The sequence below is a fragment of the Pelobates fuscus genome, chromosome 1 (genome assembly GCF_036172605.1).
Source record: "Pelobates fuscus isolate aPelFus1 chromosome 1, aPelFus1.pri, whole genome shotgun sequence".
Classification (NCBI taxonomy): Eukaryota; Metazoa; Chordata; class Amphibia; order Anura; family Pelobatidae; genus Pelobates; species Pelobates fuscus.
In genome coordinates this window covers 237070370-237214548 of record NC_086317.1, presented here as the reverse complement: position 1 = coordinate 237214548, position 144179 = coordinate 237070370, and the positions used below count along the sequence as shown (strand labels likewise).

Below are 144179 nucleotides of genomic sequence, written 5' to 3'. Positions count from 1 at the left end.
GCTTGCTACCAGCAAAGTCAATATGCCCATCAATTATTCAGATGTTGTCCTTGTTTGCACCATAATGTGCCACCGGCTAAACTGTGCACAAAAAAGGGAAAATGTTCAACAAACACATGTTTCTGATGGCCCACACAATAAGTCTGTGGTTTGATTAGAACAAAATAACAAAATAAATAACTTTTGTTTCTGTTAAAGAAATTGCTGAAGATCCCATGCTGTTTCTATGTACTACATTGTCTGACCTTTTATCTTATTTCACAGGGCAACGAGATATTCTCCCTTATTCTGCATCCAAGCGAGCAAACTAATGTATTTTATAATATTGTTATTGAGTTCTAACCATCAACATAAAGGCATAGTAAACCGTTTCCAATATATCATCAGATATTTTTGCACCATCACATGCACTTAAACAACTGCTGATACAGTGTAAGGATTGCTTTATATGTGTCCAGCTATTTTAAAATCAAAACTAAGGTAAAATATTTCTAACTGCACTGGATTATCATGTGTAAACTACATCATTAAATAAATACTCCGATAGCAAAAAAAAATGTTATCTTATTTTTTAACAATTTAGTAGCTGAAAACCTGCATGCTTTTAAATATATCGTTTTTTTTCATTGGGGGTTTATCTAAAACCAGGTTGCAAATGCTGCAGATCTCTTGTCTGCTGCCTTTGCAAACCCTCCCCTTCTTACTCTTCCCAGACTTTCTGTGCCTGTCCAATCAAATACTTTCTAATGCAGCTCAATGAGAAGTATTTTCAAGGTAGGTGCTCTGAGCATGTCTGCCTCTTAAGTTTAGCTCAACTAAGCTAAACAAACCAGGAACTAACAGGACTGGTTATCTGATTGACAGATGGAGGGTATAACAAGGTTAATATATAGATGTGCCAATTCTCCGATTTGTAAAATGAAAAAAAAAAAAGAAGGGGACACAGTCGTCACACATTATGCACTTCAACAAGCCAAAGTGTATGGAGAGTCCCTTTAAGCAGGTAAAACACTTTCTTTCAATAGTATTACAGTGAAGCAATGGGAGATAATTAGCCCAACTTTGTTTAGTTCACATTGTGATTTGCTTTTGGCACCATAGAATGTCAACAAAATTCTTTAATCTATATGTGTATTTCAAGTCATGAAAACTGGAATGTAGAGTGTATAAAAATTGAATTGCAATTTATAAATGATAGTAAGATTGAAAGAGAGAAATTACAGTTGCTAGAACTTCACTACATGAAAACAGTGCTCTTTTTTGTAGAAAGAATATTTTAAACACAACTATGTAAATAAATGTTGATCTGATAGAGCCATTTTCAGATGTTTGTGTATTTCTCGATTTTAAATAGATCAAATGTGTTACATTGTGTTTTAGGATAATAAAAGACTTAGATTGTTATGTTATGGCATGCATCCCATTTTATTGCAGTTGATGAGAAGAAAAAGTGATGAGCGTTTAATCAAATGCATGCAGCCATGACAGTTTAAGAGAGCAGTGCGGCAACTAGCAATACCTCCAGTTTTGAAAAAGGCCAGAAAATATGGATGAAGAAAGCCATGGCTCAACTAGAGACAGACTAAGACTCAACAGGGCCAGAGACAGGTTACCAGTTTGCTCTCCCGATTTGCTCGATTCAGTTGGGCCTCATATACTCTTGAATCCAACCTTTCACTCTTGTGGAGAGAAAGCACTCTGCGTGTCGTATGGAGCCATGCAACCTCTTCTGTCACTGCTCTCTCTGGTACAGAGTGTCTGAATCAGAGTGCTGGATGGGAAATTACAATTATTTCCTGGTCCAAACCAGGATTTATTTAATAAGTGCCGTGGAATAGTGAGAGCACAGTGTATGCCCAAAGAGTTGTGGAGTATTTGTGTTTTTCACTTTTGGGCCAGTTTTGAAAAGTCTGATTGCAGCTATAATACAGAACTGCAAATGCCACCAATCAGGGCACAGCAAGTCAGTCAAAAACAGGTCAAGTAAATGGGTGTTTTTGTTGGGCCCCAAACATTTGCCTTAAGTTGCCCTGTGGTTAATCTGGCTAGGAAGTCACTTCATATGTAATGCTGCTGGCTCTGAGACAGGGGGAAAAGAAAGAAAAAGGAAATTATCATAATATAGGCACAATCTTGCCAAATTATTTAACTGAAACAGGTATTTATATGAGTTTCATGCAATGGTGATACCAACACTGGGAGAATGGTTTGTGATGCATAGCATATTACCTTATAACGCTGTTACAGAATCCTGAGGGACTCCACTTACAACTTTTGTCCAATTTGAGAATTTTCCATTAACAGTCACTCTCATTCAGTTTGTACAATAAATATTTTGAGTCAACAAACCCAGAAATGGGTCAGGCCCACCACCACTGAAGGAATGAAGACTGTCTACCTGGCACCAAAACCTGTAGGACCTCGAAAAGACCGCTGCTGAAGCAGTCTCTGCAGGGTCCAGGTGCCCATGTACAACACAATGGCGTTTAACGATGTGCTGGAGCTTTGCTGCCTGAGGCAGTTGCCTGGACACCAAGTAGCAATATATCGGGATGGCGGGACAGGACCTTAAAATCATGATTGTTGGAGGGGGAGGGCTGATTATAGTCAGTCTATTGTCTTTTTGAATTGGTGTGAAATATGTTTAGTATAGACCATCTCTGGTCTTGAATCTTGTTGAGTTAATCCTGACCCTTTTCTGACAAGCATTTGAGTGTATCCCCCAGCTATTAGAACATATAGCTCTTCAACAGACACTGCTCTTTGCCTTTCACCAACACGTACACTCTCACCCTATCTACATCACAGGGATTTATTTCTCCCTTTCTGCACAGCAGTTCGGTAGATTTCATATACCGAACAAACAGCCGTTCACCAACCTCCCCAGAGCCGTGGGAAGCCGGCCGGCGTTGTTAATTGGCCACCCAGAAGCTGGAGTGTGCTGCCAATTTACCTCCCTGAAGCTGCGGTTAACCGCAGCTTAATTGCTTGTTAACTTTGTGCCTGCTGTTACACTTAGCGGACGCTAGGTTCTGGAGCTCCCCGGGCAGCCAGCGCTTTTCTGCCCGGCTTTCATGCACCAAAATCGGACACTTTTCCGTGCAGGCACCGCTGAACCTCCAGCCCCTGGTTCTAATTCGTATGGATTTGGTGAATGCAGGGAAATTCGGTAGTTTATGTGTTATGTGAACTGTAGTAACCCAGATAGCCTGCCATGGAGCCTGTTCGTATAATTACAGACTTTGGCTCCATGGCAATTAAAATGTATTTGTGTGATCTGGGTGCCATTCACCTAATAATGTGCACCCAGACCTGAGCTATCTGGGGATATGTTACATGTCTGTGTTTTGTGTATAAAATATGTCTGTATGTATTTTAAAGTGATAGTCTGTTTCTGTGTCACCATGTGCATAATGGAGTCTGGCCTTTGTCCTGGGAGATAATTGAATTACTTCATTAATTATCTCCAGGACAGAGAGGAGGAAACCAAGATGCATTATGGGACAGTATTGTGGCTGTGTGTACGAAAATGATACATGTCTGTCTGCTGTTTCAGTCTTCCATCTGGTCCCCTAGGGGAGTGTCCACCAGGTGGGAGACCTGCATAAATACAGGGGCAGGTAACCCTGAATAAACAGACCACTGCTTGACCTTCAACACGGAGCCTTGTCTCGTCCTTGGGGGGATTCACTGTATGCTGCTGGAGATTGACTGCTAGGAGTGTAAGCTGATGTCTGCTTTTCCTGTTCGTCTGCTAGCAGCTATTCGTGAGGTTCCAGTTTGGAGTGCTATCTTATTCCCTGGTATGCAGTTCGGGAGTTTGATGTATTCACCTATATCCGAATTCGTTTTCGAGTTTTGGTGCTTTTACAGTAGCTGTGCCTTTTTGTGAAAGGGGGATTATCGCCTAAACGGATTTTTCCCCTTTTATGCTGAAACGGTCCGTAACAATTGGTGGCAAGCGGCGGGATCGTTCCTACAGCCAGAAGGACAGCTACAGGAGACACCATCGCTCTGGATTTTACAATTTGAGGGCAACGCATATCTCAGTACAGCGACCCTGACAGCACCAGCATGGAACCAGCAGTGGAGTTCGATGAGGGTGACATGGACGAACGAGATGCAGTACGCAAAGGCATCTGGTACCAGGCACTGGGTATGGTGGAATACCAGCAAGACGGGAGATTCCCCAAGGAGGAGCAGCGGTTGCAGAAGCGAGTAGCCCTGCGGATGCCCTTCCTGGGAGAGCAGCCCCTGGAGGAATGGGTGAGGGAATTGGAACACCTAGTATGGCAGGAAATGTGGCTGGAGGATGCCTACCAGGCGCTCTGGTGGTATGAAGCTCAGTACCTACCCCGGACAGCCGAGCATGACAAGCTAGAGGGAGACGAGTTTGATGGTCCTGGCTTGTTATGGGAGACTTTTGCAGAGCCTGAGTTTGGGAGCGCTACACAAGCCCGGTTCCAGGATCTCTTTGAGTGGAGGGAGAGCAGGTATGACTGGGACGACACTCATAAGATTGAGCAAGACCTGGTCCACCTGGTGACCCGGGAGATGGAGCTGGAACAGGGCTACCAAAATCTGTTCCACTCCAGTGAGAGGGCTCAGCAGGGAAGCGCAGACCCAGATCCAGACCCCTTCAGCTGGGAAGATATTGTACAGTTTTACTCGGAAGAACCCCAGGTGGCCAGTGGAGATGGGACCGAGGTATCTCCACCGGTCCTGCAGGTAATTGGGAGCCCAGTCTCCATTCCCCAGCGGCAGTGTAAAGTGCAGGGAGAGGAGAGCAGTGTCCTCCCTCCCCAGCGGCAGGCTGAGTTACAGGGGGCAGAGGTTGTTGTTCCTGCCCCCCAGCAGCAGAGTGATATGCCAGGAGGGCAATGTGAAGTGCAGGGAGAGGAGAGCAGCGTCCTCCCTCCCCAGCGGCAGGCTGAGTTACAGGGGGCAGAGGTAGTTGTTCCTGCCCCCCAGCAGCAGAGTGGTATGCCAGGAAGGCAGTGGGAAATACAGGGAGAGGAGAGCAGTGTCCTCCCTCCCCAGCGGCAGCGTGATTTTTCGGGAATTGGGAGCCCAGTCTCCATTCCCCAGCGGCAGTGTGATGTGCCGGGACTTGGGAGCCCAGTCTCCATTCTCCAGCGGCAGTGTTATTTGCCGGGAATTGGGAGCCCAGTCTCCAGTCCCCAGCGGCAGAGTATCCAGCAGGGAATAGAGAGCCCAGTCTCCTTTCCCCAGCAGCAGGACTCTGTATTGGGAGGAGAGACAGTCGGTCTCTCTCCGCAAAGACTGGAAGTATGTATGGGAGAGGAGCTTGTTACCCCCTCTCCCCAGCGCCAGCTTAATGTACCAAGGGGAGACTGTAAACCCCCCACCGGTGCAGATGGACCGTGGTCTCTGCACTCACCACACAGGGGGTAGGGACGGTCGGTCCTACCCCCCCACGACAGAGCTGTGTATCCAAGGGGGAGACAGTCCGTCTCCAGCAACCAGGCTCCAACCAGACTACTCCGGTGGTAGTGCTGGCACCAGGACAGAGTACCGCTGGTCTCTGCCCACTCAGCAACCCACCAAGGCAGCCTACCGGTCCCCCACACAGCCGTGGTGAGGCACCTGGACATGGACAAGATTCTCCTCTACCCAGGTGTAGTAACCAGTTATTGTGGGTGGGCTGTACTGTTTTTTCTGCTTTGTGGGTGGGCTGCTGGACTAACAAGGGCACTGACCGGCAGGAGGTCAGGTACCCTGTTAGTCTTTTTGGAAAGGGGGAGAGATGTGACGAAACCAATCTCGCCACATTGTATTGGAGGAGCCTGGTTGCCCGCCTGCTGCCTTTGGATTATGGACCGGCAGCTAAAGGGTTAATTTTGCTGTGCAGAGGGATTTATTTCTCCCTTTCTGCACAGCAGTTCGGTAGATTTCATATACCGAACAAACAGCCGTTCACCAACCTCCCCAGAGCCGTGGGAAGCCGGCCGGCGTTGTTAATTGGCCACCCAGAAGCTGGAGTGTGCTGCCAATTTACCTCCCTGAAGCTGCGGTTAACCGCAGCTTAATTGCTTGTTAACTTTGTGCCTGCTGTTATACTTAGCGGCCGCTAGGTGGCGGTGTTCTGGAGCTCCCCGGGCAGCCAGCGCTTTTCTGCCCGGCTTTCATGCACCAAAATCGGACACTTTTCCGTGCAGGCACCGCTGAACCTCCAGCCTCTGGTTCTAATTCGTATGGATTTGGTGAATGCAGGGAAATTCGGTAGTTTATGTGTTATGTGAACTGTAGTAACCCAGATAGCCTGCCATGGAGCCTGTTCGTATAATTAAAGACTTTGGCTCCATGGCAATTAAAATGTATTTGTTTGATCTGGGTGCCATTCACCTAATAATGTGCACCCAGACCTGAGCTATCTGGGGATATGTTACATGTCTGTGTTTTGTGTATAAAATATGTCTGTATGTATTTTAAAGTGATAGTCTGTTTCTGTGTTACCATGTGCATAATGGAGTCTGGCCTTTGTCCTGGGAGATAATTGAATTACGTCATTAATTATCTCCAGGACAGAGAGGAGAAAACCAAGATGCATTATGGGACAGTATTGTGGCTGTGTGTACGAAAAGGATACATGTCTGTCTGCTGTTTCAGTCTTCCATCTGGTCCCCTAGGGGAGTGTCCACCAGGTGGGAGACCTGCATAAATACAGGGGCAGGTAACCCTGAATAAACAGACCAACACGGAGCCTTGTCTTGTCCTTGGGGGGATTCACTGTATGCTGCTGGAGATTGACTGCTAGGAGTGTAAGCTGATGTCTGCTTTTCCTGTTCGTCTGCTAGCAGCTATTCGTGAGGTTCCAGTTTGGAGTGCTATCTTATTCCCTGGTATGCAGTTCGGGAGTTTGATGTATTCACCTATATCCGAATTCGTGAGTTTTGGTGCTTTTAGTAGCTGTGCCTTTTTGTGAAAAGGGGATTATCGCCTAAACTGATTTTTCCCCTTTTATGCTGAAACGGTCCGTAACAGAGTCAATTAGCACAATTGTCAGGTCTCCTTACCTCATGCTCCTCTGCCGTGTCTCGTCTCTCTTCTCAGAGGTACTGATACTGGAGAAACTGACGGAAGCCAAGCACAGAGAGATGGACACAGGTTTCTTCAGGAAGGAAGAGATTCTTTATTCGGTTCACCGATCGGGACTCAGAGGGACTAATGTCACCAAAATACAACAAGTTCTGAGCCCCGGACAATAGTGCAGGCTCCTTATAAAGGCATATAACTCCTCCCATATTAAGCTCCACCCGCACATTCTCTTAACCAATCAAAACAAATAAGAATTAACTTCCTGCTTGACCGCATGGCTTGTCCAGCACAATGGAGGAGGGGAATACCACATCCTGTATTCTCGCACATGCTCCGTACACTACTGATCGTATCTTGCCACGTGCAACCAACCGACTGATACGTCAGCATATGCACGTACACATGCCACGTGGTAATCTCGGCCTACTAAATTTATTTTTACTGAGATTCCCCCACATTCCCCCCTTTGATGCCTCTTGATATTTCACAATTACTTGAGGCATCACTTAACCTTGGTTTGCATACACCTCAGGTTACCATGAACCAGACCAGACTTTTCCTATGATGTGAATCCCTCAACACTCCTCTTCCTGCATTGGTTCTCCCTGATCTAGAACCTTATATTTATATATAGCCATTATCTGTGCTGCAGCCTTCCTTTCTGCTATATTTTCTATCAGGCTTTGCACAGATCTAACCACTAAGGGAATAAGACATGGCAGGAGTAGACACAACATTAAAATCAGTATGACTCCGCCTACCAATGCCTTAAGCCCTCCAAACTGCTCATACCAGTTACCAAACCAACTACTTGGATTGTACCCTTTCCATACCTGAGTAGGCACATGCGCTAGTTTAACCATATGGCTAGTAAGCTCAGCTATTGCTTGCCCTTCGTCATCTATTTGAAGACAGCAATTGCTCAGGTTAAACTTCCCACATACACCTCCCTCTACTGCCAATAGGTAATCCAAGGCTAATCTATTTTGGTACACTGCTGTCCTCATCCTGGTATTATGCTTCGCTAGAAGATTGAGCGCTTGTGAGGTCTCATTAGTAATTATCTCAACCACCGCCTGTAATCTTATAATGCGGTTGAGCATATAAATTGGGGTCCTATACCCGAAAGTACCATCCTCTGCCCACGTGGCTGGCCCATAGTAATCTATAATACGCTGGGGAGGCCATTCATCATCTTCCCAGGCACCTATCTCTATGGGTCCTCTTTTCTTTCTATGATTCACATCATACACTTTAACACCCAAAGTCTCACCTGTTTCAATAGGTAACAAGAAGAAGGATGGTTTGAGCATACCTAACACACATGCCCCTTCCCAGCCCTGTGGCAACTCCGAATAGGCCTTCTTACCACAGATCCAGTACAAATTTGCTGGGGCTTTCCAACTAGATGTGATAGATAAATCAAACCATACGTCCTTTAAATTGGCATATCTTGCAAACGGGTTAGATGGTTCTGAGACATTTGAAGCCGACCACCAAGTTGTATTCTTTGTATCATCATCATAAGCTTTTTGCCCTAGACAAGTTAACTCTCCTACAGAAGTATTAAACATCATTCCTTTCCTTGCTATGCAAACATAACCTATGATGGAGGTCTTTAATCTCCACTCAGATTTACCTCTAACACTCATCTGATAATTGGCTTGTGAAGATATTAATTGTTCAACTGCCTCAGAACCGGACATTACCTCCTTTGCTTCCCAAGGCCATTGGTCTCCCATGTTAGTACCTCCACACACATAGCAGTTGGTTACATTAAGACTACCGGCAATACTCTCAGCTAAATCTATGAACAGGTTTTTAGCGTTATGGGGGATCTTATTATCTATACTCATCTCTTCATAAAACGAATGGAATACCTGATGAGTTTGGGAGGTTACCGTATCGGTCTCTATCCCTATAAACAATACTGTCCCAGGGTCTAAACCCGTCCCGTATATTTGAAACCCAAATAAATTACCATATCTATCTAAGAATTGGTCAGGATTGTTTATAAGAATATGGACTGGATTACATTCCATAGACTTACAGTATGGATTGGTAGGCAACTTAGTCACAATCATGTCCTTGTCTGCTGTCTGTCCCCAAGTTGCCCACCCCACACAAGACCAATATGGGCAAAAATTATAATCCCTATTTGGGCATCTAGGACTCACATACTTATTTTTACTACTGGGACATATATATTTATCATTAGACCCATACGTTCTCTCCCATCTAAGATCCCCACATACATTCCACGGCTTTCTACCACTTGATATTGCTTTACATGCTCAAATAGTAGAACACCCGAAGAATGTACGGATTCTAACACTGTTTTATTTATTAGGGTCCCCTGAGGATCTCCATTCCTGAGAGTCAACCAAATTGTACGGGGTTGATACTCCGGATTGAAGCACTTAGGTTCTCCTATCCCCAAATGGCATACACTATACTCTACATTTAAGTATCTACACCTAGACACATCACCTTTACACTCATATTGCGAATGCCAAATTAGGGTCTGGGAAATATGGTTACCTGTTCTTGTAGTCTTAATGCATACCTCACAGCTAGGAGTGTCGGTACCTCTACTGTCCTGAATATAAAAATACATATAAATAAACATTATCACAAATACATCTTTCGTCGGCTGCATCCTCAGTCTTTGTGCGTGCGATGGCACCTCAGCTTCCAGGATGTAAGGGCTGCAGGGAATGGAGTTCTGCTCGTCTTCACAGGGGTCCCTTCGAGACTTTCCTGGCTTTTAAATTTCACGTTGGTGAGCGGACAGGCTTTATTATGGCCGTCTCAACACTCACTTACCAATCTCTGAAACAATAAAATTTGTAATCCACAAGATTCCTCGTCACTCCGACTGAGTCGTGCGCTTTAACCGGATCTTGCAGGGATTCTCTGGATCTGATATAGCTTGCCAAGAATCCACCGCTGCTGGTTTAACCCTGGAGTGATGAATCCACGGAGTCACTTCAGCCACTTTTATCGCTGTAGGGGTAGACAAAAGAACAACATAAGGACCTCTCCACTTGGGCCCTAACGGTACATTATTCCACTCTTTAATCCACACTTGGTCTCCTGGGTGGTAACTATGAACTGGGGGATAAATATTCACAGGTAATCTATCTTGTACCCATTTCTGTACCTCCTCCATAGTCTTACCCAACTCTACAACCTGCTGCTGGGTAATTCCTTCTCCCAACTGACTCAAATCCCCCCTTAAGTTACCAAGTACGGGAGGTGGACGCCCATACATGATTTCAAAAGGAGAGAGACCCATCCTTCTGGTAGGTGTACTGCGAATTCGCAACAGAGCTATAGGCAAAAGGACGTTCCACTTAAGTTGGGTTTCCTGATACATTTTTGCCAACTGGTTCTTAATAGTTCTATTCATTCTCTCTACTTTACCAGAACTCTGAGGTCTATATGCCGTATGAAGTCTCCACTTTATACCAAGCATATGAGTCAGTTGTTGTAGGCACTGATGAACAAAAGCTGGACCATTGTCCGATCCTATAGAGCAGGGTAGTCCATATCGGGGTATTATTTCTCGTAGCAGGAATCTCACAACTTCTCCTGCTTTCTCTGTACGAGTAGGACATGCTTCTACCCAGCCTGAATAGGTGCACACAACTACTAGTAGGTAGCGATGTCCACCAGATTTAGGCATTACTGTATAGTCAATTTGTAGATCGGACATAGGGAGTCCCCCCATATACTGAACTCCTGGTGGCTTTACTGGTCCTTGCCTTGCATTATTTTTAGCACACGTTACACATCTTCGTACAATGGCTTGAGTTAAGTTGGACAATCTTGGTATGTAGAAATGTTTTCTGAGAGATTCTTCTGTACTATCTCTTCCAGAATGCGTCCCGTTATGATAGTTTTGGACGATTTCTACCGCTAGTGATGCTGGAATGACTATTCTCCCATCTTCTAACTGATACCATTTGTTCTCCAAATACTTTCCAGGTTCAGTCTTTAAACACTCCTCTTCTTGAGCTGTATAAACCGGAGTCCATTGAGACAGTGGAGTTGGAATAAGAGCAGCTATATGTTCCACATATTCCTGTCTTCCTGATTCAGCGGCACGCTTAGCTGCACTATCTGCCATCCGATTTCCTTTGGTTACATCACCATCTCCTCTCAGATGCGCTCGACAATGTATAATACCAACTTCTTTCGGTTCCCATACTGCTTCCAATAGTTGTAGTATTTCAGCTGCGTACTTGATTTCTTTGCCCTCTGAATTCAATAGTCCTCTTTCTTTATACAAAGCTCCGTGGGCATGAGTGGTTGAAAACGCATACTTGGAGTCCGTGTAAATGTTCACTCTTAAACCTTCAGCCAATTGTAACGCTCGTGTCAGTGCTATCAATTCTGCCTTTTGTGCTGATGTTCCTTTTGACAGTGGCCGAGCTTCTATCACCTTATCTATCGTTGTTACTGCGTATCCTGCATAGCGAATCTGGTCTACTTGAAAATACTTCATCCATTACTTCCAAACAATCATGTTGACTTTCAGTAGGTTGCGGCAGAAGGGTAGCTGGATTTAAGGTATTTACAGTCTCTAAATGCACTCTTGGGTTTTCACACAACATTGCTTGATACTTGGTCATACGGCTGTTACTGAACCAATGATTTCCTTTGTAATCCAACAACGTCTGTACTGCATGTGGAACTCGTACATAAAGTTCTTGACCAAGAGTGAGTTTATCGGCTTCAGCTACCAGCAGTGCGGCTGCAGCTACGGCTCTTAGACAAGGTGGAAGTCCGCTGGCCACTGCATCCAGTTGCTTAGACATGTAGGCAACAGGTCTTTGCCATGATCCCAAGTACTGTGTCAATACTCCCACAGCCATTCTTCTCTGCTCGTGTACATACAAGTAGAATGGTCGTGTGTGATCAGGTAGACCTAATGCTGGGGCACTCATCAAAGCCCTCTTCACATGCCGTTTGCTGTTCTTGAGTCCATAGGAAGGGGTCGTGTTCTGTACCCTTGATAGCTGTATACAGAGGTTTCGCCAATATCGCATAACTGGGAATCCATATCCTACAGAAGCCTGCTGCCCCCAAGAACTCTCGCACTTGTCTTCTATTCTTGGGTGTTGGTATTTGGCACACAGCTTCTTTTCTCTCTGGCCCCATTATTCTTTGACCTTCAGAGATATGGAATCCCAGATATTTGACAGTTGGCAGACACAACTGGGCCTTCTTCCTAGACACCTTGTATCCTGCCTTCCAGAGAATGTGTAGTAGATCGTGTGTGGCTTGCTGACATATTTCTGTTGTGACTGCTGCTATCAACAAGTCGTCTACATATTGTAATAGTACACACTCTCCTGGGATGGACTTGAAATCCAGTAGATCTTGACTTAGAGCTGAACCAAATAGGGTCGGTGAGTTTTTAAACCCTTGGGGCAGTCTTGTCCAAGTCATCTGGCGTTTCGAGCCCGTTACAGCGTTTTCCCATTGGAAAGCGAAGATACATTGGCTTTCTGCGTCCATTCGAAGGCAAAAGAAGGCATCCTTGAGGTCTAGGACTGTAAAATAAGTAGCCCCGCCTGGAATTAAAGCAAGCAGGTTATACGGATTGGGCACAACTGGGTGTATACTAACAACCGCATCATTGACTGCTCTCAAGTCCTGCACAGGACGATACTCATCTGTACCGGGCTTTTGAACAGGCAGCAATGGGGTGTTCCAGGGGGAAGTACAGAATTTTAGGATACCATACCGTATGAACTTATCCAGATAAGATTGGATGTTCTTCTTAGCCTTCTGCGGGATGTGATATTGCCGTAGGCTCACTGGATAAACCCCAAGCTTTAGTTCGATTCGAATGGGTGGAATATTGCGGGCCAGTCCTGGTGGGTTGTTCTCCGCCCAAACTCCTGGTATGTTGAATAAGGATTCATCACTCTTAGGGTTTTGGCTAGTCAATGCTGTATAAAGTCGCCACTCTTCTTCCTTTGGTACGGATAATGTCATAATACCTGAAGGTCCATTAAACTTTAAGGATGTTGTTCCGTTTGGTAGGAACGTAATCTGCGCTTGTAATTTGGATAGCATATCACGTCCCAGCAATTGGACTGGACATTCAGGCATGTAAAGGAATTGATGTTTTACTACGTGGCCTCCCAATGTACAGAGTCGACTTTTAAGAACCGGTTTTGCAGCACTCCTTCCAGGTGCTCCTATTACGGTAATAGTTCTTCCAGATGGAGGAGCAACCAGATCAGTCACCACCGAATGTTCAGCACCAGTGTCGATCATGAATGCACTCCTTTTTCCCCCTATTGATACATCGACCATAGGCTCCGCTCGACCAAGGGGGATGGAGCCCGGTCGGTATCAATAGTCCTCCATGACCGTGTCAGCCAATCCTACAAAGTCCCTATCTTCTCTATCGCGGGACCTTTGCGCTGCGGGATAGTATCTATCTTCTCTTACACTTCCTCTGTTACCACTATTACTCCCTCCGGGACCTCCTCTACCTCTCGCTCTGCCTCTAAAGTTTCCATAACCTGCTGTAATGAGATTGATGTTACAAAGTTTTGGAGTCCAGTAGCCAGATCAGCAATGTTTTCTGCCAGAGGTAGCCACTCGTTACCCAGGTGGTTGAGCCCCTGAGCCTTGAGTGGCCTCTGGTCTTAAGCAGAGATGGGAGATTGGAACAGAGAGATGATAATCGTAATGAGGCAAGCCGAGGTCAGTGGGAAGGAGAAGCAGCAAAGTCAAAACGGTCCAAAATCAGCAACAGGTAGGAGAAACAGGAACAAGCTTGATTAGAGAGTACAGGAACCACAATAATCTGGCAAAGGTACAGAGACAGGAAGTGGTTTTTATAGGCCAAGAACCAGACACATGACCAGACACAGCTGAAGAGACTTGTCACTGATACCAATGCTGTAGAGTCAAGGTTACCAGATCTCAGGTAAATTTGCAAAAGGCAGGCTGGTTTACTGGTAAGGAAGAGGTTTAGCAGCATGGAAACCAGGGTTCGAAACCCAGCCACCTGCCCTGGGTGGGTCTCTCTCGTATTGCTCTCTTTTTGGACACTCGCTTCTCCAATGCCCTTCTTCTCTACAATACACGCACTGATTGCTACTCAGGGGTTCCCTATTCCACCTACTATCGCCTCTATCTGGGCCCCGTCTATCTACGCCTGCGATCGCTACCGCCAGCATATCCGCCTTTTTACGCATCTTGCGCACTTCCTCTTTCTTACTTTCTGATTCCCTATTCATGTACACCTTATTTGCTACCTCCATTAGTTGGGTGATGGACATTCCTGCAAACCCTTCGAACTTCTGTAGCTTGCGCTTAATATCTCCATAAGCTTGGCTGACAAAGGCAGAGTTTACCATTCGGGAATTATCAGTGTCTTCCGGATTAAAGGGGGTATACAAGCGGTATGCCTCCAATAATCGGTCATAAAAGACACTAGGCGCTTCATCACTTTTCTGAATCACCTCAACCGTCTTCGACATATTTATGGCTTTCTTCCCTCCGGCTTTCATGCCAGCAATTATAGCGTCTCTTTAGGCTTTTAGTCAAACCATATCTGCGCCATTAACATTCCAGTCAGGATCGGTATTAGGATAATGAGTTGCGGCCCATGCTGCTGGATTTGCTTGGTTTAAAGTACGGGCTTCTTCCTCCAGCGCTTTAATAGCCGCTTGGTTTATCCTAGTCCTCTCCTCGTTATTAAACAATGTCATTAATAATTGCTGGCAATCAGCCCAAGTTGGATTATGTGTCTGGACTATCGAGGTGAACAGGTCGGTCATGGCTTGTGGCTTTTCAGTATACGAGGAATTGTGGGTCTTCCAATTCAAGAGATCGGTAGTCGTGAACGGGACATATACGAAGACTGGGTCAGCATACACCATTTGACCTAAAGCATTAAGATAGGCTGACCCAGGATTCAAACGAAGAGGCATCTGGTAATGTTTAGGTTTTTGAGTTCCAGTCAGTTGTCGGGTTAGTATAGGGCTTCGTGGAGGGGCGTTAGAGGTTCCGGTCGGGGGGTAATAAGACGTGGGGATAGAGAAGCTTCATCATGGGGAAGGCCGGTGAATAAAATATTCCGGGCCGGGCTAGAGGAAGCCTGACCGGAAGCTTGAAATGGCGCCAAATCGGAATAGATGGACTTAACGGGGGCTGGTGTCGGAAGGGGAGGTTTATTACGGCGTGGGGTGGATTCTGAGCTAGAGGAGGAAGTAGATGGATGAGGGGGTGTGGAACTTCCTGTACTTGTATCACCTTCCTCTATAGGGAAATAAGGGGGCGGCATAGGGATCTCGGACTCAGGGGGCGTGTCCAAAATGGGCTTAATCGTAGTCCTAGTGGACAAACAAGTCCTGGCCACCATGAGGCGACATTGCTCCTCGTGGCATATTCGGACCCATCTTGGCAAGTCGTTTACGGCCTGCCTCCAACAATCAATGTATGGAAACTGTCCGTAAAGTTCAGGCTTACCTGATACAGCCACGTGTACACGCTGTACCAGATTTGGATCTAAACTGCCACGTGGCGGCCATGCCGCAACCAAAGTAGGCCATTCCCTAGTGCACAAAGTGATCAAACGGGCAGGAGACATTTTAACCCCAAAATCACATACTGTGAATCCCTTTTTAAAATTCTTTTCCATACATCCTAAGGGATCCAAAATCGTCGATTCCGACGCGCCCATACTTATCAATGGAGCGTCGTTGACAACGAATGCTATACACACGCTCTATTCAACAGTCACACCCGTTTCTTCCGGCAACAGCACCACGTGGTACAGTTACCAAGTGAAACGTATACAGTAACACAATAAAAACACTCAGGGAATTCCCGTACACACACAGCTGTTACACCAGTCTCTAAGTAATCAATATTATGCCCTTTGGCGAAACTATACCGTCACCCACGCTATAATTCTCTATATATGAATTACCCGTCTATAACACACCCCAGTAACATCGTCTTTTACAAACAGCAGTTACAGTACGGTTAGCATAGGTCAAAGTACAATTTAAGGTCACAATACAATTATTAGTGGTTATGGTGTTAGACATGCAATAGACGACAATTATTAGTACTTATATACAGTGTCAGTAAATATACAGGGTTATGGTACCGTGCACTATAATACAGCAACACACTATTAACACTCTCGCTAGACGGCAGAGCTCACGCTATCTAACAAGATATACACGTTACTAAACAATCTTTATCACATATACAATCCCAACTAATCTATTGGCCAGTACCTTGATGGACTACCTAAAACTATCTACATCCGTTTTGGTTAGCCACACTGCCCAAGCACCACATATAGCGAACTAGAGGGCGGAATTTACAACAGAACCCTTTTAGTCTTTCTACTCTATCAATAGTCTAGTGGGTTCCAAATTTACACGCCTTCCCACTTAGCCAAGATAGGTTGAGAGCTAGCGGACCGAATTTACACAGACGCCGCTTAGTCTCCCGGTCCGACCTAGCGAACAAATTGTACACCCTAGAACGCTAGTCTAGACAAGACACCGGTGTCCGGCTAGGGCTATTTACACAGAACCCTGCCTGACTCCAAACCAAATCAAACGGTCTTACTAAAGAGCGTTCGATTGAGCGGTGCGTCTTCGCTCCTTCCCTCCGACAGAGGGGGCAGATTCCATACACAGATTAACCCCTTATGGGCCTACCGCACAATCGGTATACCCCTAGTGGGTCCGCCGTCTAAAACAGCGGTCGTCTTACCTCCTCGTTCCTGAACCTGAGTTCACACTCATTGACGGGGACACCCCAGCACTTACTACGTAGAGGCCGATGATCTCCTGGACAACAGACCAGTGGCGCCGAGACGAAGGGAGGTCCACGCAGAAGTTCAGGGGTGCAGCCGTAGAGAACGTGGGCAAAGATAGACCGTCTCACGCCTCTGCTTCTCAGCTACCGTTGAAAGATGAGCTTCCCGGCCAATACACCAAATGATACCGGAGAAACTGACGGAAGCCAAGCACAGAGAGATGGACACAGGTTTCTTCAGGAAGGAAGAGGTTCTTTATTCGGTTCACCGATCGGGACTCAGAGGGACTAATGTCACCAAAATACAACAAGTTCTGAGCCCCGGACAATAGTGCAGGCTCCTTATATAGGCATATAACTCCTCCCATATTAAGCTCCACCCGCACATTCTCTTAACCAATCAAAACAAATAAGAATTAACTTCCTGCTTGACCGCATGGCTTGTCCAGCACAATGGAGGAGGGGAATACTACATCCTGTATTCTCGCACATGCTCCGTACACTACTGATCGTATCTTGCCACGTGCAACCAACCGACCGATACGTCAGCATATGCACGTACACATGCCACGTGGTAATCTCGGCCTACTAAATTTATTTTTACCGAGATTCCACCACAGTACCACACAGGCCTGGACTGGCCATCGGGCACACCGGGCAAATGTCCCGTGGGCAGCGATGGCCATGTGCCGAGGCCGTCAGGGGAGATTACAGGACTATCCGAGCACCGGCCACGCTGTGTTCCACGATGGGCCGGTGGGGAGATCAAAGATCTCCCTCACCGGCTCACATGTAGTGTATTGCGGCCGCCGGTGGGGGAGGGAGAGAGAGACAGGAGAGGAACCCGGAGGAGCTCTGTCTTGCAGCTCCACCAGGTTCCTCTCGCGAGATTCGGAGCCATGGCAATGCTCTAGTTCTCGCGAGAGTGAACTCTAGCCCCACAGGCTAGAGTTCCCTCACCACTAGCACCACCAGGGATGGCAGCAGCACAGTCTCCCCTCCCAGGCTAAAGGTAAGAAGTTAGGGGGGATGTAATCAATGCTTTTTTTTTTCTTTTTTTTTTATATATAGATAATAATCTATTATTATCCAACACACAAGCCCTCTAAACATATCCACACACCAGCACCCTCACTAACACACACACATAGCTTTGACAGCATACTGCCCTTTATGGTGTTTGAAGTGTTACTTTAAGTTTGTTTTTTTCAGACTTCACAAACATATAATTGTTTACTATAGAAGGTAGTTAAACAATATTTTAAAACATCCTGGAAGGTGACAGTTCCTCTTTAAGAGGACATATTTAGCTTTAGTACCAGAAGTACCAGTAAAGATACATGTTTAAGCTCAGGGTTAGTTGACTTGACTTTGTCTCCATCTAGTGGCCGACTGAGGAAGTAACATGGATCTTGACTGTGAAAGCATTTTTGGTGGAACTAATTTTCTTTCTTCCTGTGTGTGAGGGGAAGGAATAGTGAGTACACATTATCAGTTCCTGTTTGTTTCTTCTGGTAGGTGTGGGTAAGTTTGATTATGTCTAATTATGTTTTGTAATGTCAGCTTGTTTGTACTTGAGTTGTGAGTGTGTAGATATTCCAAATAAATCTTTACAGAAATTACAGCTCCCATCCCACATATAAAACTGCCACAATCTCATGCTCATTTAATATATCTTCTTTCCTTTTCATACAAACTTCTTAATTTCATCTCCACCCAATCATTTCTTAATTTTCATCTTGTATTACTTCACCTCCATTTTTTAAATCCTTGCCCCCAAAAGTCCCAATTTTTGTGTCCTGTCCCCTCTTACATCCCTTTCTCTTTTCAGGACACCAGGGAACTGCCCCCAATAATTATAGCACAAGTTTGCGCTATGTTACACGATCACATCACTTTCCCATCCCCTTTACCTCCCTCCCACCAGCATCCCGATTCTCAGGATGCTAAAGTTGGGAGGTATGCAAAACTACCCTTCATTTTAACTTCTATCTATCTCCATAAATTTCATATGTCCCCACCCATTCATTCCATATCATAGCAGAAAAAAGGCTTGCGCCTGTCATGTTCAACATTACTCCTATCAGTTTTTGCTGTTGATCCAAAAGAAGGCAAAAAAAACTCAGTTTTAAGTATTTCCAATTTGCAACAAACTAGGGGGAAAAATTCCTTCACAACCCCAGATTAGCAGTCAGATCTCTCCTTGGATCTATTAGTGGTCACCCCACATATCACAAAAATATTTCCCTGAAAATCATGCTTTTGCAAGTATTCATCCAGTTGTTGTTTAAACATCTGTACAGACTCTGATGAAAGAATTTCACCTAGGGGACATGAGCGTCAGAACTGGACCACAGAGCAATGGAAGAAGGTTGCCTGGTTCGAGGAATCATATTTTCTTTTAGATCAGGTGGATGGCTGGGTGCGTGTGCGCCATTTACCTGCAGAACAGATGGCAGCATGATGCACTATGGGAAGAAGGCAAGGCGGCAGAGGAGGTGTGCTTTGAGCAATGTAATGTTGAGAAACCTTGGATCAACCTTGGATTCTGGCATTTGTGTGGATGTTACTTTGATATGTACCACCTACCTAGAGATTGTTGCCCCTTCAAGGCTATGGTGTTCCATGATAGCATGGTCTCTTTCAGCAGGATAATGCACCCTGCCACACTGCAAACATTGTTCATGAATGGTTTGAGGAACATGACAAAGAGTTCAAGGTGTTGCCTCCAAACTTACCAGATCTTAATCCCATTGAGCATCTGTAGGATGTGCTGGAAAAACAAATCCGATCCATAGAGGCCCCACTTTGGAACTTACAGGATGTAAAGGATTTGCTGCTAATGTCTTGGTGCCAGATACTACAGGACAAGATCAAAAGGCTTGTGGAGTCCATGCCTTGGCGCATCAGAGCTGTTTTGGGAGAACTAGGGGGACCCACACAATATTAGTCATGTGGTTTTAATAGTGTTGCTGCTAAGTGTATAGCACCAATATATTAAGCAACCCTTTCCAAAAGAATATTAAATATTATATAAATTATGATAAATAATGGTATCACAAACAAGAGGTACAGTGAGCTCTGCTAAAGGGAGTTTGCTATCTAGGAGGTAACCAGCAATGATGAATATGCCCAGTAAGACTTGTGAACAAAGGACTATGTAGACATCAAAGGAGGACAGGCAAGTGTAGCAGTATCAAAGGGAGAGAGACCGGTTTCTGCTAATGTCAAAGAAATTAAGCTAAAGATACAAGGGGGTCATGGATAAGTGTTGCATTATGGTACAGACAGCATAGATTCCAGAAAAAGCTGTTAAAAACGTACATGGAGGTGTAGTGAATGGCTATCTAAGAGGTTGGATGGATTTTATTAAAGACACGGAGGCTCATATTATGCATAACTCTTTCTTTATTTCCTCAGCAGCAAAGCTAGAAGAATAGAAATATTATCAAAATGAAAAGAAAAACTGTATAGGCACATAGGCAACCAATCACAAAATAGAGGAAGTAACTATATAAGTCCTGTGTCTCCCACAATCCCCCTCTTTCTTTGCTGCTTCCTCAGACAGATAAGTGTTTTGCTCTTGCTTCTCACATATTGTTCTGATTTGTTTGTGATATTTGTTTGTTTTATTGCATTTATTATTTATTTCATTGAATTTTGCATCGTTTTGTTGTTGTTTTACACCTTAGTGTGCCTCGGGGATCCCTGGGGTTTTTTTCCCCCTTACCGGGAGGTCCTCTCCCTGCCCTCCCCTGCTCCCCGCGTCTCTCGCGGGTGCCGGCGGTGATTTTCTGCCGCGGCCGTTCCTTCTTTCACGACCGCAGCTGCACGACCCACTTCCCTCAATGCTTTCCTTCGTTACCAACACTTCCAGATGGAAGGTATACACTGCCTCAGAGACCTTCTACGCCAGTCGGATCGGCTGGCCAAGCTGGACCTGAAGGACGCTTACTTCACGGTCCCCATTGCTTCCGACTGCAGGGACTATCTCCATTTCACATGACACGGACGACGTTGGCGCTTCACCTGCCTGCCTTTCGGTCTCTCCTCGGCTCCTTGGTGCTTCACCAAGCTCATGAAGCCGGTGGTGGCATTCCTCCGAACCCGGGGGGTCCGCCTCATTATTTACCTAGACGACATTCTGATTTTGTCCCAATCAAGAGAGGATCTCCTCCTGCACCTGGAATGGACGACCAACCTTTTGCAAGGTTTGGGATTTCTGATCAACTGGGACAAATCGGTCCTGATCCCCGCCCAGTCCATAGAATTCCTGGGCTTCAAAGTGGATTCCGTCTAACAGTTTCTATTCCTGCCGGATTCCAAGATGAAATCCATCCAGAAGGAAATCCGGAGGGCTCTTCGTGTCTCGGACTTGTCCGTCAGACAACTGGCGAGAATTATTGGCCTCCTCGCGACCTCTATTCAGGCGATCTTCCCGGGTCCGCTACATTACAGAGCCCTTCAGCGGCTCAAAGGGTCGCACCTTCGATCGGGTCACTCCTACGAATCTCGGATACGCTTGGACACGGAGTCCAGAGACGAGTTGGTATGGTGGTTGGCACACATGGAGGCGTGGAACGGGAGAGCCATTTTCGGTTCCGTCCCAGATGTGGTGATAGAGTCCGATGCCAGCTTGCACGGCTGGGGTGCTCGTTGTGGCGACGTTTCCACAGGCGGCAGATGGTCCGACACGGAGAAGTTGTTACACATCAACTGCTTGGAACTCCTGGCAGGGGCCTTCGCGATCCGAAGCCTTACCCCAGAACGGGCGAATTGCTGCGTTCTTCTCAAGATGGACAACGTGTCGGCGGTCCGTTACATAAATCACCTGGGGGGTACCAAATCCAAGATGTTGGCGATTCTAGCAAAAGATTTCTGGCAGTTCTGCCTCTACAACAACGTCTTGGTGACGGCAGAACACATCCCGGGTCTGGACAATTCGGGAGCGGATTGGAATTCCAGACACTTAAGAGACTCTGGGGATTGGCGTTTACACGCTTCTGTGTTCCAGAGCGTACTCAGATTGTGTGGGAAATTCAGGATAGATCTGTTCACATCGCGACTGAACACTCAGCTACCGAAGTTCTACATTTGGAGGTCGGACCCGGCTGCGGTAGCGACGGACGCCTTTCTCCAGGAATGGCCTCGGGGTCACCTATACGCCTTTCCCACATTCAACATGATCGCTCGCATGATCTCTAAGTTGGCTCGCCACGAATGCGGTCTGGCACTTGTCACCCCTCTATGGAGGTCTCGACCATGGTTCCCTCGATTGATGGAGTTGTCGATAGACTACCCTCGATTGATACCGGTCTTCCCAGACCTACTTCTTGATCCGGATGGGAACTCACACGAGCTAGTGTTGCAGTTACCCCTGATGGCGTGGTTCCTTTCAGGGGACCTTGGGTTGTCCCAGAAATTCCGCGGACAACTTCCATGCTCCTCGATAACGCCTGGGCCCCGGGTACAAGATTAGCTTACCGAGCTTCATGGAGATCGTGGTCTGGTTGGTGCATGGAACGGGCAATGGATCCCATATCTGCCCCTCTACATTTGATCCTGGAATTCCTCACGTTCCTGTTTGACTCGGGCAAGGCTTATCGCACGATCAACCTTTTCCGCTCGGCTATTTCGGCCGGTCATAAGGGTTTAGACGGTTCCCCTGTTGGCAGACATCCCTTTGTATGTCGCCTTCTCAAGGGTATTCGCCTTGCTCGTCCCCCTCGGCCTCGTTTTTCTGCCTTTTGACATATCCAGAAGAACTAAGTCGGCATCCAAGTCGTTTACATACCCTAGGTTTTCAGATTGTCCGGCACTCTGTCCGGTGGATTGCCTTAAGACTTACTTAGACGTTACATGACCCCTTCGTTCATCCAAGCTACATGCCCTGTTCGTATCCTTTAAATCGCCTCACCGACTGGTTTCAACACCTACCCTGGCACGCTGGTTGCGATGGCTGTTATCTTCTGCGGGTATAGACACCTCTGTATTCACGCCTCATTCTGTGCGAGGCGCGATGGCTTCGAAAGCATCTACAGTCGGTTGTCGTATGGAAGACATTATGCGAGCGGCGGATTGGTCTCGAGAATCGACCTTTCGAGAATTCTATTTCAGACCAATTGAACACATCGCTTTTAACTTGCATAATATGAGCCTCCGTGTCTTTAATAAAATTCCCAGATTTTCCTAGTAACATGACGTAAAGTCATGATTTTATTAAAGACACGGAGGCGAGTATTATTCCCTCCCACCCTCCCTGTGTGAATATGGGATATGAGATGCTTTGGAACCCTTCAGGTATGTTACAATTTGGTCTATATTTATATCATTTTTTTGTATGGTTTTATGTTTTATTCTAATTATTAATTATGTTGTATTTTCTATTTCAGAGTTCAGTTTTGTCTGTGACTCCCGACAGTTGTATTTGTTAAGTCTACAGTTTTGAGTTTGGAAATTACCATATTTCTCAGTCTTTTTTAGCTTGAAGTTATCACATTGTTCCCATTTTCCTGTTCTGGTCAAGTGGGACATCGTTCATCTTACCTGGTCTTCGGTTTCGCAAGAAAGAGGGGGATTGTGGGAGACACAGGACTTATATAGTTACTTCCTCTATTTTGTGATTGGTTGCCTATGTGCCTATACAGTTTTTCTTTTCATTTTGATAATATTTCTATTCCTCTATTTTTGCTGCTGAGGAAATAAAGAAAGAGTTATGCATAATACTCGCCACCGTGTCTTTAATAAAATCATGACTTTACGTCATGTTACTAGTAAAATCTGGGAATTTTAGTAGCAATTTCAAGTATGGTGAGGAGGAGAAGGGCCCTTATTTAAAGATACATCTTTAGCTGTTAGATGTAGAAGGATGTTTACATAAATAAGATGTCAATATGAACTCAAATGTATACATTAGATGCTTGGCACAGGAGGAAGGAGTAGATAATGAGCAGGACATATAAAAAAGTGCATGTATGGAGAGAAAAGGGGACACAAGAGCAATGAAGATAGTGTTATGATAGTGGGGCGGAGCCTGGCATGCACTTTCTTATAGCTCTCCTCAACTTTCCATAAAAAACATGCATTAGCTTTGCACTGCAAAAAAATAAATAGGATCTTAATAATACATCATGCCTTTGTGTAAACAGTCCAGCTAGAGAGATGCATGGCCTTTTAACCCCTTAAAGGGGCACTATAAGCACCAAAACGAAAAGTGGGAACCACATCCAATAAGCGTACAAAATTAAAATACAACCTGAAGAATAGAATCCAGGGCTGAAATATTCTATACAAGAATAATAGTGAATCTAGAATAATAGAAAATACATATCATAGCGTAACACAGTATAATGATAGTGGAAAATGAGGTGCTAGTAGCAAACACACAAACAAAAGTCGAAATCAGGCCTCTCACCCCCCTGGGGTATATATAGTAGTATAGACTTGATAGTAGATTCTGATAATAGGAATGTCTTCAAAGGAATGGATAAAAAGAACCATACATAGTGAAGTATGTTAAAAAAGTACAAAATACATTTATTCGATTACACTTACAAACAGATAGATGTAAACAGGCATATCTCTACTTCAAGTGGAACAGAACCGCAGCGTGGTGGAACTGGAAACCGGAAAAATGCCAACTCTGGCCGCAGGTAAATAAAAATGCATATAATATTAAAATAAATAAAACAAATCAAGAGTCCAATATCCGACGCAATTCGTCCAAATAATGTGAGGGACTTCTTCAGGGATATGTGATGAGTCTTTCAGTGAAGGAGCTTCTTATATCCGTAATGATTCCCCTATAAGCACCACCTAATCTCATTGAAGGGGTCCCTGCCCCCTTAGTCCTGCAAAAAAAACATTGCCGTTTTTAAGGAAACTGCAATGTTTACATTGCAATACTAAGACTGCCTCTAGTTGCACCCTACAAGACAGCCAATAAAGGTGTTTCCTTTAGTTTCCGTGAAACAACACTGGACATCATCACTCTGCATGAGGACAAACAGTCAATGCTTTCCTACGCGGAAGACCTAAGGCGCGCCCTGTGCTAACTGTGCCTGCATATTAGGTCCCCGCCCATTGTCTGACATCAGAGGAGACGGAGTGCTGCCAAGCGTCGAGGGACAACGGTGCTGGAATCGGGTGAGTGTAGGGTTATTTAACACTTTACAATGCCGGTGGTAATATTTCTATCCTTTAAGGACGGAGGCAATTGTCCAAGTTTTTAACTAAAATAAAACATGGAATTTGAGCTATATGTTTGTTCAACCTTAATTTAGTCTTTCATATGAAGTACACTTCTATATCATTTTGTTCGGGAGGAATAGGGCTTTCATCATATCAGACATTTATGTATGAAATATAATTTAATATAAATAAAATATAAAAAGGTGTGAGAAATTGAAAAAAAATTGTTAGTTCTGCATTGAGTTTTAACTGTGAATGTCATAATACTGTTTGCTTTTACTGCAATAAAATACATATATTTGTATGCAGTGATGCCCCCTATGTACAGGTTTGATGGTGTTTCGGAAAGTTACAGGGTCAAATATAGAGCTTGCCCATTTCAGTTTTTACGCATTGAAATTTGTCAGATTGGTTTGCTGGGCCTATGTTGCATTTAAGAGCGTATGGCGGCACAAGAATGAAAATGACCCGCATCATTGCATACTATTTGCAAAAGTACACTGCTTAGATTGTCAGGCAGGTCCCCCAATCGTGATCGGCATGGAGAATAAGTATCCAGGCTAGGGAAGTGTCAGTTTGTTAGGGTGTGCTATGCACACCGTAACATCAGGTAAGGCTTAATAATTCTAATAACTTTTCTGATCCGTCAAAACCCTCTCAAATTAGGTGCCCAAAATTTTGTTTGGTTTTCCTAATTTGAGAGATTCCTGCTGCCTAATTCTATATTGTTTTTCTTCTAATTATATAATGACAGCAGCAATGCTTTAATTAAATGTTGTTTAATTTTCTTACTGTCTTTCCATTCTCAGGGTGACTGGGATTTCATTTGTGTGTCACCTACACTAATGAATTCCTTAGCGAACAAATTTCTGGCAGACCATCATGTATCCGTAAAGGTAATCACACACCCTAAATGTCTATATGCTGATATTTGTGGAGCCTAACACATGTTTACTGTTAAAGATTATGCAGCACTTGAGAATATTGAGATATTAACATGTGCTGTATATACCGGTATTTCGTTTCTACAACAGTAAAATTAATAGTTGTATTTTTAAAAAAAAAAAAAAATTTTAAACCCAATATAATCAAACATAATCATGTTTTAACATAATTTTTCATCAGGTTGAGAACACAGAAGAGTATGTACAATGTTTAATTGGGAATGAGGATGATAATGAGAAACACAGTCCCACATCTTATAAGACAGGTGAGTTCTGTCAAGGTACCTTCCACTTATATATCCAATCCTCAGTGCAACGAGTGTGTCTTTCTTGATTAAACCACTATTCTGTTATCATACTGCAGTTTGTGATATTATTTGTTTTTATGATACCATTGAGCTAGGCTTGTTTCTGAAATGTATTTTTTAAAAATACAATTCATTTGAAAATAGATAACTGAGTGGTCTTTATTACTATCCTGCAGTGAATAGACATTGTTAAAGGCTCGGAGATACACCTCCACTGGGGAGCTAAACTCAACAGCAACGAATCACTTAGATCCAAGAAGTGTTTTGTTAGCTCAGGCTGGGTCACTGGATGCCCCCATTCCCGATACTATATATAAATACTATTCAAAGAGCATAGCTCTCCAATTCAAAATCAGCTTTCTTTTTGTCAAAACATTTCTGCTCACATATACTTAGGGAATCGGAGGTATTTTAGTGGGTTAAAACGATTTATATCACGTGATATATTATTTGTAGGCAGAAATATTTGATATCCCATATTATGTTATTTATCATATAGTGCATGGATAAAATGCTAATTTGTTTAAAATAAATATTTAAGTTGTTTCCTTTTGTTAACTGCCAACAGAACATGAGACTGCAATTCCTAAAGATTCTGGTGCCCCTCTCTGTTGGACAATAAAAGATAATGTAGTTTGGTGTTCTCGGGATAGAAGAAATGTAGTCGTGTCATCAGAGAACTCTAAAGAAACAGAAACATGTTATTCTCATACTCAAAAACAACATGATGGAGAATATGCAGAAGTGCAGTGTGCAGCATCCCTTCAAAGAGGTAGCACACAGAACATCATATTAACAGAAAAAACTGAACAGCAAATATTTCTTAATTTCTCACTCATCCGTAACTGTCCAAGTTCTGAAAATATAAACGACACATCTGACTTAGGCCACAAGTGTGATAAATGTGGTAAAGGATTTAAGTATCATTGCAAACTTGCTGCTCACCAAAAAGCTCACAGTTCGGAGAAGCCCTTTTCTTGTTCGGTATGCAGCAAACAGTTTGCCCGAAAATCAGATCATGTGAGACACGAATGGATTCATAAAAAGGGAGATCAGCTCAATGTGGAAGAAAATTCAAGTGACACTGTTCAAAATATCGGAAAGCAAAAGAAAATTAAGTTTCTCACACTGTATAACTGTGATGTATGTGGGAAACAGTTCTCCTATCATTACTCTGTTAAAAGACATCAGAAAGTTCACTTTGAGAAGCCGAATGAAAAAGTACCGAAAGACACAACAGTTTATAATTGCACAATGTGCGGAATGACTTTTACACGCCATAGTTATCTTCTTGAGCACGTTAAAATACATACTGGATATACACTTTACATATGCAAAGAATGCGGCAAACGCTTTGTCAGTAGTTCATCACTTGCCCGACACCAGAATACCCACACAGAAAGAAACCCTTACTCCAGTGATGGTGGAGAGATCAAGTGTGGTAAAACTTGAGAACACAGATGAATGCAATGAACCATTCTCTAACAAGATCGAGGAAGACCTAGACAATTCCAGCAGTACTGTTCCAGAGACAGCACTAGTGAATAAGCAGCAATACAACCATGTCACCTGTAACACAGACTCTAAAGAAGACTGTTTTGTTGAAGCAAACCAGAAAGCACACACTGCACAAAACATGCATAGCTGTGATTATTGCGGGTCTGACTTTACAAAGCATGCCAGTTTATTAAAGCACCAGAGAAGGCATGTTACAGGCTGACCGCTGACCATATGCATGTCTAGAGTGTGGGAGGACATATGCACTGAAATTCCCATTTGATAATCACATGAAGACCCACAAAAAGAATTACATAAATAATGGGATGTGGGAAAAGCTTTTCTGATTATACGTGTTTTGTAGAACACCAGAAATGATTCTGCCACTCTGTGAAGCTAAGCATTGATGGCAAATCCCTTACCACATTTCAGTGACTATTAATAGGTGTATCGTAGCTTGTGGGATCAGATAAGAAAAAAATATTTTTCTTGTTAGTATGTGTTTTTGTGACTATGTGTAAACCCTATGCGTGATATTAAAAAGGACACTCAAGGCTGGAGTTGACCCATTCTTTTTTTAATATATTATATAGATCTTTATTAAAATTTTTACAAACAATAAAATAAAAAGTCCTTGCATTTTCTCTAAATCACCGATGTTTGCAGCTTGTTCTGTTAGCCCTACCCAGGCCAGGAAATTATTTGGCCAATTGTGATGTTCCCTTAAGGCGATCCTATAGTGCTAGGAAAACAAAGCCGTTTTCCTGGCACTATAGGGTTAATAGGTCCCGCCCTACCTCGCAATCCCACCCCTCCCCCCTCTCCCGCGGTGCTGAAGGGGTTAAAATCCATTCAGCCACTTTCCTGAATTCAGCACTGAGGTCCCTCGGCTCTGGGTCAGGCTCCGCCCACGCTCCTCCCCCACTTTCAGCTGGCGGGGGAGTCCTAATGCGCATGCGCGGCAATGGCCGCGCTCCTTAGACCTCCCTATAGGAAAGCATTATTCAATGCTTTCCTATGGGGAAAATCTGACACTGGAGGTCCGTGAGGATGTCCAGCGTCAGATAACGGACCAAAAGTCTGTTTGGATTCCGGAAGCGCCCCCAGTGGCTGTCTGGTAGACAGCCACAGAGGGCAGACTTAGAGTGAGATAAGAAAAGAAATGTATCTTTAAATAAAAAGTGATATTCACAGAGATGTACCAATGCTACTACATACTTTAATGCTGTAAGTCCAGAGAAAAAAACTTCAGCACAATAAGATAAAATTCAAAATAAGAGATAAGTGGAGTGGAAAAAACAAGATAAATCAAATACGGTAACTCTGTAAGTACACCATGAAGTGTTAATATCCATAATTATACTTAATATACTTAATATACTTAAAGTCACCACAAAAAGAGTAAAACAAAGAATATTGCAGTATGTATATATCGGTCTGCAATATGTAGTACATTAATGAATAATAATGCAATGTATGCATCCAGATGTGGTGGGGGTGCCCCATCGTCCACAGGTACTGGGAGGACGTTAGGGACATACTGGGACAGGTATTCCAGAGAGCACCCGCCCTTGACCCGTGGACATACCTCCTAGGCAGACCAATTGATGACTGGCCAAAATACATTGGCAGCCAGGCGGACCCTGGCACAAAGCTGGTTAAAAATGCAACTCCCCATCAGGGCAGTGATCCTGGGGAAAATAAAAGATAGTTGTCTCATGGACGACCTCACAGCAAGGGTGCCCAGCACTCAAAAGGCATTTTAAAAGATGTGGGGACGATGGAGAGACTGCCCCTTGGCAGAGTAACCGACCTTGCGCTTTGCGGGGGGAGGGGGGCACTGCCCAGGAGGCCCGGGTGAGGCCCGGGGCCCGTGGACCCCACAGATGGGAACTGCTGGTTGGCTCCTTGCCCTCCCTCCCCGCCTCCCTTTCTCCCCGTCCCCTCGAGCTCCCCCTGCCTGCCCGGGCGCCTGGTCCACCTCCCCCCCTTCTCTGCTTTCTTCCTCTCTTTACTCTCTCTCTCACTTATCTTCTTACTCTGGTCCTCGCCCTAGACGAGGGCCTATTTGATACTTTATACATATAAAGCACACGCAGGCAAAGATAGCTCACTGATGCGTACCATTAGCGCAAACACCCACGTAAGCACACGCCAGACAGGTAGGCGCCAGGGAGGGGAGGGGGGCCCAGTCATGCCGAAGCGAAACTCAGCTGCATCTGATACAAAAAAGCAGGAGTCAAACAAGGGCTCCACAATACAGGTGTCAACTTGCAGTTGGAACAAGTAAGAAGGGCCACCACCTCTCTTTATCATAGCTCGAGACTCCACTGCATCATTGAGAGATAACTCATATCCCAACTAAACCCTAAAACCCTCCCATAGCGATATGATGCCCACAGAAGCCCACCTTCCCACCCTGGCCACCTGTAACCGACTCCTTACGCAATACTAATAAAAATTGACGACACAAAAGTGATGTCCAAGCCCCTAACGAAGAGTCTTGTGCTCTAGGCACTTAATGTATTATCCAATGGCTACCACGCTTATCAACTGTATGCCTATATTGTAATATGATATGTTATGCTTGACCACGGTTTATGCTTAAACCGGAACATCCTGCCTTGTTCTATATTACTTTGTCAAATAAAATAAAGAAAACAAAAAAAAAATAATGCAATGTATGTATACCGACTTGTAGCATACAGATTTATTACATACATTTTAAAACACACACAGTGAATGAGCAGCTTCTTACAGAATCGCAGTAGGTGAGCATATGCCGCCAAAAACACTGCTACTCAAATACCTGATCGGTGGAAATGGGATGAAATGAGTCAGTGGCTAATCAATTGTGATAGTCTCTCATCCCCTGACACGATACTCCGGTTCTGTTGGAAGTTCTCCAGACACTGAAAGGTTGAATTACGCGGAATGAAGGTGCTGCTCACCGTGTGACATCAATACGTTGCACGTCTACACGTTTCGCCTTCATCAGGACGTCAATAAGTATCGGCCATCATTCAGAAGGGAGAAATGAAGGGCATTATGAAGTCCGCCTATAATAGTTACGATTGGTTGGAAGTACGAGTCCTTCATTTGCCCATACAGAACAAACTGAATAAAGCTCAAGGGGTGGGATATATTAATGGTCAAGTGAACAGATAGTTCTTGAATTCCATGTGTTAGAAGCAGGAAAACTAAGAAGGCTGTGCAAGTCACATGCATGGAGGTGTGACTAGGGCTGCATAAACAAATACAGAATTGAGCAGTGAGACAGCACTGACATGATCTATACACTAAAATTGCTAAATTAAGGTAAAGTTGTTTTCAGTGCTTATAGCATTTTTTAATTCTGTCCAACCTACATGGCAGTGATATGCTGAGAGTGTATCAGCATAGCTTTTTAAGGCTTGTATCTCCTTATCCTAAATGTAATCTCTTGTAGTAAATCTTGCAGCTGCTATGCACTGTGGACTGCAGCTACCAGCATTCTGGCTGGAATTTATGTTAATTGCAAGTCATTACTTTGGACTCAAGTGAACCATCACTGAAAAAGTTTGGGTTGCAATGCTCAGATATAAATATTTGAAAGGGGATATTTGCCATTCGGATCTGAACTCTCTACAATTCAAAATTTGCGAACAGTCCCGTATAATTTTTTTTAAATACAGAAATAAAAATAGAAGAGACCAAAATAAACGTACTCCCGCACTGTGTACTCTAGAGGGCGCTCTCTGCCCAAACGCTCGCACTGCTAATGTGTTTTCCTCCTTAGTCCGAGCTCCTGATCACATGAGACATTACTGCCCCAGTACCAGGAAGTCTTGGCAGCTGCATAAACCGAGCACACTGTCTGTCCATGGGTGGGAGAATTAGAATGTGAGATTCAACTAGCTTGAAAAAACATGCTACATCAGATTTATAATAATCTCAGTATTAAACGTATTTACTGCTGAGCTGTAGGGTCTGATACTCATAGCAGAGGGATTTACCTCCATCCATGACCTGGATTTAAAGATGGCGCTCCCCATCTGGGCACATTAAGGTAGGAGCAGTTACTGAATGGCAACACCGACCCTGGTCAGAGAGGCTGGGACTTTAGCAGTCTTTGTGGTTTAATAAACAAATAATGTTTTTAGAAGAGCGTGTGTTCGTACCAATATAAAAAGCTTACTTTAAAAAAAAAAAAAAAAAAAAAAACACGTTTCTTTAAGCTAATAGATGTGCAGAGTTTTTAACTTTTGATGATCCGAATTTCGAATATTCTTCTTTCCTTTTTTTGAATTCCAATTTTCAGATCAGTGAGAGACACATTGCATTACACAGTGCTTCACAGCTGTTCAGAATCAATTGTAAAACAGGATTTACACTGCCTGCATGACTCTTGGATGTCTCACATGCTGACTAGGGCCAGTGGGAGTTGTGGTCCACTGAACAGTAACTGGGAGTACAAATGCCACCTTGCCAATGTTATTTTAGAAATCAATAAGTGCCACATGTCTTGGGATACATGAATAATTGTAGATTTCACATACTGCTTCCAAAGAACATTATATTTAGTTGTGGCTGAGCAGATCCTATAAACGTCTGTCCAGCAGGTGAAAATGTATTTACTACTGGTATTTCTAAAGCGCCAGCATATTCCGCAGCACTGTTCACTTTGGAAAAGACAATACAATATAAACAGACCAATACAAAAGTTAGGGGGCCCTGCCCATGAGCTTACAATATGGGATACATAGTTAAGCATTAGCCAGTTATTCCATCCATAAAAAATGAGGAATTGAACTGCTGCCCAAGTTGATAATCATTGCTATCAGCTTAAAGGGACATCCCACTGCCCAAATACAACACCCCCCCCACACACACACACTATTTAGTAGATATACACCCAACAAAAACATGCATGCATTCAATTGTGCATTTTTTAATTTGGGTAAATATAAAAACAGCTTGCAAATGCTACAGTTCTCTTGCCTACTGCCTTTGCAAACACTTCTCTTCTAACCCAACCCAGACTTTCTGTGGCTGTCCAATCACAGATTTCCCAATGCAGCTCAATGAGAAGTCTTTACAAGGCAGGTGAAGGCCTGTCTATTGAGTTTAGCTTCACTGAGCTAACAAACCAGGAAGGAACTGGATTGCTTGTCTGACAACCATGGGTTAAACAAGGTTAATTTATAAATGTAACAATTTCAATTGGAATGTGCACATTTTATAAAATGAAAAAAGAGGACACTCATTCCACTTCAGTAGCGGTCTGCAGTGTCCTTTTATAAGTAGTTCCAGTCAGTGCAATATGAATGGAGATATTGGTGCTGCTGTGACTTCATCTTCTTCATATTGGGTTTGTAAGAACCAGTTAAGGCAGTGGTGACTTTCATTTGCTCAGTGAGCTCATGCCATGCAGGTACTTGGAAAGCGTGTTTCCTCCATTACTATCTGTGTGCAAGGTGTTTGACTTATAGCTGCAGTTCTTTTAACAAATCGGTATAGCGAATGTATCCAAGGACACGGTGACAGTAGATCTCTTTGCACTATAAGCAATGCAAGGAGCATAGTCTTTGCCTGTAGTGTCCCCTTTTACTAATAAAATGTCCCCATACATTAAGAATGCATAAACCATTATAAAAGACAACCTCTTTATTGTCCTTTATTTGCTGCAAATCTCTAAGATTTACCGTACATATTTTGTGTGGACCAGGAAGTGATTGACTCTTATCAGCATATCAGTTCCTGATAAGTATAATAGCTCGACAAGCTGATTGTGGTCGATGTCAGACTTATTGCAACACTATTCAGTTTTATGCAGTCATTTCCCAAACTGCTGACTGTGCATGAGTGCAAAGGAGGGACAAAATCCTTCTTAGGTATCTGAGGATAGGGGCAGTGTTATAACTACAGCAGTTGTTTGCTAATTGTTGTACTTGAAAGCTATTGGATTATTGTGACAGAGTGTCATGGTAAATTTGTAGGTAGAATGATGTAAGCAGCGAACATTAGTTGGTGTAGTGCTTTCACAAGATCAGGAATGCCTTTGGTGTGTAATCTGTGATACTAGGGGTTCTATGAATAATTCTGAGTGCAGAAGAGTGTACAAGAACTGTGTACATTGATGCAGAGCACAAATACAAGTTGCTCTATATCTCCCAAAAGTTGAATTTCCTTAAAGGGACACTCCAGACACAATAACAGCCTAATGCAATTTAAGTTGTTTTGGTGCAAGGAGATCTCCATGCACCAGCTTACCTCTAAAGGTTTGAATTCATGGTCTGTTAGCTCTTCCCACAAACAATCGTTGCAGGCTGAGGCTTGAGCCAGGAAGCCTCAGATAGGCAACCAATGATCGGATGAGAGCATCAGTAGATCCAAATTCACAAAACAGAGTAAGAGACATCCCTATTTTTCTCACCCCGTTTTATGAATGAGGAGATACTGATAGGCTAACAGCTTAATTGATTAAGCTTGATTAAGCCTTGGACTGAAACTAATAGTCCTGGGAAGAGCTAAGGTGCACAAAATGCATGACTTCGGGGGTAAACTGTTCATTAACAGTTAACTCCTTGAGGTAAACCAAAGCCCAGGTAATGCTCAAATAGAGAAAATTATGTATTCTCGTTTACCACTTAGATTTTATTTATACTTAAAAATTATAATTGTTTGTTGTATGATCTACTTTATTCTCATTTTCTCTTGGGTATTCCTGCTACTCAGACTACTTTTAAAGACTGTAAATTCAACAATTCTGTTTTGTTGGTGATATTTATCCTAATGTACTGCTTACCTAAGCGACAGTATATTACAAGTTTAATTTGACCACATGACAGGAGGCTTCATATTTGCATAACTCTTTTTACTGAAAATCTCGAACAGCACAGAAACAACCAACCAATCAGAAAAAGTTAGTTGATACACAAAAGGCTCTGACAGTCTAATCTCCTCCTCTTTCTTTGCTACACCAGCTAGGCACAGGTCAGAGTATTTTGTTCTCCCTTCTGATTTGCTAATTATTGTTTTATTGCTTGTATTTTTAAGTTTATTCTGCTCTTTTTATGCCTCATATTCTGTCTCTCCCATACCTGTCCCTGCACCTACATTTATAGGTCTATTATTTTCTACTTTGCCTCAGCCCTCTGTATTCTACTAAGGAAATTGGTAATCTGTCTTTCTAACCCTTTCCCCTCGGACCACATGCGTCATGGCTGTCAGTGCCGCACCTGCGCTCTGGGTCTGTTAAGGGTTTCTGTTCTGGAAGCTACCAGGCTTGGGGGCGGGTTGGGGCAGACCGAGACACTCTGTTCGCAGTTCTTCAGCTGGTCTGCTATTGCAAGGCTTGCTGACCATTGCACGCGAGCGGCGGCCTTCTTGGATCTCTGGAGTACCACAAGATTCATGGCGGCCATTTTGTTTCTTCTTTCCAGATTGGGATTCACTTCATCCGGACTTTGGAGACCTCAGGATTAGATTACCACACTGCCTGCTCCCCTACAAGTTGCTATATTTACCAGCTAAGGTATCTATTTGCCCTTGTTTGGATTGTTTTGTACTGCCTGTCATTCTTACAATTGATGCAAGACTACCACAGTGTTATGAATAGGATGTATGTGGAATTTCTAAGACTGAGTGTATCATATACTGACTGAAGGCAATTACAACATCTGTTTAACAGGGATATATTATATACTGTACCAAGTGTACAATTACTGTTGTGGGAGTCCTCTGGGTTTTTCAGTGAATTGAGAGTTATTTTCAAAATGCAAGCTAAAATGGAAAATTGGCAACTATTTCGATCTGAGTGTTGCAATTTATTTGTCTATTCCTAATAATTCATGGTTTAAGTAAACAGTGATTAAATGTTGGGAATCCCCATGCATTATTGACAAATTTAGTGACAGCCAAATATGCAGTTTAAATGAAATGAACACTACACCAGTAGGAATACGAATGTGGCTCTTTAGCTGTTTAGCTCCCCAGCCCTCAGCTGTGAGGAGTAAAAAAGGCAGTTTACTTAACTTTTTTCCTTTTACAGAGCCTGTCACTGCACTGCTGTCCCGTTTCATTGACTGAGATCATCAAGATTGATGATCTCACCCAATCCAGTGGTTTCCCATGTGAAATAATTGAGAGGCTAGTTTGCATTCTTTTTTTAAAAAAATGTAATTTTTGTTGTGCAGGTGGTTACAGGGTATCGACATACGCCACAACAGCGTGTTTCAAGATTTACAGAAGTTAGGCAGTGGCATGAAAATTCGTACATTTTTATATATTTATATCAAGCTTGGTTAAACGAGATACTATGCACATTTTTATGTTATGACATGAAGGATAGTCGATTAGGTGTCGTTTGTATGAACTTGTTGCTATCAGGTAGAGTGAATCAGCGGTTTAGGTATGTCACCCCAAGCCATCAGAAGCATAGTCTGCTGTGTTGTGTGCCTGTGCAGAGCCTCGTGTGAGTGTTTGGTGTAAGCGGGACCCTCCCGGTCTGTGTGTGTGTGTGTGTGTGTGTGAACGGACATGTCTGTTGTGTGAGGGTATGGTAGAGATAGTCGGTGGCACGAGAAGCGCTAAAGAAAATAACAACCCCCAAACGCTCGGTGACACCAACACAATGACGGGGACCCGAATACTGTAGTAAATAAAGTGTAGCTAGCGTCTCTGAGCCGGCCCGAGACAGCTGGTGTCAGTATGTATGGCCTCGCGGCCTCGGCTGGACATGAGGGAGTCCTGATTAGTGGGTCGTTGTGCTGCCTCATCATGGGTATGTTCCATGAAGTTGGGTCATAAGTGATGTGCAGTCCTCTTTTGTTCCGTTTTGCATCATTGTTAGCCAGTGTAAGTGCAGTGTGTCTGCTCGTCGTCCACTTTAGCTGTAGCTCGTTCTGTGTCTTCCCTGGGGACTTCACTGTCCTGCTGCGTGTCCGCCGTCTTGGGGTGTCGCTTCTGAGTTACTGCTGGGTAGGTGGTGCGGTTTGGTATGTTGGAGGGGGACGCAGCGCTGTGCCTCGGGCTCCGGCTCCCCAGCTCTGTCAGTAGGTAGGTAGCTCGGTGCATCGCACCGGTAGCGGTGTCTGTGGTGCTGCCATTTGCTTTGCATCTCTTCTCCCTTCTGCCACTGAAGATAAATGGCCATTTGGGGCGCCACGATGCTTACTCGCTGCCGGTTCCCTCCTGTGTCTAGCCAGCAGGGATCAGCGGTCCGTTTCGGGCTCTGTGAGTCAGCTCTTTCACACGTGGCTTCCGCCATCTTGGATTTGGGCTTCGTGCCTATGCAGCGGCCTGGTATGATATGGCCTCCGAGTGTGGCTGTGAGGTGAGGACCGGGATCACCGCCCAGGCCCACAGGGGAGGGGACCGGGACTGGGTCCGCACAGATGCAGTGTGGCTGTTGGGCTCCGTTAGGCAGGATAATGGAGCGGCGGTCGTCCACTCCACTCACCACCTGGGAAGGTCCCGTCCGACATAGCAAAGATCTCCCCTAGAACTTTGGGAGCAAGCCTCTCCCAGGTTCCGGTGGCCCTTACCCATCGAGGGTCGCAGTTATGGGTGATGTGAGTGATCAAAATCGTGATTTCCAGGCTTAGTGGGTCGTTATTTGCAAGAGCTGATCTTCCTTGCGACTGCTCTGCTTGGCGGCCCTGCCCCGTGTTTTCCCTAGTTTGCATTCTTGACCTCTCTCTGAAGCCATCTAATTGAAATAGCAGAGTTTTGCTCTGCTATTTCGGAAGAAGCGCGTCTAGTAGAGGTATTCTGCAGAATGTTAATGTTTTCACTTACAGGGTTAAAACGGAGGTCATTGCACCCAGACCACTTCATTGAGATGAAGTGGCCTGGGTGTCTGTAATGCCCCTAATAACATTCCAGAATTTAAAACCAAAATAAAACTAATTTTTATGCTTTTAGAACCAACTTCTTCAGCTACAAGTTGTAACGAAAATATACCCCAACACGCAGGATTCAACTAAACAGAAGACAACACAGAGGGGAGATACGTCTACCGGACCTAAGAGTGGCCGGACTCGATGTATATAGGAGAAGTACAGAGTCAGGAGCGGTCCGAGGTCAAGGGCACAAAGAGACAGCGTAAACTAGGACTAGCCGGGGTCTGGTACACAGTAAACAGCAAGCCGGCAAACAGAACAGATAAGGATAGAGAGATAACGTAGTCAGAAAACAAAGCCAAGGTCAAGTACGAAGGAACACAACTGAATACAACAAGCGCTAAAGGGAACTGAAACAGAAACCACGATAGGGCAAGGAACTAAGGGAAAAAGGTGAGTCTATATATCTTAACATCTATTTTGATTGGTCCCTGTCACATCCACGCCCCCAAAAGGTAAGTGTATGGGGAATGTGGCATGACAGGGACCAATGGGAGGCCTTTGCCAATTAGGCTCCCACTGTCCCTTTAGGAGCGCGCCCTAGACCTGTGGCGCGCTCTTAGAGTCAGGCGGGACACGTGACCGCTTCTCACGGTCACTGCCCGCCTTCCTGTTGCAGCCGTCGGATGAGCCGCACGCAGCTCGTGCAGCAGCAGGGCCGCGCGCGGCTTGAACAGAGGACCCCGGCCGGCCCCTGGAAAGGGTAAGTACCGCTACAGTACCCCCCCCTGAGGACAGGCCCTCTGGGCGGAGAGGGTCAGGCCTGGCAGGAAAACGAGAATGGAAGGAACGCACAAGGCGAGGAGCGTGAACAGCGTCAGCGGAAATTCAATTGTGCTCCTCAGGCCCATAGCCCTTCCAATGCACCAGGTATTGAAGTCGACCCCTAAGGAAACGAGAGTCAAGAACGGCAGAAACTTCAAACTCCTCATGACCCTCCACAGAGACAGGAGGGGGAGGAGGAGTATGCCAGGTATAGCTGTTGCGTACGTAAGGCTTCAACAATGAAGTGTGAAAGACATTAGGAATACGCAGATTCTTAGGAAGACCCATGGCATACGAAACAGGATTAACCTTATGCAAAACACGATAAGGACCAATAAAGCGGGGAGCCAATTTCATAGAAGGCACCCGGAGGCGAATATTTTGCGTGGAAAGCAAAACCCTGTCCCCCACGACATAAGAAGGAGCCGCCCTGCGATGCTTGTCAGCCTGCACCTTCTGGCGAGCAGCGGAATCCACCAAAGAACGCTGAACCTGCTCCCAACTATTACGCAAACTAGCCAAATGCTCATCCAGAACTGGCATGCCCTGTGAGGAGAAAGAAGAACAACGGGATGCTGGCCATAGACAACGTAAAAAGGACTTTTGCCGGAGGAATCATGAGTAGCGTTATTCCGAGCAAACTCAGCCCAAGGAAGAAGGTCAGCCCAATTGTTCTGATGGTGGGATACGAAACAACGAAGGTACTGCTCCAGAGATTGATTAGCACGTTCAGCAGCTCCATTAGACTGGGGGTGGTAAGCGGAAGAAAATGAGAGAGTAAAACCCATTTCTGAACAAAAGGCTTTCCAGAACCTGGAAATAAATTGGCTACCCCTATCGGACACGATAGATACGGGAATGCCATGCAACCGAAACACCTCTCTAGCGAAGATAAGTGCCAGTTCCTTAGATGTGGGCAGCTTGCGAAGAGACACAAAGTGAGCCATCTTGGAAAACCGATCTACTATCATTAGGATAACTGTGTTACCATTCAAGGGGGTAATTCAACAATAAAATCCATGGACAGGTTAGACCAAGGTCTCTCGGGAACGGGTAACGGATGCAACAGCCCACAAGGAACTCTACGAGAGGATTTCATACAGGCACAAGTAGTACAAGCACCTATATAGTCGGTGACATCCTTGCGCAAGGAATCCCACCAAAAATACAGAGAAACAGCTGACACCGTTTTGGAAATACCAGGATGTCCAGCAGTCTTAGTGTCATGATACAACAACAGAATATCCCGTCTCTCGGGAACATCAATGAATAGTTTATCAGTAGGCCTCTCGCTAGGTGCCATGCTTTGTTTCGCTTGTATGGTCTGCAAGAGGGACGAGGAAATAGACAAAATAGTAGTAGCTATTATCCTGTCTGAGGGAATGACAGGAGTAATCTCAATCTCCTGTTTGTCAGCAGTTTCGAACTGTCTGGACAGAGCGTCTGCTTTAGTGTTGCGATCACCTGGCCTATAGGTGATAATATAATTGAAATGGGACAAAAACAGTGACCACCTAGCCTGCCTAGAAGACAATCTTTTAGCCTCCCTAAGGTAGGATAGGTTCTTGTGATCCGTAAATATGAGGATGGGATCCTTAGTTCCTTCTAACAAATGTCTCCATTCTTTGAGTGCTAAAATAATAGCAAGGAGTTCGCGATTACCCACATCATAATTCTTTTCTGCTTTGGACATTTGTTTGGAAAAGAAACCACAAGGATGCAATGGCTTTTCAGGGATAAGACAGCACCTACCCCGATATCGGAAACATCAACTTCAAGAATATAGGGCAGTGAGGGGACAGGATGCGGTAAAATAGGTGCAGATGCGAATGTAGTTTTAAGAAATTCAAAAGCCGGAAGTGCCTCGGGAGACCAGAAACGAGTATTGCCATCCTTTTTTGTCATACGGGTGATAGGCGCTACAATAGAGGAAAAACCTCTAATAAAGCATCTATAATAGTTGGAGAAACCAAGAAAACGCTGAATGGCTTTCAAACCTTGTGGTAGAGGCCATTCTATGATAGCAGAAAGCTTCTGGGGATCCATACGAAAACCTTTAGCGGAAATCAAATATCCCAAAAACTGGACTTCGGATTGGTCGAATAGACATTTTTCCAGTTTACAATAAAGACCATTAGCAAGAAGGGTCTTCAGAACTGTTGTAATATGTCTGTGATGAGTGTGTAAATCTGTAGAGTATATTAATATGTCGTCCAAGTACACAATTACAAATGTGTGAATAAAGTCTCTTAGGACGTCATTAATAAATTCTTGAAATACTGCTGGGGCATTACATAGACCAAATGGCATCACAGTATACTCGTAATGGCCACATCTAGTGTTGAATGCCGTCTTCCATTCGTGGTCTTTCTTAATACATATTAAAGGGACACTACAGTCACCTGAACAACTTCAGCTTAATGAGGTTGTTCAGGTGAGTGCTACAGCTACCCGGAGCCTTTTTCTTGTAAGCACTGTATTTTCTGAGAAAATGCAGTGTTTACATTGGAAGCTTGGAACACCTCTTGTTGCAGTCAATCAGACGGCCACCAGAGGGACTTCCGAGTTCAGAGGCCCTAAAATGGCCTCTCGTCCGATGCATTCTGGGTGAATACATCAGACGGGCTATCAGCACACAAAGCACTGTGAACGCGCTTTGTGTGCTGATAGCCTGTCAGCACTGCTGTGGGCGTGGCTTCAGCTGACAGCTGAAGCCCGAACCCACAGGGACGCTTACTGTCCACAATAGTGGTTGAAGGGGGGGGGGAGACCTACGCTCCTTCCCCCCCCCCCGGCCCCCACCGCTGTGCGGCCGGTGGGGGCCTTAAAATTATCAATAAGGGGGGACTTACTGTCCCCCCGGCCCCCACCGCTGTGCGGCGGGTGGGGGCCCTAAAACTATCAATGAGGGGGGGACCTACTGTCCCCCACCCCTGTGCGGCGGGTGGGGGCCCTAAAACTATCATAGAGGGGGGGGACCTACTGTCCTCCCCCGGCCCCCACCCCTGTGCGGCGGGTGGGGGCCCTAAATTATCGATAAGGGGGGACCTACTGTCTCCCCCCCCCGGCCCCCACCCCTGTGCGGCGGGTGGGGGCCCTAAAATTATCAATAAGGGGGGGACCTATTGTCCCCCCAGCCCCCACCCCTGAGCGGTGGGTGGGGGCCCTAAAATTATCAATAAGGGGGGGGACCTACTGTCCCCCCCCTGGCCCCCACCCCTGTGCGGCGGGTGGGGGCCCTAAAATTATCAATAAGGGGGGGACCTATTGTACCCCCCGGCCCCCACCCCTGAGCGGTGGGTGGGGGCCCTAAATACAAAGGGGGGGACACCCTAGTTAACCCTCTCCCCCCCCCCCCCCCCCCGAAAAAAAAAATTATCTCCCTACCTACCCCCCTCACCCTAAAAATAATGAGGGGGGGAACATTAACTAAAAACCTGTAAAAAAAAAAAAAAAAAAATGAGATAAAAAAAAACTTACCATTCAATGTTTTCTTTCTTCTAAAATCTTCTTTCTTCAGCCCCAAAAAAGGCCAAATAAAAATCCATAATAACCGACGCAATAAAAAAAAATGACAAAGAGCACTCTGATTGGCTTAAACCCACCAATCAGAGTGTTCTTAGCCTAATTGCAGGGCGGGGCAAGGCTTTATAAGCCTTCCCCCGCCCTGCGGAGCTCAGTCTGCGCGGAGCCCTCCATGGGTGAACATGGATTGTTTTTTTTGCGCTCGTTTTTTTTTTTTTTTTTTTATTGCGTCGGTTATTATGGATTTTTATTTGGCCTTTTTTGGGGCTGAAGAAAGAAGATTTTAGAAGAAAGAAAACATTGAATGGTAAGTTTTTTTTTATCTCATTTTTTTTTTTTTACAGGTTTTTAGTTAATGGTCCCCCCTCATTATTTTTAGGGTGAGGGGGGTAGGTAGGGAGATATTTTTTTTGGGGGGGGGGAAGGGTTAACTAGGGTCCCCACCCCCTTTGTATTTAGGGCCCCCACCCACCCCCTTTGTATTTAGGGTTAACTAGGGTCCCCACCCCCTTTGTATTTAGGGCCCCCACCCGCCGCACAGGGGTGGGGGCCGGGGGGGGGACAATAGGTCCCCCCCTCATTGATAATTTTAGGGCCCCCACCCGCCGCACAGGGGTGGGGGCCGGGGGGGGACAGTAGGTCCCCCCCCTTATCGATAATTTTAGGGCCCCCACCCGCCGCTCAGGGGTGGGGGCCGGGGGGGACAGTAGGTCCCCCCCTCCTTGATAATTTTAGGGCCCCCACCCGCCGCACAGGGGTGGGGGCCGGGGGGGACAGTAGGTCCCCCCCTCATTGATAATTTTAGGGCCCCCACCCGCCGCACAGGATATTATTGATAATTTTAGAAAGCGAGCTGAGCTGTCAGTCAGACAGCTCAGCTCGCGAACGCGCATTCCGAGCACATGCGCGGTAAAGCGCTCAGGTTCTTCACAGGGCGGCATTCAATGCCGCTCTATGAAGAACGCGATTGGTGCAGCGCGAAGCCGCGCATGCGCACCACATCGCGATGACGCTTCTCTGTGAGAAGCGTCCTATTGGGCCCCGCGATTTTGTCATTTTGACGAAAAAGGGGGCGCGGCCTAGCGGGGAGCTCGGCGCTGGAACGGAGGTAAGTTTTTTTTTTTTTTTTTTTTTGTAATTCTTTATTTTTTTCGAATGGTACAGTCAATGAATACAAGAGTTTGTAATATAGACATTTTGCAGGCTCATGCAAGAGCCGTGTCTCAAGTGTTATAACAGTAGAGTATACACAATAGCTGAGTTTTAACAATGTCTAGTTCCAGGCACAAGTCGTGTTACCATTCTATTGAGTTTTTATATAACTATATAACTTTGTAGGTTAATCCAACAGGGTAGATTAAAACTTTGGGTGTCGTAAAAGAACGATATCAAGGTCTGGGGTTTGCATAACCTGTCCCCTTCCGTGTTCGTGGAGCTGAGGTGCTTAGTATGGGAGGTCCGTTTGTCATGGCTTACAGTGGGTGGGTCATAGTCCCATCAGTCCTTGGTGCTATCGGGTATAGTCTTAGGATGGGGAGCGGGTCAGGGTAAGTAGGAATGTCTCTATGGTTTATCAGTCCAAGTAGTTTACTTTGGGAGGAGGGGGGTTCCTAGGATCAGGGTGGTTAGACAGGGGGAACAGGGGGGTGGGGGTGTCCGGCCTTTGACCCCTCGGCCCGCGCGCCCATGCCAGTAGCGCCCTTCAACAGCAGTCTACTCATAGGCCGTTGGTGGCCGCGTCTCGGGTTTCTTACCCTTGTGTGGCCTCGGATGACGGCTTATGCCGTCCTATTTGACAGATATGATTTCCATGGGAACCACCTAAGAGCACACTTGTCGGAGCGCCCCTGCAGGGAGGCGGTCATGATCTCCATGTCATAGATGGTTTCGACTCTATCCACCCATTGTTGGAATGTTGGGATCGTTGTGCTTTTCCAGTGTAGTGGTATTAGGGCTTTTGCTGCTGTAAGTAAGTGAATGGTGAGGGAATTTTTGTATGTGCGTATTGGTATGGGTGTGTGGTGTAGGAGCATCTGTAGGGGTTGTAGTGGGATGTCTGAGCCTGTAATCTCCCTGATCTTTGAGTGGATCATCTGCCAGTACGGTTTGATGTGCCGGCACGTCCACCATATGTGTATGTGGGTACCCCGTTCGGTTCCACACCTCCAGCATTCCCCTGTGTCTGTGACTCGCATGCGTCTGAGGTCTTCCGGTGTTTGGTACCATCGGGTCAATACCTTGTAGTTTGTTTCCTGGAACTTCGAACTTATGGAGCATTTGTGTGTGAGCTGGTATATTTTCACCCACTCCTGCTCCGTAAGTTGGGTTTCGGTCTCTTCTTCCCACTTGTTAACATAGGCTGGCCTGCCCTTGTCCTCCGACTCCTGAAGTATACTGTACATCCGGGAGATCCCGTGTTCGATGTGTGTCCTGTCTGTGCACATTCGTTCGAATTCCGTGAGTTGCCTGTGGAGTTGGGTTTTACCGGGCATTAATGTATAGTATCTCTTCACCTGGTGGTAGTGAAACGCGTCCAGTAGTGTGGGGGGTCGTCCTTCCATCAGGTCCATCAGTGGCCGTAGTGCATTTCCCGTGCACCATTGCCTCGTGTAGATCCAGTTTGACCTTTGGATGTTTTTAAAGGTTGCGGGGGGGAGGCCCCCTGCCAGGTCGGGGTTATAGGTGATTGGGGTGAGGGGGTTTGGGGTGGTCGTCAATTGACGGGTGTATCTAAGTGAGCACCAAGTTTTGAGTGTGGCATCAATGATGGGGTTGCCCGTCTGTAATTCGGTGTAGGTTAGTCTCCCCAGCCAGAGTCTGGACGGGATGGTACCTGGGTACTGTGTCGTCTCCATCTGTACCCATCGTCTGGGGCTAGGATGGGCGTGCCAGTCTACTATTCTATGTAGGTGGGTTGCTTGATGGTAGGCGAGGAGGGAGGGTAACCCCACCCCCCCGGCAGCTTTGGGGCGTTCTAGTGTGGTCTTACGGAGTCGGGTCGGTCTCTGATTCCATACGAATTTTCGGATGGCCGTCTCCGCCGACCGGAAAAAGGCTCCAGGGATCCTTGTTGGCAGGGTTGCGAATAAATAGAGCAGCCGAGGCAGGATATTCATCTTTACCGCATTAATGCGGCCGAACCACGATATGTAGTGACCCGTCCAGCGCGCCAGGTCCTGTTGTATGGATGCCAGGATGGGGAGGAAGTTCAGTGGGTATAGTTGTGATAGGTCTTTCGGCAGCCAGGTGCCCAGGTAGCGAAGTTTGGATGTGCACCAAGAGAACGTGAATTGGGAGCTGAGTCGGGTTTCGAGGCCCTCATCTCTCGATATTGTCATGGCTTCGGATTTGTCGATGTTTAGCTTCAGATCGGAGAGTCGTCCGTAGGTCTCAAATGCCCGCAGTAGGTTGGGGACCGATATTAGTGGCTGTTCTAGAAAGAAGAGCATATCATCGGCGTATGCCGCCACCTGATGTTCTTCTCCGCCCACCTGGACCCCCGCTATTCCCCCGTCCTGTCTGACCGCCTCCAGGAACGGTTCCAGGGTGAGGGCAAACAGTAGAGGGGACAGGGGGCATCCCTGACGTGTGCCGTTACTGATGGGGAATGCCTTTGTCAGGGCTCCGTTGATTCTGATCCTCGCAGTCGGGGTGGTATAAAGCGCGGAGACCCAAGAGCGCATGTGTGGTCCAAGGCCCATATGTCGTAACGTTTCGGCCATAAACCTCCAGTTCACCCTATCGAATGCCTTTTCGGCGTCTGTTGATATGAGTACCGTCGCTCTGTTGGATTTCCTGGCGACATGAATGACATTAAGGGCTCTTATGGTGTCATCCCTGGCTTCCCTTCCCGGGATAAAGCCCACCTGGTCCGGGTGGACCAGGTCAGGCATTATTCGTGCCAACCTCAAGGAAAGGGCCTTGGTGAATAATTTCAGGTCGGCATTCAATAACGAGATGGGCCTGTAGTTAGCACAGATGGTGGGGTCCTTGCCCTCCTTGGGAATGACCGTGACTGTCGCCGCCAGGGAGTCCGTGGGAAAGCTCCCACCATCTCTTATGGAGTTAAGGCCTGCGAGGAGTCTTGGTAGGAGGATGTCCTGGAATGAACGCAAGTATGTGAGCGGGAGACCGTCTGGGCCCGGGGCCCGGTGCGTTTTTGAGCGTTTTAGTGCCAGGGTCAATTCCTCCAGTGTCAGGGGGCTGTCCAGGTCTTCTGCGATTTCGGGAGTTATCTTGCGGGTGATGTGTTTCGATAGGTAGTTTGTTATATTCTGGAGTTGGGTCCGACTTGGGGCGTCCTGTGAGGGTGGATTGAGGTTGTAAAGGTCTGTATAGTAGGATCTGAAGGCTTCCATGATCCCTTTGGGCATGCTGGTGTGGGTGCCCGCCCGTGTCTGAAGCTTGTGTATGTGTTGTGCCCTCCTCTTGGTTCGGAGCATTTGTGCCAGGAGTCTCCCGCTTTTATTGGAAAACTCGTAGAAGAACCTGGATGATTTCCTCAGTATGTGTAGGTGTTCCTGAGCAAGGAGGTCTCTAAGTTCCCTTCGGGTCTCTGTTAGCTGGAGATAGGTGGTGTCGTCTAAAGTCTGTTTGTGGGCGCATTCCAGGTCTGCGATCCGTTTTGACAGGTCTGCGGTGCGGCGTGTCTTTTCCCTCTTACGGTGGGTGCATTTGGATATAAAGTGCCCCCGGATTACACATTTATGTGCTTCCCACAGAGTCAGCGGGGGCATGTCAGGGGTCTCGTTAAGTTCAAAGTATTGAGTGATGGTCTGGTGTGCCTCGGTACGGATCACCAGGTCCGCCAGAATGGACTCGTTGAGTTTCCATTGGCGTTCCGTTGGTTTAAAAAGGGGGGAGTTGATTTGCATCATTGTAGGGGCATGATCAGACTGGCAGGCTATCCCTATGTGCGCTTCCCGGAGGAGCGACAGGTGTTCCTGCGATATGAAGATGTAATCTATTCGGCTGTACAATTTGTGCACCGCCGAATAACAGGTATAATCCTTACCATCTGGGTGGGCTGTCCTCCAGCTGTCAGCCAACCCCGCCTTGTGCAGGGATCTCCTAGCTGCCTGTAGGCTGTGTGGTGGTATGGCACTAATACCTCTCGAGGTGTCTTGGCGTGGGTTCAGGGGAAGGTTCAGATCTCCCGCTAGTATGAGGAGGCCCTCTCTAAAGCGGTCTAGTTTGGCTAGTGTCTTGGCTAGGAATGTGTGTTGTGTTCGGTTTGGACTGTAGATGCATGCCAGTGTGTATGTGTGTTCAGCTATTGTGCCCTTGATGAATATATACCTCCCATTCGGGTCTGCGAGTGTTTCCCTGTGTTGATACGGGACCGTGTGTGCAATCAGTATCGCGACCCCTGTTTTTTTGGCATCTGGGTGGCTAGCGTAAAACCCTTGGGGGAATCTGTTGTTCTCGAGTTTGGGCTGGGATCTGCTCATGAAGTGCGTCTCCTGCAGGAATGCTACCGACACTCTCTCGGCCCACAGGTGGCGAAGTAATTGGGATCGCTTCTCCGGGACATTCAAGCCTCGGGTGTTGTTTGACCATATTTTCAATTGTGCTGGGCGAGTGCCCGACATGGTTTCGCGGGCCGGGGGTCTCCCTCTGGTGTCCTGTGCGTGCGGCCGGGGTAGCGGGATGGGTCCGGGGTGAGGGGGGGTTAAGGGGTCGTATAACCAGGTGGGGGGGGGGAGTTTGGGGGGGTGGTCAGGTCAGGTGGGTGCAACGTCGAACCTCGGTCGGAGGCTATCTTCGGCGGAGGCCAACCTGTGGTTCCGCCGAATTCCGACCGGTATGTACAAGTCTGGTCAGTTGCGTGAGGTGCGGGGAGGGCAGCCAACGGTGTCAGTCACTCAGTTGTCTGAAGTTAGTCCGTGTCTGTCTCCCAGGTCTCCCAACCCGCTGGGGGTGATTGTCTATTTTCGTAGTCGTCTGTCGAGTGGGGTGTCTCTTTGTTATGGTAGTGGTATCGTATGAGAGAGGGGGCGTCTTAGTTTGGGTCTTCTGGTGATCAGGCTTTAGAGGGGCCACCTGCCGTGTTCAGTCTCATTGTCATTGTCTCGGCTCTCAGGCCACTGGGATTCCAGTGGTCTGACCATCTCTCAGGGGGCCTCTGTCAAGCCTAGGGTCAAGGGCTCGCTGGTCGGGGTATTTCAGTATTTCGGTCTAGTCTGTTACAGCATTGGGTCAGTACTATCTGGGCATGTTAAGGCCGGTCTAGGGCAACATTTAACAGAAACAAGAAAACCATAAAGTTTCAGACAATAAACATTTACATTACTTCACACATTGCATGACCCCTATCTCAGGTTATCTAAATGCCGCGGCCGCCGGACCCCGCGATCGGGCCCCAAGCCTGCCATTAACTGTGGTATCGGCGGGAGGCCCTCTAGGTCACAGAGGTGCGGTGGGTGCGTTTCCCTACATTGCTTATTCGTAGTGTACTGCGTCCCGGGCCTTCACGTACCCCCTGTTCCCCCGCCCCGTGTGTCTATGCCCAACCATAATACATGATCACAGGGTTTCATAGTCGTACTTATGCTCATCTGTTCTAATCTAGGCCTGTTTGATGCGTATCGTCTGGGTTTTGTGTCTGGGTGACCCATTCTGAGCTAATCTTGGCTATGGATCAGTCTAGCCATCGAGGCTGGCGTGAGCTGCGCGCCTTAGGGCCTAGTACCCGCGGGTCGCCTTGTATAAGGTTGAACGGCTGCGAGCGCCGAGTGTCTCGTGTTAGGTCCATTGGGGAGGGTTCAGGGCCTGACTAGATCATCGAGCAGTTCTGGACTCAGCGGCCCTGTCGGGTTTGGGCAGCAATGTCCCCTGTGCTTGGTGACAATCAATAACCCCTGGTGGAATCCCCATCTCCCTCCATGGGCCCTTCCCTCCCAACCTATGCTGGTTCCCCCTTATCAATGCTATTACTGTGACTGTGAGGGGGGGTAGTCTCCATCTCGGTGCCGCCGTGAACTCCCTTCTTCGCATACCCTCTCCCCTCCCAAGTGGGCATAAATCCCGGGCCTGTGTATGAATGGCGGGGATGGAGTGTATTTGTAGTACATACCAGTTCGGGTGGAGTCTGCTTCACATGGTGTAACTGGGCTTTTACGGCAAGGGGGGCAGGTGTTTGGCAGGTTCATCTCCGCTTATGGTGCAGGGATCCGGCGGCTTGTGGTGTAGTAGCTGCCCGGGGTCAGTGCAAAGTGGTTTCTCGTCTATTCCTCCGGAACTACAGGGCCGCCCCGTCTCGGGCGCGGGCCCGTGTGGTCATCAAAAAGATTCTCCGCCGGGATGGTGGGTCCAGTGGGGCGAGTCGGCGGGTAGTCCAATATCCAGTTTGGAATTGTCATGGGTGGTAGGCCAACGGCCCGTAGAAATCGGGGAGTGTCGTTAGGCCATCTCATAATGTGCCATTGTCCGTCCACTCTAGCTTGTAGGCTAATTGGGAACCCCCATTTGTATGGGATCCTCTTCTCCCGCAGGAGGCTGGTTACTGTTTTCAGTGCTCGTCGGGCATCCAAAGTGAGCGTGGATAGGTCCTGGTATAGGGATATTTGGGCTTCTCTGTATCTGATGGTGCGTTGCGATCTGGCAGCCCTCATGATGGTTTCTTTCAGTTGAAAGGACTGCAAGCAGCAGATTAGGTCCCTGGGCAAGCCGTCCCTGCGCGGGGCCCTCAATGCTCTGTGGGCTCTTTCCAGGCCGAAGTCTGCTGGGGCCTCTTCTCCTAGGACATGGGAGAACAGGCCTGTCAGGAGCTCATGGGGCGTCTCCCCCTCGGATTCCGGTAGGCCGCGCACCCGGATGTTATTGCGGCGCCCACGGTTATCAAGGTCCTCCGTTTGTCGTCTGAGGTCTAGGAGCATGTTACCTTGCCTCGACGTTGCTAGATCGGCTGCCTGTGAGTGATTGGTGGTGTGCAAGCGGTATTCCTCCAGGGCGTCAACCCTCGTCTCCAGGGCCGCAAGATCCCTCCGAACTGCCGTGATTTCCTCTCGGATCGCGGTGCGGAGCTCCGCAACAAGGTCTGCTTTGTCTTTGCGTGTGAGCATATTCGCTGATATGGCTGCGAGGTCAGCGGACAACTGGGAAAGGGCATCTCCCCTTGGGGAGCTCCTTGTGGAGTCTGCCGGACTGCTAGGTCCCGGTGATGAGGGCGCCATCTTGCCTTCGTCGCGTGGTCTCCCCAGGGTGAGCGGGGTAGAGAGATAGTCATCCATCGGGCCCGGTGTGTGGGTCCCGTGTGTGTGCGGGGGTTTGGGGGTGGCCCCTCGTTTGGTTCTCCCCATATAGTTTGCAATTTTCGCTGCGTTTTATCGGGTTTTTGCGGGTTGGGGCCTAGGAGCTCTGGTCTCCTGCGTCCTATTCCATCGGCAGCCAAGCCACGCCCCCCGGAGGTAAGTTTTTAATATAAAAACACCTCGAAAATTATTTTTAATGAATGAAAGTACATATAAAAGCAAGAAGGAAGGCTGGGGGACCTGTCTTTCTTGCTTTTATATGGTGACTATCGAGTCCCTTTAAATTGTATGCATCTCTAAGATCCAATTTAGTGAATACAGTAGCATGTTTTAGCCTGTCAAATAATTCCGTGATTAAAGGTATAGGGTATGCATTTTTGATGGTGATTTTATTTAGACCTCTATAATCGATGCACGGTCTTAAATCACCTTCTTTCTTCGATACAAAGAAGAACCCCGCTCCAGCCGGAGAAGAGGATCTCCTAATAAACCCCTTTTCTAGTGATTCCTTAATATATTCCTCCATGACACGGTTTTCTTGAACAGATAAAGGGTACACCCTGCCCTTTGGGGGTATCATGCCAGGCAATAAATCGATAGCACAATCGTAGGGTCTGTGAGGCGGTAATTTGTCAGCCTCCCTTTTATCGAAGACAGTCTTGAGAAATAAGTACTGAAGGGGTATTACAGTAGACAAAGGAGGGGTAGTTGGAATATTAATAGAACTCAAAGGGGTGATTTCAATAGTACAAGACTCGTGGCAGGCTTCGCTCCATGATTTTATTTGCCCTGACTCCCAGTCGAAAATGGGATTGTGAGCACGTAACCATGGGTACCCTTACACGACGTGAGAAGAGGGAGAGGTAATGACCTGGAACCGAATGGTTTCAAAGTGTAAAACCCCTGTATACATGTGTAACGGTACAGTTTAATGAGTAACAACTGGAGAACTTAATGGTCTACCATCTATGGCCTCAACGGCCATGGGTATCTCCTTCTCTCTGATGGGAATGTTGTTTTTCTTAACAAAACCAGAGTCTATGAAATTTTCAGCTGCCCTGGAGTCAACCAGAGCGTATATGTGCTCAGCTTTGCAACTCTCTCCCATATGTAAAGAAACAGGGAGAAGCAAACGGTTAGGAGGCAATTTAGGAGACTTAGATATCACACCCAAGGCCAGTCCCATATAAGGTCTTAGGTGCGAGAGTTTTCCGGAAGCAAAGGACATTCCTTTACCATATGGTCTCTCCTACCACAGTATAGGCAGAGTCCGTCCCTTCTCCTATGTAATTTTTCAGTATCAGAGAGTTTGGCAAACCCTAATTGCATGGGTTTCTCCTCCGATACTTTAACACTCTCAGGTTTATCAACTCTGGGGTTAATAGGTGTAACCAAACGTCTATTCCTGTTCTTAGTATAGAGCCTGTCACGAATCCTATTATCTATATCAATGAGGTAGTCAATAAGGTCCTCTAATGCAATAGGCAGCTCCTTAGCTTCTACCTCATCCAATATAGTGTCAGGTAAACCTTCCATGAATGCAGTAGTTAACCAATTGTTGGTCCAATCTACCTGTGAAGCAAGGGTATGAAACTGAATAGCATAGTCAGCCACAGACCTAGAACCCTGTTTAATTCTCAGTAATGCTCTTGCAGCATTTTTTGACCTTTTCGTTGTGTCAAAAGTTCTACGAAAAGCCATAAGAAAACTATTGAAATCATGCACCATAGGTCCATTAGCCTCCTAAATAGGATTTGCCCACTCAAGTGCTTTATCAGTAAGCTGGTGCATAAGGAACCCCACCTTAGACCTTTCTGTGGGAAAGGAACGTGGATACATCTCAAAGTGGAATTCTATTTGATTAATGAAACCTCTGCATGTCTTAGAGTCCCCTCCATACCTAGGAGGAGGTGTTAAATGGGCCGAAGTATTAGGCAAAGTAGATACTTCAGGAAGAAGTATCTGATCCATACGGTGATCCTGCTCTACAAATCTAGCCTCATGAGACACCATCTGCTGAGCCAAATCTGCGGGGTCCATGGCCCTATCGTAATGTAACGAAAATATACCCCAACACGCAGGATTCAACTAAACAGAAGACAACACATAGGGGAGATACGTCTACCGTACCTTAGAGTGGCCGGACTCGACGTATATAGGAGAAGTACAGAGTCAGGAGCGATCCGAGTTCAAGGGCACACAGAGACAGCGTAAACTAGGACTAGCCGTGGTCTGGGACACAGTAAACAGCAAGCCGGCAAAAAGAACAGATAAGGATAAAGAGATAACGTAGTCAGAAAACAAAGCCAAGGTCAAGTACGAAGGAACACAACTGAATACAACAAGCGCTAAAGGGAACTGAAACAGAAACCACGATAGGGCAAGGAACTAAGGGAAAAAGGTGAGTGTATGTATATATATATATATATATATATATATATCTTAACATCTATTTTGATTGGTCCCTGTCACATCCACGCCCCCAAAAGGTAAGTGTATGGGGAGTGTGGCATGACAGGGACCAATGGGAGGCATTTGCCAATTTAGGCTCCCACTGTCCCTTTAAGAGCGCGCCCTAGACCCGCGGCGCGCTCTTAGTCAGGCGAGACACGTGACCGCTTCTCGCGGTCACTGCCCACCTTCCTGTTGCAGCCGTCGGATGAGCCGCGCGCGGCTCGTGCAGCAGCAGGGCCGCGCGCGGCTTGAACAGAGAACCCCGGCCGGCCCCTGGAAAGGGTAAGTACAGCTACACAAGTACCGCTTCAGCAATGTAGCATGTGTTCTCAATGAAAACCTATAACAGTGTTTCTTTTTCCTAAACAATGTTGTAGAGCCTGCTTTTAAAGCAACATCATGGAAAGGAAAGTCAGTTCTCATAAAAGAAGAGATGAAGGACCTTCCTATTGTGCAAAGCTCCCCATTCACAATTGCAAGGAGAAGTTGGTGCAGGCTGCCAAAGACCATCAATTTCTTATTGTGACCGGAGACACAGGAAGTGGCAAGACTACACAACTTCCACAGTACTTGTATAAAGCAGGTAACAACTTCAATGTACACTCCAGGCATACTCTGGGCACTTTTCAACTTTAGTTGATTTTTATAGGTAGCATCATATTCAGGTTGCATTCTCAAATTTCTTTCGTTTTGTAAAAAAAGAGAGTTTTAAAACTTTCTGCAGCATATCCCCTACCTCTCAGCCAAACCTTCCTTTTTATACAATTCAACTTCCTTGTAAGAAGTACTCTCTGTATGTACTCCTATGGGCCAGTCAGAGATAAGTTTGACATGACACTGCCTCACAGCCAATCACATTCCTCTTGTTATCTCTCTTAGCACAGCTTTAAATACTTTACAGATAATAAGAGGCTTTAAAACACATTTAAATGTATTTGAATTTGTTTACTTCCAGATCTGCAGCCAAGACTTTCTCGGTTGCTTTGAAAGGGTTAAATTAGCATTTGATAGAGATGTGTAGGGATGTTTTTGTATTCGAAAATGTTAGGTTAGGGTTTTTTCGTAGCAAAGCCTATTGTCGGACAGTTTTCTTGTTGTAATTGCTTTTTTGTTGGTTCTATTGGTACAGAACGTTATTTAGTGGGTAGTATGGCTACAATATTACTGTACATTTGTACAACTCTCATCTGTTAAGCTAATAACAGGTGATCTGATGCCGAATTGCCATTAGGGCACAAAATGCATAAGCTTCATTGTCTCAGTGCTCTCCTCCGCTTTGTTCTAGCTGTATAAAGAAATAAAGATATTTTTCCTTTTTTATTTATTGTTCTGATTGAGGTACCTTTGGCATCTTGACAAAATACCTTTGTTAAACCAACAAGCCAAATCCTAGTGTTTAAATTTAAGATATAAAAATCCTCAAGTTGTAATAAAAAAAGTGATTGTTTCCCTATAATTTGATCCCACTCCCGCCGGGCTGGATGCAGAGGAAGGGGGTTAAACACTCCCCTTTCTCCAGTGCCGGGCTCCCTCGGTGCTGGAGAATCTTCTCCTCCTTCTTCCGTCATCTGCTTAATGCGCATGCGCGGCAAGAGCCGCGCGCGCATTCAGTCAGTCTCATAGGAAAGCATTCTCCTATGGCGTCTTCTCACTGTGATTTTCACAATGAGACAGCCACTAGAGGCTGGATTAACCCTAAAGTAAACATAGCAGTTTCTCTGAAACTGCTATGTTTACAGCAGAAAGGGTTAATCCTAGGTGGACCTGGCACCCAGACCACTTCATTAAGCTGAAGTGGTCTGGGTGCCTATAGTGGTCCTTTAAACTTATTCAGTTGCCTATTGCCGAGCACAATGCATTTGAGAGTTTATTTGAATTTCTCACACATACTATACTTTATTTACAGGGTTTGCAAAACGTGGATTAATTGGAGTTACACAACCACGTAGAGTTGCAACAATATCTGTGGCTCAGAGAGTGGCAGAAGAAATGCACTGTCCAGTGGGTGGCACTGTGGGCTATCAAGTACGCTTTGATGATTCCACCTCACAGGTAGGAATTAACAGTAAATAATAAATTAGAGACCATTTAAGCTGATTTTCCATTGACTATATGTCTTCTATAAAACTGCACTCTGTCTCTTCGCTATCAAATTGTTGATTTTACAAAAGTAACATAGTTTCCTGCGCTCTATTCCAAACCCTATTTAAATAACATGTTGGTGCAACCTCCATTAAAGTGAAAGCTCACATGCCAAGGAAATTCTCAAACTCAACGTGAAATGTACATTAACAATTCACCTTTCTGCTTTTAGCTATATGCACCCCTACAAACATATTAATCCTGAAAAGGGCACACATGGATTGGGCGGTAGGTCTGTAACACAGCTGTGTAGTATAAAAGCTGTCCGGATACGAGAGGATCCTCCGCAAGATGTAAGTCCGCAACCTACCAAAGGCTCAGTGGGAAAGATAGGAAAGGCTTAATACCGGACCTTATGGTGGCTAGGCTTAACACTTAGGATATAAATAGGAAGTATCAGAACTTATACGAACACAATTCAGGCCAGGATAAGAACCACTAAAATAGAGAGGAGAGTCTCTAATATAAGACAAGCAAAACTTAAAATCAGTAACGTAGCTGGGTCTGTACATTCTAATCCGTTCTAAGACAAAACTCATGTTCTGGAACATAGCAGGGTGAAAACACAATAAAAAGCAGTGAACAAGTCCAGGATCAAGGACGAAGCAAGATCAGGAATATCAGAATAATGCGCTCAAGGGCTATGAGAAACCATGAAAGGGCAATACTCCAAGATCACAGGAGTGTGATCAGTTTTGCATCTTTGGTGCATACGTAACGCAACATTCTAGATGGCACCAATGTAGATATAAAAGGCTTAAAGGTCGCAGCTCACGTCACTTTAAGTCATTTGGAGACAGAATTACGCGACTGCAACCAGCAAAAATAATGCTGTGATTGCAGTCGAATTAACGGCACCCCCAGGCATAAAAGGGGTTAAAAGCTGTTTAGTAGATCTTCCCCTTTCAGAGATACAGGCACAGCTACTGCAGAACAACAAACTGCCAAACTGGATACAAAATAGCACTCCACCTCCCGAACAGGAACCTCACAAATAGCTGCTAGCAGACGAACAAGAAAAGCAGATAATCAGCTTACACTCCTGGCAATCAGTCTCTAACAGCATACAGTAAGTCACCCCAGGAACAAGACAAGGCTACGTGTTGGGGGTCAAGCAGTGGTCTGTTTTAATTAACACTCACGGACTTTTATGCAAGGGGTCCCCATGCAAGGGGTAATCCCACAGGGAGGGACAACATGTAACCAATCCTGTACAGTAAAACAGAAGGCACACCCAGCACAAACACATAAAATCCTCCCCTCTGCCTGTGATATAATTACTGAACACAATGGGTTAATGTAATTTATCACAGGCAGGAAAAATACAGTTTTTACAGCATATTCATAACTTCTAAAATATACATCACATTCACATAAAATTATATATATATTCACAATCAATCCATTCAGGGGAACAACAAAAAATTGCATGAATCAAACCAGGGGTTCAGAAGTTAGTAAAGTATCTTTTGGGGCCTGGCTGGCAGCATGGCTATCTGGCCCAAACCGGTTTTACAGAGCCCTCTATCCTGGAGACAATGGGGAAAATAATCCAATTATATCCAGGAGGGTTATAGAGGCAGACTCCATTGAGCACATGTTACCAGTAAAACACAAAAGGATACAAAAATACATAACTCCTATAATACTGAATTGAACGGGCCAAATCTCCCAGGGTCCATAGTCACAGGGCAAGAGGCGGGCAACCAGGCTCCTCCAATGCAATGTGGCAAGATTGGTCTCGTCACAATTAGTGTTAGGCTGCTGATCTGACGTGGCTGTGTCAGAAATGGACCGAATTCCATGGTACAGCAGCTGAATTGATGCAGATGCATCGCAATTGGAGAGTCTCTTTATAAAAGCAAATTAAAACACACTTAAATGAACCATGTGCTGAAACTTCAATTACTTTTTGGTGACAGAAATAGGTATGTTTTCAACACAATAGACAAAATATTTACTTGAATAGTATCCCACACGATACATTTATCTTTACATCTGAGCTAATAAATACCAAGACATTGCTGTCACTCAACAGTACTGGGGGTTTGTGTGCAAGGCTAATTTCTGCCATTTTTTTTTTCAATTTGACAATTTTTATTTTATCAGAGAACATGCTTGGGGTACAGAAAGGAAAAAGGGAGGGTAAGCGGTTGAGGTACATTCATCTCAGACATATCTTATACATTCAAGAGCATATCTGGTCAGTTATCCTTGTGGGAGTTCCTCAACTACCCTTGCGACCTTGGTCCGTGCTCCGTGTCAGGTTTGTTTTTCCCTCATAACCTTGGGTTTGGTTCGGGGTGGGGGAAGGGGAAGACAGGGGAACGGGTTGCGGGAGGAGGAAGGGGGAAATAGGCCACGGAAGCCCCATGTCTCCCAGTGTCTCCGTTGTGATTGTCAAACGTTACGTGGCTTTCGCATCTATTCCCCTAGGTAACTATTCAACTATTACAATGTGGGTGTTTGTTCCGCTATGCCCTTTTGAAAAAAAAATTATTTAGTGTGTCAGCTGGTTTTACCTCAATGTCTACCTTCAGTGTTAGGAGTTGTGGCCTCTCTGCGTCTGAGCAGTTAGGTATTAGGTGTGTTACTATCAATCCTCCGTGTATTTTTTTTTTTTCTTCTCTCCTCTTTCGTTATTGTTCCAACTCGTCCCCCTCCTCCTCTTTCCTCAGGTATGCCTCCCATATGTTTCTGGCTTCCACTATGTGGTTTGTTGGGTGTATCAGCTGGCTAGTCTTCGTTTCATATGCTAGGTTTAGGGAGATCTGTTGGATAAGGCTAGATCTATCTGGCGGCTGTGCTTGTTTCCACCCTCTGGCTATCAATAGGTTGGCAGCTATCAATATATGATATATTAGGCCGGCATGTGCTTTTGGGTAGGGGTCCATTGATATGAAAAGTAGGGCATTTTCTGGTCTCAGATTGGTTCCTGTGTCCAGTGCCCCTTGTATCACCCCTTCAACTACCTTCCAGTATCCCCTGATGGCCGTGCAGGTCCACCAGATGTGGAGCATTGTGCCCTCCTCTTTTAAACATCTCCAGCATAGCCTCGAGGTGTTGGGATATTTGGTTGCCAGTCTGGTTGGCACCAAGTACCACCTATATTGTATCTTGCGCATTAGCTCTAGGTGGGATGCGCATCTGGATCTACCTTTATGGGCTATGAAGGCCTGGTTCCATTGTTCTACTGAGAAGACTGTACGCAAATCCCTATGCCACTCCTCTCTGAATTTGTCAGGCTGCGGTCGTGGCTGTTGAGTTAGGTCATTGAGTATTGCATACATGAGTGAAAGCGGTTTCTTGAGCATTGTCATAGATTCACATGCTTTCTCTATACATTGCGTATGGGTCGGGGTTGTCAGGACAATGGAGTTTTTCAGTATTCCTTTTAGTTGTAGGTAGGAAAATATCGCTCTTTGCGGTAAATCGTAACTTTGTTGCAAGTCGGGGAATTGTCTCAGTTTTCCTTGATTATAGATGTGGCGAAACCAGGTTCGCCACTGTGAACTGGAGAGGCCTGGCTGCTAGCCTCCTGCCCTGCGACTATGGCCCCTGGACATATTGTACTGGAAAAACTATATTTGGGCATGTAATAATGTATATTACTGCTACTGGGCCTTTAAGGGCCATCCGTGGATCTATGGGGACTTTTGGGATACTGTACCTTTAAGACTGTGGAGCGTAGTACAGTAATCCTGCCTTTAATACTTTAATGTCATGTATGTATTTTTGTATGCAGTTTAACCTGGGATATGTATGCAGCATTCATCTGATTGTTCGGTAGAATCACTCCATTCATTGTATTGAGGAAACTACCGAACAACCAGACCACCCAGGACTAAGTGTGCCTCCAATTACCGTTTGCAACAATGTTGCAAACGGGTAATTGGCAATCAGTGTAATGTATTCTTTGTCCTCTGGGTGGCCGCCATTCGGGAAACAAACACGTGGCGGCGGCCATCTTAAACTACCGAACAGCGGTGTTTTGCCGTCGAGTGTCTGGAACTAAAATCGGACACTTGACTAGGCAAACACCGCTGAGACCTCCATACTTCCAGAAATTCGTATAAAAACTACCGAATGACCAGCCGTTCGGTAGAAAGAACCCCACAAACAAGGGAATTCATTCAAACCCTCTCCAGGCTCTATAACACAGGCAATTCGTCTGTTTTCATTCCCTTGTTTGTGACCGACCGCAGGGCCAAAATGCATGGAACTGTTTTCGGATACTTTACCCATGCGGTCGGTCAAATCTTTGGAACCTCATATCTCCCGAACCATTCGTCCGAATGACCTGATTCTTGGATATGTTGTCCCCCTGAATAAGGGCTATCAGGGGATACCTGTTTTGAAGGTGTAGCATGTGTATTTGGGGTACATCCAGGAATTGGGGAAAAAGGTGTACGGTATAATTATGTTAAGTGCTAATCTAAGGGGAGGAAATGTGTGTGAGGTACATCCATGTGATTGGTTAAATTCATCCTCCCCCTGGGAGTGTCCTGTATGTACTTGGTTGTAATAAAAGCCAGACTGGGTGTCCCAGTCCAGAGTTCTTGCTTAACCCTCAAAGCGATGTGTCGTCTCGGTCTTTGGGGGAATGGGATTGTATGCTGACTGCCAAGAGTGTAAGCCGATGTCTGCTTTTCTTGTTCAGCTGTTCCAGTGTTCGTGTGGTTCCAGTCGGGAGAATGGTGTTTGCAGTAGCTGCCTGTGCATCTGGAAAGGGGATTATCGCCTAAACTGGGTTTTATCCTCTTGTAAGTGAAACGGTCCGTTACAATAGAGGTATCTAACTAACGTGCATCCTCGCTCGGTCCAAATACGGTGGTCAAATGTGGGATTTGCCATGTCTATGCAGTATATTGGAGTGGCCAGCGCCCATTTATCTCTGTATCCTAACTGTGGTTTGATCATATCCCAATTTTTTAATAGGATTACTGTAGTGGCGGGTGTGTCTGGGGATTGCCTATGTGGAACCCATAATAGGTATCTGAGGCCCTTGGGGCAAGCCCACGTTGATTCCATCTCCACCCACTGTGGTGGGTTATGGGCTGTGTGTGCCTGCAGGGCGGAGGTCATCAGTGCTGCACTATAGTATGTTCTCACCTCTGGCAGGCCTAGCCCTCCCTGCGCTAGGGGTTTGGTGAGTATGCTTGTGGATACTCTGACTTTCTTATGTGCCCACACGAAGCTAGTGAGAGTTCTTTGTAGTCGTCTCAAGTAAGCGTTGGGTAGTGGGATCTGTAGCGTTCTAGTTAGGTACTGGAATTTCGGCAACAGCATCATCTTTACTGCCGCCAGCCTTCCCACCCAGGACATAAACTTGCTATCCCAGTTCTTCAAGGTATCGCTAAATTTGTCTAGTAACCTCCCGTAGTTTAGATGTAAGAGTCTCTTAGGGTCTTTTGGGATCTTCAGTCCCAGGAAAGTGAGGTGGTCATCCCTCCAGTCTAGTGGGAATGAAATTTTTAAGTTTTCTACGTTATCGTGTGTTATCCCAATCCCTATTGCTTGCGTTTTTGTTAAGTTGAGTTTGTAGTACGATTGCTCCCCATATAGTTCTATTTCCCTCAGTAGGTTTGGGAGTGACAGGTATGGTTGTGTAAGTGTTAGCAGGATATCGTCCGCGAATAGGTTTGCTTTGTATTCCCTTTCCCCTATCTCCAGGCCGTGTATTGCGGGGTTTTCTCTCATTTTAATCGCCAACGGCTCCAGTGCCAACACATAGAGCAGCGGGGACAAGGGGCATCCCTGTCGAGTGCCGTTTGTAAGTCGGAACGGCTCCGACAGGAACCCCGCATTCAACACTCTTGCCGCGGGCTCGCTGTATAGGGCTCTAACGGCTGACACAAAGCCATAAGGGATGTCAAACCTACCCAATACCTCTTTGAGGAACCCCCAGTGTAAGCGATCAAAAGCTTTTTCGGCGTCGAGGGAGACCAGTAGTCCCCCCCCCGCCGCCGGATTTGTATGTAATGGAGGATGTTAATAACTTTCCTGGTGTTATCCGTCCCCTGTCTTCCCTTTATGAAGCCCACCTGGTCATCATGTATTATGTGTGGGAGGATTGCACCTAGTCTGTTTGCATACAATCTGGCGTACAGTTTTGCGTTTGTGTTGAGAAGGGAGATGGGTCAGAAGTTTTGTGGGATCGTCGGGGTTTTGTTGGGTTTTGGGAGCGTAACGATGTGAGCGGCTAGTGTTTCTTTGGGGAGTTCCCCCTTTTGGGTTGCCTCTGTGAATAGTCTGGCTAAGTATGGTGCAAGTGTTGTATTTAATTTCTTGTAGTACTGATTATCAAATCCATCTGGTCCTGGGGATTTCCCCGTTGGGAGGCCTTTAATTAATTCCTCAACTTCTAGAACTGTTATTGGTTTTGTAAGGTCTAGCTGCTGTTGTGGCGTGATCTTAGGTAGTCGCACTCCATCCAAGTAATCTCTAATGCTTGTGTCTTTCGAATGCCTGACCTGTGTGTCTTGTTGAATATTATATAGCGTTGAGTAGTATGTTGCGAACACCTCGCTTATGCCTTTTGGGGTGCGTATTTTTGTTCCCGCTTGGTCTGTGACATAGGATATTTTTTGGTTTGCCTGTCTGGATTTTATTCTTTGTGCTAACAATTTGCTTGCCTTATTCCCTTGTACGTAGTGGGTTAGCTTGAGCTTCTGCATGTGGGTGTTGAGTGTTTCAAGTGCGTGTTGGTGCATAAGTCTTGTAATCTGAGTTATCCTAGTTTTTGTCTCTAGGGTTGGGGTGTGTTGGTTGAGTCTGTTTAGGTTGTATAGTTCTGCCTGCCATGCTCTAAGTTGTGCCTGGTTTGTCTTTTTCACATAGGCTGCCCTTCTGATCAGTAGGCCTCTTGCTACTGTTTTGTGCGCGAGCCATAGAGTTGAATATGAGACATCCCCCGTGTCATTGTGTTTGAAGTATGTTGAAGGTCTTCCGTCAGAGTCTTAGCATATCCCTTGTCCCTCAACAGTGAACTGTTTATTTTCCACGGGCTGCGGTGTTTAAAGTCATAGATATTTTTAATTCTATGGTTACTGGTGCGTGGTCTGACCACGTGATCTGCTGTATGTCGCTATCAACGATTTAGTCTAATGCCAAACCCGCTAGGAGGAACCCATCTATTTTAAAGTAAGAATTGTGTGCCGCTGAATAGTGGGTATAAGCCCTTTCTGTGGGGTGCGTGACTCTCTAGGCGTCATAGAAATGTTGGTCATGGAGTAGTTTTGCTATGGCTCTACATTGTCTCTTCAGGGGGCGGTGATGTTTGCTACGTGAATGTAGGGTGGTGTCTGTCTGCGGGTCGAATATGTGATTGAAGTCCCCTCCTATGATCGTGATACCCTTCTGGGTTGTGGCCGTCTTAGTTAAGATTTTTTGCAAAAAATTCCTTTGATTGGTATTCGGGGAGTACATATTTACAATGGTATATAGCATATCGTTAAACAGTCCTATGAGTATGATATATCTACCAGTCGGATCTACGTCTTCAGTCTGCAGCATGAATGAGACAGTTTTGCTAATGAGGATGGATACTCCTCTGGCTTTAGTGGGTGCCGTTGCATGGAACTGGTGTGGGAAGTCTTTAGTTAATATTGCTGGGTGGTCATTGTGTCTCAAATGGGTTTCCTGGAGGCATAATATGTCTACTCACAGAGTCCTAACCTCTCTGGTGAGAAGATGACGTTTTACCGGGGGGATTGAGGCGCATAGCTTCACGGTGGTCTGTGAGGTTGGTGTCTCTCGTACCTGTGAAACTGGTCAATGTGTGTGAGGGTCACTGCCCTCCCCAGCTCTGTCGAGCGGAGCAATGAATCCCTCTGTATTTTCGCTGGTATGCTAGTCGGGCCTGCGGAACAGTCTGGTATTTGGTTGTCATTAGGTGGTTGCAATATCTCCGTGGTGGCTGGGGTCGGGTCACCCACTAACCCTTTCCCATCCTCGTGAAAACAATATTGAACAGGTGGTATACATGCAATACGCAAATCAACATATAACATAACAGCAACATAAACAAAAGTATTTACAAGGGTATTCCTAAGAATTATTTGTGCCATTAATTCGGCGTGGCACTGCGTTGTCGTGCTTTGGGGGTAGAGGCTGAAGGCCTCATGTCTTGTGGGAGCTTTCTCCCTCTACAGCTATGACTTGTGTGTTTGTTGGGATGTCCCAACTAGTGATCATAGCCCTGCAAGTCTTGCTACGGTGTTTTCTGTATTTATACAGTTTTTGAGTTATCTGTTTGCATTAGAATTTTTTTTTTTCACCAAGCTGGGTTTAGGTGTGGGGTGGGTGTGTTGCTGCCCCTCCGGCAAGCTATCTATCTTTGGGCGGGTACGTCTGGCTGAAAATATTCACCCCTATATAGTTGGTGGCGATTTTTAGGTTAGGGGTTGTGTTGATCTCAAGCTCATATAGTAATGTATGATCCCCTGCCTGCCCCTGTGCCCCATCGTGAGCACTACAGTTACCCGGTGTAGTTGGTGTAACATTTTACATTACCCTGCCCCTGGGTTGATAGTCCTCAAGGCCTTCACACAGTCTCTTTAATTTATCTCCGCTTCGCCTTCTTCCAGTCCGGTGAGGCTCTGGTGCTGCTTCTCTCCTGCTCAGCGGTCGATGTGGGTGCGATGTTCCAGTCCCTTAGGATGCGGTGGCCTTCCTCTGGGGATCCAATGGTGGTGGTCCTCCCTTCCCGCATCACCAGGAGCTTGGTGGGGTATCCCCATCTGTATGGGAGGTGGTTGTCTCGGAGCTGAGTGGTTATATCTCTGAAGTTGCGCCGTCTCTTTAAGGTGTATGAGGAGATGTCTGAGTAGATGGTCGTCCCTCTATATGCTGCAGGCATTTCTTTCTGTTTTCTGTTTGCATTCAGGATAACTTCTTTAGCATGGAAGTAATGCATTCTTAGCAGGGTGTCTCTCGGCGTGTCTGGGGGTAAGAATTTTGGTTTGGCGGTTCTATGGATCCTGTCTAGCAAGTTCTTTTAGTAGGCCCGTGACATGGGCGCTAAGTTCTTAATTTTTAACCGTCTCGGGTATCCCCCTTATGCGGAGGTTGTTGCGGCGTGCCCTGTCCTCCTTATCCGCTATTTTAAGGTCTTGGTCGTTTAGTCGTGCGACCAGGCCTTCCACGGTGTCTGCAAGTGAGTTGTGGGCCTCCGCCATTTCTGTGATTTGTTCTTCCGTCCGCGATGTGCGTTGGCCTATGTCTTGTAATTCTTTTCTCAAGTCTTTTATGGCGCTGTCCATTTTTCCCACAATTTTGTCAAACATTTCGTCCAGAAGTTTCCTGAGGGAGCTATGTGTCAGCGGGTTATCATACTCCCCTTGCTGGGTATCCGCGCCATGCTCCTCACCTGCGCCATCTTGGGCCTGCTCAGGCTGTTGTGGAGTCTTCCCCTGTCCCGTCCTGGAGGCGAAGAAATTATTTTTTTCGCCCCTGTCCCCTGCTCGCTTGCCTTTGGGTTGAGACATTGTGGCTCTGGGCTGGTCCAGATTTCTCTTTGTCGGGCTTAAATTGCACCTTTATAGCCGTCGCGGCACGGAGCTCTGTCTACATGCGGCTTCTCCGGTCCGTGTCCAGGACACGCCCAATTTCTGCCATTTTAAATATTTTTCCCACTAATTTCATGATTACTCTGATTGATGTTTTTCTTTGGCATTGTGCAACAATAATGGTTTTCTGCAGAAACCATTTGCACATTAGTAACACCTAAAAGAAGAGAGAAGCATGACAGCAGTGATACATGCAGAAAATGCACACATGGCCAGAACTACTTGTGTAGTTCTTGGTTGAAAAACATAAATGGAAATCTTTGTCTGAATTACTTTGACTTATGCATGAAGCTTCCATAACACCTGAAATGTTGATCTAAGCTATTTATTCATGCTGGAACCAGTGAAAAGCAGCAGCTTATTGGAATTTTCTGCCAATAGCATTCAGAAATTAATGTTTTTTTTTATCTGGCATAGACAGTTCTGCATCTAAGTTCCTGATAAATGTACTCATCATGTTATGTTTCAGGCTTTCTCCAGAACCGAAGAAAAGGGAATGTCTGCACACATGAGTTGGATAAATCTTTGTAATTCCACATTGTGATCAATAGATGCAGTTCTTATCTACTCTCTGATGGAATAAATGCAGGGTATTCTCTGCACCATAACCTTTGCAATGATATAATATTGTTATGGTGTTTAGACTGACCCTTTAAACAATACTCTCAATGTAAAAAATAAATATGTTAATTTTGCCATCCTATTTCATCAGATAGAGGCCTGCTCTGCATAATGATCTTGATTGTGAAGAATTTAAATTTTCTTTATGACTAGGTTCTCTAATGTCAGGCTAACAGGAACCATAAGTGTCTCAAAAAGAGACATCATCTTTGTACCAAAACCATTGCATTAAGATGGAGTGGTTTTGGTGCTTAATGTGTTCTTTCAGTTGGGTACTTTAAGCTCCAAAACAATTTTATATTTGTTCCTCTGCAGTCTGACTGCTTAATTCTCTGCCACTTATGAGTTAAATCTCTTTGTTTATGTAACCATAGCACCATGGTGCTTAGAGCATTTCTTTAAACTGTGCATAGTATCATCCATCTTTCTTTAATCCATACCTAGGCTATTTAAGTGATTTATTTTTGTTTGATTGTACTTAGAACACCATGATTAAATATATGACAGATGGCTGTTTGCTGAGGCACACACTGACTGACCCTGACCTTCTCCAGTACAGTACAATTATCCTTGATGAAGCTCATGAACGGAGCCTAAGTACAGTAAGTAAACGTGCAGAAATATTGGGACTAAAATTAATAGGTGCACAAAGTATTTTAAAAATAGAGAAAATGTTGCAGTATGCTGCAATCAGTCAGTGTACCGTGCCCCAGCATGTGCCAATCACCCAGTGTACTGTGCCCCAGCATGCTTCAATCACCCAGTGTACTGTGCCCCAGCATGCTTCAATCACCCAGTGTACTGTGCCCCAGCATGCTTCAATCACCCAGTGTACTGTGCCCCAGCATGCTTCAATCACCCAGTGTACTGTCCCCCAGCATGCTTCAATCACCCAGTGTACTGTGCCCCAGCATGCTTCAATCACCCAGTGTACTGTGCCCCAGCATGCTTCAATCACCCAGTGTACTGTGCCCCAGCATGCTTCAATCACCCAGTGTACTGTGCCCCAGCATGCTTCAATCACCCAGTGTACTGTGCCCCAGCATGCTTCAATCACCCAGTGTACTGTGCCCCAGCATGCTTCAATCACCCAGTGTACTGTGCCCCAGCATGCTTCAATCACCCAGTGTACTGTGCCCCAGCATGCTTCAATCACCCAGTGTACTGTGCCCCAGCATGCTTCAATCACCCAGTGTACTGTGCCCCAGCATGCTTCAATCACCCAGTGTACTGTGCCCCAGCATGCTTCAATCACCCAGTGTACTGTGCCCCAGCATGTTTCAATCACCCAGTGTACTGTGCCCCAGCATGCTTCAATCACCCAGTGTACTGTTCCCTGGTATGCTGCAATCACCCGGTGTACTGTGCCCCAACATGCTTCAATCAGCCAGTGTACTGTGACCCAGTATGCTTCAATCACCCAGTGTACTGTGCCCCAGCATGTTTCAATCACCCAGTGTACTGTGCCCCAGCATGCTTCAATCACCCAGTGTACTGTGCCCCAGCATGCTTCAATCACCCAGTGTACTGTGCCCCAGCATGCTTCAATCACCCAGTGTACTGTGCCCCAGCATGTTTCAATCACCCAGTGTACTGTGCCCCAGCATGCTTCAATCACCCAGTGTACTGTTCCCTGGTATGCTGCAATCACCCGGTGTACTGTGCCCCAACATGCTTCAATCAGCCAGTGTACTGTGACCCAGTATGCTTCAATCACCCAGTGTACTGTTCCCCGTTATACTGCAATCACCCAGTGTACTGTTCCCCGTTATACTGCAATCACCCAGTGTACTGTGCCCCAGCATGCTTCAATCAGCCAGTGTACTGTGACCCAGCGTGCTGCAATCACCCAGTGTACTGTGCCCCAGCTTGCTTCAATCAACCAGTGTACTGTGCCCCAGCTTGCTTCAATCACCCAGTGTACTGTGACCCAGTGTGCTGCAATCACCCAGTGTACTGTGCCCCAGCTTGCTTCAATCACCCAGTGAACTGTGCCCCAGTATGCTGCAATCACCCAGTGTACTGTGCTCCAGTATGCTGTGATCATCAAGTGTACTGTGCCCCAGTATGCTTCAATCACCCAGTGTACTGTGCCCCAGTATGCTTCAATCACCCAGTGTATTGTGCCCCAGTATGCTTCAATCACCCATTGTATTGTGCCCCAGTATGCTTCAATCACCCAGTGTATTGTGCCCCAGTATGCTTCAATCAGCTAGTGTACTGTGCCCCAGTATGCTGCGATCAAGTGTCTGTGCCCCAGTATGCTGCAATCACCCAGTGTACTGTGCCCCAGTATGCTACAAAGTGTACTGTGCCCCAGTATGCTACAAAGTGTACTGTGCCCCAGTATGCTGCAATCACCGGGTGAACTGTGCCCCAGTATGCTGCGATCATCATGTGTAATGTGCCCCAGTATGCTGCAATCACCCAGTGTCCTGTGTCTCAGTATGCTGCAATTATCCAGCATACTGGTGTTTGTACATATACAACTACGGTATATAGAAAAATATCTATTGTACTTACAAGCACACACCCTGTGTAAGGTATTGTAAGGTAATAAAGGTATCCATTGATTTCCTGTCATATTGAAGCGTTTCAAATTGCATATAAAAGATGTAATATTCAATGCTTTATGTGGAGATGGTGCGGATTATGCAAAATGTACCTTGTTTGCAGGAGCACTGCATAAGGGCATGTAGACAATCAGGCATTAATGGAATGGCCTAGTTAAGAGGCTGAGAATGTAGGATGTCCATTTATAAGGAAGAAAACCAATAAACAATTAACTTTACTATTCTGCCCTCGGCCTGTGTGTATATAGAATACTATTTAAAATGTGCTGCACCAGTGTATATGTCCTATTATTGCTGATATTGCACATAATCCTGCATTTACCTTTGCCTGTGCAGGATATCTTGTTTGGCTTGCTGAGAAAACATTTCCAGCTAAAAAGCAGTACAAAGAGGAAACGGCCATTGAAAGTTATTGTCATGTCTGCAACACTGGAGATTGAAAAACTAGTGGAATTCTTTGGCAATGTCCCAGTGGTGACAATCCCAGGAAAAGTATTTCCAATCAAAGAGAAATTCTTCAATCTGATAGGTCCCAGAGACAAAGAAAGCACTGCTTATGTTACAGAGGTATGTGATAAAATAGACACTCTGTGTACGTTTAGTCTAAGGGAAAAGACACATTGAAGAAAAGTGCTCTGAAAACTGTTAATCTGTGCCTGTTAAAGCTTGCTGAAGTGTTTTGTGTGTTTAGAGTATGCCTTTTTTTTCTTACTGAATTCAGTAGAAATTCTCATTTTTACAAATTACTCTTTTACTTCCATTAGCTGCACTAAGCCAACAAAAACATGCAAAAATAAACACATGCATGTTTTCTTTGGGGTTATATTTATTAAGTTTTTAAAGGAACACTAAAGTCACCAGACCCAATAAAGCCTAATGTAATGGTTCTGGTGTCTATTGCATGTCCCTGCAGCCTTAGCACTGTAAACACTGCCTTTTCAGTGAAAATGCATTGTTTACATTGCTGGGTAGTTACACATCTAGGGGCAGTCACTCAGAGGGCCACTAGAGGTGCTTCCTTTGTCATTGTTGCACTGCACTGGCGTTCAGCATCTCCAAAAGATGCTGATTGGCAGAAGGTTAATTTTGCGGCTCAGGCACAATAGCTTTCCAATGATTTCCAATGGTAAACATGCTCTATGTCCACCACACATTTTTATTATTCATTAAGGCCTCCAACTCGCCACCCATGCATAAGGGTCTGGGGGGGGGGAAACTTGGTTTACCCCCTTTATTGTTAATATTAGGCCCCCAACTGACTCCCATGGGTGTGGGCTGGGAGGGACACTAGCTCACTCCCCTTATTATTACTACTACTATGCCCCCACTTTTTTAATGTGACGACTATAACCCTGATAGAGAAGCACTGGACACACACCCAGCTTCACACCCAAAGTCCAACATCAGCATACTTTGAATTCTGACACGACATAAAATAGAATCTATCATTTACTCTATTTTAGTCCAAAGCAGCTAGTGACTTCCAGGATGGCAGCCTCTAGCATCATGGGCATTACAAAATGCTGTTTTCTCAGTTGGCACTATTTTCAAATAGAGTTAGCATCGATGCCTAAAAAACTTACTGTTAATATGTCATCAGGTTTGCATGAATGAACACTATGTTTTACCTCCATGTAATATGCTGATAATCAGATGATAATTCAAAATGTTTTTATTTTGGAACATGAAAGATATTTGCTCTGAATGACTTGATTCCTTTTTAGTTTTTTAGCAGATATACATTTTGTTTTTCTTCTGCATTAGATATGATGCACTTGACTAAGCAATGACCCACTTTTCAGCCCCCTCTAAATGTATGTCGGATCAGTGATCATCATTATCAATTATTTCTATGAGGCACAAGTTATTTCCACATGCTGTCATGTGCCACTTGAAAAGTGTATTGAACATCCTCATCCTACCAGAGGGAAATAAAAACAGTTATCATGGAAGGGATGTCATAAGCCCTGCATTTCTTAATTAATAAATGTTCCTTATTCAGTATATTAATGTTATCTCTGCTGCCAGTCCCCCTAAGAAAATGTATGTGCCAAATGGGAATTTCTAAGCTATAAAGGATCTATGACTAAAGCTCATTGCTAATTACAATAAAACTTCAATAATAGTTCAAATATAAATGTTTAAATCTTGTGTAAATTATGTTTTTAAAAACAATTATGCTTGCTCTCCACTGTCCAGTTTTAGTCTACTATGTCTGTGCACAGCCCCATAGTGCCAGCTTTTTACTCAGCCAATGCCAGTGACAACATTTAACCCTGGTACCTAGCTGTTTTTTTTCTTGCCAATAGCTGTTGGGTGCTGGCTTGGCCAACAGTCTCCGCCCACTATTGTACAGGTATAATTTTTGTCAAACCGAGTAAATTTGTCTGGAAGGGATATAGCAATGTGAAAAACCCTGTGTAAACGATTCCAGTGGTCTCAGAGCTTTGCATAGGAAAGCAATGTGTCCCTTATTTGGGGGTTGTAGGGATAGAATAATTGAACTGCAATCTTTACAATCTTATTCCAGTATAATAAGTTGAGTAAACTAGCAATGACATTATTTGTGAAACAAGAAAATTATGGACTTTGCTGTTTTGTTTCTGACTCATTTTGGCCATTTGTAATTTTTGCCCCCATTGTTTCTCTAAATTTTGTATGTAAACATTTTGCTTTAGTACTACCCTGTATATATGAATATTTGCTTGATTTCATTCATAATTTGGGGGTCCTTTTTATTGCATATCGTACAATACTTCTTTCTTTTCTTTACATGAAGAAATATGATGTAAATTACTCTCAGAACACTATAAAATAGGCACTTTTAAAGGAACATTATAGTGTAAAGAGTACAAACATGTATAGAACTATGTAATAGGTACTAGTTTTGAACTACCTATTAGAGGTGTTACTCGGCAGCAATGTTAGCACTGCCTTTTCTCTTAAAAAAAAAAAAAAAAAAAAAGCAGGTTATACATTGCTCAGCCTGTAGAACTACTACATTAAGCTGTAGTAGTTCTGGTGACTATAATGTCCCTTCAACTAGAAGCTTTGCATAAAACATGGACTTATTTGATGCTTTATTAAAACAGAAATTGTTCTGCAAATTTGGGAGTCCTCCAAATACCCCTTCAGGGCATGTACTTCTCTGTGCCTTGCTTAAATAATTATCTTTTGCTAGATATATTTGTGACGGTATACCCACGAGTAGCTGGGTTGTCTCCACCAAGTTCCCTTTCCCTTGTGTTTATAGAGTTGAGTGATTAAGTTCCTTGCCACTGTGTTTATAGCTGTCTCACCAAACCACTAGCCGAAACTTAGTGAAGAAGAACTGATTTTATTGTCACACAGGTCACACTTTTATACCTGGGGCCTCAACAGGAGGTCCCCAGGGAGAGAAATATAATTGCAACATACGCGGCGCCTTGGTGTTTGTACCTGATCAGATAATTTAATTAGTGGCCAGATACCTTGTTATTGGGTTAACAAAAACATGTAAAACTTAGGGTTACTGTGCTTACATTCCCACAAATGTGCCATCCCTGAGAAACTCTCTTTTGAGCGCCCAATCTGTCCAAAAAGCCCTCACATTGGAGGTTTCTAGCTGGAATTAGGTGGGAGTTGAAGTTTCAGCCGTCCGTGACCATGCTCCAATCCAGAGTTCCACAGCGCTTGGTAGAATTCCTGGGTAGAAGTTACATAAAATGATGGTGCTTTTGGTGGAACATGGAGCTCCCTCAAGTCCTTGGTATTGTTGGATGCCTCGCCACCTCCTCTAGCACCCCTTCAAAAAGCGCGCTGATTGATGGTCATGGGACAGAGAGCAGTCTCTTCAAACTTTACTGGACCGTGGCAACTTCGCGATCCGGTCAGGAGTTCCAAAAGGTTTGCAGGTAACTCCCAGTCAGGCGCACTGTACCTCAGCAGCTCCATGGCTGGCCTGTGAGTGGACCTGGACCGTGGGAAGGAAGCGCTAGGCTGGGAGGCACGGGCTGGTGGGGTAAATGATAGTTATATTGTTGGTTTCAGTAGAAGGTCAGTCAGAATAATTAATTTGGGGATTGCGTCTGTATTTTGTATCCTTTTATATCTATTTTTGTTTTTATTTCAGACAGTGAAAGTTACACTGCAGACTCATTTAAACGAACCTTCTGGAGATATTCTAGTATTTCTCACAGGTAAAATAACTTTTTATAACTGCATAAACAGGTGTTTTCAGTATTTATGTAGCTAATATAGATATATTCATAGAATTAATTACAGTATGCATTCATTAAAAGTATATGTATGTTTATTAAAATGTTACTTGTCAATTGCAGAAATATGAATAAGTAGTTGTCTCACCACACAGCATTTAAGCTCATGTAGTTCCAAGCAAAACAAACAGAATGTAATATACAAATAAATCAAAGTATTTTTAGAATCTCCAATGTGCTTTTATTTCAGGCACCAAGGTATGACCCGGTAATGTTTCAGCACTGGACGAGTCTTTGTCAAGTCTGACGCAATACAAAACCTTCAGTAAGAAAAAATTTTCAGCACCCCTACTTAAGTGTAACACAATCCACTTTAGTCCTGTCACTGAAAACACAATGTTTCCACCAACTGTGCCTCGACCAGCAACATTTCCATCAATTGTGGTCTTTGTCAGGTTACACCTGGTTGAAACATTAGCATGCTTGTGGCACTAGTAAAGTAGATCGCATTATACTGAAAGGAACACTCTGAACACCAAGCCCACTGCATCTTAATGTAGTGGTTGCACCAAAACTTTGTTCCTGTTCTTTGACAAATACAAGCATTGCCATGTAAATGAATCGGCAAAGTTTACAATTGTCATTAGATGTCTCCAGTGGCTATCAATCAGTCGCTAGAAAAGCTTCCTCATTTAAGATTTTCAGTTATTGAAAGTCAGACGAGGCAATTGCAGCATGTGCGCCATATGGTTCCAAACCCACTGCTCAATTCTCTGCCATTTGGGATTTAAATCACTTTTTTTTTATACAGCCCTAGTCAAACCTCCCTGCATGTAGTGTGCACAGCCTCCCTAAACTCATCCTGTAAAGTGAGATCTAATGTTTAGCTACCTGCACATTCTGTTTAAATTAGGATTTCTTATTCCCAGATGGCTGCTAGAAATGCTTCCTTGGGCAGTGCTGCAGAGTAAGCAGCACTGCTGTTCAGTGTCTCCACCGTCTGCATGCAGACACTGAACTTTCCTCATAGAGATGCATTGATTCAAGTAATCTCTATGAGGAGATGCTGATTGGCCAGGGCTGTGTTTGACTTGTGCTGGCTCTGCCCCTGATCTGCCTCCTTGACAGTCTCAGCCAATCCTATGGGGAAACATTGTGATTGGCTCAGACCACCACTTTTGCTGATGTCAGCAGACAGGGGCAGGTCAGAGGCAGACAGGTGTAGAGCAGCTACAGACTTGACTACAAGTAAGATTTTACTATATTTAAGGGTGCAAGATAGTGGTTTAAACACAATAGGGTCAGGAATAAATGTTTGTGTTCCTGACCCTATAGTGTACCTTTAATAATGTTTAATTGTTCCTTTAACCCCTTAAGGACACATGACATGTGTGACATGTCATGATTCCCTTTTATTCCAGAAGTTTGGTCCTTAAGGGGTTAAGGAGGAATGATGGACATTATTATTATTATTTATTATTATTGCCATTTATATAACGCCAACAGATTCTGTAGCGCTTTACAATATTATGAAAGGGGATTTAACTATAAATAGGACAATTACAAATAAACTTACAGGAACAGTAGGTTGAAGAGGACCCTGCTCAATCGAGCTTACATTCTATAGGAGGTGGGGTGTAAAACACATTAGGACAGGAATTTGCAATCAAATAAGGTGGGCTGCCCTTTAGGAGAGGGCAAGAGACAGGTATGTGAGGTAAGGGTTAGTCTTGGAGGCCATAAGCTTTCCTAAAGAGATGGGTTTTAAGGCACTTCTTAAAAGATGCAAGACTAGGGGAGAGTCTGATGGCGGTAGGCAGGCTATTCCATAGGAAGAGAGCCACCCGCGAGAAGTCTTGCAAGCGCGAGTTGGCTGTACGGGTGCGGACAACGGACAGGAGGTGGTCACGGGCAGAACGGAGAGACCGAGAAGGGACATACCTATGGATCTGTGAGGAGATATAAGAGGGTCTAGAGTTGTTCAGTGCTTTATAGGTGTGAGTTAGTACTTTGAATTGACTCCTATAGCATACAGGAAGCCAATGTAAGGACTGGCAGAGGGGTGAGGTGTGAGAGAAACGACTAGAGAGGAAAATCAGTCTAGCAGCAGCGTTCATTACGGACTGTAGGGGTGCAGTACGGCTTTTGGGAAGACCAATCAGGAGAGGGTTACAATAATCCATGCGGGAAATTACTAGAGCATGGACAAGCTCCTTGGTAGTATCTGGTTCAAGAAAGGGGCGGATGCGGGCTATGTTTTTAAGATGGAATCTACAGGATTTGGCAACATGCTGGATGTGAGGCTCAAAGGTGAGACCAGAGTCAAGTATGACGCCAAGACAGCGCGCTTGCAAGGATGGACTGATGTTAGTACCAGAAACTTGAAGGGAGAGCGAAAGAGGAGGATCAGTATTAGGAGGAGGAAAGACAAGGAGCTCAGTTTTTGAGAGATTGAGTTTCAGAAAGCGGGAGGACATCCAGTCAGAGATGGAAGAAAGGCAAGCAGTGACACGGTGCAGGACGGCAGGGGAGAGGTCCGGGGAGGAGAGATATAGCTGGGTGTCATCAGCGTACAGGTGGTAGTGGAATCCAAAAGAGGTAATAAGTTTGCCAAGAGAGGCAGTATAAAGAGAAAATAGAAGGGGACCAAGGAGGTATCATTAGAAAAAGAGACACTGAATGAGCGTTGGGAGAGATAAGAGGAAAACCACGAGAGGACAGAGTCACAGAGACCAAGCGATTGAAGAGTTTGAAGAAGGAGAGCATGATCAACGGTGTCAAAGGCCGCTGAGAGGTCAAGAAGAATTAGTATGGAGTAGTGGCCTTTGGATTTAGCTGCGATTAGGTCGTTAGTAACTTTGATAAGGGCAGTCTCTGTAGAGTGGGCAGAAGCCAGATTGAAGGGGGTCAAGGAGAGAGTTGGAATTGAGGAAATGAGACACACGGGTAAAGACAAGTCTTTCCAGAAGCTTTGAGGAAAAAGGGAGCAGGGATATGGGACGGTAGTTAGAGGGGGTGGATGGGTCGAGGGATGTTTTTTTTTATTTTTTAATTCTTTATTTTTGTTGTGCAAGCATTACATTACACTTGAATAGCCACGATAGCCGTATCAAGCTTCATACCAGTAACAGTTTAAAACAGTATCATGACATGAGAAGTACTGCACATTTTTTTAAAAGTAGAACATATATGAGGGTTAACAACAGATTACATTCTCGTTTAAATAATTATCATGAAAGTCAGAAAGTAAGAGTCAAAAGAGTGACAAAAGGGAGATCGTGTGACATGCATCTGAGTCTTAACATGAAATACTTAGTTATCTTAGAAAAGTAAGCATGCTTAATGATAACTTTGACTGCATAAGAGAATAGTTGCTGTACGTTCTAGAACAGTTATGTTCAAGCTAAATAAGAAATCTGCTTGTCAACTTATGAATAACAGGCTTATGAATAACAGGCTTGTGAGACAGGCTTACTGAAATTCTAATAAAGGAAATCATGCGCTAAACAATACGTGTGACATTAGCATCCGCCATCTTAGGTAGGCCCCAGAGTGGTACGGTCGGCAGTGCTGACTTAGGAGCTGTGGACAGCTGGGTAGTTGTTGTCTAGTATCAGTAATTAGTCCGGGTGCTGTCTTGGACCGTTTGAATACTGTCCTAAGTCTATGCCCGTGGCAACCAGGCTGGGTGAAAATTATATAGCAGGGTCCTGGTCGGATCCACAATAGTGGGTAGCTTTTCAGTCTGTCATCGGGTGTGTCGTGGAGTACAGACCGCGAGAGTCCGCAGTTCGGGCAGACTTGTTGCAGGCTGGGTGTTGTGTGAGCGCCCGTTCGGTCCTCCAGTACAGGTGTCGCACCGGCAGCTGGCACACTCGCTCCTGGCAGGGAAGGTTGTTGCCCACCGCTCTGTCTCTCCCATGCAGCCGCTGTTTCCGGCTTGTTCTGGTCAGCTGTGCCTCTCCTTGCTGGCTTAAGTGGCCGCGATGGCTGGGATCAGGAGGTAGGAGCCATTTTAGCTGGAATCTTGGGAGGGAGATGATTTACCTCCTGCTGTCTGCGCACATGGCGGCCGCCATTTTGGAGGCAGCAATCGGGCCCCTCTGCCTCACGCTCGCGGTCACCGGGTGTGGACCGGGATCACCCCCCCGGTCCAGAGGGGGGGGGAACGGGAATGGGACCGCACAGGTGTAGAGTTGCTGTCAGGCTCCGTTAGGCGGGATAGTGGAGCGGCGGCCGTCCACTCCACTCACCGCCATGGAAGGTTCCGCTCGTTGCTGCAGATATCTCCCCTCTAGGGGACTAAAACTCAGGGAGCAAGCCTCTCCCTGGTTCCGGTAACCTATGTTCATCGAGGGCCGCAGTAGTGGGTGAGTTGGGTGCTTAAAGGCATGTTTCAGAAGCTTTAAAATGTCTGCATTTGCAGGAGCTCAGCCACCCTGCGACCGCTCTGCTCGGCGGCCCGGCCCCGCCCCCTGGGATGTTTTTTTTAGTATAGGTACTACAGTGGCATGTTTAAGGTCAGCAGGGACGATGCCAGAAGAGAGCGAGCAGTTGAAGATGTGTGTTAAAGAAGGCACGAGACAAGTGGAGAGAGATCTGATAAGGTGAGATGGGACAGGATCGAGTGGGCAAGTGGTGGGGCGAGAGGAGCAAAGAAGAGCAGCCACCTCTTGGTCAGTAGCTGGGGAGAATGTCTGAAGGGTAGGAAAGGCATGATCTATGTGTGGTTGAGAAACAGAAAGGCAAGGAGGGGAGAATTATTTCCTTAGCTGTTCAATCTTGTCAGTGAAGTAACATGCAAAGTTATCAGCAGTAAGGTTAGTTTGGGTGGTGGCCACAGCAGGGCGAAGAAGAGAATTAAAGGTGTCAGAGACGCCTGGGGTTGCGGGAACATGAACTAATGAGAGCGGAAAAATAGGACTGTTTGTCAAGGGCAAGGGCTGCACTGTATGAACACAATATGAATCTATAATGGAGAAAGTCTGCCTGGGTGCGAGACTTCCTCCAGGAGCGTTCAGCACAATGGGAGCATCTTTGCAGGTAGCGCGTTGATTTAGTATGCCATGGTTGGGGGCGGGTCCTCCTTGAGGTACTTTTTTGGAGCGGTGCTGCAGCGTTCAAGGCAGATGTAAGAGTAGAGTTATATGTGGAGATGGCCAGTGAAGGACAGGAGAGGGAAGGGATGGACAGCAGTCGTGAATCAATGTCAGCTGACAACTGCTGGAGATCAAGAGAATTAAGGTCCCTCCTGAGTTGAGGGGGGTTAGGCTGAGGTTGTGGGGTGAGGGGGTACGCGAGAGCAAATGATAATAGGTGGTGATCAGAGAGTGGATATGGAGTGTTGCAGATATTAGATACTGTACATGCATAAGTGAAGATTAGGTCAAGGGTATTGCCAGCTACATGGGTGGGAGAATTTGCCCACTGCGATTGCCCGAGGGAGGAAGTAATTGAAAGTAGTTTAGTGGCTGCAGAGGTCAAAGGTGGGTTTATAGGAATATTGAAGTCCCCAAGAATTAGGGATGGAATGTTAGAAGAGAGGGAATAGGGTAGCCAGGCAGCAAAGTGCTCAAGGAAGAGAAGAGGGGAACCAGGGGGACGGTAAATAACAGCAATGTTAGCAGAGAAGGGTTTAAAAAGGCGAATTGAATGTATTTCAAATGAAGGGAAAGAGATGGAAGGGGGGGTGGGAAGAGGTTTAAAGGAGCAGTGAGGGGAGAGGAGAAACCCAACACCACCACCTTTACATTCAGAGTTTCTTGGGTTGTGGGTAAGTTGGAGACCACCGAAGGACAAAGATGCAGGGGTGGCAAAGGGGGAGAGCCAGTTTCCAATAGACATCTTTTCTTACTACATATGCTGGGTTTGAAAACTTCATATATCTAATGGTGCAACCAGAGTTGGATGTGGCAGAAGTATGTTATATTAATCTATAATTTACCCCTTGCCAATATGTTTCCTAGCAGAATATATAGATGAAAAATTCAAGATTCAAAGGGTACTTGCATGGAAGTACCAATTTATGGTAAAGAGAAATCGGTGCAAAATATCTAAAATATGAATTTATTTCCTTTAATATGTAGGCAGTTGCAAGAACTATTCACAATAGTACTGGAAAATGTGTATTTTTACTGTAAAAATGTTGTGCATCATGTAGAATATAAAGTAGGAGTTTCATAGGAAACCATTCCAATAAAAGGCCTACTTTATATTTGTAAAACCCAATTGCTCTCTTTCCTAACTAATATAACTGTGGTTTTATTAACCTGTAGGAGTTCTAAATATGTTATCTGAGCAAGTGGGTTGTATGGAGCAATATTTGGTGTCAATCAGGGAAACTGAGAGAGAAGGTTACTAGTGTGAATTATAGAGCATGAAGAGAGTTGAGTTGCTTCATGGCTTGAAATAAGGCAGGATCAGTCACATCAATCCAACTGAACAGCTGCTGTGTATAATAATTCAATTACAGATGCAAAACATCTTGAAAGTTGTTGTATAATTCTAAAATATTCTGTTGCAAATTATGTGATTTAAAAGTTGAATTTCTACATTCAAATTTGAATATGACTTCTAAATAACTATAAAAATATAACATCCTCTTTCTTACTGCAGGCCAATCAGAAATAGAGAGAGCCTGTGATTTGCTGTTTCAAAAAGCTGAATCTATTGACTATCTCCATGATATGTATGACTCTTCAGTGAAAGGCCTGCTCATCCTGCCTCTGTATGGGTCCATGCCAACAGGTAAAGGAGTGACAATGTGCTCTTTGTAGTGTAGTAAATCATGTTAGGCATGTTTATTTTGTGAAATGTGAGGCAATTTTAATCTAGTTGAATAATTGACATTTTTGGCTCCAAATTGGGAAATTCAGTCCCGGTCCTCAATCCATACATAATTACTAGGACTTAGACTACAGTTGCCTTAGCCCAGAGGTAGGCAACCTTTGGCGCTCTAGGTGTTGTGGACTACATTTCCCATAATGCTCTTACTGCCAAAATGCTGCCAAAGGATCAGGGTAGATGTAGTCCACAATATCTGGAGTGCTGAAGGTTGTCTTAGACAACACTGCTTTTCTATAATAAAAACACAGGAGGTTAGATTGTGTTTACACAGCAACAGAACAATACTTTGCTCTGAGACATATATAATTTTATCAATACTGTATAAATTATTTATGCATTATCTTCTTACAGATCAGCAGAGAAGGATATTTCTTCCTCCTCCAGATGGTATCAGAAAATGTGTTGTATCTACAAACATTGCTGCAACATCACTGACAATTGATGGAATAAGGTATAGTCTGCTTGGAAAGCTTAGAATTTGTATATGGGGTTTAGAAATAGATAATTGCAGTCTTCCTCGGTGATCTATGTGATCTTATACTGACCCACAAATATTTTGCAGCTTTCATTGTGTAATGTTGTCCATAAATAAAAAATAAAACTGGCAATAGAATTGATTGATTTCAGAATTTTAAAAGTTGTTTTCCAGTTATCCATTATTTGATAACTAGCAAGTAGCTTCATTCATGAAAAATATGAATGAAGCTGTTCGTTCTAGGTCTCATTCTTTGTACAACTTCCAATAGAAATTAGATGACTGAACTGTGTCTCACACTGTATATGCCCAGGTTTTCTTATAAACAATGAATGAGAGCATTAGAATTGACTTTTAGGTCTCTGCCTCTTCATAGTCTCAAAGACATTACTGCAGACATTTAAAAAAAATAAAAAATTATTTGTTTTTATTTTGCCCTTTTGTTTCCTTAATAAATTATCTTCATAATGTAAAAAAAAAAAAAAAGTTTATTTGTCAGAATGTTTATAATGTCCCTTTGAGAATATAACCATTTCAAGTACTTAAATGCATGCCAACTAACACAAATATATAATGGAAATATATTCCATTTATGTAATACTGCTCCGTGGTTCATTCATTTGTTTCTGGTTTTCAATTTTAATAAATTTGTGTGTTTCAGATATGTGACAGACAGTGGGTTTGTCAAGCAGCTAAACCACAATCCCAGGGCAGGACTCGATGTTTTGGAAGTTGTCCCCATCTCAAAGTAAGTTTACAGGCAAATAAAATACCATATTTTGAGTAATACACACCAGTGTTTGTATATGTTAGTGCTCCAATTTTCTTGTCCTTGCTATAGGAGTGAAGCTATTCAGAGAGCTGGAAGGGCTGGCAGGACAGCACCTGGGAAATGTTACAGGATATACAGTGAGGAGTTCTGGGACAAATGTATGCCTGATCACATGATCCCCGAGATTAGAAGAACCAGCCTTACATCTGTAATTCTGACCTTGAAGTGCCTTGGGATACATGATGTTATCCGGTAATTAACACATCCTTCTAACCACATCAAAAGAACAGCGAGATCACAACTAGTGAACTGTATTCACTTTTCTTTCTGCGTGGAATCACATGTAAAGCTGTGGCCATCACAGGAAGTAAGCAAGAATGAGAAAGCCAATAGTGTCCCAAGCACATTCCTCAAATGGTTCATTTTTTTAAAATCCCTGTCTACAGGAAAATAAAGTCAGATTTTATATTTTTTTGCATCTATCCTTGGTGCATATAAAGACATTTTGAGAAGTAACGTATTCATTAGAGAAATTGCCATGTACATGGAAATACAGCAGCTTTGTGATTGGTACATTTTAGAGTTAAATACTATGTTGTCATAGATCTGTACACATATTTAAAGTTATATTCATTAGCAAATTTAAGGCAGTTACCACCTTTCCCATAATCCCCTCTATCCCTCTCCTCCATCTACAGGGGTTCATTACAACATCAGGTACTACAGTTTATCTGGTGTTTTAATGACACTCTGCATTAAAGGGACACTATAGGGACAAGAACCACTGCAGCTTAATTTTTCTATGTAAATGCTGCCTTTTTAGTTCACAGTGTAACGAATGTAATTCATTATCTGCCATATGACTCACACAGAAACCGAACTTTCATGACCGAATACACTACCCTGATTCATATAAATGAATAGCTGAAACAAACATTGCATGCTCGATATACAGAATTTCTTTATTCAGAATTATAAATTACAAATGTGATGAAGCTGAAAATAAAAAAAATTTTCAAGCAGTCTCTACAGTCAAATAAATGCTGACATTGTAAGTTGAAACACACTGAAAATAACAGAAATAATGTCCCTGCTTTGAATTGTATGGTATCCAAGACTCTGGCTTTCCATTTATTGATGTACCTCGGCTCCGGTGATACTCTGCTGGGAAATGCAAGTTTGCTGCTCCTGTTCAATAGCACATGTTTTTTTTTAATGATGCTGATTAGCTGAAATTATCTTTATTGACAAAATTGTATCATACACAGATTCCCATATTTGGATCAACCCGAGGAGAGATTCATATTAGAAGCGCTCAAAGAACTCTATCAATGTGGTGCTATTGACAGGTAATAAAAAATAAATCCTGTTTGTTTATGCAGACCCAAAACACCATCTGCGCAAAATTGCTGTTATATGATGATTAACGAAGCATTATAGATTAGCTTTTTATTTTTTATTTTTTTATTTTTCTTGTTGTTTTAAATAAGGATTTTCATTATTTTTCTCGAGATATGGCAAAACACAATACTTCATATGAGTTCCTGCTAGAATGTGCTATATCTCAGCTAAACTATAAATATATATAAATATATCTATATATATATATCTATATAAAAATTAGAAAACACATTAATAAAAAATTTTGAAAGAATACATTAAGTCATTAGTGTGTGGACAACTACAAAGAAGGTTGCAAGTTCAGGGGTGGAGGAGCAGCCACAAAAAGGGAAACACTTTAAAGAAAGACATGTGATGTAACATAAAGTGTAACCATTTACAATTTACAAACTTTTAAGAGTGGGCAACAGGGATATAGTACATATAGTAATATAAAGCATAGACGTTTAAAGGGACATCGGTGCTGGATTCAGGTAAGTGACTGAAGGAGTTTTAACCCCCTTAGCTGCGAGGGAGGCACTTCAGGAGCTTATAGTGCCAGGAAAACGAGTTTGTTTTCCTGGCACTATAGAATCCCTTTAAGGTTATGTAACATTTTTTCAAACAAATCATTTGTATAGTCTATTATAAATATAGAGGACAATGATGGTACAGAATTAAAATTCGAGTTATATTCAATGTGTTGTTTCACAACATGGCTAATGTGACAATACAAGTTCTGTTTTCTGTGTGATATATCATCAGGAAAAATTTATAGAAGCTGTTTCTCTGGGGACAGTGGGAGAGACAGAGATAAACCCATTTGCTAGATGGAAGTATTTTTCCAAATAAGAGGTAATAAAGGGAATGACTACCATATGTGCATATTGGATCCCTACAAATCAAAGCTACATTCCATCTGTCTTTTTAAAAAGATAGATGTGAGTTGGGTGTGAAGGTACTGTGTGCCACATTAGTATCATTTTTTTTATTTTTTTATTAATTTGATGTGTTTCTCACAGTAGAGCAGCCACATATGTTATCAACTAAGGAGTGCCATTTCTAGACAAACAAAAAGATTCCTGTAAGTCCTGGTATTATATAAGATAAGAGGTTCCCTATTTCATGTTTTCCAAAATTGAACCTGTTTCAGGGTCTAAGTAGGTGTGGATCTTGACAAATACCTTTTAGTAGCATATGTGTTAATTCAGGAAAGACATGGACACTTTCTAGTAAACCTATCCCACATATAAAGAGGATATTTAAGGATGATCGTAAATTAACCATAGAGGGTCTCTGAGTAGAAAGAGTTTTGAAAATTAAGCTAATCTTCAATAGGGCAACCAAACATTGATACATTTTCCCTTAACAGGAGGAACAAAAAGAAGAATGCATTGTACCATTTGTGTCAGTGGCTGCAGTGTGTTTAAAGGGACACTATAGTCACCTGAACAACTTTAGCTTAATGAAGCAGTTTTGGTGTATAGAACATGCCCCTGCAGCCTCACTGCTCAATCCTCTGCCATTTAGGAGTTAAATCCCTTTTGTTTATGAACCCTAGTCACACCTTCCTGCATGTGACTTGCACAGCCTTCCATAAACACTTTCTGTAAAGAGAGTCCTATTTAGGCTCTCTTTATTGCAAGTTCTGTTTAATTAATATTTTCTTATCCCCTGCTATGTTAATAGCTTGCTAGACCCTGCAAGAGCCTCCTGTATGTGATTTAAAGTTCAATTTAGAGATTGCGGTACAATTATTATAGTTTTTTTTCATGCAGGCTCTGTCAATCATAGCCAGGGGAGGTGTGGCTAGGGCTGCGTGAACAGAAACAAAGTGATTTAACTCCTAAATGACAGTGAATTGATCAGTGAAATTGCAGGGGAATGATCTATACACTAAAACTGCTTTATTTAGCTAAAGTAATTTAGGTGACTATAGTGTTCCTTTAATCTGGTTTTGATCCATTACCTAAAGGTTGTCTTTACCTTTTGGATTTGGTTTTGATTTTTTAACAATGGGAAACAAATAAATAAATATCAACATTTCTGTAGAAGACAGGAAAAAAAACTACATCACTTCAAAAAACATACCGTATATACTCGAGTATAAGCATTTTTTGTGCTGAAAAACCCCAACTCGGCTTATACTCGAGTCATAGTCTGTATTATGGCAATTTGCATTGCCATAATACAGACTGGGGGAGAGGGGGGCTGGCAGAGCTGTACTTACCTTTCCTGCAGCTCCTGTCAGCTCCCTCCTCCTCCGCGCCGTCCGTTCAGCACCTCGTCAGCTCCCAGTGTAAGTCTCGCGAGAGCCGCGGCTCTCGCGAGACTTACACTGGGAGCTGACAGAGGGAGCTGCACAGACCGCGCGGAGGAGGAGAGAGCTGACAGGAGCTGCAGGAAAGGTAAGTACAGCTCTGCCAGCCCCCCTCTCCCCCCCCACTGAACTACCAATGACACTGGACCACCAGGGAAGGAGCCCCCCTCCCTGCTATGTATCAAGCAGGGAGGGGGGACGAAAAAAATAATAATAATTAAATAATTAAATACCCACCCCCACCAACACATACACAAACACACACTGCATCACACACACTCACACTTCATTCATATACACACACTGCACTCACACACACTGCACTCACACACACTGCACTCACACACACTGCATTCATACACACACTGCACTCACACACACTGCATTCATACACACACTGCATTCATACACACACTGCATTCATACACACACTGCATTCATACACACACTGCACTCACACACACTGCACTCACACACACTGCATCACACACACTCACACTTCATTCATATACACACACTGCACTCACACACACTGCACTCACACACACTGCACTCACACACACTGCACTCATACACACACACACTGCATTCATTATATACACACGCTGGAAATAAATATTCAATTAATATATACGCACACACACTGCACTCATACACATACACACACACTGCACTCATACACGCACTGCATTCACACACTGCACTCATACACGCACTGCACTCATACACGCACTGCACTCATACACGCACTGCACTCATACGCACACACTGCATTCATTATATACACACACTGTAAATAATTTAATATATTAATTATTATTATTTTAATTTTTTTTATATTATTTTTTATTTTTGTATTATTATTTAATTATTATTATTTTTTTCGTCCCCCCTCCCTGCTTGATACATAGCAGGGAGGGGGGCTCCTTCCCTGGTGGTCCAGTGTCATTGGTAGTTCAGTGGGGGGGGAGAGGGGGGCTGGCAGAGCTGTACTTACCTTTCCTGCAGCTCCTGTCAGCTCCCTCCTCCTCCGTGCCGTCCGTTCAGCACCTCGTCAGCTCCCAGTGTAAGTCTCGCGAGAGCCGCGGCTCTCGCGAGACTTACACTGGGAGCTGACAGAGGGAGCTGCACAGACCGCGCGGAGGAGGAGAGAGCTGACAGGAGCTGCAGGAAAGGTAAGTACAGCTCTGCCAGCCCCCCTCTCCCCCCCACTGAACTACCAATGACACTGGACCACCAGGGAAGGAGCCCCCCTCCCTGCTATGTATCAAGCAGGGAGGGGGGACGAAAAAAATAATAATAATTAAATAATAATACAAAAATAAAAAATAATATAAAAAAAAATAAAATAATAATAATTAATATATTAAATACCCACCCCCACCAACACATACACAAACACACACTGCATCACACACACTCACACTTCATTCATATACACACACTGCACTCACACACACTGCACTCACACACACTGCACTCACACACACTGCACTCACACACACTGCACTCACACACACTGCATTCATACACACACTGCACTCACACACACTGCATTCATACACACACTGCACTCGCACACACTGCATTCATACACACACTGCACTCACACACACTGCATTCATACACACACTGCATTCATACACACACTGCATTCATACACACACTGCATTCATACACACACTGCACTCACACACACTGCACTCACACACACTGCACTCACACACACTGCACTCACACACACTGCACTCACACACACACACTGCACTCACACACACTGCATCACACACACTCACACTTCATTCATATACACACACTGCACTCACACACACTGCACTCACACACACTGCACTCACACACACTGCACTCATACACACACACACTGCATTCATTATATACACACGCTGGAAATAAATATTCAATTAATATATACGCACACACACTGCACTCATACACATACACACACACTGCACTCATACACGCACTGCATTCATACACGCACTGCACTCATACACGCACTGCACTCATACACGCACTGCACTCATACGCACACACTGCATTCATTATATACACACACTGTAAATAAATATTCAATTAATATAATTTTTTTAGGATCTAATTTTATTTAGAAATTTACCAGTAGCTGCTGCATTTCCCACCCTAGTCTTATACTTGAGTCAATAAGTTTTCCCAGTTTTTTGGGGCAAAATTAGGGGCCTCGGCTTATATTCGGGTCGGCTTATACTCGAGTATATACGGTACATTATGTGTGATGTCTGGTCCAGTATACACAAAAGTTTGTTCTATTTAGAAGTTGGCAGTGAATTTATTTTGTACGGTTGCTCAGTATTGAAATTTGTTGCTATAGGATTCCCTACATTGTAACCTCATAAATAGTCTAGCCCAGTAAAAATAGCACACTGGTAAATAAACACTAAAGCATTAAGAATCCTAATTTACTAACCTCTCTGCAGTGTCATGGAACAAGCATGGCTGCTTCCATGACGGTCCAATCCAATAATCCTCATAGAGCAGCATTGAGGACCTATTGCGCATGTGCAGCGAGCACTGCACGCTCATTCAACAGCATTGAATTAATGCTTTTCTATGGTGGCTTCTGCATCACATGTCCGAGATTTAGTTAGTCAGTGCTGCAAAGGTGCCTCTAGTAGCTGTCAGTATGACATTAGAGCCTGCTTGTCGCGGGATAGAGGGGGCAGAGCTTTGACACAGCACCAATGGAAGTCGGTGCTGGATAAGGTAAAGAAATAAAGTGTTTTTAACCCTTTATTTACCGGGTGGGGGGAGAGGCTCTGAGGGAGGGGGGGAGGCAGGGGAATGATAGTGCCAGGAATACAGCTTTTTATAGTATCCCTTTAACCCTCAATGTAAACATTGCAATTTCTAAGTTTAAAACTAAAGGACCACTGCACCCAGACCACTTCATTGAGATGAAGGGGCCTGGGTGACTTTAGTGGTCCTGTAACTTTCACAGAATATTTAATTATTGTTGTTTTTTTTTTTATTTTTTATAAGTACGTCAATGCCATGTACATTTCTTCATTTCATGAAACAATACCTGATTCGAATCAATTTTGAAACAGTATAGTTTTGCCTATGGAAACACTGTCATTGTCTATACTTACTGTGTGTTACTGGGCATGTGCAACATGAACACAACACTGAGTAGAATGTCATGGCTAGGCTCCAAAGATAACATTTTCTGGCTAACCATGGAAACCTTAACCTCTGGGTTATCTTCTCTGCTTAGCTGATTTTTTTTTTCTTTTTTGTATGACCTTGCCTAGAATGTTTAGCCTCTCTCCCTAGGAAGCTCCATGTACGTTCTGCCCCCTCTTGTCTGTGGGTACCCTGGAGGACTCTGATGCTTAGTGTCACCAGGAAAAAGATTTTGCATATCTCCTTTTCCTCTTCATTTCTTTATGCTATCTCAGGATCTCCCCCTAGACCCCAAGCCCTCTGAAGTTTTCCTTTTGAACCACATGTTGATAGCCATACTTTTAGTACTTTGCACCATTTTTTCAGAATTCAACAAGACTTTGATAAATCTCCCTCAATATGTTGTTTCACAGAAATTGCATTGCCATATTTCATAGGCATTATAAAATGACAGTAGGTATCAATAAATATTTCCTAATATGGATCTGCTAGGAATACTTAAAATAAAAATGGATTTAACTTTGTATTTGATTTTAACTCATTCTCTTCATATAAAATAAGTATTTGTAAAGTAGATTATTTGGGGGGGGGGGGGGGGGGGTGGGGAAGGGTTTATCAGACTGATAATTGACATTTTACATAGTAAACTTTCTGAACGACAATGTTCCAGGCCAGGGGCATACCTAAACCACCAGTTCAGCTGAGAAATTGATGTGTTTGGTATGTGGAATCACAGACTCATGATGCATGCAGGCTGACAAATGTAAAAAAATGAAAGTTTCACTGTGAGAACTTGCAGTTGTGCAATCACTAAGATTGTTTGACCCTGTTCGCCCCTTAAATTCACACACACGACTAAAGGAATGATTATGTGGAAATAAAATAATGCATAAAATTCATATGCATGGTAGGCAATATTTTTTAAAACTTAACATTAAATAAGAACGCACACAATAAACAAAGACACAGGATTTATCTTTTTTTTTAATCTGTTGGGCAAAGCCTGTGGTATTTTATTTTTTCATAAGAAGAGCATACAAATAAACAACAAATTTACTTTATCATTTAAATAAACCATTTTAAACACTTATCTTTTTACCCATTTCAAATAGCCAGTCAGTCCATTAATAACCTGACTGCCCCTAAAAATATATTACACATTATTACTGTGTAACATCAGTACGGTGTACAGTGTTTTACATTATTAATTAAAATCAACGTTAAAAAGAAGAAAAAAAATATTTAAAGCATCTACCTTCAACTGTTGGTAATGAAATATTTTATTATGTGTAATTTAATTTTATTGCCACTACTCATAGCTAGTGTGTTGCACTGAAGTGATAAAGTCTCTGTTTTTTTTTTTTTGTTTTTTTTTTAAGGAGTGGAAATGTAACTCAACTGGGGAAGTTCATAATTGAGTTCCCGTTGGCCCCCAACCTTGCTTGTGCGGTGATAAAAGCCATATCTATGGGTTGTGAAGATCTTTTGCTTCCCGTTGCAGCAATGCTATCAGTTGAACATGTCTTTATCCTTTCAGGTAACATCTGTATGACAATTGTTTTATTTATTAATTTAATAAAATAAATAAGCTTTAATAGCAGAGACATGAGGTACAAAAAAAATAAAGTGGGGTGGGGGGAGGATGGAAACTGTAAATCAAAATTTTTGAAGAGTATAGGAAAAAGAGGATCAATGAGACTTGCAGTTCTCTAGAACGTATTGATCTCACAGGACCCATTTAATAGACAAAATGTAGGTAGCAACAAATAAACTGTAAATAAACCTTTTGTGTGACTCACAGGTCACTTTACATTTTACAAATATCTGTCAAAGTTGTAGGCCAGAACCCCACCAGTAGTATATAGACACGGCAAGCGTCAATATTAGACCTTTAATGACTGTGTAGGTAGGAATGCAAGTTAAGTCTAAGATCTTCAGGAAAGCATGGGAACTGGTGCACCTCCTTGTAGTCCGAGGTAGAAGCCTGCAACCTGTGCCAGACCTGCTTATATATATATATTGTATGCATGCTTATATACAGGGTTATTCGCTTAAGTGCTTTTCAAATTCAAGGGAAAAGTCAGCTATGCTTCTAGTTTGGCTGCTTTGGCCTTAAATGTGAAATTCACTTTGAAATCTTACTTTAGGGATTAACCCTGAAAGTGTTTTGCAGGGGGGGTAATACATTTATATTTCAAAGGTTCTATTTTTTTCCCCCAAAGTTGACAATTTTTTATAACATTTTCAGTCATCAATAGTAAGAGACATTGTAACACAAATAAACATTTTAAGGCATAACACACAAAAGCATAGACAATCCGTTCTAGACTACTCTTCCCAACTTTCTCTAGCTGAGGGGGCATTCCTCCTTATGTCGGTGAGGTGAGCATTTGTGTGATGTATGCAGTGTAAAAGTCAGAACCGGTGTTGGACACTCCATTTGGTGTAGAACCTTGTGCAGTTGGCATGTTAGGACTACCCACAATGGCCTAAACATTAAAAGTAAACAGAGCACATAAAAGCATATATTCTGCAATTACATATGTAAGTACAGATGCATAGGTATCTCCAAAAACAGAAGCGTGAAACCAAAAGAAAACTACAAAAATTAAATGTGCCAAAATGATGGCCAAGCACTGATAAACAGTGCAGTGGGGTTTGAAGCATATAGCTTCTTTCTTAGATGGAGACTCTGCTGTGTCAGCCCCAAAGAAATGTGGTTCGTGGTGGTGACCCTAGGAACAGGATGGCACAGTTACGGTGCCAAATGTAATTTATTTAACCCCTTAAGGACACATGACGTGTCTGACACGTCATGATTCCCTTTTATTCCAGAAGTTTGGTCCTTAAGGGGTTAAACCATCAGTACTATAGTATTTAGCTGTTAGTGCCTATAGAACAGGACATTTCAAATCCTATACATATTGCAGACAAAGTGAAAGGAAAACAAATGTAGAAATGATAAAGTTAGTAATTAGGTGTGTTTTTTTGTTTGTTTGTTTTTTTACCCCTTTTGTTGTGGGTACACCTGTGGGGCACACAGTTTTACGAAACTATGAAATATCTATGTAATGCAATATCTCTAGTGTGGTGGTGGTGTCAGAGTGGTAGGGTATAGTATGGAGGTACTTGCAGTTCCCAGAAGACGGAATTATGGCGGTCTCCGGGTTCTCATGGTCGGTGTTCGCTGCCTCCTCGCTCTCTTACATTTGAGGGAGAGTCGCGCTCGTTCAAGTTATTTTTTTAGGTGATGCTGACACTTCCATGCCCCAGCTTTGCAGGATTTGTGCTCCTTCCTCAGGTGTAGAGATTGTTGTGATTTCGCCTCCTCGTTGTAAGAGAAGTTTTACAGGGTATCCCCATCGGTAAGCCAAGTGGTTGGTGCGCAGCAGCTCAGTGACGTGCTGAAATGATTTGCACTTTTTAAGGTGCAATGCCGAAACATTAACGAATATAAAGACTCCCATGTACTGCTCCAGTAAGTCTCTTCTTGTTCTGCTGCCTCGTAGTACTGCTTCTGTAGCATGGACGTAAGACGTATCAGAAGGAATTTGGGTCTTGCGGTTTGGTGTATGCTATCGAGCAGTATCCCCTCTTGTGGTAGGTTCAGTGCCAAAAACTTTAGGATGCCATTGACATAAGCTGTTAGCTCATTTAAGCCCACAGTTTCAGCAATACCTCTGAAACACAGGTTTTTAGGTGGGCACGATTCTACATGTCTGCCAACTTCATTTCAAAATGGTCCACTTGGGTGAACAGGCCCCTCAACTTTAGTTGCCAGATTGTTGTGGGCCTCTGTGTAGTCCGCAATTTTGTACTCAATGTTGGAGGTCCTTGCTCCCAGGTCTTGGTGGTCTTTTTTCAGTTCCCCGATGGAGCTCTGCAGTGTGTAGAGTGTTTTTGCAGACATATCGTGCAGCAGGTCTGCATAACGCTTTGAGTAATCAGGGGGTCGATAGCTGGAGATCTCTGAGTATTTTCAATTAGATATGAATCTGTATTTGTAGTTGCATCTTATGGGGGACTTAGAATCCGCAGTGAGTGGTTGCCATTGAGTGGAGCTCCTGCTGCATATCAACTATTTGGATGAACTATCTGTTATTGCCGTGATATGTTGACGGCAATTTACTCACCATAGTTCCTGTATGAGCCTGGGACTTTCCCGATGCTTTTATTCTCCCTGACAGGCAAATAAGCATGATTAAGGTCTGGGGCCTACATAGCCTCTCAGCTGGCTAGAGTTGCATGACTTATTCCTGGATCACCTCTCTAGCGCCTATTCTTCCCACTGTCGAGATGTGACCACCAGGCACCTGACATACACTAATCGAGGAGAAAATCCAAAAAGCTGCAAGTGGGGGCATGTAAAGGCACACAAGTTATTGGCACATGTTACATTGTAACGCAGCCCACAAGATGGCAGTGTAGGCAGAATAGGAAGCCTATTCCTCCAGCTCGGAGCCTAACTCAGAGGACCAGATTATAGAGATGCAGACCCCTGTGCCCACACCACCGGTACTGGCAAAAGGTAGTACACAAGCACCGGCTACAAAGCAGGACATAAAAAAACTTGCTGCAGGATATCAAAAAGCTTTTTGCAGCAGACCTAGAGTTGGTAAAAGTCAATGTCCAAGTGGTGATATATAAATGTCAGGCAACTGAGGAAGATATTATTGTCTGTTGTGCCTAATCATTAAATTCATGAAGCACCAATATCCAAAAATTAATAATCAATACCTAATAAGGTTTATAGCGATATTGGCGGGCACACAACCCAGTTTGGATAGAGTACATTGAGTTATAGGAAAGAGAAATCCCACAGAGACCAAGTTGAATATAAGAATTCACACTACACTTTATTATCCACAAAGGGATCTAAGCAAAGTAAGTTTTATTCTCCTTTAAGTAGTTGCATGCATTTACTTCAAACAGCTTAGTATCTAGATATATCAGCTTAAGTATACATCACCATTAGAGAAGCTTGGTTGTCTCCTTGCCACACGACTGGGGGGAACTCAGGCAGTCACTCGGAGAGACCCTCTCTTCTGGGAACAGCAGAAACCAGTAACAAGCGTCCACATTACAGGTGGGTAGTTCTCCAAGTGAGCACAAGATTCCCTTAGTTTTATATACCTGTCTTCAAGGACAGTCAGTAGTTCCTTACAGTGCAGCCCAGCAAAAGACCTTGATACAAGCAGCTGGATGGACCTGGCAGTTGGCCAGACTGTTCAGGACCACCAGAACATATGCCAAGTCTTGTGCGGTTAATTATCGCTTATCTACAAGCTTTCTTTGTACTGTTCTAGAGATGGCAACATAAGTTTTTGATGGCAACATAAGTTTCTCAAACTGCTGAAGTGCTGTGTCAGCTTAGTAAAGAGCTGTAGTGCTGTGTCAGCTCTTAATAGCTGTGGCATAAAGCCTTCAAGCCTGCATCTAGTAATTGTGGCCTTCAAGCCTGCATCTACTAATATGTGCTATGTGTGCTTATATGCTTACCGGTGCCATCTTAACTATCTATGAATGTTTGAGTTGCTCAATAGTGATCAATCAATCATACTTAATTAATATGGAATATTATCACATTGTCTTACGCCAAGTTGTATTCACTGTGTGAGACACTCTGAAACAAGTCCAGACATTACAGTCTGCCCTTGCCTTACAGGCGGATTTGTTGGATGACCGGACTCCGTCACATCAGATGAACTGCCTCACTGTTTAAGGTGCTTATTCACTGCTCTTCTACTCTCTACACAGGCAAACAGAATAGTGTTTGACAGATTCTATTGCATACAAATTTTCCAAAGCACCCTCCGCAGCCTCCCATGATGTCATCATCTGGTGTCACTCACTCCGTGATAGAAACCATATCAAGATAGCTATGCATGGCAAGACAACATAAGCATTTGAATTCTCATAACTCATAAAGCTTTTTCCAAGGCCTGTACAGGGCCACTTTTCAGTTGAGGACTTCTCTGGGGTCAGTCACTCGTCATATACAAGAAGCCTTGACCGTAAATAGAGATGGTTCCATACTGCAATTGTCCTCTCATTCTGCGGCCAGGCTTTACTCCATGCTCTGCTATCCTGCATGAGTGGATCCTGGGACAGTTACCCCATTTGTCCCAAGAGGAAAACAAGGACTGTCTTCAGTGATCTAAGCACTCCCACTGCTTATTTTTTATCTAATCATATGTTTTATAGTTATCTTTTTTTTTTCTACTTTTTCCTGTTTGACATTCATGCTCAATACCTATTTTCATTCTGGCATGAGGACATATTGGCTTTAATGTACTCTCCCCCAGCAAACCCCCTTGGTTAAGGGTTACTTCAACCAGTTGAGTTGATCCTATTTCTGCAATACCTTTTACTCATGTCTTTAAAGGAACACTATATAGTGTCAGGAACACAAACATGTATTCCACCATCTAGCCCTTGTACGCCCACCCTCTTACCCACTTGCTATCCTAAATAGAGTAAAATCTCACTTGTATTCAAGTCTGGAGCTGCTATCCCTGACCCTGATATGCCTGCTGTCTGCTGACATTATTTGAAGTGGTTGCCTGAGCCAATCACAATGCTTCTCCATAGGATTGACTGAGACTGTCAAGGGGGCAGATTAGGGGCAGAACCCGCTCAAGCCAAGCACAGCCCTGGCCAATCAGCATCCCCTCATAGAGATAAATTGAATCAATGCATCTCTATGAGGAAAGTTATGTGTCTGCATGCAGAGGGTGGAGACACTGAATGGCACTTTTAGTAGCCATGTGATGAGTGGCCAGTGGAGTTATCACTAGGCTGTAATGTAAACACTTCATTTTCTCTGAAAAGACAGTGTTAACTGCAAAAAAACTGAAGGTAACGATTATACTCACCAGAACAAATACAATAAGCTGTAGTTGTTCTGGTGACTATAGTGTCCCTTTAAGTAATCACCAGACTACTGTTCACTCAGCGCACTTAAAGATATTTGTGGCGAAACCAACCTCGCCACTATGTTCTGGAGAAGCCTGGTTGCCCGCCTGCTTCCCCAGGATTATGACCCCCATGTAAAAACCTTTATTTCTCCCGACTTGTTCGTGCCTTTTTGCCCGGGCGTTCTGTAATTTGATTCTACCGAACCAACAGATGAATGACCGGACCACCTGGGTAAGGAGTGTGCCAGCAATTTACCTCCCTGAAGCTGCGGTTAACCGCAGCTTAATTGTTGAACGCTGGGTGGCCGTTGTTCGTATAGCCGAACACGTGGCAGCGGCCATCTTAAACAGACAAATGCTTAGCGGTGTTCGTCGACGATTCCCTGGAACTGGAAACGGCTATGACTTTCACATGAACAGCGCTGAAACCGCTGACCTCCCTTCTACTGTCTCATTTGTTTATTGTTATTTATCTCCAGGATAGAGAGGAGGGATTTTAATGTGCATGTGGGAGTGTTTACTGTTAAACTGTTTCTATTGGTCAACGTAAAATTTGTGTCCCAGTTTCCCACCAGGTCCCTTATGGGAGTGTCCACCTGGTGGGAGACCTGCATAAATTCTGGGCAGGTAACCCAGATTAAACAGATTACCTGCGGACCAACGATACAGAGCCTCGTCTCGTACTTGGGGGGGTTATTCGTATGATTTTACTATTGCCTGTTCGGGAGTGTAAAACTTTCTTATGGTTTTCCCCTTATCTGATTTGTGTACCTGTGCTCAGGGTGTTGGGCACCTTCTGTTAGGGTAGGTAGGACTATCTGGTTATAACCTGGGAGACTCTGTCCCCTAAGTGCCCTGGGTTCCTGTATTTATTAGAGTCTTCCCCATGTGTGTTTTGTGTCTAGGGATCCTTATTTTGGGGGGGGGGGGGGGGGAACGTGGGGATTAGTCGTATCGACCTAGCTGTCAGTTTTGTGCGTTCCTTTTATGCATTTATATTTTCGATATATGTTCGCTGGGCCATGTTCCTAGCAATTCGCTAGGTTTCTCCTATGTCCTGCGGTCTCCCTCTCCACGTCTCTGCCGTCTAATAGTATGTGTTTGTTATTGCTTTCATCTAGTTTGCAATTTTTTTGGTGGTCATTGTTCGAGTAGTATGCAGTGGTCGCGTTTGTGGCCTTTTCTAGTTGTTGTGTGTTTGCCTATGTGGATTCCTTGCTCGTGGAGATAGTCGGAACCTTTTGTTTGTTCGATCTAGTGTTGGTGCGGTTGACTCCTGGTTTTATTTCCTGTGTCGATCAGTGTGTGTCAGTGGGTATCTGTACCTCTATCTATACATGTGGTGTTGGCGGATCGTGGGGCCATGTCAGTTGTGGTGTCCCAAGTTTCCCCTGTTGTGTTATTGCTTTGTGTCCTCCTTTGTCTGCGGCGGCTCTCCACATTTCTGGGTGAATTCCCCTTTTGTGCATCATTTAACCCCACGTGTCACCTCCTGAGCCCCAGCGATATCGTGGATTTTGCTCGTCTCCAGCTCCACAGCGGTATCAAGGGTGTCGTCCCTACTTGTGTCTTGCTCTGGATCGTGTTTGTGTGTTGCCTCTGGTTGGGTCGGTGTGGGGGGGAAGGGGGGAGGACATATAGGGGCAGTTGGGGTGGGGGGGCAGTGAGGCTGAGGAGTGCAGGTTGCCCTCCTGGCGTGCCCGGGTCCCCCGCCCCCCCTCTTCTGTGTGAACACTACTGTGTGTCTACTTGCGCCTCGTCTCCTACACTATATATAATAGCCACGGTCTCCAGATTTCCGTGTATCTTAATCTTTTCTTATATACTTATTCTATAACAACATTTGCTTGACTCTTGTACTACTTTGTATTGCATTGTGCATTCCCCTCAATAAGACAATTATTGACAAATAAAATTGTATCTATCACATATGAATACCTATACATTACTGTAAAGTGTGAAGGACAACCCCTTACTGTTTGTTGCAGTCATATGAATTGCCTGACTTGCATTTAAACTTGGTTTTAGGTGAACGTGATGTTTCTCTCCCCAATGTTCCATTGCTTATCATCTTGGAAATGTGTGCCATGCAGATTTCTACTGTTTTTAACGTTGGTGTTATATGAGAATAAGATCATTTCAAATGCACCCAAGTTGGTAACATGAACCCAGACCAATCTCTAGTGTCACGCTGTGTATCATGCTACAGCCTCGCATGTACAGCTCGGGAGAGGGAAATATCAATAAATCATTGGATGGCAGCTTGTAATCAGATATACTAATGAAAGCTCTCACTCAGTATGTTGTGAAACTGATCTAAAGAAGTAACCAGTACTTTTGTCTTATATCTCATCCTGAATTGGTTAGCAGCTTCTGTATACATCGGCTAAACCTTTAAACATGTTTTAGGAAACACCCAATACATATTTTGTATTAGTCACTGTACCTTATCAGTAATGGCTGTGGTGAGAAATTCTGTCATCATTAATAGAACATACCTAATGGGTTGTGTAGGTTGTTTACCTAGCACACTATGCCCAGTTTAGGTTCTATATGACATCTGCAAAAATATTAACCAACTCTACAACCAATCTGCTTGAATGTAGGAACATAGTTTTTAAGTGGTGTCTGATGAATATATGACATACAGATGCTTTTAAAGAGGTTGTATTGTATCAGTCATATATCAATATACAGTGTGTGGGTGCCAGTCATTTTGCCAATAAACCCTAAGCAGGATAAATGTAACTGGGGTTTTAAGATCTTATATCCTCTTGCTAAACATTAGCACATCATGCTGCTGAATATATATTGAGCAAGTGCCGATATACTTTTACTAATAGTGTTGCTTGTCAACATTACAGAAACACTGTTGTGATGTTAGTAGTCAACATAACCTTTCCCTGTATTGCATTTGCAAGATGTTTCTGTTATTCAAGTAAATGTATGATTAACTATAGTCAAAGCTGTGTGCTGTGTGGTTAAAGTGGTTATGCATATTTATTAATATGTCTAGCTATGTTGTTAATCTTTGAACTCAGACATTTTGAAAACTGTTTAATTTTCTCCTCCCCACTTGATCAACTTGCTTCAATGTACTCGTATTGCAGGCACATAGTTAAGTGATGCTTTAGTGGTATTTGCTTTCATACATATACCTAATACGTTTTAAAATGTACATTTAAAAATTTTAAGCAGGCAATTCTAACCTCCCTCTTCCATTAACAAAATAGAAATACATTGTGTTAGGACACTTGTTTAGAAATTAATGTATTTAAAAAAATAACACAATATCTAAACCTAGCTTTATTTTCTGTGCTGTGCACATTAAGTATACCATACTTATGTAGCAAACACCATACAAAATGAGAGGCAGGACAGCAAGCTGCTGTTTTGGAAATAGTCTTTTAACCAGCTAAATTACAGAAGTTTGTAACCGTGCAATTCATGTTGGGACTACCCAAGTGTGGCAGTGAGGAATATACTGTATAAATAATTGCATCACAATAAAGAGTAGGTATAATAGGAGCCAAACGTGTGATGCTCCAGCCAGCAATATGAAGGATCAAGTTAGAAGATTAGCAAGCCACTGTGGTAATATTGGAGGAACATATCTTCATCTCTGATGGGACTGCCTCAGAGGCTAAATGATTTTTTTGTGAATCCTAATGAGCCTAACTGGTGTCAAATACCATCTAAACAGAGTTTTATATTCTTACTCATTATGGGTCAAACATATAGTCATGGAGGAGATTGCATGAAGTCCATCTCCCGTGCCAACAAATAGAAAAGAGCTCATGAATTGGAGTTGGAGGGGAATCTTTAAAAAAACTTTGGAGCTAAATATATTGAAATGGGTAATCTGTTCTGAGATTGATGAAGATAGTAAGATTCATTTTAGTGAAAAAGATTGTATATTGAGTTTGGACATTATCTTCAAGCCATGATAAGTAATGAGGTCATATCTGGTGAGGAGGATTTATTGCATACAATAGATGTGTTGTATATGTCCTAGCTGGGTAGCTTGATGATCATGGGGGGATCCCACAAGTTTAGTAGGAGTATGTAGGAGTTTATTCACTAAACTCTTTTATAGTAAATTTAAATTCGGCAACATCTCGGCTTAAAATAGCTGATCTAAAAACATTATCCAATTTACTGTATAGCTACTGCTTGACTATTTTAACCTGAATTTTGCCATTCAGATTGCAATTTGGTATTCAGTGCATAAACCCAAAAGAGTTTTGTTTCACCCGGGGTTTCTTCTCATGCCATTCACAATTCTCTATTTTAGGCTACAGTACTTTAAAGGGACTCTATAGTCACCTGAACAACTTTAGCTTAATGAAGCAGTTTTGGTGTATAGAACATGCCCCTGCAGCCTCACTGCTCAATCCTCTGCCATTTCGGAGTTAAATCCCTTTGTTTATGAACCCTAGTCACACCTCCCTGCATGTGACTTGCACAGCCTTCCATAAACACTTCCTGTAAAGAGAGCCCTATTTAGGCTCTCTTTATTGCAAGTTCTGTTTAATTAAGATTTTCTTATCCCCTGCTATGTTAATAGCTTGCTAGACCCTGCAAGAGCCTCCTGTATGTGATTAAAGTTAGAAACATAGAAACATAGAAACATAGAATGTGACGGCAGATAAGAACCATTCGGCCCATCTAGTCTGCCCAGTTTTCTAAATACTTTCATTAGTCCCTGGCATTATCTTATAGTTAGGATAGCCTTATGCCTATCCCACGCATGCTTAAACTCCTTTACTGTGTTAACCTCTACCACTTCAGCTGGAAGGCTATTCCATGCATCCACTACCCTCTCAGTAAAGTAATACTTCCTGATATTATTTTTAAACCTTTGTCCCTCTAATTTAAGACACTGTCCTCTGGTTGTGGTAGTTTTTCTTCTTTTAAATATAGTCTCCTCCTTTACTGTGTTGATTCCCTTTATGTATTTATATGTTTCTATCATATCCCCCCTGTCTCGTCTTTCCTCCAAGCTATACATGTTAAGATCCTTTAACCTTTCCTGGTAAGAAAAAGTAACTTTCTGTATTTTAAAGTGTTTTATGTCTTTCTGTAACCATGTGGTTAATGGAGTCTGCTTCTAGCCCTGGATAATTGGATTACTTTCCTCTTTGTCTCCAGGATAGAGGCCTATGTAAAACCTGTTGTGAGGAACTGACTCTGCTGGGTTTCGAACCCTGGTTTACATGCTGCTAAACCTCTTCCTTACCACTACACCAGCCTGCCTTTTTTTTTTTTTTTTATAAGTTCAATTTAGAGATTGAGATACAATTATTTAAGGTAAATTACATCTGTTTGAAAGTGAAACCAGTTTTCTTTTTCATGCAGGCTCTGTCAATCATAGCCAAGGGAGGTGTGGCTAGGGATGCATAAACAAAAACAAAGTGATTTAACTCCTAAATGACAGTGAATTGAGCAGTGAAATTGCAGGGGAATGATCTATACACTAAAACTGCTTTATTTAGCTAAAGTAATTTAGGTGACTATAGTGTTCCTTTAAGGTCAGCAATTGACAAAGAAATGAAAATGACTCAGTAGAAATTGAGAAAATGTGGCAACAAATAAACTTTAACCAGAGCAACCCTGAAAAATGTAATTTATGCCAGGATTATAAGTCTTATAATTGTTGTCTTAAAGGTAAGGTGTATTGAGGTAAGGTAATTGAGGACATATGCCGTAGTGAGATCCGCTAGAAGGTTAATGCCTTCAGAAAGTATGTGAAACTAATTAAAATGAAAAGTTGAAGATCACCTTGATTCCTTCAAGTTCAGGTAAAAAAAATCTCTGAGACCGAGAGGGATATTTCTCTAAACCCTACATGCTTATTAACCATTAATAGGGAAAACATGGAGTGGGCAGCAGCATTGTAACATAGCTGTGTGATACAAAAGCGAATACAAATACACTAAAATAAGTCCTGCGCTCAGACTCCCACTACTCCTGGGCGGCAGCAATGACCATAGTACACATTAGCCGCAATACATACAATAAAAACCAAAGAAGTTACTTGTGCACTATCCCAAATCGCTATGTATATTTAAAAACTGGAGGTTTTTAGTATCACTCCAATAGCCATTAGTGACTCATTAGAAATTTTTTTAACTGAAGCTGAAGGAAGCAACATTAATTGTTGGTGTAGGACTCATCTACAAGATTTGCTTTGATGTGATACTAAAAACTGTTTGACAGAAGAGGCGGCCGCTCTCACCTTAAGCAACATTGCGCCCTCATAGACATACTCCACACACCCAAATCCCCCTCCAGAGTTATCCCAGTCTCCAATGGCCTGCACCACATACCTATGTCGCATTCTGAAGACTGCTACTGCATCAGCTTTGACATTGACTTGATTCCCTGAAATTGGAGAGGCATTATCACCCATGGGCACGGCCTTAACCATAAACAGAAGAGGCTGTTTGTGGTTAAGTGTGTGTAAAGTGGTGTGGTTTGTGGTGTACTATGTGTATCTAGGGTCTGCAGTGTGTGTGTATCAATGAGCTGTAGTGCGTGTGTATGTATACAGGGGTTGTAGTGTCTGTAGTGTATAGGGGTGAGTTGTGTATGTGTGTAGGGATGAAATATGTGGGTGGAGTATACTGTATGTGGGGGGTGTACTGTCTGTGAGCGTGTACCGTAGCGTTAGTATTTTTATTTTAATATTTTTTGTAAAAAATATTATTATTCCTCCCTCCCTGTTCTTACCTTTCAGGGAGGGAGGCACTCAGATCCCTGGTGGTCCAGAGTGCTGCCTATCCATAAGATTGGAGGTATCTCTCTTGGAGTTCCGGCACTTACACTTAATGCCAGAGTGTTGACTAGGGTTATCAAAGCTGCCAACATTTTGAAAACAAATTCCAGGGACACTGATTCAATGGACTAATTTCTCTGGAAATCACATATATTAAGTAACACTAGTTAACTTAATATATACCTCAAATGAGCTTTTTAAGAAATGTATGGACTCCTTGACACACACTCTCATACTTACACCCACTGAAACACACACACAGACTGTCACGCTAACTTTTGTTGCCGAGGTCCATCAGATGGAGAGGGACCCTTCTCACAGATCCTCTCACCTCCTCAGCAGTTTGGACGCCGGCCGTTGTAGCCCCACCCCCTTTTATGACGCGGCTCATGCATGCTGACAATGTGACACTAATGACGTCATTGCCCGGTCAAAATTGACTGTTTTGGAGGCGTGGCTATGGAATTAAAGCCACAGAATATAAAAAGGCTTCATAGGGCAAGGATCATTGCCCTATTTTGGTTCCCAATAGTGCTTGTGTATTCTGTGTATTTCTGGTTTATTGATCTCGGCTATTCTGACTATTCTCCATTCTGTAATCCTGTGACTTGGCTATTGGTTTTATCTTCCCTGATTTCTGGTTTCCCTGACTCTGTCTGTCCCTGACCATTCTATAGCTATCAAACATAAAAGCCCGGCCACTCTAAGGATCGTTATACGTTGTTATATCTATTATCATATACACTTTGCGTGCTGGGTCACTAGGTATTGTGACATTACAGCTGGCCCAATGGACCCTACAGGTGTAAGTCCTCAAGGGGCCTCTTATGATAATAGATTCGAGGAAATGAACCAACGTATGGACCAAATTGCCTTTGCCTTGCAGACATTGATGACACGTCCATCAACTCTGCAAATGGAAGGGATATCTCCACTGGCTAATCCTGTGGTTACTGGGTTAGAAGTTGCACCTTATGGTTCCACTGCACATGTGACTTCACCATTAGGTTACAGTGGAGCGCCTGATGCTTGACGCAGTTTTCTTAAACAAGATAAGCATCCATTTTGAGTTACAACCCAGAGCCTATCTCCCAGCCAAAATAGGTTTTAGAATTACCTTATTAATCGATAAGACATTGATTTGGGCTAATCCCTTGTGGTAGAACGATAACCCTCTAGTTTATAATTATGTCACCTTTATCTAAGCCTTTAGGTAGGAAAACATTTGATCCTCCAGGTAGGAAAACTAACGCTGCCAGAACGCTTCTTTGCCTTAAACAGGGTAATAGATCCTTGGTTAAATATGTGTTAGAATTCAGGTCCTTTGTTACAAAAGTAGGTTGGAATAATCAAGCTTATGTAGATGTGTTTCTTTACGGCCTTTCTGACGGTGTTCAAGACGAAGTTGCCACCAGAGAGCTTCCTACAAATCTGAGGAACTTATCACCTATGTGTCATATATGTCCCATATAGACTAACATCTACGACATAGAATGAACACTAGAAAAAGACCTAGAAGAACTTCTAGAAGATTAGCGCCATCCTTCAACTCTGCAGATTCTATGGCTTTAACACTATCTGAACCTGTGCAATTGGGGGTAATTAGGTTAACCGAAGCAGAAAGACAATACAGGAGAAGAGAAGGCCTCTGTATATGTACTACGTTAAAAAGGACATCTTCGCTTAACCTGTCCTAGTAGGCCAGAAAACCCCCGCCCCTAAGTTCCTCTGGAGGACAGACCTTGGGTGTTTCTACCATGTTTTCCAAAAACACAGACAAAAATTATAGGCTTCTTATTCCCATTACCATAGTCTGGGGAAAGAATATACTACATACTACGGCACTATTAGATGTAGGGGCAGCTCAAAGTTTTGTGGATATAACATTTGCCAGTAGTCATTCTATTCCTTCAAGACTGAGGAATACACCTTTGGCTGTTGAGGCCATAGATGGAAGACCACTTCAAATTCCTATGATTTCACAGAAAACTAAACCCTTACAAATGAATGTAGCGATTCTGCCTAAAGAAAAAACACAATCTTTCTGTTTACTGGGAGAAGAGAGAGGTTATGTCCTGGAGTAAAGAATGTGTTCAGGGATGTATTACCAAAGTAAAATCCATTCTACTGATGAATGTTCATACTATGCTACCTCTATCCACTGTGATACCTTAACTGTACAGAGAGGTTAAAGAAGTGTTTGACAAGGGTAAAGCAGAGTCTTTACCGCCCCATAGAACCTATGATTGTGCCATCAAATTATTGCCAGGCGCTATGTCACGAGAGGCACTGTATATCCCTTGTCTGCTAAAGAAAACTTGGAAGAATACATACATAAAAGAAATTAAGAAAGGGTTTATCAGGAAGTCTGCATCACCAGCTGGGGATCGGATCTAAGGCCTGGAATCGACTATAGAGGTCTTAACAGGATTACTGTGAGAAACGCTTGTCCTATACCAGATAACAGAGCTCTCTGATAGATTAAAAGGTGCTACGATTTTAACCAAATTGGATCCTAGAGAAGCTTACAATTTAGTCAGAATAAGAAAGGGAAATGAATGGAAGACCGCTTTTAACACCCATTATGGGCATTACGAGTATGCTCCTGCTGTCTTCCAGGATATAATTATTGATGTACTAAGGGACTTCTCACATGACTGTGCTATTATCTATCTTGATGACATTTTGATTAATTCCAAAGATAAAGAATCGCATCATGTACATCTTAAGAAGGTACTGAACAGATGACTACAGAATGGTTTATACTGTTAACTAGAAAAGTGTCTTTTTGATCAAATTCAAATCGCTTTTCTTGGGTACATCATATCTGATAAAGGGTTTTCTATTAATTCAGCACAACTAAAATATATCTCACAATGCCTACAAAGGTTAAAAGTCTTTTCTAATTATTATAGGAGATTTCTTAAAGGTTTCTCATCTATAATAGCGCTTGTGTATCCGGTGTATTTCTGGTTTATCGATCTTGACTATTCTGACTATTCCCCACTCTGTAATCCTGTGACTTGGCTATAAGTTTTCGCTTCCCTGATTTCCGGTTTCCATGACTTGGCTTGCCCATGTCCATTCTATATCTATCAAAAGTAAAAGCCCGGCCACTCTAAGGACTGGTATATGTTGTTACATCTATTATCATTTACACTCTGTGTGTTGCATTGCGTAGCTGGCGGTTGTCAGGCCTGTTGCCAGGTAAATGCTCTTCTGAAACTCCTTATTACCAATACACACTAACACGTACACACATAGACTGACCCACACACCGATACACACCCTGGCTGACCCATACAGACACAAACGAACACATACTTACTCAAAAACATAAAACGGGGTATTTTGTATTCAGAAAATGTAGCTGAACCCAATATGGGGTTTACGTACAGTAGTAACCAACAAATAAATGTGTGTATAAAATAATAGAACTCTCTGCAATTTTACTACAATATTTAGCAGAGATTGGCAGTTAAATGGCTAAGTACAAAAGTTTCAAAATACTGTTAGGTGAATATCCTTTGATGTCTATTTTAATAAATATATACTTTTTGTGTGGCAATTTTGTTGTCTGTGATGGCTATTAAACTTAGAAGAGAAGCATACCAGATTCTAAAATTGTGTCACATTGAAATTGTATTTGACTCCTTGTATTTGCAGCCAGTAACGATAAAAAATAAACTGAATTTGGGTGGCGGGGCCAGACCGCCATATTGACTAGTTGCATGCAAGAACTGCTCCTGATGGCTTTGCCTTTGTCAGCTGATAATAAACGGATAATACACTCTCCTGGTGCCTGAAAGCTGAGATTTAATGTGACTGCTGGTGTCGCTACAGAAGACTTCGTAGCTTGTGACCTATTCGAGCGCAAGGTGAGGTGGACTTTTGCCCCCTTACCTTCTTGCGAACTCCTGCACACTGGTTCATCGACAGAACATCTTGCTGGTCCTCACTGGAGGGATCCAACTCTAAGTGAGGCTAATCCTACACTGGGATTCCTGTGTCCTGATCATAAAATGGCCGCCGAACAGGCCCTTTCAAAATCAACCACGCTGCTGGGTTTGCAGAGCGACTCATTTGTGACAGCATTTGACGGCCTCTGCTCTCGATTTTGGGCCACACTGCTCCAGTGCAAAGTAGCCTTGGTTAAAATACCACAGCAGAAGGAAGACTCACAACACGGTATTCAACTCTGGCCCCCGCAACCACTTTCCTAGCCCTCATGCATAGAGAAAGAGACCTCCATATCACAGTCCAACACCCAAGAGGGTTAAGCGCCAACATGGGAGATGCTTGGTAGGCCTACCTTGGGACCCCGATATCGGTTCACAAAAGAGTCAGATCCGTGGACTCAGGAGGCGGGCTAGTACAATGACCTGGGGCTGGTGGAGCGACATATGGTGGGGATGTCTCTTAACACACCTAGACAAGCTGGAGGTTGGGGTCGACTGAAGGATCATTCGATAGGGCTACATTGCACACAAGCATTAAATTGTCCTGTACTGCTAGCAGCAGGTCTCTACCGACTTCCCTACAATTTGTTGATGTTGGCCTCCAGTGGCTTTATTCTTTTTCCTTTCTTTATGTCCTTACACGTTTGTTTATCAGATTTATTTTGCCTTCCCAGGAATCATTCTCTCCCTCAGTTCGGGCCTGTAACTTTTGTGGGGTTTTCATGTGTTTTGAAGGTACTTTTGGGGTGTTTGTAAATTGTATGTTTTTCTGTGCCTGAAGATAATTGAGTTTGTACAGTTCCTGACTCAATTATCTCCCAGGCACAGGGGAGGGATTACCCTGTTTTGTGTGGGAGTGCCATGGGCGTGTTTTCTGTGTCCTTGTACTGCATAAAAGTCTGCATTAAACAGGTCATCTTACCCCTTCATGAAGTCTAGGCTCATGTTTGGGGGATTGGGAGCTAGATTCACACTTATAATCACTATGGCCCTTGGGACTTGGAAGATTCTTCATGGATGTACTCAGCTGGAGTACTGGGATCCATTACACTGGTGGCAAGCGGTGGGATTCGTCTCCCGAATGGATGTCCAGAACTGAAAGGAAGGTGAATGGCTAAGCGATATGAACAACTTAAGTGAAAAACACTAAAGGATTTACTGGAAGCTCGAGGCAGACTGGCAAGTAACAAAACAAAAGCCACATTAATTGCCGAATTGATACAGAGCGACAGAGCCAGTAACATGGAAATGGAGCACCTGGAGGAAACAGAATTTCAAAAGGATGTGAGATGGAGGCTCAGTATTTTGGGGCCTAATCCATCGCAGGACATTATCATGCAGGTCATGGCGCAAGCAGCGGAGGTGCAGAGAGCTTGGGATTCAAGAGTACTTGCAAGACTTTGAGCGTCAGTGTGCTTTGGAAGGACTGGAAAAGACTAAGTGGGCTGCAGTCCTCCGTAGCCAAGCAGCCGAGGCTTACAGAGCGGTACCTGATGAGGAGATACAGGATTATGAGAAGGTAAAAGAGATATTGTTGGCCAGATATGCGATTACACCAGAGGCATATCGGAGAAAATTTCGGGGCCTCAGAAAGAAGAGACTCCTATGCCGAATGGGCATTCCGTATGCACCGCGCTGCACGAAACTGGATGCCAGGCGACCACTTTAGCAGATGCCCTGTAATTACTACTGTTGGAGCAGTTCTTTGATTATACACCACAAGAAATCAGAGATTGGGTCAGAGACCGCAAGCCCCGGATCATGGAGGATGCCGCCCGATTGGCCGACGAATTTCACGAGGGCAGACGGGCCAACAGCAGAAGAGCACCACCGGGTAATCATCCTTCTACCTACACCACATCCCCCACGCTAATGCATCAAGGTCCACCAACTAACCCCCCACCTGCAACAAACATATATCGGAAACAAGCACTGATGTGCTACGGGTGCAACCAAATGGGGCACATCAAAACGAATTGCCCACAGTGCATTCAGGACAAATGGGTTCGACAACCAGCACCACTGACAAAAGCGGCGGCACATTGAGTCCAGGACTATATAGAGAACAGCAGGGGATAAGCAGTTATACCTCTAACCCCAACCCAGCCGAACACTGGCCTATTTTCCACATAGTTAACCCAGTACAAGCGGCAGGAGACAACCGGGCTCACCACAGGCAATTGGTATGGCTGAATGGGCAAGAGGCCAGGGGGCTGAGAGACACAGGAGTGACACTGACCCCGGTACAGCCACACAGGGTCAAACCGGACCAACATACTGGGCGTACGGTGGTCGGAGGTGCCATCCACAAATTACCCACTGCCAGGGTTCACATTGATTGGGGCACCGTCGCTAAGTTCCCTAGAAGTGGGAATCATGCCCAACTTACTGCCGGAAGTGCTTCTGGGGAATGATTTAGGTGCCTTGATGTCCCAATTTGTCCCCACGACCCTGGAGGGGGCGCTACCTGTGACTTCCCGACAGCAGACGTGAGCGATGTACTCCTCACCCTCTACGGACACCCAGGTAGGCACTAATACCCCGGCCCTTAATCCCGATTCCTACTGGGGCACTCCACAGAACTTTGGGAAAGATCAGAGGGAGGATCCCACCGTAGCGGGTTATAGGCGGGAGGACGAGATACTTGGAGCAGGAACGGTTCCAATGGGAGAATGGGCTATTATACCAGGTGACCACAGGAACCGGGGTGGGGGCAAGCCAAGTGGCCAAGAGACAGCTAGTGGTACCCCGGAAATATCGGGATGAGCTATTAAGGATCAGCCAAGATATTCCCCTCGCTGGCCACTTAGGTATCAGAAAATCTATGGACCGGTTGACACAGGCATTCTTCTGGCCTGGTGTCACCCGGAACGTACAACAGTATTTCAGGACTTGTGATGTATGTCAGAAGGTAGGGAAGAGAGGAGACCACCCTATGGCCAAACTTAGGCCTTTACCTTTTATAGAGGAACCCTTCTTCCTGTAGCGGTACTTACCCTCTCCAGTGGCCGGCCGGGGTCCTCTGTTGGCACCGCGCGCGGTCCTGCTGTTGCACGAGCCGCGCGCGGCTCCTCCGACGGCAATACTAGAAATGCAGGCAGTGACCGCGAGAAGCAGTCACTAGTCCCGCCTGACTCTAAGAGCGCGCCGCGTGTCTCGGGAGCGCTCTTAAAGGGACAGTGGGAGCCGAAATCTGAAACGGTCTCCCATTGGCCCCTGTCATGCCACATTCCCCATGCACTCACGTTTAAGGGGCGTGGATATGACAGGGGCCAATCAAATTAAATGTTAGGGTCTTTATACTCACCTTCCCTTAGTACCTTGCCCTATCGTGGTTTCTATTTCAGTTTCCTTTAGCGCTTGTTCTGTTCAGTTGTGTTCCTTCGTACTTGACCTTGGCTTTGTTTCAGACTCTGTTTATCTCTTGATCCCTATCTGTTCTGTTTGCCGGCTTACTGTCTACTGTGTACCAGACCTTGGCTTGTCCTGTTTACGCTGTCTCTTTGTGCCCTTGACCTCGAATCGTTCCTGACTCTTACTCTGACTCTGTATTTCTCTCCTTTACGTCGAGTCCGGCCATTCTAAGGTCCGGTAGACGTATCTCTGCTCTGTGTTGTCATAGTTGAGCTGAATCCTGCGAGTTGGGGTATATTACCGTTACACTTCCGGGTAGCTGTAGATCTGGTGGGACCCCTCAGTAAGCCTAGTCCCTCGGGCAAGAAGTATATCCTTTCTTTGGTGGACTATGCTACTCGGGACCTGGCAGCTGTGGCACTCTCCAATATCTCCGAAGAGACAGTAGCAGATGCGCAGTACAGGTATTCACTCGGGTATGGTATCCCCAGGAAATCGTATCTGATCAGGGGACCCAGTTTACGGCGACCATTACCCAACAGCTCTGGCAGTGTTGCGGGGTAAAACCCATTTTAAGCTCCCCCTATCACCCCAGACAAAAGGACTCTGTGAACGGTTCAATGGCACCCTTAAACAGATGTTACGAACATTTGCGGAGTCCTGTCGGAATTGGGAAATGTTTCCTCCCCATCTATTGTTCGCGTACTGGGAAGTACCCCAGGAGTCGACCGGATTCTCCCCCTTTGAGTTATTGTATGGGAGAGAGGCCGGGGACCCCTGGACCTTGTACAGGAACATTGTGCCCTATGTTCTGGAACTGCGAGACCGGCTGCAGGCTCCAACTGAGTCCGTTCAAGAGAGCTTGCAGACGGCTCAGCAGCGTTAGAAACGGTAGTACGACCAGGGGGCTAGAGACTGCATCTTAGAGATAGGGCAAAAAGTGCTAGTACTTAGGCTCGCTAAAACCGACAAGCTCGAAGCCGTCTGGCAGGGCCCCTTAAGGTAGTTGTAAGGATCAGTGACACCACCTATATAATGTTGAAGTGTTCAGATAAAAGGATCAGAAAGTCCTTTCATGTGAACATGCGGAAGCCTTATCTAGAGAGAACTGAGGAGGTGTCCGCCGTGTGCGCGCCTGCCTTTGAGGACAACGATGGGCTTCCCTTGCCCGATATGCTTCCGACCACCCCAGTGGGGATAGAGGAAGTCAGCTTAGGGGCTGAAAGACAGCCAGCCTGCTGAGGGAATTTGGCGATATGTTTTCTGCCCTACCAGGGCGCACAATGCTGGCAGTACACCGCATGGAAACCCCAGGTCAGGCACCCCTCCAGCAGCAAACATATCACATCCCTGTAACCTTTAGGTAGAGCATGCACAAAGCGGTTCAGGACATGCTAGGGTTAAGAGTAATAGAATCCTCTCAAAGTCCTTGGGCTTCCCCAGTAGTTTTGGTGCCTAAGCAGGATGGTACGGGCCGTTTTTGCATCGACTACCGCAAGCTCTATGACCAGTCGGTTACCGACACATACTCCATGCCTCGGGTAGACGAACTGTTAGGCCGGATGGCAGGAGGGAATTATTTGACCACTATGGACCTGTGCAAAGGGTATTGGCAAATCCCCCTGGAGCCTGACGCTATTCCTAAGTTGGCATTCATCACCCCATTTGGCTTGTACCAGTTCAGGGTCATGCCATTTGAGATGAAGAATGCCCCCGCTATGTTTCAGAGGATGGCGGATCGGCTCTTGGAGGGATTTCAAGACTTGTGTGTATCTGGATGATATTGCTGTCTTCAGCCGCACATGGAAAGACCACCTAGAGCACATCTTGTGGTGCTCAAACGAATTCAAGACGCCGGTCTAATGCTTAAACCAGTCAAATGCCATGTGGGGATGGCAGAGGTCTAGTTCCTGGGGCACAGGGTGGGCTCTGGTAAACAGCGACCCAAGCCCGCTAAAATTTAATCCATAACCCAATGGCCTCAACCACGTACCGAAACGCAAGTAATGGCGTTTTTGGGGATGGCAGGGTATTACCGGAGGTTTGTACCAGACTACAGCGCCATCGTTAAGCCCCTTACTGACCTCACTAGAAAGTCCTTACCCAGGCAAGTTTTATGGTTCCCAGAGTGTGAGGACGCCTTCCAGAAGCTAAAAGTGGCCCTGAGCGAGGCACCTGAATTAGCTGCACCAGACCACACTAAAAGATTTCTTACAGATGCCTCAATGTTTGGATTGGGAGCCATATTAAGCCATGTGGGGGAAGACCCAGGGGCATATCCTTTGATGTTTACAGTATCCCTTTAAGCACCAAACAACCAAACTGAAACTTGTGGTTCAAATTATAGTAAAGAGTTGTAAACAAATTTAAAAGAAACAGCAGAAATGTCTGCTCAATGGTATGCAGTGCAAGATTAATCTGTATACTAAATAAAACATATTGTGCCTTGACTAATTTAGATGAAAAGTAGTGATTTTGAAAAAATACTTCAACTAAACTATCAACATAATTTGGCTATTTTAGCCTGCATTTTGCAGTTTGATTGGTAAAATGTTGGTTCACCAAAAGCAGTCTGACCTTAATGAACATTAACCTAAAGTGTGTTAAACCTAAAAGGAAAAAAACATGTAGATTAACGTGATGTATCCCTTTTGCTGACACAAGATTCTTCTAAAGAATGTGGAGAAAAGGTTAATAATGAATGTCCCCAACTGGCCTCATGAAGTGTCTATTTAACACAGATATATCTTGAGTGTTTAAATGACTGTCCCAATAATAATACAACAATGTATATGAGCAGAATAACATAACATACAAATTAATATATATATATATATATATATATATATATATAAATACTATATGTAATATATATGTAGAAAGGCCATTAGGCCTGAATTTGTGAGAGGAGTAAGTCCCCTACTTAAACTCCCAGCCCCTACTCACCTCTGCCTATCCAGTTGTTTGTCCCCACCCACCTACACCCTGTTATCATTACATTCTCCTTGGTGGGCCCTCTTTTATTTACAGGCCCACTCGTACGTTGGTTTCGGCACACCACAACCAACTTTGCCTTTTCAAATACTATCCATTACGTATTAAATTCCGAGCACAAATATATAAAATTTGGAAGCACTTTTGATGTACTTTCTTCTGCAAAACCCCAAGCTGGTTCAATTGATCTACTTGATGGCTTTACATTTATTAAACCTTTAAGATCTGTTACGAATTGATCTAGTGAAACACTTTTTGTTTATTTGTTTTGTATATTTTTTTTACAACATTGAACTGTAGTGTATTAAAAACCACTGAGTTGGGGGGCGGGGCCTGACCGCCATACTGAGCGGTCGCACATTTGCGTGAGCTCCCGGCTAAACTATAGCAACAAGCTATTAAATCAACTTAATAACCGAGCAAACCTGAAATCTCCTGTGGGAGACACCCTGCGACACTGTCTGCGGCATATAACCGATCGAATGGTGGTCTTACCTCGGCGCATCTCCGAGATCTGTCCGTGGGGGCGGCTGGGGAGAGACGGCCGATCTCCCTGCTGATCGCCCGGCTGGGAGGAGGAAAGGTGCTCGGGCTCCCCGTTCCCCCCCCTGCCGGTGAGGGACATCCTGGCACATGCTCGACGGCTCATCAAACCTAAACTCAAACTGAAGGGGCCCATCTCATCCTGCAGAAACCCTTGCAATCTGAGGCCTTTCAATCAACCGTTCTAAAATAGCGGACGCGCCACGTGATGGCAGCCTTGAGACTTCCATGAGACGCCTGGAAGAAATCTTCGCCAACTTTTGGCTCAAACTCGCTGACCGGCACAAGCAACGAGAGGAGAGGGAACAGGGCGACAGCTCATCGCAAGGCTTACCCTCTAATACCTATCAATCCACAAAGCACGCAATCTCCACACAACGCATCTTACACCAGCAGAGGAGACACGATCGACCGCCTGGCACTTGCCGGAGACCAAAGGCGACCAAGATTCAGAGCCGCAATCCCGAAAGGAGAACCGCAAGGGGGAACCCCCTGGCACACACATTGCACCTCTGGAAGACAAAGCTTCAAGATCAAGCCGGCATTGCACCTCACCAGGGCACTGGTAGAGGAGCTGCACGCAGCCGAACCGGCAGGACCCGGACCCCGACTCAAGCCTGGGGTAGATGGCACGACAAGCTATGGGCCATTGAGACTTTCACTCACCACAAAGGTCAGGAGCCAAGACAGGGGATAGGATGAAACTCCAATACTGTACTACCTGAGCACATCAGTCACTGCCATATTTTCACTTCACTGACTGATTGGTACCAACCCTTGCCTGGACTGTTTGCGCTATATTACCTACTCAGTGGACTGCCCTCGCAGTCCTGACAACACCCTGTGGTCATGGCGCACTACCCGACCTGAACTGTGAGGCGCCCACACTAATTTAATCATAATGTCTCGTGCTGATTCCTAGTAAAAACGCATGATGTTGTCTCCTGCCGTTGTGGAGCGCTACCCTCTTCTGGGTTTGCTTAGCTAACCAGTAAGCCTAACAAGTATTGCTTGCAGGTATATATACTTCACGCTTAATTACACGAAGGTTTGGCAGACCTATCAAACGAGCCATACTACTCACTCCAACCACCATAAAATGCTTAAGTAAATTAGGCAACAAAAGTAACGGCTTGTAACTAAATAGTCGCTAACCATAACCTATACGCAATCTGATAGAAAGTTCTTGTTATCAACCTGTTAAATATATAAAATGTGCTCGTTATCCTACTGTTCCTAATGTAATGCTTGACAAAATGCTCGAGGCACCAAGAGCTTGTATGTACTAATCACCATGCACACCAAAATAAAGAATTTAAAAAAAAAACAAAAACACTGAGTTGGAATTCTTAACTTACCTTTAGTCACTGCTTGCATATTTTTGTATAAGTTGTGCATCTCAGTATAATCCTGTTTCTGTATATCGGGAATAAACCCCTTTACTGCTAATTAAATAATCGCTGAAAGTATTCTTGTTGAATCTTTGTTTCTTTGTCCCTGTTCCTGGTGTTTTAGCTATGATGTGCATGGCTTTGCATTATTTTACTGTCCTTAGAGTTTCAAAAGGGAACATGTTTGCGCAAAGGGAAGGTTGGAAGGTTTCTGTTACGTAGATATCAATTATTTTACATCTTTATCAGTAGTGTTTTACTTGCTAATGTCATTAGCTACAGATTGGTGTATTTTTTTCATATGTAAAATATTGTCTCTGTAGTGACGAGTCAACTTCAGCATAACTAAATAAACACATTTTAATCTATTCATGGATACAGATCCAGACCAGTGACCCAAGTAAATCATTTAATTAATGGTTGTCGACTTATGGTAACTAAATCTGAGTTCAAACTAGACATCTAGAGGTTTGCTGCTTCCTGCAGCAGATCAGAGCTGTTCATGACAATTAACATACTTCCATGTTCGTAGTTCTTCCTGTATTGTTAGTGTTATAAATGAGAGTGGTTTGTTCAGCACAATCTGACATATGAAAATGTTGAAAACAACAGGGTTTTCTTCAGTATCAGTATGTAGGCATTTTGAAAACATCAGGGAAAAACCTGTAATGTGTCCTTTTGGATGCTGTAAATGGTGTATGTGTAAATCACTTTGATTCTGCCTTTTGATATTCAATACCTCTTTTTTTACTTCTTCAGTATTTCATTCTGAGAAGCAAGTCTTGATTGGGTGCATACTTTGTGATTGTTATAAATGCAACGTGATGAAAGAAATGTTTTTTTGCAAAAATAAATCATTGTCCCCCATTATGGATGTCTTCCATTTATTTGGGGATGCAGATATGTTGCTTTCCCAGAGCTAAAGTAACAATTGATCACATGACATTATCACTGTTTTGGAAATGAAAAATTCCACAGATGGATAGATAATTCTGCACATTCTAGATCAGTGGTAGGCAACCTTTTAGCAGCACTCTGCCAACACAAGACTTTGAAGTCCCTTGGCTTGCTGGTCCTAATTTTTTTCAATTAACTTGTGTGTATGTTGCTGTATTCTACTTGTGTTATGTATGGAGGTTCCAGCTGCTTTGTAGAGTTGTATTTGTGTGAATGTGGGCTGTGTTATTATGTGTGTGAGCAGTTTGCGTTATTATGGCATAGTACCTCTCCAATGCACAATACATGGGCACACAGTAACACGTGGCCAATTCTACTAGACTCGCACACAATGCTAAATGCTCACACGATGCTACATACAAACTGTAACACACATTACTACACCCACACATAGACAATGCTGTTATTTTTTGCCACACAGTTTACCATTTAGCAATAAGAGGATGGCTTCTCTTGGATCCAGTAGGGGACAGAGCTGAGCAGGTACGGGACAGGGTGCTCTCTTCCCGCATTTTCTCCTTCACAAGCACTGGGAGGAACTGATCTGAGATCAATTTATCCCAGCTCTATCTCAAGTGCATTGAGGTCTGCCCTCATGGTCTGCTGCAATCGGTCACTAGCAGATATCTGAAGAAGTCCTAGTGGGGCTGTCAGACCAGCTCTGGGAAAATCCTAAGATCTCCCTGGCTGTTTCGTGTCTTGCACCCTTGTGTGCCTTGTAAAGATACCTTGTGTGCCATAGGTTGCTGACCTCTGCTCTAGATTATACTTTATAGGCAAGGCAATGGATAATACACAATTTTAATAGTGTATTATCTCAGTAATTAAAAATTTGAATAATTCTGCAGAAATGTTGGCATTAAAACTAAAATATTTGGTTTCCCTTCTAGCAAATAATAGAAATGGAATAAACATTCAAGAAATACAATTTTACCTTGATGTGATGGCAGATAGCTGTTATTTGAAGTGCTAATTCCAGTGGCAATCTTGATACCAACTGGCTGTCTGATCATACATTAGCTATTTTCAGTGCTACGTCGACATTCAAATGTAAAATGAAAAGAAAAATAATGGGGTCTGCCTCTTCTCTGGAAATTACAGCAGAAATTAAATATCAAAAGTCACTTTAACCTTTTCTTGCAATGCTCCATTCCTTTCAAATTTGTATTAAAGATTAAGCAAATGACATTACAGAAAAGTTTACAGCCAGGGTAAAACATTGCAAATAAAAAGGAGAAATCTGAACTATAAGGGAAAAAGGAGTTTAAGCATGCGTGGGATAGGCACAAGGCTATCCTAACTATAAGATAAGGCCAGGGACTAATGAAAGTATTTAGAAAATCGGGCAGACTAGATGGGCCGGATGGTTCTTATCTGCCGTCACATTCTATGTTTCTGTGTTTCTAAATGTATAAAATTGTTCTGTTCTAATATAAATAATGCAAAAATGTTGAAGAGGTGCAGTCACTATTGGGATGTGTCTTTTGGTGTCCTAGGTTTCCATGGTGACCCGTAGCAATCCTCTGAAAGGTCAGAAGGTTACAAGAGTTGTTCCACCAGGTCAACACCCGCAGAGAGTGAGTCCAGAAGGCCTTCCCCCTGCCCCCAAGAACTGTGCTGCTCTCCCTGACTAGCCTGTTCTGTGAGTCTCGATAGCTGCCAGCTGAAACTCACAGCACTCTCGGCTGGGAGAAGACCACATAGCTACCTAAGGGGCTAAGGAACCACATGGTGTGTCACCCCTTCTAATGGTGTGACACAGTGTGGTCCCAATGATGTTGCTAACTCCACCTTCACAGCTCAGTCCATTAATTCCTGAAGCAATATTATTTAGTGGAAATGTTCCATGTTCAGCAATGGATACCTTTTTGCCCTGATGCACATACATGGAGATATTTCACAGTATCTACAAGTCCCCTTTTCCTCCTGCATGGAGTCAGATTTCTGCTCTCATGTCTGGGGATAGTCAGAAGCAGTGGAGATAATTCTCTTTCTGGACTGATTATGTGGCCTGACATTTTGTAGCATTGGTTCATGGTCTATGCTTATGAATAATTATTGTGGTTTAAACATACTACATTTGTTATACGTTTCTGTGCTATTGTGACCAGCCCATTGTTTTTCATGATCTTTTAGAATTAGCCTGGGGACAATTCCTGCTCCATTTCTTATTGCTGGGCCATGAGCCTGGTAGCAATGACTATCCAAAGTACAATGTAAATGTACAAAATACCAAAGAACTGTACCTTTGCGTATTTCACTCGTTTAAAAGTGAACTACAATAAGCCTCTTATTTTAGGGTAAAAAACAAACAAAAAAGGTGCATCCTGAGACCAGACTTATCTTTCTGTACAACGGTCTTCTCTACCGTCTAAGTGCATTATCCTATTGAGTTGTACACTCAAGTATTTGATGTTATGGATTAAACTGGCACAGATCGGCTTAGAAATCATGTTAATATGACTTTAGTCTGTATCAGACATGCTTTCGAGTATTATCCCAGGACCAGGAGTATCAGAATACATGCTACGAGGTTTTAGGATATTATAAATACTCAGTTGCCTGACAGTTCCTTTTACTGACTTACAATGGGTAGAAATGAAAATATATATTACATGTATGCTTTTTCGGAAAAAAAATTTGAGTGGGAATATTTAATCTGAGAGAACCACTGCGACTAATCAGTACAGTATATGCAGCTGTTCACACTGCATGGTAAGCGGAAGTTAATTATAGTGCTTAAGATGTGTGAAAGTCGAGTCAGAATCCGCTAATGAGTGTAACAAAATTATAAATAACAAATAGCTGCCTATCTGTTTCCACATTAATGACTCTGATTTTTGGTCTGTTTTGTGGATGTCCCAGGAGTGCCTAAAAAACAAAAGGAAATTGAACAACAACATGAAGAACTCTCACGAATGGCTGGAGGTGGGAATGATTTTGCTACTTTACTCTACGTTTTTGAACAGTGCAAATCCAGGTAAACAGTTTGTTTCAATCAAGTGAATCAAAATATTTAACCCCTTAAAGGAAAAGAATGGGCATGAATTTTTCATGCATGTATTCATTGTTGGTATATCTTAAAAGCGTTTGCAAAGGCTTCAGATCTTATGAACTGCAGCCTTAGAAAGCCCTCCCTTTTTCCAGGAGGAGACTTTCAGGTTTTTTTAATGGGGAAATAACCAGACGTCTGAATTGGTGCACACTTGCATGTGCACGCCTGGTCTGTGGAGCTGGTCTAAGGTCTGGGTGAGAGGAGGAGGCGGGCACAGTCAAGAATATTGTGCCTACCACTTCTGTTAGCTCAGGTAAACTAATGGAAGCAGGCTGCAAACTTTTATGAATGAACTAGGGAACTGTTTGATTGACAGCCATGGGGTTTGCCTAGTTAATTCATAAAAGTGCTTATTTCTCATAGAAATCATCACTTTTACATATTGGGGCTAATCTAGGATACTCCTCACACATAAAGCACTTCAGCAAGCTTTTGGGCATAGAGTAGTCCTTTGAGTCCTTTTTGGCGCTTTTGCCCTGCACTCCTTCTACTACGATTTTACCTTTTTTGTTAAAGTGCACCCATACATATTTGTAGAAAGTACATCCCAGAGGATACGTACTAAGAATATTTGGACATCTTTCATTTAACCATTTTATTATGTATCTAGGTCAAAATATTTAAAGGAAAACTCCAGTGCCAGGAAAACAATCCGTTTTCCTGGCACTGGAGGTACCCTCTCCCTCCCTCCCCCCAATCCCCGGTTACTGAAAGGGTGAAAACCCCTTCAGTCACTTACTTGAGGCAGCGACGATGTCCCTCGTTGCTGTCTCCTCCTCCGTGCCGCTCCTCCTACTGTCTCCGTCGGCCGGTAGGCGAGACTGATCCCTCCCACCGGCCGCGGAGACCTAATGCGCATGCGCATTAGCGCTCCCCATAGGAAAGCATTGCAAAAGATTTTCAATGCTTTCCTATGAGGAAATGAGCGACGCTGGAGGTCTTCCCACAGCGTGTGGACGTCCAGCGACGCTCTAGCACAGATAATCTGTGCTATGTGTCAGGAAGTGACCTCTAGTGGCTGTCTAGTAGACAGCCACTAGAGGTGGAGTTAACCCTGCAAGGTAATTATTGCAGTTTATAAAAAATCTACAATAATTACACTTGCAGGGTTAAGAGTAGTGGGAGTTGGCACCCAGACCACTCCAATGCCCCATGTTTGTATTTTGCTGCTGTTCTAAATTACAATAATACCCCACATGTATACCTTTTGCCTTAATACAACCCTTAATTTTACTCATATTAAAACTCTTAATCCTTAATCCTACCCTTATTTAAACTCATAATCCAACACTCTGACATATTATTGACATTAGGAGAGGGATTTCATAGCTCACTCAGAACAGAGGGCACTGTGAGAACTCTGTCCTGTGTGTTTTCAGCATGAGAGGGAGATCTCCCTTTAATGCTTCAGCTCATGGAATGGTGATCGGTTCTGGGCTGCTGGCAAAGCACAGCACTGATTACTTAGCAGGAGTTGGGTATGGAGACAACCCCATGGTCTTTTCAGACCCTGGGGATCACCCTGTATGCAAACAAATTAAAGCAAAAAGGGTTATATGCAGTTATGTCAGATTGTATTTATTCTTGCGGGTATCCTTTACTGCATTTAATCACACTCCTCTATCCCAATACCCTGGGGATGATGGGAAAAGAAAGGATCCCAATATACAGTTTAATAGTACTAAATGCCTGCATGTGGAATTGGAGGGGGCAGAAAATGAGCATTTCTGACACTGTTAATAAAGTTCTCCATTATTTGTCTATCTCTAGTATGGGCATTAATGTGGCTACAAATCACCTATAACGAAAGTCGAGTTTTCTATTTAAAAAAAAATAAAAAATTTGTAAGGTTAGCTTGTTTTATTGTTTGTAAAAAAAAACATTTAGGGAGAGAAGGGTGATACGTATCATGGAGTGATCTACAGAATGAGCATATGTAAAAATGTAATTATATAGTGTTCATTGTTTTTCTTTCAAGTGTCCCTTATTTTTGGTTAACTGACATTTCAGCTTAGACTGCATGTCACAGTCTAAATTCCTAGATGCATAGCATAGAGTAAGAAGCACAGTATATATGCCTGCAAGAAGATAGTTTTGTGAAAGAAAGCTGAAATAAGATCGATAGATGCGCTTAAAGAAACAAAAACCAAAAACCGTGCAGCATTAAACAGCCTGGGGATAAGCTTACTGACATGGACATGTGCAATGCATACTTGTCATATACAGTGAGCTCAGAGAAATTTAGTGCACATTGACCAGTCATGCTTAGTAAATGGAAAGTCTAAAATGGGAACAAGGAATAGATGCAGCCACATGCAGGTTAATAATGTTTCTGAAAGTCTTGGCAACATCTTATTGTCGGTGTCCTGTGACCATATGTGGAATTGCAAGTAAAATATATATATATATATATATATATATATATATATATATATATATATCGTATATATATTAATACATTTTTGTTGGAGGAACTTATTTTTTAAGTAAGAGCAGTAGAAAAACCTTTACGTCTTCTCTCTTAATATCAGTCCATCTATAGAGGAAAATGTAAGTATGTACTTACTTAACTTCAGAACAGGTCACACTCTGCCTTGGAGTAAACTGAAGTAATTAGTAATGTTTACCTGCGTTTCGGTTACAGAGCAATAATGCCCTTTTTCTTTCTATTTCATCACTGAGGCTAATTGCAGACAGCTCATTGCTTTACATCAGGGCTGGGCAAAAAGTATGTGTTGTTACCTTTAGAATGTCAAAGCATTGCAGTTCTACTACAACTGGAGATCTCCCATTTGAACACCCCTAGTCTACAAAGTCAACATTAGGATATGCCCGCATATATAGTAGTAGAAATGTTTGATCCATGCAGTTGCAGGAGGTGATACTGTCTGCAATCCCACATAAAGTTAGTCTTGCTGTGCTCCTGACATATATCACCGTTTCTTCCTGTGTGCTGAGTGCACTGTTTGAAAAGTTCCTGTAAATAATCTAAGAGGGATGTAATGTCTTATCCCTGCCCACAATCCACGTGCACGACTCACTGTCGGCATAGTGAACAGGAAGTAGCAATGATCTTTTAAATGAACTGCAGCTAGCCACTCTGAAAATTCATAATTACCACCAACAGTCAGGACTTAGAGATGAGGGTAATGTAGGGTAAGGAGAAGCAAATAATTGAATGAAGGTGGGTTATGTAATGCCATCAAATCGTGGATGGAAGAGCGTAAAAATAAAATAAGGGACACAGAGATAGAGACAGATATTCAGAAAAAGAGTACAAGAGTTATAAAGGGAGCTGCAAGATGCATAGTTTGAGGTGAGAAAAAAAAGACTGCAAGGCAGCCCCATTGAGTGACACATTGAAAGAAAAAATGAATCAGACTCTTATAGACAGAGAAAAAGACTGCTGAGACGTGAAAGTATGATGCCAAAAATACAAAGTCTGGACCAGAGAGGAAATTTCGAAAGGACCGAAAGAAGAAATCGGAGAGAGATGGACAGGCACAATGATAAGGAGTGGAGATGGGATGGGAAATTTCTGTAAGGCAGACCCAACATGGGACAGAGATTACATGAGAAAGACAAAGACCTGCCCAGATAGAGAGGCTAGATTGGACATATAGTTATAGACTGAGATAGGAAAACGCTGACCGATGAACTCAGGGAGTGAGAGGATGAAAAAAAAATTCCCTCTAGGTTTAATTTTACTTTTTCAGTAATTGTTGTGCATGTCTATTGAAGATATTAAAAAATTTAACTCAACTGCACTGTATATTAAGTTGCATATAAGGACTTGCATGCTGAACCCGTCACTACATTTTCGGCTCTGTACTAACTTTGTTATACATCCTTATATCATCTCATCTCATTGAAATGTTCTGGGTGCAGTGTCCCTGCCCCCTTAGTCCCGCAATGTAAATAATTGTAGTTTTTGAGAAACTGCAATGATTAAATTGCAGGACTAAGCGACTTTTGGTCACCTAACTGATGCTGGACATCTTCACACTCTGCATGAGGACATCCAGCATCAGTAAAATCCATATAGGAATGCATTGCAGCAATGGTGTCCTATATTGCTGGCCTAATGTGGATGCACATTAGCCCCTTTGTTGTGTGACTGAAGCGGCGACCCAGCGCTGAGGGAGTTTGGCCTGAAATCAGGTGAGTACAGCAAGGTTTTTTTTTGTTTTTTTTAACCCTTACAGTGCTAGAGGGAGGGCAGAGGGAACTATAGTGTAGGAAATACAGCTTTGTACATCAGATGATGGCAGAGCACTGAGGGAGATAGGCACTAAAATCGGGTAAGTGTTAACGGGGTTTTAACCCTTTCCATGCCTGGGAGGGGGGGCACGAGGGAGGGAGGACCAGATGGAACTATAGTGTAAGGAATGCTGCCTTGAATTCTTTGCACTATACAATCCTTTTAATTATTTAGCAGCTTGAAAGACTTTAGGTTTTGCTTAATAATGTGATTTATATACTGATGTTGCTTTATGTTTCGTATTATGTTGCATTTTCATTTGCAATAACAGTTGGACCACTTTGCAGACAGACAAGCTGTTTGCAGATCAGGCGACAATCTATTTTTACAGCAAGAAATCAATTTATTTTAATCAAGTGCTTTGAGTAGGCCATATATGTCCACATTATTTGAATTAATTACTTCAGGTAAAGATTATTTATAATTTTCCCTGAGAAAAGATTATACTTTTCTGTATCCTGAAAAGCCATACACTGGAGATTAATCTGGGGGATTACACATTCTTCCAGTGACCTCTCCTACAGAAAGGTTATAAACTCATACACATACACTGAGTTACTCATTCCACCTCTATCATGCAAAAAGTAATAAAATATTCATGCTGTTTGAAATGTATGTACCGTAGGGAGCATTACACAATTTACATTATTGTTGAAAGTAGACCTGTCATTCTCCAAACTAATCTATTCATTTTGGTAGCCAATTTGCTAGCAAATGTATAGTTTGTACATCTACCCTAAGGTTTTGTTCAGCTCCAGTGAGTGGGTTGTACATCACACAATTTATTGTTATATGAATCTCAAATGAAGCCTTGTGCATGAGAAAGAGCAATACCATCACTAGGATAGTAGACATTTATAAATGTATAACAATGGTTTACTGAAAAAATAAATGTAAAAAAAAATATTACTCATGTTGTGTGATCTGTCTGTATCATTATGTGGATTGAGAATAAAAACTGATTGACACAAAAGTAACTTCTTTTTTTTTTTTTTTTTTTTTGTATCAGTACGTGGAAGGGCTAAGCAATGTATACATGTTATACTCTTTAATGCAGTGTTTCCCAAACCAGTCCTCAAGACCCACCAACAGTTCAGGTTACATCAGTATCTCCATTGGAATAAAGCAGGGAGATATATAAATCCTGGACTGTTGGTGGGCCATGTGGACTGGTTTGGGAATGCTTGAATGTATTGCCTTATTCATATTTGCATGTAATAAAACAGGTGTTAAATTACTTTTATATGATATGCTTATCAATGTACAACAAGCAACCAAAGTTACGAATTCTATTACATTTATTTCACTTGTAGAGCTAACCAAAAGCCTTAGGTTCCTCCATTTCTGTCTTCAGCTGACATTTTACTTGTCCAGACTCTCTCCACTAATGGAGATGTACTATACTGCTGAAGGGATCACCTCTTTTAGGAATCTCTCTTCTTCTCCTGCAAAAAATCAATTTATAACTTTTTTGACATGCGTTTTTCTGGATATTTTTTTTTTTTTTGTTATTCTGTCTCTTACTGTTAAGATACACCTAGCATTAAAATTATAGACTGATCATTTCTTTGTCAGTGGACAAACGTTCAAAATCAGCAGGGGATCAAATACTTTTTCCCCTCACTGTTTATTTTTTGCTAGAAAACTGGTGAGCTGCCGCCCTAGCTGCCCGTATGGGTGAGCCTGCACTGGTAAAATGAATGAGGACTTTCCATAGTAAGCATGAATGGGATTCCCTTATCAAATTAGTAGGGGATAAAATGATAAATACTTTGCATATGGATAATTGTGTAAAATATTTACTGTTTTTTACAGTAAACAGTTTACATCATGTACATCATTTTTAACAACTCCATTATGTTGTGTTTTTTTTAGAGGAAATCAATGAACACATCTTAGCTCTTCCCTTTTCATTAAATGAGACTATTTATTCTTCTTTTGGCAGTGCAAATCCTGCTACTTGGTGTCATGAAAATGCAGTGAATTGGAGAGCTTTAAAATCTGCATTTAGTGTGGAAAAGCAGCTTAGAGAGATAACATGCAGGCTGAAAGAGGTATGGCTTGTCTGTCATTGCTTTTCCATGATTCGTTATAGCTCCCTAAAATAACTTCACAAGACTTTCTCTGAGTGGTGAATATTGCATTTTGGGTTGTTGGAGGCAACTATGGAGTTTATTTACTAAATGACGAATTTCATGAACATTAGGTAACTTTTGGTATAGAAGAGAGCATGGCTGCAAAGTTTGTCAGCTCAGCACACATGCGCATCACGGTGGCGCACACTATTTGCCAACTAGTCACCCAGAATGCACAGTGAGGTGCAGAAGCTTTCACGCATGTTAGGGGTATTCTAATGAAAATGTGTTCAATGTTCCTCTGCACATTTAATGGAATTTCCTCTTTTATCCTGTGATGCAGCCATAAGTGTAATAACATGGGATGGTTAGATATTGGCCCCAAATTGCACTTGTCCTGTATGGGATTTGGGTCATATCTCTACATTTCATTCCATCTGATAAGTATTGTACACAACGTGGATAAGCTCTAATAAATCAAACAGAAGATAACCTTAGGCAGCATACACTGAAAAAGTACCTGCTCAATACCCCCAAATAAACAGAGAACAACATATAAAACAGATTGTGCCTAATAACAGGTGGATAGTTTACTAGTGCATGAATTATGATAAAGGAATACAGTCCAAATTTTCACTAAATGATGTTACTTCCTGTATATCCTCCCTCTGTGGGTATATGTGAAAAGAACTAATGGTGCAGTATTTTTCAAAAAGTGAAACCCACACAACGAAAATGGGAAAAGTGCCCACTAACATTGAATGGAACTTCAAACAAGCTCCAGTGACAATAGCATATAGTAGTCTAATCCCCACTAGTGGATATGGATATTGTATATGTTGCTCCAGTAATTTTCAGTGAACAATATGAAATAACAACAGAATCCAATAGTACAATATTGCAAACACAAAGTGAACAAAGTGCAGAATAAAAAATGTAAAACAAAAAAAGTAAGAGCTAGTAGTTGAATGTTCTAAGGGAAAAGGGAGTGTGGTAACCTAGTAATTATATAAGTGCCCTATAACTCCGTACTTTGACCTGAACGTTCATACATATTTCTTTATTTACTTCAGATGAAGAATATTTCCGTAGACTCTCACGATGGTCCCAAAATTGAAATTCTTACTAGGTGCCTCTGTGCTGGCTATTTCCCCAATGTAGCCAGAAGGTAAGGTTTGCATATGTTTTGTTTGATTTGATTTTGTTCTTCAGTGCGCACGATAAGTTGAAGAAACAGTACTATATTAGTAACATGCCTGGACAGATTCCCCCCCGCCCCCAACTCAAAATAAAGTAATTTCAGCTTATGGTATAGGTACAACAACATATACTGCTATTATACACACACACATACATCTTGATGCTAGACTTGTGGAAAATTGATGAGGGCATTGTAAATGTAAGGCCAAAGTAGCTAAACTGGGAAAATTATCTAACACCTTTATTTATTTGTTACAGCTCATTACAACTATTTTTGTGTTTACTTTTGCAATTAATTATTCGATTCTCCTCAATAACTGGTTTTGTTACTATACCCATTAAGGAAGTATCTCCCACCAGAGTTACTTTATAAGTGGTGAGATTGGCATTTGCCAAATACTAACCATCAAAAAGGACTTCTACAGTCTCCAGACTGGAACAAAACCTCTGGAGGTGGAGATATAAAAATAATATTGCCGGATTGGAGACAGGAAGAGAGAGTCTACAGAGTAGGGAAGTGCCGCAAGTATTTCTCAGCTGGGTTCCATGTAAGCCTATTTTACCATTGACCTCATATGGTAAGAATGAACAGAGACACAGAAAGGGCTTTCATGAGAACCCACCATTGATTACAGGTAGGCAGTTTGAACCCATTGTAATTCAGCTCTACTTCCAGTGTTTATATACAATTCTCAAATAATAAAATATGCCTAATTGTTTTTTTAGTGTGTGATTTAAATGTGTATATTAAAATGATTTCCCAACACACATTTTCACAAATCTTATAAAAATATCTTATTTACACAGACTGATTTCTAAACACATTAATTGTAGTTCAAAGACACATAACTGTGAATATTGTTTCTGTGGGACTCTGTTATATATCCAAATGCACCAACAATATGGAGCTCCTAGAAAAGAGGGACATTAGATAGAAAAAAAAAAAGGGATTTGAGCCCAAAATAAGGGTTGTCCATAGTAAATAGGGACACTGGGGAGGTTTGATTTTTAGAACTAGATAGCACCAACATTTAAGAATAGGAGTCAGTAGTGGAGATATATGGAAGCGAAATTTAGTCTATAAAAATCACTGCAGGCTGCAGAGAGGTCAGTGAATACTGGGATTGTAATTGCTCCAGAGGTATCCAATGTTTGTATGTGGAAGAGACATGCCACTCAATAAAATGCAGAATTTGTATAGCCTGATAATAATAGTAAGGATTGGGGAGATCCAGGACTGCTTTTATTTATTTTATTTATTTATACTCCATCCACACATGAAGCAGGAGGTCCTTACAGGTGCATGGGTCATTATGAACAAAATGAGGTATCCGTTATCAGGTCACAGTACATTTGTAAGACAGATCACTGGAATGACAGGTTTTTGTAGCGGTACTTACCCTCTCCAGGGGCCGGCCGGGGTCCTCCCTTCTCGCCGCGCGCGGTCCTGCTCCTGCACGAGCCGCGCGCGGCTCAGCCAACGATGGGATCAGTCAGGCGGGCAGTGACCGCGAGAAGCGGTCACATGTCCCGCCCGACACTAAGAGCGCGCCGCGCGTCTCGGGCGCGCTCTTAAAGGGACAGTGGGAGACTAAATTAGAATCAGTCTCCCATTGGCCCCTGTCAGGCCACATTCCCCATACACTCACGTTTTGGGGGCGTGGATATGACAGGGGCCAATCAAAGTGAACCTTTAGGGTATTTATACTCACCTGTTTCCCTTGCTCTTTGCCCTATCGTGGTTTCTGTCCAGTTCCCTTTAGTGCTTGTATCGTTCAGTTGGTTTTTTGGTGCTTGATCTTGGCTTTGTTCCTGACTCCGCTCTCTCCTTATCCTTGCTTGCTTATCCGCTGTTTTGTCCTCTGTGTACCAGTCCTCGGCTTGTTCTACGTTACGCTGTCTCTCAGTTCCCTTGACCTCGGCTTGTTCTGACTCTGTCTTTCTCTCGTCCTAGTCCGGCCATTCTAAGGTCCGGTAAGACGAACACTGTTTCTTGTCTCTTGACTGTGAACTATTCCTGCGTGTTGGGGTATATTACCGTGACATTACGATAGGGCCATGGACCCCGCAGGTTTAGGTCAACAGATGGCCACTCATGAGGCTAGATTCGCAGAACAGGATCACCGTATGGATCAAATGGCTCAAGCCATCCAGACACTGTTATCCAGATCTGTTCCGGTACCTGTACCTACGCCTCCTGTAAACCCTATACCGGACACAGCTAATATGTCTAATGCTTCTGCACATCTAACCCCGCCACCTAGGTATGGAGGGGACGCTAAGACATGTAGGGGATTCCTTAATCAAGTGGAATTCCACTTCGAAATGTACCCACGTTCATTTCCCACTGACAGATCTAAGGTGGGTTTTCTTATGCACCAGCTTACGGATAAGGCACTAGAATGGGCAAATCCTATTTGGGAGGCTAATGGGCCTATGGTACACGACTTCAATAGCTTCCTCACAGCGTTCCGTAGAACATTTGACACGACTAAAAGGTCAAAAAATGCCGCCAGGGCATTAATGAGAATAAAGCAAGGATCTAAATCTGTAGCCGATTATGCTATTCAGTTCCGGACCCTTGCCTCACAGGTAGATTGGACTAATAATGGCCTTACTACTGCCTTTATGGAAGGTCTGTCTGATACTATCTTAGATGAGGTAGCAGCTAAGGACCTCCCTGTACCCCTGGAGGACCTGATTGACTATCTTATCGATATAGATAACAGGATCCGTGACAGGTTATATACCAGGTCCAGAAATAGACATTTTGTTCCCTTTAACTCCCCTAGAGCTGAGACTCCCGAGGGATCTAAAGGTTCTGAGGAGGAACCTATGCAGTTAGGGGTTGCTAAACTTACCGACGCTGAAAAGCTTTATAGGAGAAAGGAGGGACTTTGTCTTTATTGTGGTAGGAGGGGTCATATGAGACAAGAATGTCCCGTGCGTCCGGGAAACTATCGCACCTAAGACCGTATAGAGGACTGGCCTTGGGTGTGACATCACAGTCCTCACATTTGCCTCTTAATAAGTTACTTCTTCCTGTTTCCCTGCACCTTGATAGTGACTGCATAGCAGGGAATATACTAGCCCTGGTTGATTCCGGAGCGGCCGAAAACTTTATTGATTCCAGTTTTGTCAAGGAGAATAACATACCCACCAGAGAGAAGGAGACACCCTTGGCCGTTGAGGCCATAGATGGTAGACCATTATGCTCTCCAATTATCACACATGAGACTGTTCCCCTACATATGTCTACTGGGGTGTTACACTCTGAGACCATTCGGTTTCAGATCATTACTTCTCCTTCCTCTCACCTCGTGTTAGGGTATCCTTGGTTACGTACTCATAATCCCACCATTGATTGGGAGTCAGGACAAATAGTTTCTTGGAGTGATTCTTGCCAAGAGTCTTGTGTTGTTAAAGTCACCCCTTTGAATTCTACTCATATTCCTCCCGTGCCTACGGTCATACCCTCTCAGTACCTGTCTCTTAAATCTGTTTTTGATAAAAGGGAGGCTGAAAGATTACCACCTCACAGGCCTTACGATTGTGCAATTAATTTATTACCTGGTACGATGCCTCCCAAAGGGAGAATATATCCTTTATCTCCTCAGGAGAATCTGGTTATGGAGGAATATATCAAGGAATCTCTAGAGAAGGGATTTATAAGAAGATCCTCTTCCCCGGCAGGGGCTGGGTTCTTCTTTGTGTCTAAGAAAGATGGCGAATTAAGGCCTTGTATTGACTATAGGGGCCTTAATAAAATCACCGTCAAAAATGCGTACCCTATACCTTTGATCACAGAACTTTTTGATAGGCTTAAACAGGCCACAGTTTTTACTAAATTGGACCTTAGGGGTGCTTACAACCTCATACGTATCAAAAAGGATCACGAGTGGAAGACTGCTTTCAATACCAGGAGTGGCCACTACGAATATACTGTGATGCCCTTTGGCCTTTGTAACGCCCCAGCAGTTTTTCAAGAATTTATTAATGATGTCCTACGTCAATTTATACATACATTCGTTATAGTATACTTGGACGACATATTAATTTATTCTAATGATTTACAGACTCATCACATGCATGTTAAATTAGTGTTGAGAACTCTTCTGGTTAACGGTCTCTATTGCAAACTCGAAAAATGTTCATTTGATCAATCTGAAGTCCAATTCTTGGGTTATATAATCTCTGCCAAGGGTTTTCGTATGGATCCCAAGAAACTGTCTGCCATTATGGAATGGCCTCTGCCCCAGGGTTTGAAAGCCATTCAGCGTTTTCTGGGGTTCTCTAATTATTATAGGCGTTTTATTAAAGGATTTTCTGCCATTGTAGCGCCTATAACCAGAATGACCAAGAAGGATGGTAATACTCATGTCTGGAAACCAGAAGCACTCGAGGCCTTTGAATTCCTGAAAGCTACATTTGCCTCTGCTCCTGTTCTACAGCATCCTGTCCCTTCACTGCCCTTTGTTCTTGAGGTTGATGCTTCTGAGATAGGGGTAGGTGCTATCTTGTCTCAAAGAGATTCACCTGAAAAGCCGTTACACCCTTGTGGCTTCTTTTCCAGACAGATGTCCAAAGCAGAGAGGAATTATGATGTAGGCAATCGTGAACTCCTTGCTATCATTTTGGCGCTCAAGGAATGGAGACATCTGCTAGAGGGTACCAGGGATCCTATCCTCATTTTAACGGATCACAAAAACCTCTCATACCTTAGTGAAGCAAAAAGATTGTCTTCTAGGCAGGCCAGGTGGTCTCTCTTTTTGTCTCGTTTTAATTACATAATCACTTACAGACCGGGTGATCGTAATACTAAAGCTGACGCTCTGTCCAGACAATTCGAAACTACTGACAAACTCGAGGTCGATGTTACCCCTGTCATTCTGCCTGACAGAATAATAGCGACTACTGTTCTTTCTATTTCGTCTTCTCTCTTACAAACTATTCAGGCTAAACAAAACTTGGCCCCTGAGGAGAGGCCTGCTGATAAGCTATTCGTTGATATACCAGAGAGACAAGACATCTTGTCATTATATCATGACACTAGAACTGCTGGACACCCTGGTATTTCTAAGACAGTCTCAGCAGTTTCTAGATATTTCTGGTGGGCGTCCTTGCGCAAGGACGTCACCGATTACGTTAATGCCTGTAGCACTTGTGCCAGTATGAAGTCCTCCCACAGAGTTCCTTGTGGGTTGTTGCATCCGTTGCCCATACCCGAGAGGCCATGGTCCAATATATCCATGGATTTTATTGTTGAATTACCTCCCTCTAATGGTAAAACTGTCATCCTGATGATTGTGGATCGTTTTTCTAAGATGGCTCATTTTGTGTCTCTTCTCAAATTGCCATCATCCAAGGAACTTGCCTCTATCTTTGCCGGGGAGGTGTTTCGGTTGCATGGTATTCCCACTTCGATCGTGTCCGATAGGGGTAGCCAGTTTATTTCCAGATTCTGGAGAGCGTTTTGTGCAGAGATGGGTATCTCCCTCTCGTTTTCTTCAGCCTACCACCCCCAGTCTAATGGAGCTGCTGAACGTGCCAACCAATCTCTGGAGCAGTATCTTCGCTGTTTCGTGTCCCACCATCAGAACAATTGGGCTGACCTGCTTCCTTGGGCTGAGTTTGCTCGTAATAATGCTGCTCATGAATCCTCCGGTAACAGCCCTTTTTACGTTGTTTATGGCCGGCATCCCGTGGTTCTTCCAGCTGCATTCTCCTTACAGGGCATGCCAGCTCTGGACGAACATTTGGCTAGTCTACGTAATACTTGGGAGCAGGTTCAGTGTTCTTTGGTGGCCTCAGCTGCTCGCCAGAAGGTTCACGCTGACAAGCATCGCAGGGCGGCTCCATCCTATGCTGTGGGAGACCGGGTTTGGCTTTCTACTCGCAATATTCGTCTTCGTGTGCCTTCTATGAAGTTGGCCCCTCGTTTTATTGGTCCTTTTCGTATCTTGCATGTGGTTAATCCTGTCTCGTATGCATTGGATCTTCCAAAAAATTTACGCATTCCTAACGTCTTTCATACCTCCTTGTTAAAACCCCTCCTGTGCAACCGTTTTACTCGGCATGTCCCCCCTCCTCCTCCGGTTTCGGTGGAGGGCCATGAGGAGTTTGAAGTGGCGGCTGTAATTGACTCTCGCTTGCTTCGGGGTCGCCTCCAATATCTGGTACATTGGAAGGGCTATGGGCCTGAGGAACGCAGTTGGATTTCCGCTGACGCTGTTCACGCTCCTCGCCTTGTGCGTTCTTTCCACGCTCGTTTTTCTGCCAGGCCTGCTCCTCCCCGCCCGGTGGGCGTGTCTTCAGGGGGGGGTACTGTAGCGGTACTTACCCTCTCCAGGGGCCGGCCGGGGTCCTCCCTTCTCGCCGCGCGCGGTCCTGCTCCTGCACGAGCCGCGCGCGGCTCAGCCAACGATGGGATCAGTCAGGCGGGCAGTGACCGCAAGAAGCGGTCACATGTCCCGCCCGACACTAAGAGCGCGCCGCGCGTCTCAGGCGCGCTCTTAAAGGGACAGTGGGAGACTAAATTAGAATCAGTCTCCCATTGGCCCCTGTCAGGCCACATTCCCCATACACTCACGTTTTGGGGGCGTGGATATGACAGGGGCCAATCAAAGTGAACCTTTAGGGTATTTATACTCACCTGTTTCCCTTGCTCTTTGCCCTATCGTGGTTTCTGTCCAGTTCCCTTTAGTGCTTGTATCGTTCAGTTGGTTTTTTGGTGCTTGATCTTGGCTTTGTTCCTGACTCCGCTCTCTCCTTATCCTTGCTTGCTTATCCGCTGTTTTGTCCTCTGTGTACCAGTCCTCGGCTTGTTCTACGTTACGCTGTCTCTCAGTTCCCTTGACCTCGGCTTGTTCTGACTCTGTCTTTCTCTCGTCCTAGTCCGGCCATTCTAAGGTCCGGTAAGACGAACACTGTTTCTTGTCTCTTGACTGTGAACTATTCCTGCGTGTTGGGGTATATTACCGTGACAGTTTTATAGTATAAAACACTTTATCGTAACATATGCTGGAGACGGATGTAACGGTAGATAGCTACAATGAGAGAATATCCCACTGGGTCAGATAAACTGGACGGTGCCTTATAATATGTATAGATGTATCTAGGGCGAAAAAGCTAATGAGTTTACAGACTGCCAAAAATCCACCTAGTTATCTATTATAGGCACATTTCTTGAAAGGCATAAGATGGTCAGGGAGAGGTGGTGAGAAAATACAAAGGTTTGTAAAACTCCAGGAGCAACCATGTCCCAGAAGAACAGCACATAGGAATGGGTATAACAGTAATTAAACAACCACTATAACAAAATTAATCAAACAGAACAATGAAGAAAAAGTATACCCTGAGTCTAACATATAGTAAGTGGTTTATGTTGTAGAGGTTGCTCCGTAATCTCTACGTTGTAAAGCAGGGACAAATGATTTGACAGCAGCCGAACTCCCACATAAGTTTCCATAACGAAGGTGAGGATGAGTGTTGCTCATTGTTTTCTGAATTGAGACCGAGTTGGGTGAGGATGGAGGTAATCTGCATCACCGAGTTCTGTGGAATCAGTAGACACCCCGGGAAACCCAACTGTATGGGGTCTTATGTATCATAAGTTCTTTGCTGAGAGAATGAAGGGTTCTATCCCATGACAACACAGGTTGAGATAGACGGAAAATAATTAAAATAATGTCCGATCCTCAATCCAGTATTGTGGTGTAGTCCTAACAGCAGATTGGCAAGCGCTCGAAGAAGTCCCTTAAGACGAAAAGCGTCAAGCTGAGCTGAGGACAGGCGAGGTGAATAAGCGAATCTAGAGGTGCTACAGTAGCATTGGAGATCCATTTTTTGGGCCCAAAAGAACATCTTATTTAGTGGACTAAGCTGCATCTAGAGGACTGGGTGGAACTTTTTGCCTTTTGGCCACATGCGCTTTTGCACATCAATTTTATTATGTGCCACTGCCCTGTGTGAGTGTGTATTTTAATATAAGTTTATGTTGATTAAAGGTTATTTTATTATTTTATTTAATATTGCCATTTATATAGCGCCAACAGATTCCGTAGCGCTTTACAATATTATGAGAGGGGATGTAACTATAAATAGGATAATTACAAATAAACTTACAGGAACAATAGGTTGAAGAGAACCCTGCTCAATCGAGCTTACATTCTATAGGAGGTGGCGTGTAAAACACATTAGGACAGGAATTTGCAATCAAATAAGGTGGGCTATCCTCTAGGAGAGGGCAAGAGACAGGTATGTGAGGTATTGGTTAGTCTTAGTTATGTTCCTTTTCTCTTTTTTTGAGAATACTTCATTCCAGCTGGTAATTATAACTGTTCAGTAGTGATTGTGGTGATCTGGTTCCCGTTTTTTCTTTTCAGAATGACCATTTTATCTTGGCCATTTTGAACTCTGATAACATCACTGGAAGCATTTGCACCCCAGTGGAAGCATTTGCAGACTTAGGAATATGATCTATCGAGAACCACAGCTTTCACCTGCTTGTCTGAGAACAATTGAAAAATTGATCTCCGAAAAAGATTATGTAATTCAGCAATGTCCACAGCATCAGATCATCAGGCCTTAAATCCTATGTTTTTCAATCTCCTTCTGCCTTCCATAACAGTCAGTTATTGGCTTGATTGTTTCTGAGCCTGTTACAGATCTTTGACTTTCTGTAGGTGGAGATCTGTTCTGCATTGTGGAGATGTGTTTTGACCCCAGTCAATTATTATTAATATCAGCCACTATGTTGAATCAATGCATCTCTGTAAGAAACGTTGAGTGCCTCCATGCAGATCCATGTTGAATAAAAATGCCTTGAACCACAGCTTTATATGTCTCCCTAGTTTTCAATTCTTGTATGATTGCTTGTTCATCTAGTAGAGATTTATTCAGTTTGCATTCTTTGGGCAATAGAGTAGACTGAAAGAGTATGCTAATTGTGCAGTGATCCAACCACAGCATTTGGGTGTATGTAATATTTGACCAAAAACCATAGTGTGGCCAAATGTGTCAATGGGTGTTGATCATACCAGGCAAAAATTCTGAGAATGATGGGCAATTCATTATAGTTTTGAGGTATTGCAGTAAACCATGCATAAATTAGTTTTTGTAAATAACGCACTAGTGTGTTTTTTTTAAAATAGTTAATCCATGACTTACATAATTGTGGTCAGGTCATTATGTCTCCTAAAACGTTCTAATAATGTGTTGGCCTCCAAGCATCGCCACTATTCATGCTTCAAACAAAAAACAGGGTTATTCATTAAAGTAAATTTCGAAATTTAGGCAAAAATAGCGAAAATGAAAACATTCTTCAATTCCGCTATTTTAGTCTACAATTAAATTCACTTTCGAATGCAATTCCGGTTTAAATACAATTATCTCTTAAATGAATAGCCAAGAAAGTTTCCCATGTGGCCAGTTAAAATTGAATGAGTAGTGCTTTCCTATCATCCATGTTAATCAACAATGTCTTTGTTTTAAAGCCCTTTATAAGAAAAACTCCTCAAATGTAATAAGCTGCTCGTAAAGCACCAATGTGACAAGTAAGCAGAGCCTCTCAAACATTGCTATTCCAATTAGTAATGCTTTTTCAGCAGAATTTGCCATTTTGTCATACAGTCATTTAATTTAGCAGTGATAAAACCTTTATTTCATTAGTTACAATAAATGGTTTCACTAAGTCGTATAAATCATCAGCTTGTAGTTACTTGATTATTTCCTATAACACAATTCGGATATATATTATTTTTTATTTATTTTTAAACGGACATATAGAGGATTTTACGATTTACTCACTAAGCAAAATGTTTTGTATTTTGAGGGGATCAAATACCCTTGTCATTGTTCAATTGGAACTTTTTTTCCACAACTGTCTACTTATATATCAGTGTATTGTTTAGTAATTAAAAGCCCTATGGCTCTCTGTAGTTATCTACATTTACTTCTCACGAAGTAGGAGTTATGAGAAATGGTGATTTTGCTGAAATCTGCATATTTTTCTTTACAGTATTTCTGTGGTGTTATTAATTTAATACCAGTGATGGGATTTTTAGTACATTGTTAACAGTTCAGTTTGTTTTATTTTTTATTTGTAGATCTGTTGGAAGAACATTCTGTACAATGGATGGACATGGTAGTATGGTACAAATTCATCCTGCATCATCTGTGAGTTTTCGGTTTAAAATTGCAATTGCCTGAAATTTGTGGGTATTTTTTACTGCAAGAACACCTTTTTAAATATTGAAGTATGTAACAAAAACCAATTATTTTCACACACAATAACACTGCAAATGATTATTGTAGCTATGTGTGAAATTGTCTTCTGAATTTCAAGACAGTAAATGATTCTACAAATTAGAAACAGATCTTCCATTACAGTACACAGTAACAAACCATGAAACAGTTGTGCGATTTATAAGTTTAAATGAGCACACAAATTTCAAGTTTATATACGCACACAATGCTCCTCTAATGCATATTCTATTACTTAACCCCTTCAGGACCGTCATTGGAAACATCCCCTTGAGGCCCGATGACGGTCATGAACCAGGTAGCTATGCAGTCAGGGAACATGCATTTTGGGCAAAATGGTTGAAGGAAAGAAGTCATAACACCCCATCTTCTATAATCTTTTTAAAACTGACATGCACAAATCTCTATTGTGGCTTTTAAGCCGCCAAACAACCCAGCAAACCTATGCATGGGTGGTATCACTGTACTCAGGAGATGTTGCTGAACACATATTGGGGTGTTGTTCAGCAGTGACGCATAACAGGATCTGTTAATCCATGCCTAAAGTACAATGTGTGTGGAAAAAAAACACAAACAAAATTACTACCCAAAAGTTTGACAAAGGCTGGTGGTAAATTCAGTGCATGAAAAGTGTTAAAATACCACCATTTAAAATACCCTGGCTTGTCTACTTTTCAAAAATATATGGTATGGTGGGGTTAAAATACATTGGCCAGCTTCAAAAATGTCCCAAATAGGACATGGGCACAGGTTGACTACATGTCAAATTCCAAGTTGGAAAACGGATATGCGCACCTGCCAAATGTTGCCTTTTAGCCCCCAAACAACCCAACAAACCTACGCATGGGTGGTATCACTGTACTCAGGAGATGTTGCTGGATACATATTAATGCGTTATTTGGCAGTAACACGTAACAGGATCTGTGAATTTATACCTGAATTGCAATGTATGTGAAAAAAAATCAAACAAAAAATGACCTATGCGAAGTTTGGCAAAGATTGGTGGTAAAAGGGCTGCATAGAAAGTGTCAAAATATCCTTAGATGAATACCCTGGGTTGCCTACTTTTAAAAAAATATGTACATGTGAGGTGTAATTCAAAGATTTATGACAGATAAGAGACAGATAAGAGGACAGCAATGTCCTACTTGTACTTATAGCTACTTGTACCCTATAGCTTGCAAAAAAAGCAACAGTTCTTTTAACTCAGGACAACATTTTGAATCTATTTAGCAGTTTTGTTCATTAGCTTTTGTAGATGAGTTAAAGATTTTTCAAGTAAAAGTAAAACAAAGTTTTTTGGTTTTTTTTCAATTTTGCATCATAGTTTATTATTATTTTTTTTAATTAAATTATATGACATGATACAAATAAAAGGTATGTAAAGAAAGCCCTTCTTGTCCTGGAAAAAAACAACAATATATAATCTGTATGGGAATAGTAAATGAGAGAGAGGAAAATTACAGCTAAACACAAACACCAAACACAAACTTCAGAAATTAAAGGGGAATCATGACGGAATGTTTCCGTCATGTGTCCTTAAGGGGTTAAGACAGCCCTGGGTCCTTAACATACAACATGGCCAAAACAGGCCTGAAGGGGTAAATAAAAAGGGAATGTTTATCAGTAGGTCGTCATTGGTTCCATCAGTGAAATGATTCTATTTTAATGTGTGTTTTAAGGTTTAGATGTTCATATACTTTAAAATATATCTCATGTCACTTAAAAAGGACACTATAGTCACCCAGACTACTTCCGCTCAATAAAGTGGTCTGGGTGCCAGGTCCCTCAGGTTTTAACCCTTTAGATGCAAACATAGCAGTTTCAGAGAAACTGCTATGTTTACATTTGGGGTTAAGCCAGCCTCTAGTAGCTGTCTTCCGGACAGCCACTAGAGGCGCATCTGCGACGCTGGAGGCATATTATGCCTCCATCGCGCAGAGCGTCCATAGGAAAGCATTGAGCAGACGTCGGCGGGGAGGAGAGGTCACCAGCGCAGAGGGAGCCCGGAGCTGGAATAAGGTAAGTGGCTGAAGGGGTTTTAACGGGAGGGGGACCCTGAGGGTGGGGGAACCCTCAGGACCGCTTTGTTTTCCTGACACTATAGTGATCCTTTAAGTCGGAATAGCCCCATACCGAACAAGGCGTACAAGGCCTTTCAGACTGCAGAATATGGACATTGTTAATACTATTTACAATTAAAACCAGCAACAAGAGAGATACAGAGTTTTCTTTATAAATTCTGTTCCTATATGTAATAAAATGCAAATGTATCATTAAAGGGGTTATATTGTACCCAAAACAATAAATATTATCACCTGTAATAATAAATTTGCATTTTATTACATATAGCTGTTCTCAATATATATCTCATGAAGTGCAATAATATACCATACAATTCTTAAAGTGAATACCATCAAATGTGATCGATAATAAAGTGCTTCAAAAGACCCAAAGCAAAACTGGTATAATCTAAAAGAGTATGAGAATTATTGCTATGTCAGTTGTCAGCATCCATAGTACATTTGGCATGAAAGGAAAATGTAGAATATACTGTAGTATTTCCCACCATTTATTTTAGAATACGAAAATCAAAGTATATACACTCCCAAGCATAAATGCACATGTTGTAAAGTGTGCTCAAAGCTCATGTACACTGGCCAGGCTGGTGAACCTCTAGCAGAGCAGAATCTTGTATCTTCAGAATCTGATGACACTGTGGTCAAGAACACAGAGCCCTTTCCAGGAAGCAATGTACTCCAGGCAATGTGTAAAAAGGATCACTCAAATTTACAATATTTAATAATTTTGCAATGCAGGCTTCATTAAGGTACATAATAGCGGATGAATTTAATCCAGATCTGAATACTTCAAATGCAGGCCTAAATCTGAAAAAAATACACACTATTTGCATGCTGACAGAGCTAGCAGTCATCAGGCAAATGATTTTTTTTTTTTAAAAACTGCACTGTTAGGGTTAACTATGTGGAAGCTGGCCAGCACTTGCTTAACCCCTTAAGGACACATGACATGTGTGACATTTCATGATTCCCTTTTATTCCAGAAGTTTGGTCCTTAAGGGGTTAAAAAAATCACCCCCATATTACTTTAAGGGAGGTTTTTAACTTCTCTATGCATAGACACTTATTTTAATCCAGACACAGAATGCATCCGGGCAATTGTTGCAGATGTGCTTGGACCAACCAAATTTTGACTGGGTTTGGCTTTAGTAAATGTAAGAAATGTAAGAATGGTTGGAATTCGGCCATCTTCACCAGTTTGTGTCCTTCTGGACAAAATGCAGTGTTTAGTGAATAACCCTGGTAGTGTTATTGATGTCTTAAATTAAAAACTTTATATTAACTCTTACATGATTATTTACTATAGTGAGAGTTGCTGGGAATTCAAAGACAAAAATAACCAAACCTAAAACAGAATTGGCTTGGAGAATTCACTTTAAATTCCCTGAAATTTAGTGAACTTTAGTGAATAATGCTGGTAGTATGTTTTTTTTTTTTTTTTTTTTTTTAGAAAACATTGGTCAGTTTGGACAAAGTGGGTACAGTTTTATAAAGTAGGAATTATCCTGTCAGTGGTACAATGCAACACATCTTTGGGCTATGATTGGCAGAGGGTGTTATCCAGACCTATCATAGTTTAGCTGTTCGTTTCAATGGAGAACATTGTCAAGCACTAACATTACCTACAAACAATGAAAAAAACAACATATTGATCTGCTGCAGTTATAGTGTCTGTTAACCTTTGTATAATGTTTTAAAACATTTTATATTTTTATTTTAGTTATTTGGACAGGAAACTCACCTGGAATGGATCCTTTTCCACAGTGTTATTGTCACATCTAAAGTTTTTGTCCGAACAGTGTGTCCCATCCGTTATAAATGGGTTAAAGATTTGCTTCCAAAATTACATGATATCAATGTGTATGAATTAAGCAGTGTGGCCAGAGAGGAAGTGACTGCTGAGGAAATAATGAAATGGGAGTCGAGAAGAGATATGACACAGAATGGTGAGGATTATTCCATGTTTAAGCTTGATAAATTCATTGATCTTGCATAACATATTAATCAGTGAATAAGAACATATCTATACAAAACTTCAAAACAATAAGATAAGTGCTAAATCTGATAGTGTTTAAAGGGAGAATTCAGAACCCTTAAGGTTGCCAAAGTGCTTTATGTGTGAAGAAAGTCATCTTTTTTTTTTTTTTTAAGTGTATATAAATAGATATTGACACTTTTATAAATTAACCTGGTTACACCCTCCCCCCTGGCTTTCAAGCAGACAACAGGGCCTGCTACTTCCTGGTTTGGGTAGCTCAGTGGAGATAAACTCAAGAGACAGGCAATTGCTCAGAGCACCTGTCTTGCAAAGACTTCTCACTGAGCTGCATTGGGAAGTCTGTGATTCGACAGCCACGGAGTCTGGGCGGGGTTAGAAGGGGAGGGTCTGCAAAGGCTGCAGAAAAGAGATCAATATATTTTTTAGATTGCATGCATGTTTTCATTGTGGGTATATCTACTAAACCGTAGCTTTTATTTATTTTTGTTTGTGGGCAGTAGAACGGCTAAAAGAAATGCAATCTGGAATAGACTGTTTCACGCAGCCTTGATTAATGATTGTACGTTCTTTCATAGGTAATGGGCAAAGTAGACAGGACAGTTTGGACTCTGCTGTCAAATGTAATGTTTCTGTGTAAAATGCAAAGAACCAAGTTAATCCTGCTTTAAATAGAGCACCACTGTTGCCGCACATGTTTCAATGAAATTGGCATTGCTGATGTGGAAGTATATAGCACAATATGGCGAGTGAGGGGCTTGACAACGAGTGTCTAGAGGGACTCTCTTTTGGCAGACCTCTCAAAAACAGTTTGACGTAGAACTTGGAGACATTATTAATAGCCTTCTAGCACTATTAAAGAAACATTGCAAACATAACCGCTAGAGCCTGCTGTAGAGGTTATGGTACTAGAAGTGCCCTGGCAATCTCACAAAGTAAGTAGTCAATGTAACAACACATAGGATTATGATTTTATCGTATTAGGAGGATGCTGGCTTAACTTCAGGGATTAATTGGTTAAGCAATTTAACTCTAAAGTCATAATTTCAGCACTAGTCCACTCTGCCCTGAACTTCCAGTGCAGTCCATATACATACGTATTTTTATTTTTCTGTTTTGTGAATGGGGAGCTGCTTATAGGCTGAGAGCAGCAGTCAGCGGTGCCCCTGTTTAAGGTTTCCTGATTGAAGCCTGAATTTCCAACAGAATCTTCAGGGACAGGGCTGACCGTCGCTTTACTGACAACTTTAGGGGTAGGCCGTTTTTTAAGCTGATTAACCATTGAAGGTATACTGACGCGAGGGATCTCCTGGCAACATAACAACTTTATTCTGATTAAGTTGTTATGGTTCCCTTTGTATTCTTTTATACAGTGTGACTACGCACTCTGGGAGAGTTCTAAGGCACTCCTGACATCATAACCACTCCATTGATCTGTTATGATTATGGTGTTTAGAGTGGCATTTTAATTTGAAGCAGGTGATATACATATATAGATTAAGAGGTTCAACCAACCCTCATAATGTTTTTAAAAAAACAAAACAAAAAAACAGCAAACAGTGCCCAAGCGATAAAAAAGTAATAAAATAAAGTTTTACTCACCTGAGATCCAGCGCTGGGCGAAGCTCTTGTTGCTCCTTTTCAGGCACCCTCCTTACGTCACACTTGCCATTATTTGGTCCAATCAAAGGATTCTAACAGAGAAGATTTTGACTGGACCACTTAGCTGGCTCAGAGCACATGCTCACCCTTGCAGACAAACACAGTCCACGGTAACCAGGTAAGAAGCTACCTGGGCTGTGAATCTGTGCACGGGGGCTGTGCAGGAACAAAGCTCCAATACGCAGTGCAGGCAAGGGTACAAGCAGAAGGATAGTCAAGGTGTAGCCAAAGTCAGATGATGCCAGAGGTCAGAATAAACGATGAGATAAGCCAAGGTCAGAAGCCTGGGTCAGTCTGGAGAATACACGATCAGGAGACAAAATAACAGGAACCAAATACTTTAACCAGAATCAATTAACTATGTAAAATAAAATAGTGAGAGCACTCAATAAGTTAAAAAAGTTACCACAAGTGTTTATGGATACAATCCTAAAAAATAGAAATAGAGACCATAGGGTAATATAGTTTACACATATATTAAAACCACTTATTACTGGTCCAACTCACATGTTTCTGAGCCACTTTAAAAAAGCTGGTTCAGAGTAGAAGTATAAAGCGGAGAATACAGCAAGTGCAGTGGGTTCTTGTTATGGTCAGGATATTTCCCGGCTGTGTCATCACGATTTATTATTATAACATAAAGATGTAAAAATATATAAAAACAAGGTAAGTCCACTGTTTGCCACTAGGCGCGTTTCGGCATGGAGCCTTTCTCAAAAGTGGTAGTTCTGTTCTCTTTCGCAGTCCTGTTTATAAATGGAAATTTTGGTGCCCTTCCTGGTGGATTCTGGTTTCCATTTTCGCTTACATCATCATTACACGCCGGGTGCTTGTGTTTTTCATCCTTGTTTTGTGACATCCTGACGATATCGGTGTAATGGCGTGGTAGCCGTAAGTCTTCGAACCGCCATATTAGAAAGTCCATTATAAACAGCGATTGTATATATAATATGCTAATATTATAACATAAATATGCATAAGAATAATAATTTTTTTAAATAAAAACATTTTGTTTATTACAGCAGGATATTAGGAAAAAAGGAGAAAATTTGAGGGAAAATTAATTAATTTAAAAAAAAAAACTTCATAAAAAAAATATTTAGGACATAGGAATTTAAAACGGCATGAATATTTTAAAAGGCCGCCTATAAAATCTTAGAAAAACTGTATGGAAAAAGAGAGGAAAAACGGGGGGATCGAATAAAACACTTCAGGAACTATTATATACAAGAATTGATCTCAAAATCTGCATTTAAGCCGTGAGGTAATAATGTGTCAATGTTAAAAATCCATCTCATTTTGGATTTGCTGAGGAGATTCTCAATATCTCCACCCCTCCAGTGTGTTTTAACCCCCTCTATTCCCAACTCCAATCCACTGGCATCCCACCATGGGTACAATTCCATCTCACTCTTAGGAAATGACCTTTAGGTATACTGACCAGCCAAGGTTTAAAAGGACAGCTCTTAAAATCTAAAAAAACTATTCACATCTACTTTAAAAAAAAAAAAAAAAAAGTTTTACTTTTTATTTGGTTATTCTCAACATAAATACATAGATCTAAAAAATTAATTGTATGGGGGCTGATCACAGAAGCCAATTTTATATTCCAATCATTCTTATTAAGACTGTTAACATTTTTTAAAAGAGATTCTTCAGTTCCCTTCCAGATAATACAAATATTGTCTATGTATCGTTTATAGAGGACCAGACTTGCCCCAATGTCCTCTCTGGAAAATACTTTTAGTTCTTCCCAGTGGGCCATAAATACATTTGCATAACTTGGGGCAAATCTGGTCCCCATTGTATTTCCTTTTGTCTGTAAGTAAGATTTATTTTCAAACCAAAGAACCAATTAACTGACACTGCTCTCATGGAGAGGCAGTGTTATATACCTGACTAATCAGCAAACAGCCTCAGGTGGACTAAGAGTAACAGAAGCAGCCACAGGTAAAGTCCAGCCCCCTAGTGCTGGAGACAAGGCATGGTGTAACAGGGCTAGAACCATAAATTCTGAAGTGGCTCACAGGCAGGAAAGCAGGCCCAAGACATTGAAGGAACCAGGTTCAAATCCCCTGTTTGGTACCTGTGGGGCGGCCACGCGTGGCAGATTTGCCAGGTTTATGCATCTAAAGCAAACTGCCATGGTGTGCCAAGTTTATGTATTTAAAGCTGCCATGATATGCCAATTTTATGCCTCTAAAACTGGTTGCCATGGTGTGCCAATTGTAAGCAAATAAAACGGATTGCCATGGTGTGTCAAATTTATGCACCTAAAATTGCCATGATGTGCCAAGTTTGTGCATCTAAAACTGATTGCCATGATGTGCCAATTGTATACATGTAAAGTGGATTGCCATGGTGTGCCAATTGTATGCCTCTAAAGCGGTTTGCCATGGTGTGCCAATTGAATGCCTCTAAAGCTGATTGCCATGGTATTCATTTTTAAAATATGCATTAAAAGCAAGTGGGTCTCAAAAAACTCCCGGTTTCAAAAGTAGGTCTCGGCCCATAAAAGTTTGGGAAGCCCTGTTATAGAGAATCACTGGAGCATGGCAATTGGCGGACAGTCGGGCTGAAATACAGGAAGCAGGGAGATATGACATGAAATCATAGGAGGAGCAGAGAATCTGATCATAGTAAAGATTAAAATAGGCACTTCTAAAGCTTATTTTTACATTATTTAGGAAAAAAGCATTTAGTGGTAGGCTTACTGTTGGGGGATATGCATTTTTTTACCTATACATTTCCTTTAACTGACATTAATTAATATGCATTTTTATTGACAGAAGACTTACAAGTGTCCGTGAACAAGATGCAGAGAAGAAATGATGACAAATCAATATTGGATGCAAGAGCCCGTTATTTACAACGAAAGCAACAGAAGTCTAAAAATGTTGATACAGAGGGGATGGAACAAAGTTGATTTATGCTGAAATAAAGTAGAATTTCCAGTTTTCAACATATAGCAAGAAACTATATTGGTGCTAATTTAATTCAAACCAAATACGTAAGGTGTCACTGTAAAACTAAAATAAGTAAAAAAAAATTAAATGACAGTAAATAAATGAAACAGTAAGATACATACACTCCATAATCCGCTATCCATAATCAGCAATAGGAGCATTCCAAATGTATACAGACCATTGTGTCTAAAAAGATCCAAACAAACATAAAACGAAAATTAGAACTTAATTTAAACATGGTATAATCTCTAAATCTCTAGATTAACTTTGTTTGTTGTGCAGGAGGAGAATAAGCTTATTCTAAAGTACATTTTCTCATATTTGTCTAGGTAGCCATGAGGCACAATATAGCCTACATGGTCTTTATAAGATTCTATTTACAAGCACAATTTGTTCCTGAGAAAAACATGAACAAAATTAATTTGCAATAAAGGGGCTTCTGTTAACATGCTCAAGTAGCTACATTCGTGTTTCTATAAATAAAACTATTTACAGACAGGTTTGCCACATGCTACTTAGCATTCAATAAACAACTAAGCTCAGAACAATATTTCCCCATTCAAGCAAAAAAAAAAAGTGCATGTGTGCTTAACCGGTAAAAATACTTGTTGGGGGGGGGGGAGGAATTAGTCACCCTACTGCCTTCCATTAACTTGCACAAACTGTTTTCATTCAAGAGCACAAACATGTATTCCTGAGCCTTTAGTGTTAAAACCACCATCTAGCCCCCTAAATATAGTAAAATATTACTTGTATTCATGTTTGCAGCTGCTGTCTCTGCCCCTGATCTGCTTGCTTGGCTGACATCATCAGAAGTGTTTCGCTATGAGCCAATCACAATGCTTTCACATAGGATTAGTTGAGATTGTCAAGGAGGCAGATCATGGGCAGAGCCAGCACAAGTCAAACATAGACCTGGCCAATCAGCATCTCCTCAGTGAGATGGATTCAATCAATTCATC

At 43.3% G+C, this 144179-nt stretch overlaps 2 protein-coding genes across 2 annotated transcripts; both read left to right on the top strand.

The window, feature by feature from the left end:
* Positions 1-19327: 19327 nt before the first annotated feature.
* LOC134592370 (zinc finger protein 134-like) lies at positions 19328-28368 on the top strand. The gene is made up of 4 exons (XM_063444516.1): positions 19328-19370; positions 25872-25958; positions 26188-26272; positions 26883-28368. The coding sequence occupies exons 2-4, from the start codon at positions 25908-25910 to the stop codon at positions 27764-27766; spliced, it is 1020 nt and encodes a 339-aa protein (XP_063300586.1). The 5' UTR covers positions 19328-19370; positions 25872-25907; the 3' UTR covers positions 27767-28368.
* A 24722-nt stretch (positions 28369-53090) lies between these two features.
* On the top strand, positions 53091-143319 carry DHX40 (DEAH-box helicase 40). Its single transcript, XM_063444515.1, has 17 exons — positions 53091-53274; positions 54598-54743; positions 65506-65625; positions 67933-68163; positions 71708-71774; positions 78408-78539; positions 78990-79089; positions 79775-79861; positions 79955-80137; positions 81154-81234; positions 88145-88302; positions 116524-116638; positions 122920-123028; positions 124123-124217; positions 134356-134425; positions 138314-138539; positions 143041-143319. The coding sequence occupies exons 1-17, from the start codon at positions 53091-53093 to the stop codon at positions 143175-143177; spliced, it is 2241 nt and encodes a 746-aa protein (XP_063300585.1). The 3' UTR covers positions 143178-143319.
* Positions 143320-144179: the final 860 nt, after the last annotated feature.

Bases quoted from the DNA above. Each gene is read 5' to 3' on its own strand.
- LOC134592370 (XM_063444516.1), top strand. From the start codon at position 25,908: ATGAATTCCTTAGCGAACAAATTTCTGGCAGACCATCATGTATCCGTA. The intron at 25,959-26,187 runs GTAATCACACAC...ATTTTTCATCAG, and splicing joins ACCATCATGTATCCGTAAAG to GTTGAGAACACAGAAGAGTA. The intron at 26,273-26,882 runs GTGAGTTCTGTC...AACTGCCAACAG, and splicing joins TCCCACATCTTATAAGACAG to AACATGAGACTGCAATTCCT.
- DHX40 (XM_063444515.1), top strand. From the start codon at position 53,091: ATGGAAAGGAAAGTCAGTTCTCATAAAAGAAGAGATGAAGGACCTTCC. The intron at 65,626-67,932 runs GTAAGTAAACGT...TTGCCTGTGCAG, and splicing joins ATGAACGGAGCCTAAGTACA to GATATCTTGTTTGGCTTGCT. The intron at 68,164-71,707 runs GTATGTGATAAA...TTTTTATTTCAG, and splicing joins GCACTGCTTATGTTACAGAG to ACAGTGAAAGTTACACTGCA.